This window comes from Battus philenor, unplaced genomic scaffold (assembly GCF_028537555.1).
Source record: "Battus philenor isolate CCGP_79_NKW_IND1 unplaced genomic scaffold, ilBatPhil1.0.hap1 SCAF_4, whole genome shotgun sequence".
NCBI classification, from domain to species: Eukaryota; Metazoa; Arthropoda; class Insecta; order Lepidoptera; family Papilionidae; genus Battus; species Battus philenor.
The window spans coordinates 3,642,589-3,786,767 of NW_027181704.1; the positions used below are offsets into that span (position 1 = coordinate 3,642,589).

At 31.8% G+C, this 144,179-nt stretch overlaps 2 protein-coding genes across 2 annotated transcripts; both read left to right on the forward strand.

The window, feature by feature from the left end:
* The first annotated feature begins 15,397 nt into the window (after window positions 1–15,397).
* LOC137928615 (uncharacterized) lies at window positions 15,398–48,356 on the forward strand. The gene is made up of 12 exons (XM_068771513.1): window positions 15,398–16,976; window positions 18,156–18,394; window positions 18,918–19,141; window positions 19,413–19,564; window positions 27,842–28,026; window positions 33,753–33,901; window positions 35,683–35,851; window positions 40,176–40,369; window positions 44,763–44,883; window positions 46,505–46,694; window positions 47,427–47,569; window positions 47,750–48,356. Exons 1-12 carry the CDS (start codon window positions 15,581–15,583, stop codon window positions 48,311–48,313), a joined length of 3,726 nt encoding a protein of 1,241 aa, XP_068627614.1. The 5' UTR covers window positions 15,398–15,580; the 3' UTR covers window positions 48,314–48,356.
* A 1,974-nt stretch (window positions 48,357–50,330) lies between these two features.
* On the forward strand, window positions 50,331–108,679 carry LOC137928940 (nose resistant to fluoxetine protein 6-like). The gene is made up of 12 exons (XM_068771948.1): window positions 50,331–50,790; window positions 93,997–94,169; window positions 94,804–94,997; window positions 95,492–95,774; window positions 97,350–97,513; window positions 99,839–100,007; window positions 100,599–100,792; window positions 101,408–101,533; window positions 102,372–102,577; window positions 103,506–103,648; window positions 104,810–104,921; window positions 107,593–108,679. Exons 1-12 carry the CDS (start codon window positions 50,331–50,333, stop codon window positions 107,676–107,678), a joined length of 2,310 nt encoding a protein of 769 aa, XP_068628049.1. The 3' UTR covers window positions 107,679–108,679.
* The last annotated feature ends 35,500 nt before the right edge of the window (window positions 108,680–144,179 follow it).

The window sequence follows — 144,179 nt, forward strand, 5'->3', positions numbered from 1 at the left end:
TTTTCAAAGCATCTTCAGCGGTTAATACATCTATTGCTACATTGGTATTTGACTGTGTGGTCTATTTTACGTGATATAATAGTTCGCTTAAGATAAAACTGTAAAATTGTGTTTAATTATTTTTTTAGTTTCTTATGTTGATATACTGCTTATTCTGTCAAGCTAAAAATATCGTTATTTATTTTGAAGTGATCGTTGTTACTCTTGATATCTCTGTAATTGTAAAGGGCATAAAAAACTTTTCGTGTTTTTCTTGATCTCATTTTGAACTTTCTTCAAAGGTAAAAATTAGATGTTTATTAATATTATTTTGCTTATTTTTGTTTACCCAGTGCATTTATTCATAATCTTATCGTGAGTTTAGCTTATATTTAAATGGCTCAGCAACTTATCCGTAAATGTCAAAGAATGCGAACAATTCACAATCCATTCATAGAGACGCATTAAGAAAAGGTCAGTGAATATTGTGGAGTGAACCGTAGATACAATTTCTTCAACCAGGTATTCTAGTTATCGAAATCCAATCTCGGTGACCACTTAAAATTCACTTTTCAACATTACCTATATTAGATAGACGATAGTATTTTTAAAAATGCAATAAAGAGCACATAGATTAGATCTTTAGTAGTAAAATATAAGTTGCATCTACTATCTCATGCACACTACATCGCGCCCACTGCGGTTTTCACCCTTGAACTCGAAATTGCCAGATCTAAATTTTTTGGACGGTCTTAAAAGTCATAGTACCACCGCCGTAAACGGTACAAATTTCGTCTGCAATATCCTTAACAATATGGTCTTTTATAAAACAATGAACAAATACTTCTTTTGGTTCTCCACATGTAGATAAAAGAAAGGGTATAGATAGAATTGCCTAGTAATTTATTTTTCGTATATAAATAATACGATAACTGTTCGGTGTTACACAACATATGTGTTGTAATTGCCTTAAAAATATTGCAGTTAAATAAGATTTGTCACTGAAACATAAATTTCAATAGCTTTGGCACCATTAAACCTAAGCGACCTCTGGGTCACTGGATAGTTTATTTATTCATTGATGTATTCGATGTATGTATATTTACCCTACTTATTCATTTATAGTTTAGTTTTATAAATATGTCCACGATAGAGGAGAATCGTAAAATAGCGTAAATAGCGCTGTAGCTAATGAAATTACAGATCTAAAAAAATAGATTGTGTCAGTAGGTGAAAAACGCAAATAAATCAAATAATTCATAAAAATGTTTGATTTCAAATACTGAGCAGCTCCAAATTTTTACATAAAAAAAGCATTCAATTTAAACATAATAAAGGTTACAGTAAAATAATAATAGTTTTAAACAAGCAAAAGATTTTTTCTTTCTACATCCCCGGGAAACTCAAAGAGTAATTATTTTCACACTTCTTATATTAAACATAAGAACGAACTGCCGTAGGCATTCTCTACCAGTTAACCTTTTGCGAGGTGCAGAGATAAATAAAAGAAGGTAAGAGAAATTAACAACACATAGACGGAATATAAATAAATAACTAAGATTAACATACATACGAGCTATATGCATGTAAATGTGTAAAATGAGATATATTATTATCAAAAATATTTCTCAGAGCCTGAAGACGAATGTCTTATACCAGTAATGACTACGGCACTGAAATGTGTTTTTTCACTTCGGGCCTCACTGGCAAGCTCAAAGTCGCTCAACGTGCCATGAGGGCTATGTTTAATATTTCTCTACAAAACTCGAATTACGAAGAAGTGATCTGAAGATAAACGGAAATGACTACCATAGTCCAGTGGATTAGCAACTTGAAGTGGCGTGGGGAGCGCACAACGTGCAGAAATGGTAGCTGCTAGTGACTTAACCCTTAACTTGGCAGATTTTTTTAAAATATTACATTAATATTCATACCATTTAACTTTTAAGACCCAAGGATGCCAACAGAAAAAACTGCAACAAGCGTTCGAAAATTAAGAAATTACCTAAAAATTCACATAAAATGATTACTTTGCGTTCAAAATTGATGCCACTATTTTTTTTAATTCTGATGTATATCTACAGATACATTATCAAGAAAATGGTTAAGATTCATGAGTAGAAACCACGATCCGGCAAGCATAGAGAATCCATCCACAATGTGAACAAGATGACCTTGTTAATAATGACGGAATATTGTTCCGATAAATCTGTCAGCTTTGAATTCGATTCATGATCATTCTTGATATCTAGAGAAAGCGCGGTTATGGGATGAATACAAATACACATATTTCGCGAAAAAGAAGCATATAATGTCAGTACTGTGGGAGGAATATGTTATTTAAAGACAAAGTTGTTCGAGGAGTGAAGTGTTTTTCGTGTGTACTACTTAAGTATTGAAATAGGGAAGATAAGTGGGAATTTTTTTTAGCTGAGAACCGTAGGAAGGTATGTGATCATATTTACATAAATTAAAAATGAATCGAATGGAGTAATTAAGAAAGCGGTCAAGTTTATCAAATTGGTCTGCATTAGTCTTGCATTATGGTCTGCGTTAACTTAGTCAATATGAAGGATGTGATCGTACAAGATCAGCCTTAGGTATGAAGGTAAGAATTTTAATAATTATTTTTAGCGCCTTTAGAATGTGATAATATCCATCGAAGGGTTTTCAAAAGTAATCTGCAAGGATGTCAACAATCATATATATGGTAACTTGATGAAATAAAATCGGTTTATAAAAATATTTCTTTCTCCGGGGGAATCGACCGAGTACTGGGTCAATGTCCGTGCCCCTAATTTAAAAAAAATGGACACGCAATTAGCAAAAGGACCTTCTGCGCAGTGACCTCCAAGATGTTGTGTCGAAAGAATTGATTTGTAGAAAGTTAAGTGGATATTTGAATGCATGCGGAGCGTTCGTAATGAATTGATATGTTTTAATTATTAATCTACCTTCTCTTCGCTATTTCTTTGTGTAGATAAAAGATATTTTATTTTCACTTTCTATTTAATACTTGAAAATAAAAGAGTCGAGTAGAAATTTTACCTAATGCTTAAACATTGTGAGCTAGCTGCACATAACGGTAAAAGTAAGCCTATAACGTATATAGGTAATACTGAGAATATAAAAAATAATGTTGTATAAAATAGAGACCGACATGAGAGTTTCATTAGTCCAAGCAACTAACCTCTTTTTCAAAAGAAGCAGTGACGTCAGCAATGAACCAATTTTATATAGTATCAAACATTCAAAAGCTCAGAATTTTGTAAGTTAGTAAACAATCAGTATAGTTTGTAAACTGTATATATTTTGATTAAATTAATGAGAAATTATATCGGAATCCAAAATACTGCGCCTTGTCGAGAAAAATTGAAACACGACATAAAGTTGTTTCTTTTCTTAAATAAATACCTTTGAAATCAAATTCTGTATTCCTCCGGTATCATTGAAAATCAATGGAAGAAATTTATGTCCAGTAGTAGACATCAACATGATTGTGATGATGGTGATGAAATCTAGGCGTGATAGCGAGTATATCTTTAAAGATTTCGTGCTGAATATACTACCACTCGTGCTTGGAAACATCCTAAAAATGTTTTAAGCTTAAGGTAATATTGTTGGTCTTCTTGGAACTCGCAGACGTTAGTCTTCACGAAACAGAAATATTTCTATTTCAATGGAGCACAATACCTATTCCAGACTTCTCGAGTCCGTGACACAATTTAGCGCGTAGCTAAGTCCAGGGAATTTCGTGCTAATAGAGTAATTTAGGGTGGCGTGCCGAGCGATGCTTGTTTGTATTGGCAACAAGAAGGCTACGCGTCCACAGATTAATTAGCACATTTCTTGCTTCATTGAAGTTGTTCTTGAAGTTTAATTATACATGCGAATATTTTAGATTTCTCAACGATTGATTAATAAGATTATCTTTCCGTTAATCGATATGTTGCTTTCTTCTAGAACCAGGTCTTCCTCCTTCTATTAGCTACGAAGCGTTGGGTATCCCTTTTCTAAAAGTGTTACCATATTTCAGGTTTATTCAAGGAAAGCAAAGTTAAATATCTGTGCATAAAAATATTTTTGTATTCGAAATTAATTTAAAAAATAGTTCAAAACACCCGTGGGAACGTTATTGCATTTAATAAAAACAACCGGCTAGTGGTTGCAACCACTATTAGTAGTAAATATTTGGTAAATAAATAATACAAATTTTTCAAAAAGTAATAGGTGATTTACGTTGCTAAAGAGTGACGAAAAAAAATGCGATTTGAATATAGTGTTTATGCTACTGTATGCAAATACACTTATACATTGTAATACAGAATTGCTTAATAGAGTTCATACTCCTACACTCACCCAATAAAAATCGTGTGGTTGGTTTAAAATCCGAACATACCTCATATTTTAGCGTTACACCGAGCGGTATTTGAAGTTTAAAGTATATTAATAAATATTTTGGTATATCGCTTCACAAAAGAACAGATCGTGTTTTATTCAAATAGCTTTAACCTTCCTCTAAAGCATTCGTGTCTAATTATTAATGACTTCTAGCTTACGGTCAATTATATCGATATATCGATGTATCGCATTTGATTTCTTATTTACGCCTGTAATAGAATTATCGATATAGAAGATAAAGATATAGTTTTGAAATGGTAAATAAATGAGACTTTTATTATAATTTAGCGCGATATGACCTAAAGTGTACTGTACCATATTCTATAGATGTGAAGACGCTTATATGAAAAGATAGACCGCCTAGCTCGAAGAATTGTTCATCTGAAGTGATAGATATGCCCGTATCACGTCCCTCTACCTTAACTATGCCGTTGGTCCACCTGGGAGAGCGTCTACCCATATAACCGCTACCAGCTTGAGGTCGCCACTCGAGAACCTTTTGGTCCCAACGGCCATCGGTCGTACGAGACCGATGGCCTTACCGTTATTGACCGTAAATGTAGGCTATGTGCCTGAACTTTTTCTTCACGAAATTTTCAACGTTTAACTAACTTTTAATCTAAGAGTTCTGATATAATACATACGAATAATATTTCTAAGTTTTTCGAAAGCTAAATTATGTAATGCATTATATATTATGTATCAGTTATCTTTGACATTAGCCTAAAATTATTTGATAAGGTCAACAATATCAACTTATTGAAAAAAATAATAAAATGAATGTGAAGAAAAGGGTGAGACTACTTAGTGGTACAGTCAGGGCAGAATACGTCTGCAAGATGAACAACACCAGAATGGAAAAATGCCTATCAGAGTGGGTGACAAGGAACAGGAAAAGAAGAAGAGGATTGCGAAGTAAAAGGTGGAATGAAACCTTTAGCCGAAGACGAAGACCCTTCTGGATGCGTGATGGATGGACGGATTTAGGAGAGGTTTACGCCAAAGAGGCGATTAGTACTTAGTAGCAGAAATGTAGTCTATTTTGAATTTTATTCAATATCTGCTATTGACTTACAGGTTAGCATTCTTTAGAAAAAAATATTTTACTTCCTTACGAGTGTAACAATTATTTTTTTCTACATTGGTTAATATCATTGCATGTAATCGTGCCTTGATTGACCTCATCCTTCAAACAAATATTTTTTAGCACATTTCAAAATACGAATAAGATTACTTGTATATAAAAGGAATTGACAGTTCTTAAATAGAAAAAAATACATACTAATAATAGACTTCTCGATGTTTATTTAGTTTTATCATGTTATGTTATGACTTGACCTGTAGTAGTGAAAATTCTGCATGTGCTAAAATTAGCATTTTTGCAGGGAATGCTACCTGATATTCCTTAGTCTGAAGAGACCCAGTAGTATTTGCTTAAAAGCCTTTTAAATAAGTTAAAAGGCGTAAATTTTTGCGTAACAGTAGTAACAGTAGTAGTATATATTAAATGATTTTGGAAGAATACTTATTAAAACACACCTAAGATTTCATTTCTACATATATTCTAGTATTTGTTCGTGGTTGTAATTATTTGCATTTGTTAACATTTCAAGATTAAGTTAGCCGAGCTGTGAGAAGATGGATGATGTATTTTAACCATATTTTCCCCACCACACTGCATGTCTTAGGTCTCACCCAAAGATTCTATCATCATCGGCATCTAGCCACTTCCCGGGACTTTAATTACGTCGTTGGTCTACCTAATAGGGAGTCTACCCACGCCGGGTCTACCAACTCGTGGGCACCCTCTAATTTTTTTAAAATTAATTCTTACATATAAATTCATTGCTATACTAACATTCTTTATAACCTATTATGTTAACTATCATCTTATAAAAATAAACCGAAAAACTTGTTTTTAGTATCGTCCACTATCAAATATTATTAGTATTTTTTAGGCGAGTTAAATAATGAAACAAAAATTGATTAGCCAATTTTTCGAGTACTTTCTACTTATTGTCGTTTTTGGTGTAACCTTTGTGGAGTTTAAGCTTTCGCTTCTACTATGACAAGTCCAAATATAATTCTGGAAAAGGAAAGTTCTCCAATGTGCTGTATTCAGATTTTTCATCTCGAGGCATCATTTCACAGCATGCACTACGGTTAAAACAATAAACACTAATGTTTACTGCAATGCTAGTTGATAATTAGAAGTATAAAAAGGATTAACTCTTTGTTTTTAAATATAAACACCATTCGGGCGAATCGCAAATATTACATAAACTTTATGATCGTGCTCAAAACTTGTTAAGGAGAAAGTGAAGGTTACCGCACGCCTTCGAAGAAGTCAAGGTCTGAATTGATATAAGTATTACATGATGCTAAGTAACAGTTTTTATTACTTATTTTTGTAATATTTTTTGGCAAACTACTTAGTTGTTCAAATTACACAGCAATCGTTTTTTTTTACTCTTCAACTCACAAAATATCTACAGTTTGTTAGAAATCGACGTGCTATTGTATATTTAAATAATTGTCGATATTAACAACAAAACACTGACACACGTATATTAAATGCTACTTTTGAAATAAAGCCAGATTTCAACAAACTTTCAATACAACAGTTTTCGAAGTATCTTATTATATTCGACTAACGACGTCTTGTTTCTGAACGCTCTTGTGGTTTGACAAGTCTTTTATCTTTGTGCAGTCGGTGGTACTACGTCAGTTCTACCCAATACCAAGATTTACAAATATTCGACCATTCTTAAGAATATATTTGAAATTATAAGAAAAAAATATTTCAGAATCTAAATATATATAATCTATGTATAAATAAAACTGATACATTAAATGCTAAGCGATATACTTGAGAATGACTCAATCAATCAGGTTTATATTTTTACTAATGCACAAAAATATGGATAGAAAATATGTACAGAATGCTAAGCTTGTGAGTAACACATTTATTTTCTCAAGCAAGTAACAAGAAAAATTAAAACACACCTGGCTGTCAAACATTTGACGTAAATCAAATCAAAAAAAATGTTTGTTAGGTTGTAAATATAATAAATTATTTCTTGTAATAAACTGCGTTATATTAAACATTTAATATCATTAATAAAATCTTGAAGATCACACAGAGAGCAATGGAGAGCGATGTGATCAGAGTTTTGCAGCGAGATATTGTATCTTTCAGAAATGAGGAAATCTGTAGAAGAACTTATCACAGACGTAGTTCAAAGAAGTCTCTTATGAAATGGCAGTGTGCATATCGGTCGTGTAGCCGATGTCCGTTGGGTCCGAAAGTCTCTCGAGAAGCAACCACGACCCGGTAGTGAATAGGTGAAGACCTATTTACTACCTTTACCGTTGGTGGTGGAGACCTATTCACTACCATTACCTTTGGTGGTGGAGACCTATTCACTACCTTTACCTTTGGTGGTGGAGACCTATTCACTACCGGGTCCACCTAGTGGGAGCACTAGCTGGACCGATGACATAGTTAAGATACGAGCAGCGCAAGGCCGGTCACGGTGACAATCTTTGGAAGAGACCTCTACCTTGTAACGGGCATCAATCGGCCGCAGAGCAAAAGAAGAAAAACAAATCTTGTAGTGTACAAAGTAGGAAACAAATTTTTATCAGTAATCGTCGTTCATTATTTGACACGAGTAAATATAAAAATAATATTTAAAATAGGCTTTAATTATATACTTTCCCATTGGACTGCGTCAGATAATTAAATACAATTTTAACTAAAAAAGTACGTAAAACTTTAATATCTGTTCGTTTAACGTGACGACATAAGTGAAGATTGTAGCTTAGTACATAGACTTTCCCAAGGTCTGAAAATGAGTCGGCAGTAAAGTTTTAATATTTTAGGGGCTGCGGAGTGCGCTAGTTTACTCAGCGCGCACTAAGCCTGCATAAAATATTAACTACCCGCTTTCGTTGCTTTTCTGCAGCGAACGTATAACTTCGTATAAAGTATGAAGTAATTAGGATAGCTTAGAACCTTCTTGCTGTTTTGTTGCAGCCTGTACACGTGAGAGTAATCTTGTTTAAACTTTTTTGTTGTATATTAAAATTCAAGATTATTTTCTTACAGATTGCTGATAGCAGAATGTAATTAGTCATTATTAAATGACGTATTTACGTTTTTTAAGGCCAGTCCTTGGTTTGTCGCGTGTTCGACGTCGATCACTCACCCTCGGTTTGCCGATAACATAGTCTTTCTCATGTTAGTAAAGCCCCGGACAAATAAGCCTTGTACATGGTCAAGGCGAAGTCGATATCTAATGTCTATAATATGGCTACTCAAGTACTTGTCGGAGAAGCTACACTCAAAGCTGTAGACAGTTTTGTATACATGGAACAAGCCGTCCAGCTAAGTAAGTCCCACTTCAAGAGACAGATCAATCACCTAATCCTACTCGGATGAGTTTTAAAGAAGCACAGAAATATCTCGTCCAAAATACTGCAATGTCCTTGACTTGTGTGTGTCGTTTACCATGAGCCTTTTAAGAACGCTCAAGGTCACCTATACTCGTTAGAAATGAGGAAATAAACAGAATAACCAAAGTCACTGACGTTGTACGAAGAATTGCCTGAAGAGGCGATGTGCGAGGCACATCGCTCGTGTAACAGACAGCCCTTGGGGTCGATAGGATATCGAATTGTGATCACGACCTAAAGACGCAGCGCAGGTAGGCCCTGCTACACCTAGTGACCAGGTGATAATGTCCGCGGTCCATCGACTGAAGTCAAGTTATCAAGATATTGGGAAGGCGCTGCAAATGGGCGGTCATTTGCAAGATCGGTCATTGTAGCGATCTTTGTGTGACGTTTTTACGCTTTGCTGTGGGCCTGTATCCGCTGACATGATGGTGGAAATGATGACTTTACACTTTTTTTATTTTTAATAAATGATATATAAATAAATTCATAGAAAGATTAAATGTTTGTATAATCATTGCGTAAACATAATTTAATATAATTATTTTTTAATGAATTTTTATTTCTTCTGGTTTATAAATTTGAATACTATTAGATTGAAAATATTTTTTTCCTTACAGTATATTCTTCTCTATACATCTTATAATTTTTTAAATTAAACTTTTCAATTATATGTAATTTCTTAATTATCTGCTCAATTTCTACCATGTACATGATGACTGGAAAAAGACTTTAAAGGGGTGAATGTATAGCTCATTTTCTGAGTACCTTTTTCTAATCAACCCGTATAATGTGATCATAATAGAAATAATAAATTTATGTGACATTAATTTAATTTTTTCCTTTGCAAAACCACAGGTCAATAAAATCTGTTAGATCGATGTCTACAGGGATGGAATTTGAAAACGCTTTTATTAACTACTATTATTTATTATATCTGAAACCATAGATATTTGGATTGGGTGTACCATATATTAATTTACCATTATTCAGCGCTTTAAACATATATAATTTATACTTGTAATTCTTTATATTATGCGTATATCCGCGAGATTATGGGAGTCTAAAACTCATCTTTACGTATGCTATATACTGGCATATAGAAGTCAAAATTAGGTACAAAACATCGTCTCCACCTTGGACTAGTGCGGCAAACCTAGTTACAGGTAATTGGGACATATTTTACTGCTAATTAAAGTAACGTGATTTGATTACAAGACACGGTTATGTGTATAGGTCGTGGGTCGTTAACCCCGTCGGCTAAATTGCCTCGCTCCCTACAACGTTTTACTTCGCGCACCGCCAAGCGCTGTCGACGTCGTTGCCAAGTTGTAAGCCCTGGATTGTCTGTAACGAAATAATATGTACGTTTTTGAGTATTGTATTGATACGCTATATACAAATATATTTGTACAGAGATCTATGGAATGCTCACATTTAGTTGTTTGTTTTAGAGAAGGCTTCTGTCCTATTTTTAAATTAGGTTGGTAATATTATCTGCATTCCAAACCAATCTAATACACATAAATACAATAAAAGTATTTATAAGCAGTATAAATGAAAAATAAAATTCAAAACAATCTTCATTTTGTATATATATAAACACATTACCACACAGTAAAAAAGTAAGGTGTTCGTTAAATAATCGATTAGATTGTGTTTAAAAGGACGTCTTGGTTTTCTGGTAAATGTTAGTTAAAGTTAGGGTATCGTTACCAGCCAATATTGTTTTTTGGCGATCGAAACTGTACTTGTCGTAATCATTAGATTATAGTGTTTTGTAGGTATTTATTAAAAAATAATGATAAATTTTATTATGGTAATAAAATTTAATTATGTAGTAATTTAATAAATATTACTAATGAGATACGTGACGAAGAGTGTAAGATATTGAACGTAAATTGACTTGAATTGGGTTCAAAGAATTTTTTCACATAAAACTTACATAAAATGACTTATGATATTATATATCATTATATTAATATTTTTTAAACCGGGCGGATGGATACTCTATAAGCTAAATCACGCAGACATGTTTTTAATGTTTGTTTTTAAATATTACATCATTACATTTCTTCATATCATTGGGTAGGTAATGTAGAGTAATGTATAAGAGTGTTCCTCCTAACAATATAGTTTTCGTTACGTATTTTGTTCTGATATTAATTAATTGCAGTTCATATATGATTCTTCAAATTAACTATTATTAATTTTTTATGTAAAAATGAATGAATTTCTAGTTCATTTATTATTGTAATACATGTGTAATATGTACAAAGTTGGGATTGATACAGTTATGTGGTTGGTGAGCGAATTAACTTACATCACCATCACCATTTCAGCCGTAGGATATTGAACATAAGTTCTCCCGTATAGATTTCCAACAAGGCCTGTTGGACGCGGTCTACATCCAGTGTCTCCTTCTTCTTAACTAGGTCATCTGTACTTGTCTTTTGTTGTGCTTTCCGATTTGTGGTCGGATCTTTTAATACTCGATCAATATGCTGTCCTCATATTAATTAAAAAAGTTTTTTTTTTTAATTTCATTGTAAATTTTTATTTAAAAAATATGATTGAGAATTTTTGTCACAACAGGCTTACAGTGAAAATAATTATTAAAAAAGCTTTTGTTTGATGATCTCGATCTTTCAGGTCATGAATTTAAGGTATAAAAGATAATACTCGCTTTTATAAATACATTTTTTTTGAATATTGAGCATATTTTTGATAGTATTTAAAATTTTAGGTCAAGTCTATTATACATTTATTACGTTTCAGAAGCGCCGGAATGTTAACCACGATATCGGGAAATACCATGGAGTAAAAAAACGATAGACTGATGAAACCTTGAAGGTGGCGGGCATCACCTGGACGTGAAGAGGGAAGATTAAATGAAGCCTTCGCTGAACTTACAATAGAGGATTGCCACCAAAGAATAAATAAAAGATGACCTCTTTCTTTCTTCTTTTCTGAACGAGTTCCTATGTCATTCGCAGGTTTTTGTGTTTTAAAGGCTATATTTATCTCAACATGCAGTAATTTGTTACGATACAAGGCAACACGGAACCCATGTTACCGAACCATCGCTAATTTAAAATACAAAAAAATGTTGAATTTTATATATATAAACAAAAAGTATACAATACGTAGGCGAGTTTAGATATATAGATTGATTTATTATAGTTGTTAAATCTTTAAAGGCCTTAACGCATTGCTAATTGGTTAGTAAAAAGCCTTTCCGGTTATTTAAAATAATTTTGTATAAAACAATCAGTCTAAAATATATAACTTATTTTTACATTTATAATGCGATAGGCTAAAGAGCTAGTATTTTTGGCTGTACAAAGTGTACAATGTATGTACATAGTAATTCGAATTTTAAAAATGTTTTCCTACTATATTATTTTGATGTCACTTATAATTTCAGTATCATATAGTTTCTTGGTTAGGGTGTACCATAATTTAATTGACATAAAATAAGCTGTTATTAAGTAATCACCCTGTATACTTTGTGATATATTCATATACGTGTTTAATTTCGGTATGCAAAATAATCGATAAACTCATTTGTTTAGAATTTACAATTGATTTTAAGTTTAAGTGATATGGTATAAGTTTATAAAAGAAGCGAGGTAAACTTTACACGGAAAATACCTCGCGGAAGTATTAATATTTAAGATATGGCTCAAAGCGTTGTTCCAGTTTTCTCTTCTTACTGCATACTGAGCTTGTTACGATGTATAAAATATTATTTATCCGCTAAAACGTATCGTGTAAGAAATAAATACTTTTATGTTCTAATATTTTCGCTATATCTGTATGCTATATATGTATTTGTTTTAAAAGCAAGGTTTTTATTCAAATCACAGTTATTTGCATTTTTAAAAATTCAACCAAATATTATGTTTCTAAAAACTGAATCAATTTACAAAATATTAGGGGGACCTGAAAGTAATGTCGCTTCTGTCGATATATTTTACAGAAAAACCGATTGTTTTGTACCTCCGGCATTGAAATTTTGTGTAATAGATGCCAAAAGGTTGTTGATGACGAACGTGAATATATTAATGTGTGAATTTAAATTAAGAAAGCGATATTGCTTTCCGGTCCCCTTAATACATCTCATCGTGGCTCGAATCATTAAATTTTACTTATATTTTTAAAAATAGATTGCCGCTGGTGCTTTGGGGTACTAGAGTGGAGACAACGTATAGCTTTTTTGGCTCAATCGCAGTGTGACATGTCTACCCATGGGAGACAGATGACTTTGTTAACGTTGTTGGCGAGACGTAGATTGCAAGTAGCTTCCAACTGATTGGTAATGTCTGGGAAAGACCTACGTTCAGCGTTCGACAGCTGAAATGATGATGAAAATGTATTTTAATGAATTTGGAGATGTGAAAAAATTGAAAAAGACCTGTACAAGTATCGTCAACTTTAATATCTATGGGGGATATACCATCGCCACGATTGACGTGCGAGTTCGCGATCGCAGTGTGGTATTTTGATACGCAGAGGACTATTTGGTATACAGAGGAGGAACGAATGAAATGAAAATACAACATATTTTTTCAAAATCGAACGTGAGAAACTTGAAAAAATATTAAACATTTTGACAGAAATATTGAACTTTCAAGGAAATCTACAATATCTGTGTTAAATGTTCAATGAGTTAAAACAGTTCTCTGATGCAACAGAACCTTGAAATAATGCGATAAATAAAGTAACTCGCATTGTACTTATATCGAAATATATTCAGGAGGGAGATTGCGACAGAGCGAGCAAGGGCGCGATCACCGGGCATCTCGCAATATCGCCGATGACTGTTCACCTTTGTTAGGTTGATGTCACATGAGCCGCATATTTTATTTCAAAGCGGAATAACTAATACAATACTTAAAATGCAGAGTTCAAAGATAATTAAATCGGATTGCAAGTAATTGAAGTTTTAGTTTCATTAGCCCATTTTAAACAAAGTGTCAAAAAATACAGAGCGATAATTTTGAAGAAAACGAAGTCTTTCTTGTAACAGGGCTATGGTAACAACCCAAGTTCAAGAATCTCTAAATGATTAAGGTCATATTCGTTGTAGTGTATTTTCCATTACTAGGTCTCTCTAATAGACGCACAATAGGACCAATTTGAAGTGACCTATATCCAGTATCGTCTACCAAACTTAAAAATCAAATTTTAAGGTCATGAGTGCAAAAATGATATTGTTCAGGATTTTAGTACGTTAAAAAAACGTCGTGTGTCACTGCGTATTTATGCATATAACATTTCAGTCACTTTCTAGTCAAATTCTTTGTTTTTTGACTCTATAATAAAATCTTATTAATATAGTAAAATGGCTTGATGTTTTACCTTAAAATTCCTAACGATACGAGTTATTTTCAAATTAACATCTGCATTGTTGATGTCAGAAATATGTTTTAAGGACTCACCGCACTTTTCAAGTAGAGATAACAAAATAAGGCGCACGATGTACCAGCTATTCCAGCCTGTTGACGCCCGCGGCAAGGCTTCGGCCAACCCCCAAAGATATCTATGAGGGGAATTTACTATAATCGTTACGCATGGCAGGCGGCAATCACAGTGTGGTATTATGGTATGCAGAGGACTGTGCTACCTATCCGCAGGAAACTAGTTTGTCCTTTTTAAAATCTTAGTAAGAATTCAGTGTAACTATGATTTCTATTTTATTTAATATCATTTTGAACTATTAAAATATAAGTTATAAATTAAACGTGAAAATAAAATGATAATTATTTATATAGAAAAATATTTTCAAAATGAAATTAGATACTAAACCATGTTATTTGTGACAGTTATGAGTGCAGTTATTTTGCATTACGTAAATAAAATGGTTTTTATTTGTACAAAACGCTGTTAATTCACCCTGTAAGAGCTTGTTTTTTATAAAGTATTAAAAATTAAGATCAATACATTAATTTTGATGAATATTAAATACGCATCAAAACTAATATTAGTTAAAATAACAATGTATTGAATGAACCGATAAGTCTGCATGAATATAAAATGAAAAGGTAATAATTAAAAAAGAAATAAATTATAAATTTTAATTAACTCCAGGCAAAATAATATAAGGCAATAGAGCATTTTAGTGATGTTATTGAACAATAAGATTATTATTTTTATTTTTAATGTTAGTAATTAAGAACTAGAAAGAAATAACATATTTAAAGAATTTTTTTTTCATTTCAGGACTTCAGGAAAATGAGTAATGATTAAAATCAGACAAAAAGTTTTAATAAATTTAATCTTTGAAAATTTCCCTTGCGTAATATTATTATGTATTATGTAATTTTAAAAAGTATGTATTATGTAATTTTATAAAAGTAATTAAATAAGTTTTTTTTAATAAAATATGTAAGATTGCTGAGGTTAAATGCGATCAAACCGCCGTCATCAAATCACCTTGCGAGCCGGACAATCGCCTCGGGTACACTATTTTTACGCTAACGTTGGACGGCTGCCACAAAGCTTGCCCTCGTGCCAGTACATTAGAATTAACTTCGGCCGGGAAACGGTGATTTTACCGCCAAATATTTTTAATAAACACATATCTAAAATACATGTTTTTTGTAATACGTAATCAATGAAGTACCAAAACGTCAATGAGATGTGTGTAATGTGTGAGACACAAATAAATTTCAGAGCGCGAAGCTGAAAAACGTATCAGTCGGATCTATGATGGCGCCGTGAGCGTCTCGCTTCGGCCATGGTGCGACTCAGATGGACGTTTGTTCTAATTATAATATCTTTTACGCTCCTAGTTACAGTGATAACCGCATTCCGCATTCGCGATCTTCAAAAAGGTTCCCACGAAAGTGTTTTGGAGCTTAAAAAAAGACAAAAGTGTGAAGATTGTGATGTGAATAAAAATGATATTAAACAAAACTTGCCAATATATAAAACTGAGAGTGTAAAACATGTATATGAAGATATCAAAAAAACTGCTCAAGATAAGAAAAAAAATATCAATGAAAAGACAATAGAAAAGGTTAAACATGTATTTGAATCAACCATTGAGAGTGAAGAAGACGAAGATGAGGATGGTGGAGATGAAAATTTGATTTACCTTCGGCAGTTGGCTTCTAAGTGGGAAGAAAAACAAAAAGCTTCCGGTATCCTTAATAAAAAGGAAATTAAACTGATTAGTGATAAGAAAAAGGTGACCTTCAGCAAAGATAAAATTCAAGATCCTTTTGGTAAAAATAATAAAAATGTTGATCATGATAACGACGACGACGACGACGATGACGATAACGATGACAATGACGACGACGACGATGACAGCCGAATAATAGAGTCAAGAAAAAAGATTAATATACCTAAAAGTAAAATTTTAGAGGATAAACCTTTATTGGTTGTAAAACATGTTTCGGAAGATAGTGACGACGAGGAATATAAAGATGATGACGATAAAATAGATGATAGTGGCAAAATGCATGAAAGAAAGTCTGTAAAACAAAATGAAAAACGTGGCAAAATTTCTACTGGAATTAAACACAGTAAAGAAGATGACATAGATAACCCAAAAATAAAAGAAAACATACCCGAAGTTAAAAGTAAAGAGACTATAAAATCCATCGATAAGAAAATTAAAGTATTAACTAACAAATTAGACCAAACAAAAGACAAAAGTAATGAAAAACCGAAGACAAAGGATGAATCGTTAATAAAACACAAAGAAATACTTAAATCGTCAATAGATAAACATCAGTTAAAGGAGCCTGCAAAGAAAAAAGAAATACCGGAACATTCAAAAGTTGACAAAGTTACAGTGCCAATAAAACTAAAAGACAAGCCTAGAAATATAATTTTGAAGCCTCTTGATGAAAAGAAACGAGTAACAGATCAATTAAAAACTGACCCACCATTAAACGAGCTGCACGATGGAGGACAAAAAAGCGAAAGTCGAGAAGACAATCGTTTGAAGCACGTGACAGAGGCTTTGCATAGACGAAACATGCTAAAGAGTGAATTTGAGGATTTCTATGCATTTCTGCCGACCTTTGCACCAAATTTTACACGTGTTCAAAATCCTGAATGCAGGCGTCACGGTCAAATCCTTCTTAGACAGTTGCGGGGTACTAAATTGTGGGCGTTAAATAGTAAGTCGTTGTTGTTGTTTAATATAATTTATTAAAAACTTATAGTTATTTTATATTTCTTGAAGCAAAACGCACACAAAGTATTTTACGCATGATAACAAATTTAGTTTAGAACAAAATTTAAACATTGGCATAGAAATATCAAATATTTCTTTTTATTTTATCGGAACTGGCTAAATATTTTAATTGGCACTGCTTCAGGCAATTTGGCAAGTGATGTAAGAAACGTTAAAAAATATCATATCAAGAGTCTTGTTCAAGTTTGCAAATTTTTCTTTGTGGTTGAACTTACCGATGATGAACAAAATGTAACTTTTTAATTATTCATGTCCGTCTTCACTAGAAATGTTTAAACATTTTTTGTACAAAACCGTAACAGTTTTTACTGATTGGTTAATTGAGTAAACTTACTAAAATATTGAATATATCTTTATTCGTAAAACTAATTGCGAGTTCTTAAATTTTAGTAACTGAATAAAAAACATTAATCAAATAAAACTAATAGTAATGTGGCATGACATGAGAACTAGACTTACTAATTTAACTTGTTAAAAATTCACTAATATTTCTCATTAATAGCTATTTGTCAGTAAAAATATTTAAATCTCTTAAACAGATTAGCTTTACTTAAACACTACTTGCTAATAATATGTTGATACAAATTATTATCAATTGTCGAATATTTTTGGTTTCAAAAATAATGATGAATTATTCTACATTGCGCAGAGACCTTTGCTTTGCATATGTCTATTGTCAAAAAATAATTTACATACGTTCAATATAAGTCTACATACGTTCGACGTTAATATCCTTATTCCCGATTCGATCTCGTATAAAAGTGATAGCATTTGGAATAGTTCTCTACACGACTCATTGAGTAACTGTGAGCTTGTTTATGAGGCCCAGAGTGCGAGAACAGGGTTCAGTTCTGTACGTCATTATTAGTAATCTACATCCATCGTAGGTTTTTAAATGTAACTTGTCTGTTGTAATTTAAAATTCAAAGCGTAAGCTCTTCACTATTCGTTGCCATCAAACAAAATAAAATAAATAAAAATGCCATGAAAAAATATTAAATACTACGGTAATAAAGAGGCTTACGTGTATACGTCTGTGGAGGGTAGGAAATTAGTCTCAAGGGACAGCTAGCTACATTAACATTAAACTGTATGTTTTCAGTGCTTGACTCCACGGGTAAGATTCCCTCGGGTATACTACAAGGTAATGGTATCCAATTGGGCAGCTACGACCAGTGCCTAGAGAGCCGTGCACGTGTACAATTGGACACGGGAAGTATCGTCAAGGTGCAGGGGAAATATTGCTTAGCACGTATCGATTTAAAGGCGGAACATCCCGAACTAGAGATACCGGTGTATTTGGCGCAAGCGAGGAATTTGATAAAAAGTAAAATTGATGATGTGAGTATGAATTACACTTACAGAGAGTAGCGTTGTAGGTGAGTGACTACATAAGACGTCAATCAACCAATATTTTACTGCGTTGTTTTTCAATACTTAAAATCTCTAAATATTTAGAATGGTGAACTCTTTATACTGATTTTATTTTAGTTTTAGGACAGTTTCAGCATCGTTTTTTTAAAGCTTAGAATGTCAATGACCTATCCAACAATGTTTGCGTTTTTAATGACCTGATCATTTACAAATGAATTCTGTAGCATTATCAGGATTCGAATTTAATGTCAGCATATTAGTTCTGATTAAATACGTTCATAATGACTATAATGTGATTATGTTTTCGTTACAGCATGACGTGGAAATAAAGCTTGATGTTTGATAATAATGTGCTAGTTATTTTGTTGATTCAGGAGCACGGCAGATATTTATTAGCTTTGAAATATATTTGTTTGGAAGTGTTGCCTCATTAAAATTTAAATTTTAAAATTTGTATTTTTATAATTCACTCTTTTCGTTATTTGTTCAGCCAGGTCACTTCGTACCACGTTTTTCGACGTTAAGCTGGGGGGTTTGTGTGCCTTCACCTTGTAATCCCGAGGATGTGGAGAATATCCTAAGAGATGCTATTAAACACTACCAGTACACTAGTGGAGTATCCATAAAAGTTAAAGTTGATTCTCTAGATTGTCACATGCAAAAGAAACAAGCCTGGTGGGAAGAATGGCTTGCAATACCAACTCTTTTGACGTTGTGAGTATGTCTTTATTAACAAATTACTAAAATTAAAAAGAATTAAAGATTAATGGGGAAAGTTATAAGAAAACTTTTTATTAGTAAATCATTTTGTCTCTGCAGGAAAGAAAAATATTGGCTGTTACTATTTTTAACATTAATTAAAAAAATTGTAAAGCTTGTATTTACCGTAGTTCTTCCCTGTCTTTTTCAATTTTCAGATGACCTTATGAACTAATAAAAATTAATAAAATACTTTTAAAAGTGATGTAAATTTTAATGTGCGCAGGTCATTGTACGGTGTGGTGGTTTTGCTGGTAATAGTAGCAACGGTTCAAGACTTTGTTGCAAGACGAAAAGTAAATGAGGATACAACCGATGATGCTGCCAACGAAAAAGATGCTACAGATAAAGGAAGTAATGAAAATAGCAAACAAAAAGGTAGGTATTAAATTGAACGTATTAATTGAGACGATTGATACTCAATAAAATTGCTAAAAAATTATCTCTAATCATTAGGGATTTTCATCATCTTGTGAAGACCATCATATGATCAAAGAGTTTGAGGAATTCCATTCTTTTGAAATATATTCTCTCTATTCTTTTCATTGAACGTTAGCTTCATGAGCCCTGTAATTATTACTGCGTATGTACGTCACGAGACTGTGGCTCTTTCACGTTCTATGGAAGAGCCACAGAAATACGAGTTGGATTAAGCTCTTCTATAAAGGTATCTTCAAACTACGAGAGTTCCAAACTCTGATAAGAGCCCAAACCAAAGTCAGACCGGTTCTCTTGTAATGATTATTTTTATACATAATACAGTATTAGATCAATTAATTACCAAGTTCTTTTTCAATTGAAAAGTCTTTAATAGAAATATTTATTGAAATGTAGTAGAATATAAAATTATTAAAAATTTATTACGCAATAAAAAAGACTACACCGTAATGTATTATAAAAGTCAGTTGTCCATAACAGAGTAACTAATTTTATGAAGCCATGAAACTAGTTACTTTTTCATTTAAGCGAAATCAAATTATTATTTATACACATATTTTTTCACTACGACAATAATCATAATGCTTTATATGATGTATCATTATAGTTAGTTTTCTTTCGAGGTACTGTAATTGTGTTATTAATATAGAATTAGTTACCGATGTCTCATAAACAGCCTTGTTTTACTTTTCCAAGTTCTTTTAAATAGGTTTCCATTTATAAACATTAAAATTGACGTAAAGTTAAAACAATTTTGGATCTGATTGATTTAAGATTTAAATCTCCTCTGATCTAAATTTTTTTCTATTTTCTGCATTCATGTCGAAAGTCATTCTCAAATTTCAATCTGTGGAAATATATAGATTACTTCACTACTTGAACAGGTCTAAGTAAACATAAAGTTAACGACAACAGTCTAAGATGTTTTAATAATTAGTGAATGAAGGTAATGTTTTATAATCAGCAATTTATAAAAAAGCTAGTAAATGCCCAAAAGCCCTTTTGTATTTATATTTAAAGAATAATGTTTAGGCATAATATTTATTATAAGGTTTTATACGTACAATTAACGAGGTGTCTCTAATAAATTCTTCTGGATAATTCGTTAGTTTACCGATATTTCACGAGAAACATAAACGTAGAAATATATAAAGATAACACTCGTAATGGTTTAATTTTAGATCTAAATATTTTGACGGTGGTTCCAGTTCAAGGTTTGTAGATCGTGAGTCACGGTGTGCCAATGATGGATATATTAGCCAATGAGACAAACAATAATAGCAGCTGTCATTGTTTTCATTTGAGATAAGAACTTTCGTGATGAAAAATTTCGAAATGGATGTTGTTTTAAAATAATTTAAATTTAGCTTTTCTCGTCACAACTCTAGGAGGAAAATACGTTAAATAAATTATTGTTTTAGTGTCATTGCATTACATAGTGATGCTTCTATATAAATTCTTACAACCATAAGTGCAATCTATTTGAGAGCAGGTGCGAAGCTTCCTATAACAACCAATACATACATATTTACACTATCAATCTCAATAGCCACAACAGGATCACAGTAAAACCTAATAGCAACGAAGAATTAGATATGTATTAACTTTTAACGGGTGGATTCATCAAATCTGCACGAGTCGAAAAGGGCGACCGTGCCGAGCATCAACTGAACGTCATCGACATATCAGTCGAAAGACGCCCATTGCAAGGCCTCTCCCATAGATCTTCACGATACGTATACGCGTATACGACACGACCCTGGCTATGTCATCGGTCAACCTAGTGAGAAAGGGAGACTATCCACGTCGCAATTTAAACATACGTGAACAAAAATTATAGAGGAACAAAAATGGTGACGTGGTTCTATTTTTTTTGCACATTAAAACTTTTTGTAATTTAAAATAAATATCAGATGAATCTTCAATACTTCAAAATATTGTATTCAATAATAATTTTAAAAATAATAATATTTTTAATCTTTCACACGAGAATCTTCTTATGTTATCGGAGAGCCCCAAGCATCCGTTCGACCTTAGCCCAATTTGTTTCGGCAACTAGCAGCGGTACTCTGACACGTTTGCGATTCAAATCGGCTCGGAATACCGATGACACGTTAATTAACATAAATTACGTATACAAGTCTGGCCGGGCAATATTGCATCGGGCTCGGTCACGTAGACTAATCGTTCGAAATCAATGGACATGCGACATCATTTTCAATACGGCGTTCGTGACCCGCGATCAACTTGATTTACGGCCCGCGCGGACTAATGTAATTAAGAAACAATAAACAATGCTGGAATCATTGTATCAATCACGTTTCGTTCATTACTTAGTTTTAATGATTCATTACGCGGTTAATGTACACCTTATTAAATTATAACTCCTTACAACTAAACCTTATTTTAAACATATATATTTTTATAGTATAAATCATCATCATCATTTTAGCTGTAGGATGCCCACAGTTAGATATTGGCTTCATTCATAGATTATCAATAGGACCGGTTGTAAACGGTCAGCATTTTTCTTGTGACGACCTTAACTAGATCGTCTGCCCACTTTATGAGTGGACGTCTTACACCTTTGACGGTCCCTGGACCCACTTCAGAACTTTGAGGCCCAATCAGCTATGTACACGCTATGTGGCCTGCTTTTTGCCGCTTTAAGTTGCCAATCCGCTGGACTACATCGGCTACTTTCGTTCTTTAGTTCGTCTACCGGTCTTCTCATTCTTAATCCGATCGATTCGATAATTTGAATGATGTATAATATCCCAGGTTTGTTTGAATCTTAAACATATACAAAATAAACTGTCTTACAAACGGAGATTTGTTTTCTTTTGTATAAATCTGAAGTAGAGGTCACTCATCAAGTGATTTTCGTATGTGTATTACACAATTTTTTTATTATATACAGAGTCACCTAACAAATATTTGCATTTTATGAATCACATGTAATTGAAAATAAACATTTTAAAATTGTTGCAATGTAACAACAATACATTCGAAAGACGGATTTACGCGCATAAGCAGTTGAACATAGCCATCGACCGTGTAAATATAAACAAAGTTCTACAACATTCCAGCCAGATTTAAAATGCTAAGATTATTTAAAATAAGAAAATAAATGTTGATTCCAGGTTAAAAACTATGGAGTTTTTTGTCTCAGGGCATTATTTTAGTTTATTATGAAAGTCAAAATCTTGGAACAATCAAATATGTCGCATCACATACAGTCAAGCAAAAAAAGGCCCTGCACGTGCAGTTCATTTACGTTGCGTAAATATATGTTATATATCGATTGCGACTGTCAAATATTTTTTTTAAATTGAGTTTTACATACCTATCAATTTATAAAACTGACTACATTATACATTGTTATATTTAATATTAATATTTTGTATTACTCAAATGTGTATTTAGTGTGCATTTAAGTAATTATTTTTAACAAAAATTTGGTTTTGTCTGTTACTGCATTGGACAGGTTACCGATTAAATTACGGAAATTAAAAGTAATTTGTGTTTTTCCCGTAATCCTGCTACCCACGCATACGTCGATTCTTTTATTTATGTTTTGGCAAAATGGCTGGTTTATTTCATCAATCTCGTTACTGATTTTGGTTTATGAGTTGTTTTGGTTTGTTTTATGTAATAAATTTAACACAGCCGCCAAAACTGATCGTGTGATGTCAATTATACAATCAGAGGTTCCAATCATTAGCTATATTTCAAGTTATCGAGTTGCCGGAAAATTTGTCTAGAGTGCTATCGAAACAGCTGTAACGCACCTTTCCTAAGACGGGAAAATATCGTTGTAAACATAAATCTATAGGAGAGGCACAGGCCCCAGGCTGGGGACAGTTCCGATAGTTTTCCATCAACGCTTCGGCAACGGCGCAATCTCTTTTTTTTTCGGCTCCTACAACGGTTTTGTCATATAGAAATGAAAGCTAATTATTGTGAAATTACATTAAAATATTTTGAAACGTGTACATATCTTTCCATGCATAAAAACTAACAAGCGATATATCTATTTTTAAACTACTGTTACTATATCAATCAGTCTTAATTTAGTGTCGGGTGTCCGGTAGCAGTATTCGAATTTAAAATTTACATTAAAATATTAATATACTTAAATATTTATTTTAACAAACATAAAAAAATAAAACTTATGCGGATTTAATTTAACAGTATTATCTTAAAGCTGTCCATCACTTCGGGAACACTCCTGGAATCCGGTTGCAGTTTTTCGCGGCACTTGCTCCAGATTTGATCAAGGGATAGCACTGACCTCGCGAAAGATATTTTCTTTAAGCGCTTTGATGGTGACTGGGTTCGTTTCGAAGACTTTACTCTTCAGATACCCCCATAAATAAAGTGCAAAGGGGTAAGATCCTCTGACCTTGGTGGCCAGGGGATATCACCAAAATGACTTTTAAATTTTTCATTGAAGAAATCACGAAGAAGCGCCACGGTGTCTCTAGCAGTGTGAAGTGTGACATCATCTTGTTGAAACTACGCAGGCAAAATATAGGCAGGATGTTCTCTTAACGACAAACAATTATTGTTCAATATTTTCCGATAAGAAAGACCGGAATGGCGAATAAATAGTCTAATTTGTTACAATAATTTTTTACCAATAAAGCCTTATTAAGAACGCGGTATTATAAAAGTAAGATAAAAGATTTTTTCTTGCATGTATTGAAAGAAAGTCTGGCGATATTTTCTGTGCTTTTAAAAACCATTTTATCTCAACACAGTTAAATACCGAGAACGACGCTATGGGATTGCCCTAAGTACCTAGAAAAAGCAACTCAATAAAGCATTTTGAATCTTAATTATGATCCCAAAAATAGATCAAAGAGATGAATTCGCAAAGTAAACGATATTTACGTAAACTCTTCTCCTGTTAATTATTAATATTGTGTTAAAAATGTTCTAGAATCTTCAAAGAGTAAGTAAAAGGAAGATTCTATTATATAAGTAATTAATTAATATGTAATAATTAATGACGTCTTAATTAAATTATCTTATTTGTGAGAAAACTCGAAATTCCTTTCTACTTAATCCGAATGGATTAAGTGGTTTTAGTACCTTTTATAAATATTTCGCAAAAGAGAATCTTAAGCGGTTGATAGACGTTCGTGCTTAAAGATCGGCATGTTAAAGTTCGCGAACTTATACTGCTCGACGCCGAAAACACACGGCAGATTAGCTCACACTATACAATACCGAACACTAGGGAGGTTTTGTGGTATTTAGCAGTGTTATTATATTTCGTTATGAATAAACAAGAAAAGAAAACTTACACGAATAATCAAGACCGAGAGTGGTAGAAGGAATAGCTAATCTAAAGAGAGCGTTAATAAAATACAAATTTAATAAATGAATCACTCCACGAGATGACAGATTTACGGATTTATTTACTAATACTTGAGCCAAATTAAGTTAACTTGCAGTAACCTTTTAATCTCCAATACTTATATATTTATATCTTTTTATTCATTGTTTTTAATTTTTCAAAGACATTGGGATATTATAAACTTATGTAAATAACCTTAAATTTTTTTTATAATAAAGTAAATAAATAACAAAATTGGTAAACGTATCACGTGTGTCACACACGGCTTCGGATTCTTAAACAAGATTACGGTTCAAAGCTCGCAGGGTTGCTAAACGTGCGAGCCATGACGGGTTACGAGCAAAATTTTAAAAGGTTTGGATTGCTGACTAACTTGTGCGGCGACTTCAAAGAACTACTGACTATTTAAGGAGACAGATATATAAAAAGGACATCAGCAATAAGTACCTGCATTTCTTTCTATCTTTAAGAGTCCTAATTATATCTTTTATGATTCTAGACGTTTATGTAGACGATTGAAAGCATAGCCCAGCGACTAACGTATTTTACTTTTTTTATGAAATGTGGATTCATATGAAGATTGACATGTCACTATAGCATTTTCCAGCGCTATCTTTTGTTACGTATGACTTAAAATCTTAGACATTGCTGTCTATAAGGTTCATATCATCTAAATTATTGTTTTCTGTTTTTATTTATAAGATACGCCAAATTACGTCGCAGCATGTCAAAGTTTGATAATAAATAAAAAAAAAATTATAATTTATTTCACACTTGCGCTTGTATTGCGAAGTTTATGTTTTCATAAACAAATTTCGACGGCGACGCGGTGAACGACTAAGTTTCGAACTCGATTCCTTTTCTAAATCAACGAACGCCGTAATTTGTTATGCAAATTGCTCCTGACGACACTTCTCCGTCACGTCAAATTTAAGCGTGACTTATTCCTTGATTTATTCTTGCTTATTTATGAGCTATTTTTTTCCGCAACGTTTTTGAATCGAGCCCTTTCGAATTTTACAAATTGAAAAAACAAAAGCGGAGTTCTACGAGGTTAATTACAAAAGAAAAATATTTAAATTCATCCATTATGTTTATGTGGATGAGACTAACTTTTGATTCGTCAATTGTTATTCTTTGTGCGTATTGAAATTTTACCGATGTACATAACTGCGAGCAACAGTTGCGGCTCTTTAATACTTGTTGTTTTAAATTATCTAGATCTTATGCGACTCTATTATGTGATCAGATTTAATAAAGCTAGTAGTATTTCATTCCTTATTTATTTATTTTTTAACAAACCCAAAATTTAAAAAAATATTATCTACACAATACAATCACTAAGTCGGAGTTTTTCCGTGCATTAATGTTTATAAATATTACTGGTAATGGTTAGATTATAATTTTATGTTAATTATAATCTTTCCCATGTATTATTTTGTACAGTGAATATAAATCGGTGATTAATGTCAAGATAATCAGATTAAACGTAATGACAAAGGAACAACGGTTAGGTAGTTTGTTAAAAGAAATAATATTTTAAATATAAAAGAGTTTTTCTTTTATTTATTTGTATACAAATGGTGCAGTGGTAGTATAGCGGTAGAGGACTGATCCTGGGATTTATCGATATCTTATATAATTCACACTTTGTGCATTAAATATACAGAATTCTCACTGCTCACGAACATATTTCCAGAAGATGGGCAGTAGCATCCTCTGTACCATAAAAATACACTGCATTCGCCAACCCTTCTGGTAAGCGTGGCGAGTATTGCATATCTCCCCATAGATATCTTCAGGGGAAGGCTTTAGTATATGGGCTGAAACAACGACGACGATATACAAATGGCATGTAATTAAGACTCCTTTTCTGGAGTCAGGTTGGTACTATTGCAATGCTGCCATCAATTAACACAGCGAACCCACAATTATTATAATTTTAATTATAAATTTATGTCACTATGATTCGAATTTCAAATACATGCATCAAACAATAGAGAATTCATTCGAAATTTAAAAAAAGAAACTGTTTTTTATGGAATATAATAAGGCATTAGATAACCGTTCACTACAAAAAATTTTGGCTGAAGAGATTAGTTTTGTATTAATACATTTTGACAAAAAATAATAAAATTGTTTACCAGAAAACAAGCTGTAGGAATTCTATTCCTTATAGAATTTTTTATCGATTTTTGACCGGAGAGATTGAATTGTTGGAGTGGTCGTAGTACTGTAGCTTCTTGTTCTTCGGTAGCGATATGCACGCCACAGAATAAACAGAAAAGATTTTTATTTATAGGTTATTTAACCAAACTTTGCACTGTGAACCAGATGATAAACTACAAGTATTCAATGGTTTATAGAATTGTTTATAGATCGTTAGTAACAGGGACGAATATGACGTTATATAAATAGATTTTGATAGGTAATATAAAAATTATTCGCTAGAAGATAAGCTGTATGAACAGGGGTACCTGTTTAAAGAACTTAACATCTAATTAACAAAGAAACTGTTTAAAATTTGCAAAAGAATTCAATTGTTTACAGACTTCATTTATGATTTTTTAGTATTAGAGAAGAATAAAATGAAGTTTTATTAATAGATTTTGAAAATTAACATAAAAATTGTTCGCTAGAAAATAAGCTGCAAGAAGACCATTTTTAAAGATCCATCGAATTAACAAAGAAACTATTCAAAACTTGCAAAAGAATTCAATTGCTTAAAGATTTATTTATCGATTAAATTAAAAAGACTTTTAATAGCAATTGTTCTAGAATGTTATTTTCAATTCTGTTTACTTTTAGAGAAGTGCACCGAATCAATGGTTTAACTATGGGTTTGTTTTCAGGTGAAAACGTAATAAGCGTCTTCTCCTTGTACCGAACAATGAGTAAGCTCGTGGAACCGGCTACCTCGGATGAAATCTCCTGTATCCACGGCGTTCGTGCGATTGCCACCATAGCACTCCTGGTCGCCCACAAGTTCCTACCAATTGCAGTCACGCCGTATACCAATAGATTGAGGATAAGCGAGGTTAGATATGATTTATTTATATAATAACTATAACAGAATGTAATAACCTGTTATAACACATTTTTTCATGGTCCATTTTTTCAATAACAGATTGGGAACCTCTCGGACACTCTTTTTTATTTTTGGAATAGAATTTTATCGTTTTTAATATTTTTTTTTTATTTTTTTTATTGTCATTCTCTTATGTCGATCTTCATGTTATCATTCATTCATTTTCTATCATATAGCACAAAATCTTAAATTCTCATTAATTTTTAATTTCCTTCTTTGCATCGTCTTTCATTCGCTCCTTAATTATCACAATACAAGGCTTTTATCATAGTTTATCACAATATTTCTTATTACAACAATCAAACTTTTTTTTTTACTTTTTATTGTATCTTATTCTGATACTTACAATTGTACGTTATAACATATAATTTTTTTGAATCTACCGTAATATTGCGTATATATGTTATTGTTATCCTGGGTGATTGGCTATAGGCTTAAGAGAGTGGGGTGAATGTATAGCTCATTTCTTAGGAAAAGCTACACAGATTACATATATTTACAATCCCTCTGTATACAGTTTCAATTGGAATGCGACAGACTAAAAACTGATGATACTGACAGTAAACAGTCTACAGAAACAGATAGTAAATAATAAATCTAATTTTGTTATCTAGCAATCCGAATTTCAAAATGCTTTTCTAATTATATTATCACTATTTCATTTATAATTCCTGAAACTATTCATTTGTAAGTTTATTGTACCATAAATTATTTGACAGCAAACTTCTACGACCAATCACCTTTCTGTATATTATATTTACAGGAGCTCCAAAGTAAATTGTTTTTAAATAATATTTATCTAAATATAATATAAGACTTAATTTGTTACAATTAAGAAGCCATGTATCGGCGGTATGATAATAATAATCAAATAGTAATATGTCCATGCAAATATTGTATTTCTAGAAGTTATTTACCTTTTTAATAGAAAAAATAAAAATGTAACATGATTTAAAGTGATCGATCTATAAAAGATGAATAAAATAGTTGTAAGAGCTTTAAATCTCTTTGCTGACAATTGTGCTAAACATTTCACATCCCTTAAAAGCTTTCACTACTATAACCAATTACCCTGCATGAAAATTATATTAGAATTCAAATTTTTCTCGCAGATTGTTTTGCTATTAAATAAATTCAGGCGTATGTTTAAGTGGTATTATTTATAACACGTAAAATAACATTTCTCCTGAGTTTCATATAAATCTAGTTTGTAATTGTTTTAGAAAGGTTTAGAGGTCCTCTCAGTATACGTGCCAGTCATACAAAATTGACTAATTGCTAGTTAGCTTACGTAGGTACGTTTTAAAATAAACGTTGACCTGAATTCGTAAATTAATGGAATCATTTACGATTTTAAATAGATAATTGTATTTTGTCAGATTACGGTTGCTGTATTTTTAACTTTGCAGATCCTCATTTATTGAAGTGCTAGCAGCTGCATAATTAAAAAGTTCGTATTGGCTTCTAAATTTATTTTTGACTGTTTGTATGTGAAATTCAGTCAAATAATTACAAAAATTAATAACTCTTTTTAAAATAAAAATATTCTTTTTTCTAACTGGTTATTACAGTTAGACCTATTTTGTTGACTCGGTGTTTGGTACTGGTCGGTCTAACGTCTCCTGAGGATGCCCCGTGGAGGGGTGAAACAAGTGTAGAGTAGATTAGAGATGGTATTTGTGTTTCGCATTGTTTACCGCAAGTGCATTTATCAGCGGGCTGGTAGACGGTGCACTCCATTGCACGACTACTGATGCATAGCGTAAGTAACTATATATTAGTCCCTTTCTTAGTTAGGATGAACTTCCGTGAAGCCGCCTGAATCTATTAGATTCACAGGCTCGGAACGCGGTTCTGCTTAGAAAAACCGGCGAGAAACTTAACAGTTGCTCTTTACAAATCTAGTTTTATGCTTGTGCTAGTGTATTTTAGTGCTTGACAATAATTAGCTTCCTGAGTCAACATGAACTAAATTAAATTCCACGCATTAACATTAGTATACTATTTTCTAACCGTGTTATAAATTTAATAAGTTCTTTAAAGAAAAACTTGAAAGAAAAAATTCTATTATAATGTGTAGTTTTTTTATTGTACTTATTGCTGCCCAAGTGGAAATTGCAGGTTGCGCGGGTTCGAAGTCGCAGATCGCAGATGGCGCCTAACCTAAGACCTTTTTAAGGCAGCGATGCCCGAGGGCTGCCAGGGGACCTCGGCTTGATCCGTTAAATATTCCTATTTCACCGGATTGTATAGAGTGCAGTATTTTTAAGTGATAAGCCTGGAAATGAAGTGCTATTTATATTTCAAATATTGCTAAAGTAACCACAAAAAATATCGTTCGAATTTGTTGTGGGCAGTTTTTAGATCAGTGCGCGCTTGGAACCCTCGTAGTTTTAAAACGGAAAATGCGTTACAGGAGAGTTCAATTTAAATCTATTCTATTCTAGTTTGTATCAAATTGGACTTTTCAGGTATTTTTCTCATGACGTGTACAAGTGGTCACAGTTAATGATACTTTTTGGATGACACTATGCATAATTCAATAAATAAAATCCCCATTCAAGCGAATCGTTTACATTTTTGTAATTAGTTTTTTAGTTGCTATGGTATTTATTGAAATTTTGTTAGGTTTAAATTATTTTTGAACTTTTTAATACCTTTAAGCAATGATTAACAATTATGGCTATTAAAGAGCATGACCTATAAATATACAAATCAATACGTTTTTACTACTTTGGTTCAAAATGGAAAATCTTGTTTAAAACTGTTCCCGTGTTTGTTAGTTAGAGAAGATAGTATCTCCAGCCCAGCAGTTGTGAATTATACGATCTTTTAACCGGTATTAAATTAAATATGCATAAACCATTTGACAAACAAAAAAGAAGAGTGGTGTATGATACTGACATTGGTCTGATCTCCGACAAACTAGAGAGTTGATGAATTGAAAATATCAAGTGACAGTGGGCAGGTTACACAAAGCGTAGAACGGATGGCCACTAGGCGTTTAATGTTCTGGAGTAGGGTCTATGAACCGGTAAGCGTAGCAAAGTACTCACGATGTGGAGACATGACTTTTTTCAAGTCGTAGAAAGATGCTGCATGCAGATCGCTTCCAACAGGTTCTACATGAAATTTATGTGGGAAACCAATGTCCAACAGTGGAAATCCTACGACTGAAATAATGTTAATGATGGTTAATGTTGGACCAACAATAGAAAATAATTTTTAATCAATGTTCTATAGTTTCTATCAAACTAACCATCGACGTCTTGAGTGAAGAAGTAATATTAAGAGCATATCCACGAAATAAATCATATTCGTAAATAAGATTAAAACGTTGGATTATAACTAAAAGCACCGCGCTTATGTTCCGAAGCTCTGGAGCTTCGCCAGATAGTTATTTGCCGTATCTGAGCCGTGCAGCGAAATTGTTTGCCAATGCGAAAACTTTGTTTATCGGTGGAACGCCGTGTTTTTGTTTATGTTAAACTAAACGAGCGAAAGCGAAAAAGTTTCGGATCGTTCTCGTATCTGACATCTGTAGGTATCGTAAAATCCGACGGCCGATCCTAGCTGTCTCCCATCAAAGTCCGTCGTAACAACGAATCCTCGGCAATCATTGCCCGATACAGATAAAATATTTATAGTTAATCTGGATTCAGAGAACAGACAATAAAGTCTTTATTGCGTTTTATAGAACTACCTCCGAATCTTCACTTTGATAGTCATTTTTTGAATATTTATCGTAGTAGTTCGTATTTAGTTTTATAATATTGAACTTTCTTGTTGGAAAAATAGATGCGGTGTATCTACACGAGATTACAACATAACGTTTTTTTTATCTCGAAGTCTCGGTTAGTGAACACGTTGATAAATAACTGCTGATTATTGTTTAATTCTAAAAATATTACAGATCAAATTACACTCAGACTACAAAAGTAATATCTTTAGGCTAATGGCACCATGTAACGCTTTTACATATATTTTAACAAAACAAATAAAGCACCATCTCACAGTATTTTACAGGATGATTTGTTATTGGTGTAAAACAAATCTCGTAAATCTTTTAAAGGGGTGAATGTAAAGCTTATGTATCAACAAAAAGCTACAAATCTTCGACTCCTTCAAGCATCTTGCATTAAAATTATCGCTTTAAATATGATAGGTTAATAGCATCTGGAAGTACAAAATCTTCAGATGTAGATAGTAAGTAGTAGTAAACAATAATTAATTTTAATATAACGTAATTATCATTTTGAAAAGGTTTTTTTTGCTAAATATATACCATATGTTATTTATTATTTCTGAAATCATCGATCTTTAGAATTGACGTTAAATGAGATATACCTTCACCCTCATAACCAATTACCTTGTATGTATGGCTTCATGTTGCATAAAATTAAGGTTTTATTTTATACGACTATAATATTTATTAACGTGCAGTAATTAGCGGTGTTAAATTGCATGCGCTGCGGAACATTTGAATACGGAAATAATTATGAACTTTTTAAATGGCTTTTAGTTTTCAATTTAGTAGCAAATTTAACTATCGATATGCTGAAGTCAATTTAGAATGACATTAAGATCATGGTATACGAGAGACGTCTCGTAAAATATGACTGGTGCTTTGATGACAATGACTAATACATTTTTTTGGTTTCGTGCTTAAATTTTCTGGATTTGCAGGATACATATAATTCCTCTTCCCCACGAAATCGGTCACCACCTTGGTCATCATTATCACTACCTTTGTCGGTTTGCACGAAAATCTTATATAGAACGCTCTAGCGCTACGAACTAAGCCAGGCTCCGAAGCTACTAAGGAGTCCATTGTTGCGAGTACTGAGGCTTGTTGAATCTCTCCCGTCAAACATCTAATGCACGTCATTGCTCGAAATTGGCGAGCCGCAATGAGCTCTAGAAACCAGATCAAAATAGAGTTTCGTCGATATAACATGCGATTGTCATGCCGACGGCTAGACTGGCCATTGCATCTACACATAGCGACCGATATACGGGTGTACCAGGAAACACTAAAAGATGTGTATATCTTGTATTGATTTATTTTAATAGAAGCCTTATCAAATAATACGAGTACAATTGACTTATCTCGATTTCATTATTTTTGTCTAACGTTGGCAAGAACGCGGTACTATTTCGGGTGGTTAATTATAAATCTAAAAGTTGTAAAGGCGTGAATGTATATTCTTTAACAATTAATGTATGGGAGATATATATTAAATCAATGCTTTTAGAAATAATAAATAATGTAATGATAATATAATATGTATAATATGAGAAATCGTTGTCAAATTTCTTATAACTAGATATTAAGATTAGTCATTTTTTATTATATATCCTAGTAGACTCTTTACTTACCAAAAATATTACTATTCCGATATAAAAGTATAATGTTAAAAATTTTAATGTAATAACTCAAGATAGATTGATTTCAAATAAGTTTACAAGCTTTAAAGGTTTTTACTGAAAAATGAGCTTTATATTGACATCTTTAAAGTTTTTACATCTATGAATCATACAAAACCCTGGTTATCATCATACTAACATTGATGAGGCGTATCGTTGTTTTTATATATAGGTCGGCTGTGTTTCGTCAATTAATAGTTATTGCAAATATGGTATAATAATTTAAAAGTGATTATGTTTATACTTAGGTGGTGAGTTCGCCGTTCTGGTCGTGGTCTCGCGCCGGCTGGATGTACACGGACTGCTTCTTGCTACTCAGTGCCACGCTCACAGCTCACCGTATATCCACTGAAGGTGAATCCAGTGCAGTCAAGAGGATTGCGTCCAGATATTTGAGGTATTATTCACATTTTCTCTAATGTCATTTAAAAATAAAGAAGTTCGAAGTTGTATTCTTAAGGGAATGATATTCATTTAATCAAATTATACTTTATCTGCTATATATTATTTCAGCGAATAGATAGACTGTAAGAAAGTGATCTTAAAACCACCAACTGCTTTTTTATTTATAACGAAAACAAAAAAAAAATCTTTCTACAAATGAATAATATTTTAATAATTTATGAACACCTGTTAAAATATATTATCAGTTATATTTTAACTAGCTGTGGAATCCTCGTTTAGAGTGGCCTGCATTATCTTCGATGTGTGTATATCCAAAAATATCAAAACCATTTTTGGTAATTTTAAACATTCCAAAAAAAAATGTTTAGGCCAACTTTCATACCTATATGAGTTTGAAAACATGAATTTCTTGTTCCGATGAAATACTTTTAGATATGTTCTTAGATAATCTCCAGTCAGTGAAAGGAATATTCCAACTAAATTTCAAGCGTAAGTCTTATCATGACCAGTCAGTATATATTTCGAAATATCTACTACACATATGAACTTTTTTTTTCAGCGCCTTGTAATATTTAATAGCATTTTAGTGGTATTTTTTATTTGCCGCATTTTTACAGAGTAGGAATAAAACGCAGTTTGGAATAAATTCTCAGTAAGGAAATTAAAGTGATTGAGCAGGTAGTAAAAACTAAAACATATTTCAGAATACAAAATACCTTTAATTAGTTCCTCTATTTAAAAATAATCACTGAAACATTTAACTATTCAAGTATACGTTACATAGTTAAATTTAATGCAAATATAAATGAAACTTGTTTGAAAATGAATATATTCTATTTAGAGTAATTAGGTTCAAAATTGAGTACGTTCGAAAATGAAAAATATTTATTAGTTAAATCCGACTGTATTCCTATTACACGTTATAATTAGAGATGTAATCGAGGCATGATTTCGATAAAATTTTATTTGCGTAAATATATTTTTTTATTTTGTTATTTACAGAAGATAGTACATGAATATTTATTTTCATAATTTCTCTTTACATTATATACAGCAAATTTATGTATTGGATTTTAAAATGGAATATTAACTTTTGTGTTACCGCATAATGTAGTATTGTACACATAATAATATCATTATTAATAACTACAAGTTATTTTAACTACCCAAAAGTGTCGTTAAAAGTGGGAATCAAATTAAAATTGCGGCTAAGCACAGTTAAAGTATTGCAGATCGTTTACATTATAATCATTATTTCAGTCACAGGATTTACATTGCAAGAAATAGGCCTCGAGATATTTCCAAAAAAACTGGTTGGTAGCGGCCTATATCCAACACTTTCTGACCTAACAAGTTACTCTGCACCTATCGATCTGTGGTCTTCACACCAAAATCTTAAAGCCCCGGAGGCCCTATGTTCTGTGTTTATGTTTATGTATTCCAAAGAAAGTGTATGGTTTTTATGGCCTCCGTTTTTGAGGGCGTACACCTCTCTCTTATTGTGGGAAAGGGACATTTACATTTTTTCATCTGTCTTTTATTTAAGCTCTATTCTTCACATAATCGTTCATTCACTCTTCTAACATATATCAAATAACCTAACATTCTCATTGATTTCAATATCCTTCACTGCATCGCATTTCATCCTCTCAATTATCACATTCTATCCATAACAATGTATTAGAGTCTATTCTTATTTTAAACGAGATTAAGTTTTTATCTGTGTTACACATGTATATTTATAACAGTTTATAGTGAAAGTATTTGTTGCAGATTAACTCCGGCGCTGATCGCTGTGATATTATTCTATGCTTACATCTGGGACCACATCTCTTCGGGACCCATGTGGGGATCGCTTGTTACAAAGAACGCTGAAGTGTGCCAGCAAGGCTGGTGGTGGAATATTCTCTATGTGCAGAACTATTTCGGATTTGAGGATATGGTTAGTATTTGATTATGGTGTTACCAAAGGTAAAACCGCAGGTTATACACGCATAAAGTTGAGGTTAATATAAGCCACTTCGTTCCTTTAGGCGCTTATGTTTTTTATCCCCCATTTCGTCGCTTTTTACTAAGACGCGGTATAGCAGTTCCGGTACCATTATATCTAATAAATCTCGATAACTTCGTTCTAGATGATGTTAAATCGATATTTCCTACTAGTAAGCGTGAGATATACAGTTTTAAGATCGATTACCAACATAACCGACTACCGTCTGACCGACATAGTCAACCCAGTCGTTAACCGTTAGAGTATAACTAGAATTGTTAATTACATATTTATTTTAAGTCAACGCTCGCGGTGGCGGCGCCGGAGCTTTTTTCTCAGCCCAACCTCTCCGAGCTTTCCTAAGATACGGCGCAGTAGCTTCAGTAGCACTCAAGTTACAATGTTTTAATACCAATGAAATGATCATTGTGTTGATATTTTTGAGGACTTTTGTTTATATGTTTCTTGAGTATAGAAGACATTAACAGAAACTTGCCCTCAACATAATTTTTCTAATATTAGATTTATTAAAACTTGAATATTGAAACAATTGCAGAATATTATACTTATTTGTTAAACTTAATTAGGTAAACATAGGCGAGAAGAATCGTCCGAATAATCGACCACCAGTAATGAAGAATATGGTGTGTAATATAAAAAAAATTATCAAGTGTAGGTGAATATAGAGAGGTATATTTTGCAAGTGCTAGTTAACTCCTGCTGTAGTACAAACGAAGTAGACAAACATCAAGATGTTTTTCCTAGAATATCTCGTGTGCATCAGTCGCTTTCATCGTCTTATCGCTTATATCGTATAGTGGATTATATTGCGGATCAACCACGATGTGTTTACTTTTATAACGTGACATTAGTATGAAGAAATTTTTACCAAATGTTTTTGATCCTTTAGTACTGCTTTTCTCGAAACCGCCATATTCTACATAACCAAGAGCATGTATAAAGATATTGTGGCAAAATAGATTTAATATAACGTGAGAAAAGAGAATTAAATTTAACTTGAAGTACCATATTAAGGTCAAAAGATTAAGCTTTTATTTAGCCTTTATTAAAAGGGTACGATGTTTGAATATATTGGGAAATTCCCTAAACGTACCATTTCAAAAATAAAATGCCTATGCGATGGGTTCGTGTAATAACGTCGTTTGCATTCGTCTAACGTCCGCGTCAGAACTGGCGCAAGTAGTTGTTTGGATTATTCCGATGTTGCTCTCAGAATAATGAGGAGATTACTTAAGAGTCATAATGATAGCGAGTAAGCTAGTAGATTTACTATGCTGTTAAAGATATTGCAAGAAGTAATTACTGTACTATTGACAACATTTAAAAACTCCACCTACTAACTAACCAAGAGCCTAGACAGGTTCTTTTGGGTTTTCAAATATCTGGTAGGTTTTTGATCTTAAAATAAGAATGATTATCAACATGGTGTGTTTAGTCTTACATTACTAATAACATACTAGAATTTATCGTCATCATTTCAGCCATAAGACCTCTACTGTTGGTCATGAAACTACCCCATAGATTTCCTATAGAACCGCAACAAACTGCTTGCTTTCTGTGTTTTCCGACGCTGCACTTACTCGACTGTGGTTTCCACTCCAAAGCCTTCAAACCCCATCGGCCGTTAGTTCTGCGCGCTGTGTGCCTGGCCCCTGCTACTTCCACTCGCTAATCTGTTGGGCTTTGCCGGTTACTTTCGTTCATCTACGGTTCTCCTCATGTACTATATTAAGTGTGAAATAATTAAGTAAATCTAATAAAAATCATACGTAATATTGAGACACTATCCTAGAAGGAGAGGATATTTCCTCACGATATATTATCTCAACGTTCGGAAGAATTAACGTTGATATTAACTCAAAGTATTTACCAGTTGAAAGTCTAATACATGAACATTTATTGTGTTAAAATAGCACTACGCATTTACAAAATTATGTTTTGTCTGCCATAAAATTTCATTGCAAATAAAATTTTAAGGTTAATAAATCAGACGTTTACGACTCCTCAAACATTTGCTATTTATAATCTAATATAAAATAAATTAACAACGAATGTCCTTCTATTTTGTATCATTGCAAAAGAGGCATAATCTATTCTGGGAATATTAATAGTGCAAAAAAAATGCCAGATTATTATAGAACCGGCTTATTGGCTATTGACCCTTTACACGCATGCATACTCGGCCTATGCCTAGTACGGACAGTCAAGTGTTTTTATTTAGTAAACAACAAGAATTGGAGGTAAATAATCTTGAATTAAAAACTAGAATTACGTCTTCACCAACAGAATTTTATCCACGTCACATGTTTTGTAGATAGACGATACCTTTTTGAGTATCAGATAAAATCTGACCTACACTTGATTTATTACATCTTTTGTATTACAAATTTAAACAATTCCACGCTGGCCTGCGCAGAATAGTGATATTATAGTTCTATCTAGAACTATTCTCGGAAATACTATGACAGTTCTGAATATAATTTTCTAGATTGAAACATACCGTACACATGTACCTGACTAACCTTTAATATTGATTGCAATGATATATACAATGATTTTGATGTTTAGTTTAATAAAGATAAGGATATTTGATTATAGGTAGAACTAAGACAAAATATTATAATGCTCAAAACATTTAAGCAAATGTTGTGAATGGAGACGATAATAGCTTAATACGACTATATAACGAATGTAACAGCCCATGCTGATGCTCTTGTTATCTTGTAGGAGCCCTTGAAACTCAAGTTACCGTTCAGACATGTAAATTAGACACCTTAAGCGTCCCACTTCTAACCCGATGAAATGATAAAAACACCATTACGCAAAGTATAATAATAAAAGTAAAAGGTAGTGGGCAGGTTAGAAATCACACAGAACTGATGATCACTGGTGTTTAAAAGTTCTGGAATGGACCACTGGCAAGCACATAGGATTTCCACCCACAATGTGGACAGAAGACCAGTCAAGGTCGTCTGAAGACATTTGATGCAGGTCGATTTTCACCGGTATATTTTAAATTTATAAGGAGAGGCTTTTGTCCAGCACGAACGTTTAGCGGTTGAAATAATGTAAATGGTGATATAGTATCTATTTTTTGAGAAATGAAAACTACTTTTTTCCAAAAATTGTTGGTTGCTTTTGGAATTTCACTTAGATGTAACAATTCAATACATATTTTTGGCAAATCGATATTCATATTACGATAGTAAGGATGTCAAGGACGATATTGAAATAAAACAGTATCCTATAATCTAAGGTGTTTGTTAATGGAACACCTGTTATCAGTGTAACGGGATGACTCAAAGTGAACTCTCAGTAAAGCTAAAATGATTACCTAATTTGTATATCGAAGTTCAGTTTATAGATGTCGTTCAAAGTAATGACACAGATCGACCCTTTTTCGTTTTATTGTACAATAAACGGATTTATTATAATTGCGTTCCATTTTTAAGATTTCAAATGTTTCAATTTTGAATAAGTATTCTTTTGTCTATCCAGAAAGTGAAAAAAAATCGACGGAAAGTTGTCGCTATGAGGTGCTTTGTTAAAAGTTACGGTAAAATAATATTTTTAAAAAACATTTTTTCTGCTTAGTTTTGACAAAATATTATTTATTATACTGAGAGTATTGGAGTTAAAGTCGCGAGTTGTCACTGTAAGCCAGCAGCGTAAGACCGCGATCTTTGGGGAAGGTGCCCTTTTCAGCCGGCATCTATTGGCTGAAACGTTGACGATGATGATTCCCATGTACCTATGAAATATGGACGTTTGGACGTACCTAGGCCTTTCACCCGTGACCATGTGGCATCCAAGGAATCAAAACAGCGGAGACCCAAAATAAGAACTATGCCGTAATAATCCGTGAAAAATTAGTTTTATTTTATGAGTACTTTTGTGTCTCTTGGTAGTATTTTAAGACAAACTAAGTTTGCTCTATTTCGTTTGTATAGTAGGAACACGCAAAACGATAGTTAATGTAATTGTGTGTATATTGTGATGCAGTTATGAGAATATACTTTAAAAAAAAACTGTGATGCGCGGTCGTTTCAATAGGTAACGAACTGAAGTGACTTTTGGCCGAGACTAATGTAACTCTTCTTTTCCACTAGACCATTATTTAAGCTGTTACATGGACATCGATTTTTATATTACTTATTTTTTGGGAACATCTGATATTTTAACAGTAACATTGTTTTACAAAATATATAATGTAATTATTCATAAATAGTTGTATAAAGTTAACGAATTGTTCTAGTGTGCACCACAAACCCACCAACTAGCGTTGGACATGCAGCTGTCTATCCTGGGAGGTGTGATTGTTTGGTCAATGCAGTCAGATATGCCAGCGTTAAGAGCAATCCTGCCAACACTGCACGTGTGGACTGCTTTCTCTAGGTACAGGGTCACGAAGGAGCATCGCCTCACCATGCTGGCGTACCATGGCGTCAGGTACGTATCATTTCTTTATCTCAACATTTGCTAGTCCACGTAAGTTAATCAGTAACACTTGTAAAAGCCGCAAAATGTATGTATGGCTCTTTTGCTGTAAACAAATTTATGGTACTCTTTATCCAAAAATCAATGGTTTCAGTAATAATAAATAACTTGATGATAATACTTAATGGAATCAGACGTTACCTTGCGGAAGTCCATCCTAAGTAAGAAAAGGATCAATATTTAGCCATCCCTCCACGGGGCATCTTCAGGAGTTATGTTACACCGATTAGAGCCAAACACAGAGTGCACTCTGAAACACGCGTTGAGTGATTTGGCGGTAGCAGTTGTGTGATTCGCATTGTTTGCCGCATACGCATTTATCAGCGGGCTAACGGGCGGTGCACTTTGTTGCACGACTTATAGGTAGATGCGACGTGGTTAGGCCAGGGACCTACTAGTTAAGGTAGGAAGTCGATAGATGCGGGCAGAGTGACACCGGACATCGTGGCGATCTTTGGTGAAGGCTTATGTCTTACAGTGAGCGCCCATCGGCTGAAAAGAAGAAGAATATAGTTAGAATTTATATTACTACATATTAAAATTAATTAATGTTCACGAATTTGTGCTGTCTTAAGTTATTGACTATTCATATCGCAATAAAAAAAAAACTAATGTAACATATTTTGGAGTGTTAGTTTAAAAGCTTTTTGCTCACAAATGAGTTAAACGTTCATCCCTTTAAAACTTCTACACATTGAACCCTGTAATGTCATCACCCTGTATAGTATACATGTTTATACTTTTAAATCTTAGAAAGGATCTTTATTTATTTACTTAACTATATTTAAAACTGTACCTTGTTAATGTTGTCTTTGGATGCTAGTTGCAGGTCGCTTCCAATTGATCTAATTACAAACCTTTGGGAGAGTCTAAGTCCAGTACGTTCTACAGTTGAAATGTTGATATATAACTAAATATGTAAACGTAAATAAATAAAATTTTATTGACTTGAGAAACGTTGTGTTGACTTTTGTTGAATGAAAAAAGAATTAAAGAAAAGCGGGAAATTCTTTTCTTCAAATTTGTTTTTAAAGTCATAACAAATAACCGAACAATTGGATGCATAATCATTATAAGTTGAAATGTTGGCTTGTTATGAAAAGATCTTTTAAAATAAAAAGCGCATAGTTGAGTGTAACCACAAATTATATTTGCTTGTCTGCTGTTAGATACTTCGCAAATAATTACAATAGTTAGTTTATCTACTAGTGATTTACTGTATTCGCATTTACAATTTGTTATCGAAAATAATTAAGAAAAATTAGTAATTTATGAGTGTGGTAACGGTCAACGACTTATGTCTTTGAACGATCTCTGAACTCACCGTTTCTGAACGTCATCACATGCTTACAATCGGGAAATCTATTCGTTTTTTTTTATTAAAACGAATTTGTCAAAATTTGTGATATAAAGTACTACTAAAATCGTTGTATCGCTCATTATAAAGGCGCGACAAGGTGGAGGCCGAAGAAAATATAGTATTAGTGCTGCTGTTGCGAGCGTTGTTTGTATGAAGTTGATACTTCACCCCCGTCTCACCGCGCACATGCCTAAGGCGTGGTACCACTGTTTCGGTAGCGTTATAAGATTTTAAAAAAATATTAATTTCGTGTGTATATTATATGTTATAGTTACTAGACAGCTCGCTGTCTTTTACTAAGGAGTTTTTTATTTTAATAGAAAAAATATTGCCTAGTTACGGTAACCTGCCTTTTACCTCATTACAAATAAAAGGAAACTGTAATAACACGTTAAATTTTAGTTTTTTTTATTTATATCAAAATACTGTCTATTCTTGTGTGTTTTATTTTATTATTCCAACCAATCTAGTTACCGGCTAGCGACAGAAATTAATATACAATTATTTGAATATGCTAATGAATTGCGTACATCTGAGATAATATTGATTCAAAGCACGCGTAATTATAAATAAATATTTAATTACATATCCTTAAAACTTGTGCCATTTGCCTTATCTATAACAAATACAGGATGATTGGTTATTGAAAGTTATAATAATGAATGTATAGCTTATTTGATAACTAAAAGCTTTTAAACCTTCTTCCAGTTACTCTGTAGATCAATATGAAAGTTCACTGGATTTCGCCAGGCCAATAAATAGAGGTAACTTATCACAGTACAAATTCTGCAGAGACAGATAGTATAACATATAATAATTCATTATCATATCTACTCGTTATTTCAGCCCATAGAAGCCCACTATAAGGTATAGTCTTCTCCTAAGTTATCTATGGGAGGATATACTATATTCACCACGCTCGAAGGGCGGGTTTCCGATTGAAGTGTGATATAATATCACACTTTAATCGGAAACCCGCCCGAAGGAACGAAGAAGAACGAAGACGCCACTACACATTTTCTAACATCCTGTATAATTATATATATATACACACATACATATACTACACATACATACTATAAAATATATATATATATATATATATAAAATGTAAAATTAAAGTATAGTATATATATATATATATATATATATATATATATACTTTAATTTTACATTTTTTTAAGTAAATAGAAATATGATTTCACAGTTTTTTCCTGGATTGATTATAGGTGTAAAAACCATAAAGGTGTGAATGCATAGCTCATTTATAAGCAAGTAATAAAAAGTATAATAGAGATAAATATAAAACTTTTATTCGTTCAAGACACGATAGAAAGAAGACGGACAAATTTACAGACTTATGTTATACGTAACAGTGCGGCTATTAATATGTCATATAAAAGTGTATATTAAAAAAAAATATGAGTTTGACCGGCGCAGGATTGAGTTACCTTTGTTCTGCGATCTTCCGGCTCGTCGTACCCCAAGGCTCTATGATCGTTTACATTGAATACAAATAAGTTTATATTGTAACGTTTCCTTTAAACGAACGCATAAATAAAACAGTTCCGTTATACGTGTATTAATTTGAGAAATGTGTCTAATGGGGGAACATGACCCGTTTGACACTTAACTAATATCCTCAGGCATATGTCAAGCCTTTAAAAGCTAAGATCAGGGGTACAGAAACATAATCTATTTAGTAAGAATCTGGAGTTCTATTTATTTAGCCATATTGAAAACTTTGGCAAACATATCAATCATTATAAAAGGAGAATTCTTTCATCATATCTATTAAATAAAAACGATTTTCACTCTCATGTTTCAGTCTTCATGGTCCACTGAAGGCCGAGTAACCTTTATTTTTATTATGATGCTCCACATGTTGTTGCAATCGTGAAGCCCAGCACGAGGTTTGGTGTTAAATGATGAGTGGATTTAGTCGGACCAATTACAATCTATGCGACGTTTGTTCTTGACTTTATCATCAGTAGTTCGAGGCTTTGGCCGTTCTTTCTGACTATTTGGTCGAAAAATTCAATTTCTCAACGAAGGCAAAAAAATAAGACTTAAGCCTTGTCGGATATTTCGTTCGGTAACCAAAATAATGACTAAAGGTTCTATCTTAGACGATATTTTATACTTTCGAATGTCAAAAAATTTTGGTTTCCAGTATAAAATAATAATGCTGTACTAAACATGAAGTTCAATATCAACTAATTCACCATCTAGTTTTTGTTACTTTTATCATGATATCGGAAGGCCGCATGACGTCCTTGGCAGGATACAGGCCTCCCTCATAGATTTGCAATAAGACCGGTTTGAAGCAGCGTGTATCCAGATTGTCTTTTATCACATAAAATATTTAAAATCCAGAGCTGTGTTAACTCAATCTTTAATTTCTTAGAACTGCTGGTCAAAGGTTTGATTTACAGCTGCGGTGAACACGTTTATGTGATTTTGCCAAGTTTCATCAATTGTGAATTGTAAAGATTTTTGCCGTCCTTGTGGATTAGCGGCAAGGTTTATGGACTCTTGTTAATAACACTACCAGGAACCTAATTGCTACTTATTCGTTTACAGATAGAAACGACAATTCTGTATTAGATAGAATGCATGATTACAATTCGATGTGCAGAAGATATAGTAAATACATTTTAATTGACAAAATTTACCCAAAGTTAACAAGGATAGTAAATATTACGGATAGTTATAATCCTAGCATTGTGTGACTGATGGGAAAAATAAAACAACTAGTTTATGGTATATAATACATGTGTGACAGTATAGTGAATTTTCTTTAAAATTCTCAAGCGTTCGAAGAATATGTTTACGCAAAAGTTCCAGAATTTCACCATACAGATTTCTTTTAAAGTATTGTGTCTAATGAAACTTTTCTGTCTTACCACGTGTTTTAAATTACTTCCACGTCACCTAGCTTTTGAAACTACAATACAAACTTTATATTTCTCTTTTTATTTTCAGCGTTAGCCAGCTGTACAGGACGGCGCGACTAAGTTATACTTCAGTAATCCACCGCTCTACTCCTTACTTGGTCGGTTTAAGTCTGGGGCTAGCTCTGAGGAACAATACGCGACATAGCAAAGTAAGTCGTGCAGCCACATTCAACTATAATAGAATCGACAATATTTACAGTTCACTAAACAAACACTTCTACGAATCTCCTTTGATGGTTACTTAGAAATATTGCGGTTGGATCGGAAGGGGATATAAGAAATATTGTACTTTTGTATATGGAGTAAATATTTATTTATCGGTGATTTTATTGTGTTGAAGTAACTGAACTAAATTCAATGCGGAGATATTCCTTAGAAAGCTTATGACTCATACGAATCAATATTTGTACCATCTATGATTGATATACTGAAAAATTGTCGTAAAGATTTTCATGTGTGAAACGAACAAGATTTTATTAAGTATTTTAAGGTACGGCTGATTATTTCTCCTTCTTCAGTTTGATTCTTTTACAAGAAACTCTTGTTCAAGTAACTTCAGTTGTATGCAATTTTCTTTGCTCAATATGTTTTTGTAATTTAGGAAAATATTAACTAATGTTAACGAGGATTTAAGTAAAATATCAGCATGGGGAAAAGGTACACTAGAATTCTGTATTTGTCGAAAATAAGCTACCAACCTGCCCAAAAAATCGTTTATAAGCTATAGAGATATTTAAAAATGAAAGTAAATAGACAACATATGATGAACAATCGGGAAATTAAATCTAGATTATCTAGATTGCAGGAACATCGGGCTTGATTACCCCGAGCTCGCGGCTCGCCTGCAGGTGCTGGGAGCAGTAATCCGCGCGATCGTTACAGACAGACATTAGCTAGCTTGCGGCTCGAGTATCTTAATCTTGTATGTGTGGAGTTAAATGACGTATGCACTAATGTATCTCCCCGAAAACCGCAAGCTTAGATTGTAGGCAAGCCGCCAAGCCTGAAATACTGTCGCGATACTGCCTTGTGGCCGATTCGCAAAGCCGAGGTCGGGAGCCAAATGACGTATACATGTTTTTATTCGAACATCCCCGATTGCGTGGAAGTGGGACAACCTTAGCTACATATTATCGTATTATTGTTTCTAGGATAAATCTAGGACCACGCATTTTTGCTAATATAGTTTTTAATGTCCTATCCAGACCATTGTTTCTTAACTTTTTTATGTCATGCCCCACTGGAGCACATATTAAAATTTTTATGTTCTACGTAACGTATATAATTATTAATATTAAAAAATTGAACTGTTCACTTAAGAAACTTATATAAGGTTTAAAGAAGAAATCACTTGGAAATTGTAAACGAAACGCAGTTTTTCAAAACCACGAAAAACTAAAATTCAAATTATAAATTATTTTTATCTAATAATTATTTACCGCAGCTATAAAAGAATTTAAATTTTTGGTTAATTTTGCACCAAGGTAGAAAGTTAAACTCGTGTCGAGTCAGTTTTCTAACTACCCCCCTTAACAATCAAATTGCCTCCCGGGAGGCGTGAGTAACACTAGGGTAAGCTTATAGAGTAAATATTTGTTCTTTTCCACTAAAGAAGGTAAAACATAAACATCAGATTTTAGGAACATATAGCTGATCAAGATATTCATGATTTACTAGCTGTTAAATTTACCCTAATTAAAATTTATAGTTTTCGACTTATAAGTAAATGTGTTTCACTTTGAAATAATTTTTAAGCTTTTTTTCCTGTAGATCCTAATGACATTCGGCTGGTTAGTCAGCGGTGTGCTATGGACTCTGGTGTGGTGGGCAGGCTTCGATTCGGGTTCAACGCAGTACCGATACAGTGCAACATTTGCTGCTCAGTATGCCGCGTTGGCACCGATATCGTCGGCTTTGGCAATAGCATGGCTAATATATGCAGTGCACAGCGGACATTGTGGTGAGTGTGTAACAACTGATTGGAACTAAATCTGGTTAGCGAATTCGCAGGAACGATTTGTTCCAAATATACACAGCGGTTTTAGCTAATTGTTCCAACTGTCACTATTAATTAATTTATCGGATGCAATTTTCAGAAGTAATTTTCGTACTGAGAAGAAACGAAATATGTAGTAAATTTTTGTATTTTATTTAAATATTAACTAAACAACTTTTCAGTTTAATAATAAAAATAATGTTGAATAGAATCAGGCGGTATTTTGCGGTAGTCCATCTAAGTAAGAAAAGGACCAATATTTAGCCACTTCCGCACGAAGTGCTTTTCTTACATAAAAATAATGTATATTATTTTATATATTTTAGCGCTAGTGGTTTTATGGTTTTTTTTGTAGCAATTATCAACTCACACGTTTTACACGTTAGCAAAAACTTTCTCTAAAGAAAAAGAGAATTCAAGCGACTGCGCTAAAAGTTCTCCTAACTATCCAATAAGACCATTCGTAAAAATAATTTAGACGACTTTTAATGATTTTTTCAAATCAAACAATAAAATGCTTTGAAATTTGTTAATTAATTTTGATAAGTTTTAGGACTCGTGTTTGCGAGTCGTGTCGAGTTATGAAAATGTCGGAATTATAAAATTATAAATAATATTTTTTCCATTATAAGCTAAGCACCATTTATACAATAAAATGTATCTAATCTCTGCAATGTTTTAAATTACTTGTTACAGAGTTTCTTAGTAATCTTCTATGTAGTCGACCATTGGCTCTTATCAGTCGTCTTTCGTACGCTCTATATCTCTGTCAGTTTGTTGTGTTCCTGACAAATGCAGCGACAGTTAAAACCGCTAGAGAATTTACCTTAATGTCATGTGTGAGTATAAATACATATGTTATCACATTCGGAGACTTATACCCTTTATTACACAAAATATGTAATACTAAATAACTCATATTCATTCTTTAACAATAACAATTCTAATTTTTATTACTATTTATCAATACAAAACTAAAAATAGATCGTATAAAAATTATCTGTTATGGTCTGTTACAGATTGATGTTCAAGAAATATTATGGATATTTTTATCATCAATTGTATTGACATTAACATTTATTATTCCAATGCAATCTTTACCAAAGATACTTTTCTTAATGTCAAAAACAAATAGTAAGGAAAATGTAATTGATGAGCCTGTTATCACTGAAAAGGTACAAGAGCAGTCTGAAAATCCACGAAAGAATGAGAAAGTGATGGAACCTCCATTAATAAGAAACAGACAAACTCTTATAGCCCACAGAGAAGTCTTAGAAGAGATACCAGAAGATGAAGTAGAGTATGAACACCAAAGAAACAATAATGAAGGTTTAGAGGAAATTATAGAAGAAGAAGAAGATGAAGAAGGCGTGGATGAAGTTCAGGAACATTCGAACGAAGACGATTTAGAAGTAATTGAGGAAGAAGAGGGCGGTGAAGAAGATTATTGGATGAGAGAAGAAAGTGCTCAAAGAAGATCCTTTTCTAGAAATAGTGACAGAGATCTTGACGACTGGGAAGTGACGGGTAATGGAAACGGTCGAGATGGTGCTCAGCATTATCGATTTTCCAGAGAACGATGACTTTGAATAAAAGTTTTTGCGAATTGTCATGATTTTTTTTTACCTTAACAATTTATGCCTAGTACAAGAGATGACGATAACGGTTTAATTTTAGAGGAAACGTACATATTGTTTGAAGTACCTATAATGTCCGGTATCCTTTATAATCTACTAACGCCGTTCATCGACGTATTAGAACTTTAATTAAGGACTATTTCTACGTAGGAGCGGTAAATTAGGACGTATCATATATTCGATAAAAGTAAACTCAACCTTATTTAACGCATAACTTCGATTATTATCGCATGGCCATAGTACGAGTATAAAATTTCTCATGTGAATTTTTGTTTATTTTACATCAAGTATTTTTTAATTGTTACAAGGTGATTTAATAGCGATTTATAGTTTGCAGCAAATCGATAAACATTACGTGTATTTTTTTGGTTTTCAAGGATAACACCATGTGCAAAGTTATTTTATTTTTAATTTATATTAATATCCTTTGTATATGTCGCCCTTAGCCTGGTGACCTATAATGTATTTGGGTTTTAAAGGTCCTCTCTTTTTCTCAGACACATAAATCTGTAAGTGTAATTATAAAACACAATATAATATCGATTCTTTATACTCCAGGCATTAAGACAAACACTAATTATCATTTAAGAACTGTGCAAAAAATTTCAAATATAGTTTATTTATTTATTTACTCTTTGGACAACTTGTGATAAGGCATTCAGTCTGTCAGTACTAAAACTGTTAAAAGGGTACATAAATAAATGGTCTATATAGAAAAATTATGATATCAACATTTTGTCTTATTGTCTATGGTCTGAAGCGTCTAGTTAGATTGTGTAAATTGACAATTGCCTATAAGCTATAATCAATATTTTTAATACTACGTGAATCACGCGTTAGATGTTATAGTTAAACGTGACATAGTTTTTAAAGCAAATAAATTCGTGATAAAGTAATTAGCATGAAAATAAATTCAAAGATTGTATTATGTTGTAGTGATTAACACGTTTTTTTATGATGAAACATAGCGCGAGGTTCTCTCGGTGTTACATGATTATCGTTGTTTGTCAGAATTCTAGATTTATATTTTAATAAAAATATATTTATTACATACATTATTCACTAAAGAAAAAAATAAGGATAAGAAAAGCGAATTTAAAACTGAAAGAACTAAAGCACTAATTAAATAAATAAAATGGACTAATTATGCATAATCATTTTAATTAAAGTATTCAAAGTAAATAAAAAAAAACGTTCATATGACTAATGATGAATACACCATAAAAAGGTGGAATTTTAACGTTCCAAGCAAGTAATATTTGATATATATATTAGCTTTATTCTAAGAAGGATCCCTTCACAGTCGATCCATTGCTTTTATATAAATTATACATTAATTTGTAATATTACTTCTATTAATAATGAAAGATTTCAATTCGACGAAAATTGAGAATGTATAGAATCTACATTATAAATCAAAATCGGTACAAAAAAAATAATTTATAAATCTATATACACACATAAATACATACATATATTCGTTCTTACGAAAAAATGCTTACGAGCTAATCGAATGCGATCCCGTACCGAAATAATGTTTAATTTATTGTTGTCATATGAGTTTGTTTGCACACAGAGTTGATGTAAATTTTTCAGAAGATTTTATAATTAATTTAGTTAAATACAATTAAAATTTAAACTATAATTCTGTTACTAAGAGTGCCCTCTGCAGACATCCAAGTTTATATTTACATTTTTTTCTGAACACATTATTTAACGTGGCATTAAAGGTTATTGATGTAATGTAATACATAAAATAATTGTATAATTAAAGTGCAAACAATCACAATTAATAAGCGGCGGCAGAGCCATCATGAAACAATGAAGAAATTTCAATAGCGAAATCGTCGACGTGATATGCGAACTGCGTATCAATATGCTTTTTCATTGATAGTTCTACGAAGGCTGGCGCGCTGGTCTCAGTTGGTGTAGGCGACCGTCGCACGCGCACGCGCCATCCGCCATGAACACTATAGTAGCGCTCCTTACGATCGTGTGCGCAATCACGGCCCAAAATGTCAATGATACTAAAATAACAGAGAAAATATTGCAGCGAATCGCACCGCTTGCCGACACGGCCACTAAAACCCTAGAACTAATCAACAATCCCCCTATTGCGCAAACTTTGGGAATAGACCAGGAGGTGGTTGCGAAGTTATCCACCACTGCTAGGACTGTCGGCAGTCATGCGGCTAAAATTGCTGGAGATTTTTCATATATCACAAACGTGGATAGCTTGGGTGGTCAGAATCCAATGTTAAAGCCGGTGGAGGAGTCACCAGATTACGCGTCATCGGTTGTGCTCGCTAGCGATCTGCTGTCTCTTACCACAGCTGTTGCGAGTATAAAGGAGAAAGCATGCAGAGAGCAAGGACAAAATTTCCTGGAAGGGTTGATGCAGAACAAGAGATGGGCGCTAAAAAGTGAGTTTTCCGCTTACTTCATTATATTTGTAAATAGTCTAAAACATTTTTTTTATTCCGTTATCTTGAATGACAAACTAAGGCACATATTTAAAATATCAAAATTAACTGTATAAATTTATTACGTAATTGTATTTAGATATACTACCTTATGTTTATTTTTGAAGGGTGTGTTACTATTGTATTGTTTTCAAAGCGATTCTATGAGATGAACGTCATGCCAGTTCTTTATTTAAACTGTAATAAAAAAAATAGAACATTGATTTAAAACTTGACAAGAAAATACTAAACCGACATTACATAATTATATAATATCCATCCCGGGAATTGAATCTGCGACCTGCGTTCGCAAATATCAATCCTCTACCACTAGGTTACCGCTGATCACCATTCCATATGTATTGCAATAATTAATAGTTTACAATAAATGTTTTAAGAATTACTATGTTTGATCGATGCTGCAATTTAATTTTTTTTGAGTTACTAATAAGTGGAATTACCGAGATTTGTTATTCTATTGGTTTGTTTTTTAAAAAAAAAAACACAAAACAAATGTAGAGTGAATAAAAATAAAAAGTATTTATTTGAATAAATTTAATACGTTGAACCTGAGAATGATCATGCTTTAGGGTTTAGACTTTTTGCAATTAAAAGAAAAACAGTTTAACATTTTATTATAAATCTGTTCTGTCCAAATTAAATAAGTTCATAAATTTCTCAGGATATAATATTTATTGATTGTTGAATTAACAAACTTTATTTGTGTTTAAGCGCATAATGCAGCGCTTATTGGCCGTGTATTGGTTTAAAGTATTCGTAGTATAATTATAAATCAATTTACGTTTTAAGGATTGTGATGTCACTAAACCATCCAAAAGTATAGGATAACAAAAAGGTTTGTAGAACGTGATGTAAAAACAAAATGAAAAATATTACATTAAAAATATGAACCAGACCTCATTTGCATACCGTGCAGTGAACCCATTGATTAGTCATTGAAACTCGAAACTTAAGTATTATTAACTTAAGTGTTGCATTTTAACCTACAACGTTGTATGTTAGTCATCTTAGTTCGATGAAATAAGCGAAAATGTTTTTAATTAATGAAACGTAATTATTTAAATTTATTACATTAAACGTTAGTATTTTTTTACTAAAGATATTTACTTGATTTAACTAGAAGACAATTTTGATAGCACACGAAAGCAGTAATAAAAATGTGCGATGTGTTATAATTACCAGCGGTTGTACCAGTGGCGTAGCTAAGGTATTAGCGTAGATTGGGGCTTGGTGCCCCCCCCCCCCCCAAAAGAGTCTAAATAATTTTAAAATTCAGAACAGAATGTAGTTAATATATATATATTTTTTTGGTTCAAAATATTTACATAATATATTAGTAGGCTTAATAAAATTTATTGGGAAAATTTAAAAACGAACATTCCTCGCTTTTTGGCCTGCAAAGTCATTAATCACATTTTCAAAATCAATAGTGTCGACTAGTTTGAAACACAGATATGTGTTTTTGTGAATTAGGGCCCTTTTAAAAACACTTTATGTGTTTTGCGAATTAAAGTCTTAAACACTGTGTATATTATAATTTGTAACCGTTTAGTTTTTTTAATGTTCATATTATTTAACAACTTTTTTAGCACAAAAATAGTAAAATTCGATATTCTTTTTATGTTATATATTTTAAATTATGGTTTTCATTTTTCTTTTAACATTTCATTATTCATCATTCAAAAAAAAAATTAAAAAAAATTATTTTCAACTTTGGTGCCCCCCCTGCTTGTGGTGCCTGGTGCGGCCGCCCCGCTCGCCACCCCCTAGCTACGCCACTGGGTTGTACTGACACTTGCAATATTAGGTCTCGGTTTCGATTCCCGGGATACAACTTTATATAAGTCACACTTTGTGCGTTAATTATATGAGATTGCCACTGCTCCCAAACAAGATTCCAGAAGATGGGCCGCAGTGTCCTCTGCGTACTATAATACCACACAGTGATAACCAAACCGCCTACCAAGAATGGCGATTATGGTATATCCATCCATAGATATCTTTGGCGGAGGCCTATGTCTCAAATTGGGTGTTTGTGGACAGATGTGCGACTATTACATTTTCTCGATCAGGGTCACACGCCCTAGAATCTTTTGTCTTATTATCATTAACAGATTCTACGGGCTTGAAGTTGCAGAGCTCGGAAGAATCTTAGTCTAAACCTCGTATACGTAACTTAGCTCGAGGGCTCCGTCTGAAACCTTGGAACATACATTATATTGTTTGCATTACAAGATTAAAAGACAGTATTCTTTTTTCAAAGCCACCTGAATTTTTTGACTAATAAAAAAGACTTTTTTTGTTGGATTTATATGATATTATAGTGGGCTTCATTGTTATGCAGAATTATATACTTTAGAACAAAACACGGTAGAGAATATTGTCTTAAACTGCCATTAGAAGAACGACTGAAAGTTTTCAGTAAAAAAAATAATGCCGATTATTCCTGGACAGCTTAAGGTAAAGGGAAAGGAAGGCAGACGTATAAAGTTTCTCCGGTTCGAAATTTAAAAGTATGAATAATGTATATTCAACCCCGGAGTGACACTGGTAATGAGAAAGAACAGCATGATTCTTGACGTGAACCTTTTATTGATAACACTTCATCCTGGTCGTATTATAAACCGTATGGCACATGCGAGTAGTAAGCAAATGGATTGTTAGAAAAATGTTACAATCCGCAGCAGTATATTATGTAACACGAGGAGTCTGCGTGCCAGATATATAAGATACATGTCTTCGTAAATTGACATCGTAATTCCGTTGGTGAAATTTACAGACTTGCAGTGAATACTTACATAAGATTTGTCTTAAAGTCTTTGCATTATTTGAAACCATTTTGTGATAAGATATTAATTAAAATTACTTACGATTGCCTTTCTAAATTGTAATATTTTGTCGATATTACAGAAAATATTTATTATTTTATTAAGTGTAGAATAGAATATCAACTATAAAGAACGCATTAGTAACAGTAATATATACTAGATTGTAACAATGCATAAGCAAATCAATTAAGATATTTTTTTTAAAGTTGATCGCGTTCATATATTTAATACCTACACTTTGTAAAATTCACTTGCCCGTCTGTTATACTTTCTACAAAAGATTTAAGAACATAAGATACGAATTAATATTTTATAGTAGCAACCGATCAAGCCATGGTACGGTTCTCTCGACCACTCTCGAAACAGTGGATATTAACGCATTTCGAGTGACATCACAATCTGCTCACCAGGTCCTTTTGAGCAGTCATTCTTTAATAAATCCATCAATATTATAGATTGATCGATTCTAAATTAAATTTTTAACGTAACAGCCCAAGACATGGGTTCTAAGGGTGCTGGCGTCCTTAATTAATGTGTAGCCTCTTGTAAGGTAAAGGCCCTCATCGTTCTGTCACCTCAGGGTCAATGAAGTTTTAAAATCAAAGGGGCGAATATTTGAGAATGATGAAAATGTATATACATTTATCACGTCACTGGTATGTTTAATATTAAAGATCTCCTTAGGGGATTATCAGATAAACATTTTGTTAATAATTCTTGTTTCGTTATAATGTTATACTGACTGTGATGCAATCATTAGGAATTCAGATTTTTTTTAACTTAATCACTTTGTTGTCTTATTCCTTCAAGGAAAAAAATGTAAATTAGGTAGGAGAACATTTGAAAAAGGAATAACGTTTTAATGATAAATGTTCCAGTGCGGACCTATAAGCGTATTTGTGAGCGTAAAATGAACTATAATTTTCTTGATGTTTATTTTCTGATATATGCAAATAGTGTTGCATAATATTATCACAATGACATGTTACTAGGAAAATAGTAAAGTATATATGATTTTTAAAGGTTTGTTTTGAAAGAGTAGTTATGTGTATTTGCTGGTTCATATTTTCACTATCAATAATAGTTTTTCTAAGACCACTTGATTGCTACTGCCTTGAGAAAAGCAGATATTGCTTGTCATCGATTTCGTTAAAAATGTGTCATGTTCAGAAATGAAGACATGACTGAGTTAAGGAATACAGATTTTTCCTTCGTATTGAATACTACTGTATCTTATATTGATTCGAAGATGTTAATACTGTTAGTCCTAAGGCTTTTACAGCTTTATCGGACATGATTTCACGGAACGTAAGGGACCGTGAACTATACTAAACTAACTAAAGCTATATTTCACATTATACATTAGACCCTCCAATAAAAGTGTTGGCAAAGCTTATCTGGTCTTGTCTCTGTGATGATTACTACTGTATTTTTTGGCACTTTTTATTTTAGACTGACTATGGGATGAGGATTATTTTTTTATGATTCTCACATATTGTGGGTGGACGTCTTCGCTATTCTAGCCAGTTCGATACCGACAACGTTAAGAACGTACATTTTTAAAGTCTCCTTACGATTAGCCTTGTAATGTTATCGGTGCTGGAATTTAACATTCCTCCCGAAGAGTTCACCACTTGAGTCAGTATTGTTTTGGTGGTTATATGTGGATGTTTTCTTTGCGATGTATTCTTTAATTCAGACATTATATAATGTGCAGTACAGAAAGTCTGCTGGGAATTGTAACACCGATGATCATAAATAATAGCTCTTAGCCTCTTAGCTCCCTTTGCGAAAAGACGTTATTATAAATTTGTTATTAAATTAAACATTAAAGGTACACGGGTTATAATTCTTAGCGCCTAAAGGCTTTAAGTTCAATGCCCTGTAGCGTACGAAACAGGGACACAGATTTGCGTTCGCCGTTTGATTGTTGCTATAGACAAACTTTTGTTATTAGTTTAGCAACTATATTGCAATTTAAAGTTTTATATTTCTGCCATTCATAAATGTTATATTTTTGCGATATTAAATATATATACATAAAATGAAATGCAATTTGCTAAAATCATTGAATACTCTTACAAGAAGTTTCGACCATCCAGGTCAAATCTTTATTGGTAAGGGATGAAGTTATATTTATATTTCTGTTATTTACACACGATAATTTATTACTACAAATGATATTGCCTTACTACCTTTGGGAGAGGCCTAATACCAGCTGTGGGCGTCCTGCGGCTGAAATTATGATAATGGTAACTATACCAATCGCAAGGAAAAGCTCTTTAAGCCTAGCTATTATTTTAAAACACTACAGTTTAAGTCTATCCAAAAAATAAAACGTTAATATAATAAAAAAAATACGTCTAAGGTAGTGTTTCCCAACGTAAAGCCCACGCCCCATACTAGGGCAATTTGATTGTTGTTGTGTAGTTGGTTTTAATATAAAATTATGTGTGTTACATGGGGGGCGTAAGAGTTTAGAAAGGCTAAGTTAGAACATTGCACAGAAAAGGTTAGAGAATATTGGCCTAAGGTGTAATAATGGCAATATCTAAATATTTTATAAGCTTAGTCATTGTTGCTTGCTAACATAAAGATACGATATCTCAATAATGTAGAAGATTTTTACCAGTGCAGACCTAGTTACTTTTACGCGTCGTTTGCTTTTGTACTTCAAGTCACTACATCTGAAATTGAACTGGATACAGCTTTCATGAACTGAAATATAGTATCACATAACGTTAGGCGGAAGGTGTCGGTGGCACGATAGTGCTAAACTAAACATTCGCGTCCATATGAGAACTCTTTGAAAAATTTACCAAAAAAAAAATAAACATTGCTATTCACAGAGTGAAGGATTAAAATTTTGCAAAAACTTGTTGTTCTTGTCAATAAATTATACGTGTGCCATATAAAAAAAAAGATTGCTTAAATTATTTACTTAATTGATCCGTTAGAAAATAATATGCTAACACGACAAGAGCATTAATCAAGTGTTTATATTTTAAAGTTTAATATTTTTCATGATTGCTAAAAAAATAATGTATTGTTATAAAAACTAATATTAAATACACTTAAATATTTGAGTTCGGCGCAAACGTGGGGCTAGTATACTGGTTTATAGATTGTTAGAATTTATTTTAATATGTTACTATACAGAGTGATTTTTAGTAAAGTACGATTAAAGTTCTATTTTTTTTTCTTTTTTAGGGCCTCCGCTATTGGGGGCCTTTCGTACCCCTATCTTTGGGAAGGACAGGGTCGTTTTATTTAATTTATGGTATTTTTTTTCATATTACTTTTTTGCGTTCTTGCATTCTTCTTCTAATTTTTCTTCCAGAATTGCTATGATCCGTAATGGTCTTATCCGTACAATTAGTAGAGACATCATGCAAGGGTCCTGCATCCAGCGTCTTCTTATTGACATCCTTAACAAGTTTATCTATCCACCTTATTAGGAAGTCATATGCCCACTCAACTTCGAAACCTCAAGGCTACAAAGGCTATCTGTTCTACACGCTATGACCTTCTCACTGTCACTTTAACTTCCTAATCTGTTGGATAATTTCGGTTACTTTCGTTGATTTTGTACATTAGTTCACACTTAAAATAAACTTTATATACATCACAATTTACATTTTAAAACTATTAAAGTAACATAGTACTTGATTTGAACTTATCAGGCCTGCCTTTACTTTAAAAGGTCTTGTTTATACAAATACATTTTTACCATCGCTTGAACGTGAATTTTTTTTGGCAATGAATTAAAAAAAAAAATTAAACGTACAAATCTTTATTATCATTAATCATTCTATCGCTTTTATCTTACCTGAGGTCATTTAATAATGACCGTATAAAACATTTTGCATTAACCTTTAACTGTGGACGTGCGGTCTCACAGACCGCTTGCAGTTTGTAATTTTTGTGTTTACCCCTTTCCCGTTGCTCCCCGCGTTTAATGCTCTCAGTAGCTTTAGTTTTAGCACCGAAACGAATGATGAGATGAGAGGTTGTGTCGGCGGACACAAATTAGGTGAGTTATTTTACTTTATACTTTAACCGCGGTCTGTCAGACCGCACGTCCACGTTTCCTGCGTAAATAATCAAAACGGTGATTTTGTTTAATTTGATTGTTTTATGTTATTTTCATTCAAAATGTCATTGAATATTGAACGAGAAGATGGCCTATGCTCATTTTATATCGCATTCTTGACTTGTGCGGTATAAATGCTCATGTACTACACAATGAGCACCAGAGCCAAAAAAATAAAAAGAGGAGTATTCCTAAAAAAATAGCACGATCTTTAGTAATGATCTTCCGCATATGCAAAGACGAGCAATAAAACCAAATATACCAAACGATTTGAAAATGTCAATGAAGCGAGTTTTAGGGGCAGATATGCTCCTAGATGAACCCCCTAGCCAGGAGAGTGATTCATTAAAACGAAAAACATGTAGTTTATGTCCAACAAAACTAAAAAGAAAGTCCAATTACACTTGTATAAGTTGTAGGCAGGTCATATGTTTACAGTGTTCCAAACCCTTGTGCAAGGACTGCCAATAATTTTAAACAATTGGACCAATGTCAAAAATTTTGTATTTTAATTTGAGAAGACTTTTATTCGTTTTTATATTAGGTTAAACCTTAGATTTTTAGTTTTGATTGTTATTTTTTCTAAAAAGTTTAATTCATTCGAGTTTTTCGTCCTACAATTGATCTCTAGTAAATGTATGCCAAAAAGTGCCTTTAATTGTTGGTATGCTTTATTTTATTTACAAATAAAGAAAGATTGATTAAAAGCCTCGAAATTATTTAATTTTAATATACCTAAAAAACAATAAATACAATAGTGTACAAATAAAATTAATATTTACGTAATATTTGGACTTCAGAACATAGCGGTCCGAGAGACCGCGCGTCCATGGTAGTGTGACAAAAAAATGACGTCCATAGTTAAAGGTTAACTTTAAAACGAATTTTAACGCAAGGGCTTTTAACAACCATTGATTTTTTATAAGTTATATGACGTATCATATATTTATTTGTTAATATTATTATCTACTGATAAATTGTCATCAGTAGATAATACTATATATATTATATCATTTATTTTTGTGAGATTAATACCAAACGTCCAATTTGACAGAAACTACATTTAAATTGCACTCTTGTGATCTAAATGTACACTGATATGAGAAGAGCTTTCAAGAAATTCAGACATGTTTTTTTAAAATGTCCATAATGCAGTAAATAGGGCAATTTATTACGAAGCCTTATTATTGATTTAAAAAAATCTTTTACACTGTTATAGAACTTCCCAAAAATATTTTATAATGCTCCTACTTGATGACTTTAACTAATAAATCTTTAATAAAATGCTGTATAAGGAACATGTATATTTTGATGCCTTTTAATGCCTACGATTCGCGATGCCTAGTCGGACTGATAGTCGAATATAGCCAGGTACAGAGCCGAATCCCCCTATGCCATCCGATATCTTTCCCCTAAACAATAGCCTGACAAATTTTAAAACACCAAGCGCATCTCAATTTTAAATTAAATGCAATTCCTTTGAGACAATAAATAAAAGTCTATTGTAAAACCGTTTATATTTGCCCACAGAATAGATACTGGTTATATGGAGCCTTACAGAAAGGTTATCTTTATGTGTTGATATATTTATAGTTGAAATGTTTATTATTTCATACCATCTACATTCACATTTGAAATCATTACTAATACATAAAATGGTTGCTATGCGAGAATACATTTAAGGATCAAGCTAGTAAGCGATTTTTATATTTTTTTTTAATATGAAATATTATTTAAATATATCAGGCCTGTAAGAAGTTATGTCCAAAAGTGTTAAATATGTAACATCCAAAATATTTATAAATAATAGTATTTAATTTTGAAAACATAATTTTAAAATCAAATTTTAGTTCGATATATTTTATGAGATCCTATGTTAATATATTATATTCTAGTGTACTTATATGAGGGAGAATGAAGAAAGTATAGTAAGAGGTGAAGAATAAATTGATTTGTATCCACTTGATTTATTAAAAATTACATCGAGTGCCATGATTTACGTGACAATAATATAAACAATGATGATATAAAGGAAGCTGATATTTCGCAAACGTTACATTAGTGCCAATGTCGTTGGTGTAAACTCAACTCAGGTACAAAGAAATGCAATCGTATGACAATACGATACCATTATTTGCGAAAGCGTCTAAATATATGTGAATTTGATGGTAAGCATTAAATAAGCCGAGGTAAAAAACTTGATTTCTGTTTTTCGACCTTCAGTTTTCTTTGTTATATAAATTGTATTTTAAATTGAATGTGTGCAATAAAATATTAAATTAAAGTATAGTCAATGAAAAAAAAACACAAGGTTAACAATAATTTTCAGTTTTTTAAATTAAATATTAGGTAAAGAAATCATTTTTATCATCATCATTAAGTTAGCTGATGGACGCCCACTGCAAAGCTCCCCTCCACCAAAGAGCGTCACGATGACCGGTTTTGTCCAAATTCAAATATCATTCAAAATCAAGAAGGGCCTAACAATGCTGCGTCTGCCTTCACGTGATAGCCATCTTTCGACCCCAACGTCCTTCGTTTGCACGAGTTAGTTGAACTAAGTTATAAATCAATAATATTTACAAAAGCCCACATATATAAACTTTCTGAGGTAAGGAAATTATATAAACAGCTTTAATACCCTTCGCGGTACGTACAAACATAAATAATATTTTTTCAATAATAATTTATTAATACTCGAATCGTGTGCAAGCAATCACGGCAATTAATGTTTGATTATACATTTATCACTTTGCGTGCTATATGGCATAGATAGCCTGACGCATTTCACTTTAATTATTAATTATATATGAAATATATATATTAATTTTGTAAACGAGGATAAAAATTTGCAGTGCGTGAAATGCAATCAATGTATCTGTTACAACGTCAAATTAAATTTGCAACGGAATGCACGAAGTTCAATTCAAACTCAAATGCACGAGGTTCATAGCAAACAGTCATATCAGAAGTTTTGATATACGTTACTTTTTATAAAAAAAATCTGCACAATCTTCTATTTTTTTCCTATAATTTTTATACAGTATATACGCGTTTGGCGAGTGGTTGGAAGCTACCACCCATGCGCGTATTTGCTCCTCAAAATTAGACCAAATGTAAAGACGACTGTAGTTGGCGGCGTTCGATTTTTGATCTTCGAGTTTCGATTTAAAATCATCTTTCGAATTTGAATTCATACGCACAAGAATTATTATAATCATAGTATTGTGGCCGTGTGGCGTTTGAGGAAATTTTATTAAAAATAGATGAAAAAATCGGTGAAACTGTTCATTAAATGATTATTTATGTTTAAATGAGTAAAACTGGTTTCGGTTATTTATCAATGACTATATGTCTTCATAACAACTGTTGGTTGGTAGATATTTAATTGAATAATAATATCATATGAATAAAACCGAGCTATGGGCTATGCTTGGGATATCTGTATGAGATCGATTTAGAAATAAGGAGATCCAATTACGGAAGTATAATAATTGCCCATTGGTAAGTTTAAATGGTAGCTGGCAGAGCACATAGTGTTTAGAGCCGTTGGCAGCTGGGGCTTTAAGGAGTGAAAAACACGGACTGGAAAACTCAAGGTAGAGTTGGACCCATAAAATATAGAAGCGACCTTATTATGGTCGTCAAAAGCAGCTGGATGTAGCTTGCTTCCTACGGGTCATACCTGTTAGAAATCTATGGGAGAATATCCAGCATTGAACGACCTACATCTGAAAGGATATTGATGAAATACCGAGTCTTTAGCTCGACGTTGTTAGTTTATAATCTATTATTATTTAAAACGAGAAGATATGTTAATAATGTAATACATGTTTGAGGTAAACACTAATGTTTTATCGGAAATATACTTCATCAATCCTCAAGTAAAGTAAATAAAGTACATACTTACACTCGGATAGACACGCAGATTAAGCTTATCGTAATGTTTGTAAAGGTAAGAAGTTGTATGAAAAGGGTTAAAAGCATTTTTGGGTTCGGAATTAGTAAACATACGTGCGCGTTGTAAAGTACCAGAAGTTTAACAATCGATGTTGTCTATTTTGGTAGAAACATATTGCAATTTTTGCTTTTAAATTATTTGTAGATATTTTAAGATTATAATTTTAATAATCTTACTCTGTATCGAATGTTTTATATAATCCAATAATACTGCTATTTAAAGTAGTATTGGTCACATGGGAAAATTTACGGTATATTCTGTAGACTGTTGCATATATTAGTATGAATGCTTTAATGTTGACTTAATTTAGTTTTTGTATTATTTCTTGTAATTATTGCTTTACAAGTTTTTCAAAGAAAAGGCACGGTTCTATGATTTGTAGAACACGGGTGTATTGGTTTTTTATAAAAGAAAATATTATTTAGTAGTGAGAAATTACAATATTTTGCACAACATATGCGTCTGACTATTTATTTATCATTTATGATCTTAAGCCGCATGCTATTATAATAAGGCCGCCATTTTTATGAGTTACGAAATTAATATCTAATAGATTCAGGCGTTACTTTGCGAAAGTCTATCCGAAGTAAGAAAAGGACTAATATAACGCTACTTCCGCTATGTAGCAGCAGTTTGCACGACTACTGCTACATAGCAGAAGTAGCTATATATTAGTCCGTTTCTTAAGAAATTAATAATCAAATAAAATAGAAAGAAAAAAGGTGTCTCTAGAATCATCTTGGGCATGTTGTTCTTTTTCAGTACAGTATTAAATTATAAACGTTTTGCATTTTGTTAAAGAAACAACAGGAATTTTAGTTCTGGGTGGTTATAAATTGACCAATTTTCAAATATAAATTACATTACTATTTACAATAGTGAGTTTAATAGTTTTGAATTGATTTTAATGTGACGCGAAAAATTAATTTCAATATAGTTACAAATAGAACCATATCAGTACAAAATGAAATAGATACAAGACTAATTTAAAAATAAAAATCTGTCCGCTTTACTTTGAAATGAATTTGAATTACGAATTTCAAATCGAACTACCAGACACTTAAATTCAAAGTAATACGTAAAGACATAACAATTATTTATCCCAGTAGATTTTTAAAAGTCATATAAATAACGAAAATCGGTAAATGGCTGCTGGCTAAAAGAAGTCGACGCTCTAGTGACACTTATTTAACAAAGAAAGGTAACATTTTTTAAAGATATTTTGTGTGTTGAGTTGAATTCGACGGTTGATCTCTTTCTCAAAGTTGGACTTAGGAAGGTTTACTGTTGGTGCAGGGATACTTAAGAGTCAATAACTTCAAGAAACTTGCAACGGTTTGCATTTGCAATAGGAGTGGGCACAACATTCGCGTTTGACAAAGTTTTCATCTAATTCGTGTTCATGTTAAGCTTCGATGCCTCTATTGAGGCTTCGACTATCTTGCGCTATAAAATTGATAAATAATTAATGTTTTATAATGTTATATCATTAGTCTTATTTATTCCGTTGAAAGGCTATCCAGCTTGTAGATCGCTTAGATTAACACATGGTCTGGAATTTTTTTATGTCATTGTTTAATCGACAATTAACTAAACTTTATTTACTTTTTAACATTCTTGTGAAATCAGTACCTTTTGTAAAATCGTGCAATGAATAATTAATTTTTACTCCATTCGTTTACGAGTAATTTTCTTTTACTAAATTTAACTACTACTAATATTTCATAGTTCACACGACAATGCGGTTAAATTATCTTACGATATATTTTAATTTGAAATATATATTCACACTACCATTTGAAAACAAATAAAAGGATGCAAAAAGTAAACAAATTCGAATGTGACTGGAAATATGTACTCATCGTTTAATAGTCAATATTTGTTATTTGTTCTAATGACGTATATATAGACACGTCGGTAACTCAATCTAACGCAAATTTAATTAACCTGACATATCTTTTTCATTTTTCTTAAACTAAAAATTGGTATTTAATGGAATCAAGTGTTACCTTGCGGTAGTCCATCCTAAGTAAGAAAAGGACCAATATTTAGCCACTTCCGCTCATGCAGTGATAGTCATGCAACAGACCTTTGGCAGCATAAACTTGCAGTCTTTAATTCATACATAAATAGATTAATGACAAGTGATTTGACGGTGGCAGTTGTGTAGTTCGCATTGTTTGCCGCATGCGCATTTGTCAGCGGGCTGGCGGGCGGTGCACTTTGTTGCACGACTACCACTGCATGTGCGGAAGTGGCTAAATATTGGTTCTTTTCTTACTTAAAAATTGGTAAATAGTGGTAGCTTTTTATTCATTTTTTAACACTGCAATTAAAACACACGCATACACATATACATATCAAATGTATTATATTTATTATTGCTTTTACATAAAAAAAAATTGTTACGCTGCAAAATTTGATTATTATATCACGGACATTTACTTCTCTTTGACAATTTAAAATATATTTTTAGCAGTACTAATATAATTTGAGAGGTGATAAATATTTTATGGCACTGTGATGAGACAAGTCTTAACGAGGATTTTAAAGTAAACAGTTATTAGTAACTCATTTAAGTATTTATGACAAAGAGACGTGTACGATAAAAGAACGGGAAGAATACAACATTAATACCTTAGGAAACATAACGCGTGGAATAGCTAATTGTTTTAGTAATTATAGGTGTAGCTAAAAGTAGTATAAATTTAAGTTTAACTGTAGTTCTGATGTTGATTTTAATTATTTCTTTTTTAATTTTAATTACGATTGACACTGTTATTGAAGATGTAATTATATAATATTAATGTTGTAATAATAATTCTAGTTAACTACAATATGTAATAATTGTTAATTTGTACATGTAATAACAGTGAAAGCCCAGCGGTAAAGGACTGACTTGCAGTCGTAGGATGCGGGTTCGATTTCCGGGATGCAATCTTATAATTGTTTACAATTTGTGCATTAGTTATATAAGATTGTCACTGCTCACAAACAAGTCTTCAGATGATGGGCAGTAGCGTCCTTTGCGTACTGTAATACAACATGGCGAAACGTCAACGCGCCTGACAAGCATGGCAATTATGGTATGTATATTCCCGCATAGATAATTTTAGGGTAGGCCTATGCATTGTATTAGGCGTCTATGGGCATCGTCTTAAATGATGTGTTTGTATGTGATGAAGCAGGCCGCTCTCCACCGGTCCTATTCTAAATCTAAGTTGTGGCATATTTCCTGGAGTGGGTGTCTTATGACTGGAATTGTGACGATGTGGAAGATTCCAGTAGTGGGTATTTGGGCAAAGAAATTATTTACCTTAACTTGCAATATAGTTTTACCAAAATGAATATATTGTACATATTTATTGTGAAAATAGTCAATATGATAAAAGGCGCAGGGTCTTGCCAACGATTTCTAAGCAACCCTTGTTATAACTTGACATGTTTTATAAACATCGCCGAGTGTCTGCCACTATAATAAGGGTTGTGAGAAATCTTTGCTTCGCGCATGATTTAGTCCCGTGATAATGTAATGGGCGACGTATGTTTATGCGGAAGTGTTATAAGTGACATTTTATCTTTGTTACGAAACGTGGAAACGCCTCGGGGGATCTCGAGTCACTGACGCTGTGACGATGTATAGTTCAGAGATACTGAACATCTACTGTCTTTGAAAAGACAGCAACGTCGAAATTTGCTCTCTTAGTATTTCAAACGGCAGTATTTTCGTATAGATTTTTTCATTTTAATTTTATATATATATATATATATATATATATATATATATATATATTGACACACCTCTAGTTTAGAAAATTTGGTAGAGATATTATATTTTGCCAAGTAGAGGTCAACTAAGAACGAATTTTACGAAATCCTAATCCTACCCGCAAGGGGTTGACGGGGCGTTCAAAGCCGGCAGAGGACAGCTAGTTAGAAATATGTATAAGATATCTGTAGATCTGTTTAAGTATTTTGTAATTACTTAAAGCGATATACAATTTTAACACTTAAGATGATGAAATGCGGAAAAATTCTGTATAATCATTTCACTGTTGTAAGGCAAAGGTAATGTTCTGCTCGCTCATAAATAATTCATGTATTGAAAATACAAATTAATTGATGATTAGATTAATCTTCGGCTTCTATTAGATGCATTTATTTAATTAGTTTATATTTAATTGTGATTGTACACCATGAAATAACTAGTTAAAAAATTCATATGCGTATTTTTTTAAAATCCTTTTTAGTAACAAAACCTCTGATGATTTAGTATTCGGTAATATATGTGTATATATATATATATATATTTACATACATTAATATATTTATATATATATAGATAGTAGATACTTAGTGTATGGGAAAACTATTTTAGTAATGAAAAAGAAAATTCAATGCTTAGTTTAAAATAATGGGCTTTTGACAGGGTTTTCCGGGAAAAGCGAAAATAGTCAATTAAGGTTTTATATCAATATGTATTTTATTAATACTAGGGATTATAGAAATAACTATTTAATTTATAATAAAATTTTGGTAGTATCCGTAAGATCAAAATATTTATCTAATTTCATGCACTTAGAGTTTGCAATATATACTTAATTCTTATTATGCATTAACGCACTTTATTATTTGTTGAATTCAAAGTAACCACAAGTAATTTACACTAAGAGTAGATGAGGAATACTAGACTAAATTTTGTTTTAAAAATACATTCATCTTGATACATTTTGCTCTGGGACGACGGCTTTCTTTAATTACGTCGAAATATGAAACTTGCTTCGCTAAGATGCTCGGAACCGAGTAATGCAATTTTCATATAAATTTTAAATCACGTATTTCACACCAGTAAAGCCCTCCACACCCTGAGCAAATTAAAATTCAGCATTAAAATGTCATAAATACTATGAATATTATTAACTTCAATTCTTTATTATAAGAAATATGTCGCATCTTATAAAGACTAAGGTAGAAATATAAAAATCTTATTAAAACTCTTATTTAAAATAGGTCAATCGCATTTACAGTAGATAGTAAACCAAGAAGTAAAACTCAGTCGAGCTGCAAAAACTACACAATTACAATTTATACTATATACAATTGAACTGATTTATAAAATCGACATTCAGGTAATTTATATCAAAATTTTCCTAACAAAATATTTGATACTTATTAAATAAAGTGTTTAGTATTTATATTTATTTTATTCCTATTCTGTCATCATAATCATCATCATGGCAGCCGATAGACGTCCACTGCAACGCATAAGCCTACTTAAAGATCGCCAAGATGATCATGTACCATATTATAACGGTAAAGTAATGAAAGTGATGTATTAACAATATATCATTTTCTTTTGTCGTCGACTCGTTTCAGCTCTTAGACGTCCACTGCAAGCCATAGCCTTCCCTCGCGGATAACTAAGTGAGGATATACCATAATCGCCACGCCTTACAGGTGTTTAGGCGATCGCTGTATGGTATTATGGTAAATCACTGCTTATCATCTGGAAACTTGTTTATATGTGAATTATATAAGATTATTTTCCCGGAATAGAACCCGCGATCCCAAGTTTCGGGTTATTAATTGTAGTAATTGTACGGTCTATTTGATAAAAAACGTTCAGATTGAATAAATGTTTAATCGGCGCTGAACTGGGTGTTTTAAATTTAAAATAAATAATCAATTTCGGTCTTCGTATCTGTGTATAAATCTACATTATATATTTTATATATGTTTTTGTCAGTAATACAACATCGTCAAATATTATAAAAGATTAATTCCTAAATAAGTTGTCACTTTGATTTCAAAATAGCTTATTTGTTTATTATATTTAACAATAACATGCACCTGTGTTCATTTGGTTCATATCATATTATATTATCAAAATAGTTTGCATTAATTCTACGTATTTTCGCGACAGCTTTGGCATAGCGAATTATTGAAATCGTAATTTATAGTTCTGAGTGACCACGCAAATATCTACAAATTAATTAAATATTGGAATATTTTGATGGTAGCCAGTGTTTACCGGCAAACGTTAATACGCAATTGTTATAATTTTTATTTATATAACGTTAAACTGTATTTTCAATTATTACCGCCGATACGGGCGCTGGGGCGGTCTGGCGGTCCTCGCTTCGTCCTATATACACTACACCTCACTCCCTACACTACTAGTATATACCTATACGAGTATAGTTCTCCGCGCGTGTACGTCTTCGTCGTAACTGGGGTACGATCGCCAGCGTAAAAATTTTTTAGACCGTGGACCTCTGTTTCCACGGGCTCAATTTCGATGAAGCTGCACAAAGCCTAGATCGTTTAGCAACATAATTTCAAATATATCACATAGAGTTATAGTAGATGTTTGTTTATATACTGTAAGCCCACAACCAGAAAGGTGTTCTAAACAATGAGAATACTAAAATAGGATAGAGGTCTGTTCACAATAGTGGACACAACAGGTTTTGGATAATCTCGCAATGGCACAATATGCTTCTGTAAGAATACGGTTTTTATTCATGTTATACGTAGCGACTAGGCCCAGGTCTTTGTACTACAATTCATATATTAGTGATACCGATATATTTTCGTGCTCTCTTGGATCTTTTAAAAGACAATTTCATTCGAAATTATTGAATATACACAATACAATTTAAACCTCATTGGAATGTAACTGCTTGCTGTGATTCGTAATTATTACTGTCTGTTCTGTAAATTGCGCTGGATTATTGATGCATGTTTAGTAATGCTTTTGTTTTGTTTTATTACTGTTTGACTTTAACTCATTTAATGTTCTTAGTGGGATAGTTTTAAGGTAACAATTGTAATTAATTTTATAATTATATATTTGTAATTTCTTACTGCCTTCTGTTACTGTTTATATCCAATGGAATAAATAAATAAATAAGTTTATGTAGAGTGATCGAACTAAAAGATTAACGAATTTGTTTTTGGTACTTCGTGATGTTAAGAACATCAAACACTAGAAATTTACCGTCCAAATAAATGATTGACAAAAAATTACAATAATATGTTATTTTTGATAAATTTTAAATGTCAATGTGTTAAGTCATTAAGAATAAAGAAAATTACTTAATGTCTATATGTATAAATTAACCAAAGATCTAAAGTAAGTGACAAGTTGTTAAAAGGATAAATTTTAAGACTCTCCTTTGGCAGTGAGGTCAAATAAAGCGTGTGAAATTTCTTGAAAAATCGTTATGTGTTATTAATAAATTATTTTATTTCAATTTAATACACCACGTTCTTGTAATTAAAAGAAAGAAAATATCATGACTGTCTACGAAAAAATATCACGTATTCAATGCCAATTGATGAGTCATTAAAATTATCTATATAAAAATCAAAAGTCTTTTAAAAATATCTAGAGTATTGGAAAGTAACAAGCCTTCAATGTAAAATGGAAGGTTGAACCTATAAGGTCAAAAAGTAGTACCTTTTGTAAAATTATCGGAATCAATATAAGGTCAGTTTGTAACAACCAATTTAAAAATCATGGTATTTGAAGAAATTTACATAAGTGTTATTTTTAAAGGAACTAAAAAACTTTCGTAGCGTAAGTGGGATTAGCAGATTCCGTGAGAGCGCGGGGGGATGGCAGGACTAGGAGGGCGCCCAGCTTTGGACCTTTTTTAAATTTGCGAAGCTCGTGGAAGCCTCGACACAGGCCGCTACAAACAGCTATTTCAATGTATTTCGTGGCCGCTATCGCTTTTTCGCACCAGGCTCAGGGATCCGGACGAGGGGAACTCGTTTTGAACTATCAATTGTCGATAATATTTATGATTTCGAGATAAAAGCACCCAGAGAGCCAAAACTCGACTTTATTGATCGGACTATTACTACTTTAAAGCATTAGCGCTAGAATAAATAGCGGAAGAAATTCCAGCAACGTTCATATCTGGTGTGGTACAGGGTTGGCGTCCCTCGTTAAAAAAATAATTGTTATTAAATATATAGTAGGCGTGATGCCATTTTTAAGACTAGCAGATATCAAGTAACGGTTGATTAATTATCGTTAAAAAAGGCAACCTCGCATCTCACTGTACTCTATTACCAGTCCGCCCCGGCGGGCGTATCACAACGCTTACCTGATTGAACCACCCTTGAACCACCACGCATTAAAGTCTCCTTTGTGTCTTTTGTAAAACCTTTATCACAATATACGCGTTTCCATTACTTTGTTATCCTTGTGTTTTATTTACTAAATCAATTTAAAAAAAAAACTGTCATTTATATCAACGTCAAAATAATATAAATGTTACTTTCGGTTAAAACTAGCTGATCGTACTTCGTCTTGCTTAAAAGTCAATAAATAAGATTCTGGATTTACATATTTATACAAGATTATTAAACTCAATTAGGTACATGATATGAATGTTTATTAAATGTTTTTTTTTAATTTATGAAGATTTAAAACGTATTATCATATTCCTGCTGAAGAAAAATACAAAACTGCAAAATCATAAATATTAGTTAAGCAGTTCTAAAATTATAAAAGTAACCAACACATATGAATTTGTTTTACTGAGTGTTTAGCTAGACTGATGTTTTTGATAGAAAAATAATTAATGGCTTTCATATTTGATACTTATTATCCTATTCAGGACGAATATATTTCCAAAAACACTAAAATCATTAATTGGCTTAGCAATTTTTGAGTTATAAATAGTACACGACTTCGTTTTCACGTGAATAACATACACAAATACATACATAAAAACATTAGTATGTACATATTGTTCCGAAAAGTGTAATGAAAAGCGCACTTATCAAAATTATTTGGTTGACTAAAAAGAATACAAATGTAGTAAAATTTACATGTATTTCAAAATACATTCAAAGATACGATAATTAATTGAATTAGTATTAGTAAAATAATAAATTATTCTAAACAAAATAGGCGGAAGTGCGTCGTTCCTGCCTCACTTGCAGTGAGACTCCGCTGGCTGTTATTTAGGAATCACTTATCTCTGCCATTAAGTCCGCCCGTGGCAGTCGTGAGAAAAACTGATAGCACTCAACTTTTTTACGCATTTTATTTCCTGATAAGTAAAGACGTGACATTTTTTATTATATTAACGACATATATAAATTGTTTCCATTTCAACCGGCGTATTCAATTGTCATTAAAACGAATTTCAACGATTAATGACAAAATTTATAACATTTTTTTTGTAATTGAGCGTATGGTGATGTGTTGTTATTATTTAACTAAAATCTGCCATTGGTACTTTTTGGAGTATAAATTAAAAATTGTTTTTAATTGTGATAATTAAAAGTGTGCTTTAAAAATGTGCTTCAGGAATTTTTAAAACATTATAAAATACCATTTTTGTAAATACTAGCTGCCGCGATCAGTTCCGCGCTGTTAAAAGTAACTGGCCAGTCGTAGTCCAATACAAAACAATATAACACTGATTTATAAATTCTTAAACTTGGACAGTTATGTACACTTCTCACCTTGCAGCGTATGACATCATATCTACACCTGACAAATTTACTATTTGCAACGTTAAACCGGAAAACAGTTCGCGAATTGATGTTTAATTTTATTACAAATAAGCTTCGTGATAATACCAACAGGGATTCTTTTATAACAGGAACAGGCTCTACGATGGTTATGAATAGATCAACGTGTAGCATTATGTTTATATACCAATGGACGAGACGAAATTATCGGCGCTTATTGTTTTAGGTGTACAATATGTAGTCTTTAGTTGAGTGTCTAAAACAATGGCATCTTTGAGAGGATGCACAGTATGTTGGACTATGTGTTTGTGCCTGTAGGTTGACAATTTTTAAGATCCCTCTTCTATGTTTCTCTGTACACGACCAACTGAAAAGAAAACATACGGTATAGTTACGTAAACTATTTATTGTTTTTCAAAATTGTCTCCTTAGCATTCCGCATTACTGTATCCTGTAAAACTGTTGTGACAAGCAATGAACTTACTCCTGATTAGGGATCGTTTTATACGCATTTTTAAACTTTTCGTTTATTTTGGAGAATAAATTAAAGACGCATAAGACAAGGTCAGGATTGTAAGAAGGATAACTTGACAATTCCACTCCTGCCACAGTCAAATACACAGTTTTGCGGAATACATTGACGCATTATATTGAAAGAAAAGAACTCTAGTAGGACTTTTATCAGACTCAATCATGTGCCGTACAGTTCCGATGTTAGTTTGAATCTTTTTTTATTATTAAGTCACCATCTGAACCTAATGCTTAATGGCAGTCTTTTTTTCTAAGTTACAATTTTTTCATATTTTTTACACATTAATCTTATAATTGATTACACGCCTATTTATTACAGTTTTTATATATTTTGTTAATATTTCTGTATTTCTTTGACAATTTTCTTGTTATTTTCATTGCCCTTTTATTTCACTATTTTCCTTGTTCGTATAATTTTTACTTTACTTGGGCGATCCTTACCGGCGCGTGGGTATTATTTATTTCCTCTCCGTTTATCTAGGTGTAGCGAACTGCCATTCCTTGCCAGAGCTTCAAAAGTCTCAATAATCAATAGTCAAAATTAGCAATAGTCGCTCTTGAAAGATGTCCCTCACGGGGCTCATCGCTTTGGTTAGTATGTCTATGTTTGAAGTAGTTTAACTGGTTGTAAATAGTTACACGAAATGGAGCTTCTTCGCCAAAAGTTAACCAAAGTCTATCGTAACTTTATTGTTGAGATCGCAAAGAAAATCGTTCAAAACCGCGTATCGAAAATTCTCACGCATTAAATCCATAATGGCACCGACATGTTATTTTTATGTTGCTGCCAATTAGTGGAAATAAATAATAGATTTATATAATATACGTGTAAAGACTAATAAAGCATTTTTTTCGTTGTTTTTTTTTATTTTAAATTTAAGCTGGCCAATTTCAAGATATATATTTTTAATTATATGCGGAAATTGACGCACGCTGCACGCTTATGTGAGAGTAATAATTGAAACAGTTGAAGTCCTTGCCCCAATTCTCATGATATTACTCTTAATAGTTTAAATTAAAAACCTTTAAGCATTAATATTATTTATTTATTTATATTGTCCATTTACGATCACGTCAACATTTAAAATTAGAATCAGATTGAGTACCTCTATCATTTTTTTTTCTTACACAACATCTCATTCTTCAACTTGACATATCATTCTACTTAAGGCATGTATTTAAATTCCCCTGCAGTCCAATAATGGATATGCGTCGCAATGTTATGGTCGGGTAGCAATATTTTTTAATACGTAATGATAAAAAGGATAAATGGTTATATTACGATATTTACCTTCATCTTTTGTTTTCATTGGAAATGCAATCGTCAGTCGGCTACAAAAGACTACTAAATAGCTGATTCATAGATTGTGTGGTTAAAAGCAAGACTATAACGGCTTGACCAATTAAACTTTTTTTTCATACTATCGTTAAGGCATAACAACTGTAAACACGGAGAAATTGCGACAAAGTTAGCAAAAATAACAATATTTCTTTTGACATACAAATCACAGAGTATATAATAATCCTCCTTAGCTGTCAAATATTTGACATGATTCAAATAAGAAGAGTGTTGAAATGTTTGAGTGAAAATATAATCATATTATTGTTAATTATTGCAGTGCATAAAACAGAATAATTATTATTGTGAGTTATTGTAGTTTATTATTATAACAAATATATAAATACTATACTTAATTCCGATTTTTTTTTATTTATTCTTTCTTCTGGGCTATAACAGGCCAGTAAGTTATAATAGCGCGAAGCCGATCGGAGCACCTACTATTAAACAAAAAATGGTGTCTTAAAAAATTCAAACAGAATTATTTATTTTGTCACTTGACATTATTTTTCTAAAATTCAAATATTTTGTATCATAAAGTCTAATCGAGCAGCCAGTATAAGTATATAAACAATAAATAAGATCAAAATTTCTAGTTACAAATTGTTTTAAAATATTTTCTCCCGTATATCTTATCAAAACTTCTTTGTGGTCGTCAAACACGTTCAATACACAAAGGCGCTATATAAACCGATATAAACTATGGTCGCATGGAACAACCTGATCGTTCTTGTGAATGCGCTATTAGGTCGAATGTACGCAACCAGTTACACGGTATCATGTTGCGATTTAATTGTACCAGGAAATGCCTAAGCATGAAATACAAATCTAAACATATAACAGAATGCCAGTTGCTAAATTGAAAACCATTACTAGACATATACATACGTATTTAAAACTTTTGTATTATTCTTTACAAGATAAGATATTTTTAGTAACTTGATAAGAAAAATATATATACAGACTGATTGGTTATAAATATAAGCTTTAAAGGAGTGAATGTAGCTCATTAGAAATAAATTAATGTAAGTGTGCTCTTATCAAAATCTTTGCAAAAATCAATGGTTTCAGAAGTGATAATACAATAAGCAAAAGCATTTTCAAAATTCAGATAACTGCATATTAAAATTAATTATTGTTTACTATCTGTCACTGCGGACTTTGTATTGCTAGAAGTTATTGGTCTGACGTATTCTAATAGAGTTTGAGAGCGATCACTTTATAAAGGGTGATTAGAATTAGATGTGAAATATTTAAAGCATTTGGTTGACAAGTAAGCTATTCATTTACACCTTTAAGGAAAGTTAGAGAAAGCTTTTTCGTAAAGTGGATTAGTAAAAAAATTATTAAAATTAATTGTATTTAGCCTACCAAATTCCAATAAAAATAATAAATTATTGTAATACATCGCAGAGTTAAACAGGGTGATTGGAAGTAGGTGTAAATGCAACTTTTTGCTGACAAATTAGGTATAGAGCTATTACACCTATAACCAAACTCTCTGTTTATATATATATATATATTAATGGTTACTGAGCTCTTGAAGGAGTTATAAAAACGTCCAAGTTCAGCACCTCCAGTGCTCTGTTATCCCAAATCAAGTGGGATTAAAAAACTTATATGTTATCATTTCTATTTAATACATAGCTAAATCAATCTTCTACCTACCAATATCAACATAGTAATAGAAGCCTTGTGATATAATTACACGTATGTTAATATAATGAATATGTTATTCGATTTTAATTATACCATTCAATATAATAGTATAGTGTACAGTCATGGTGATCTATAATAGAAGTGTCAATTAAAAATAACAAGATATTGAAAGATAAATCATATGCAAATCTATCCGCCAATGTAAATGATTATGATTAATAACATAGCCGGTGCATAGGTGACAGTGAACAAGGTTTTGTTTGATTATCATAATTATGGCCAGCTATTTAATTAAACACAGAAGTTTCGTACATTTTACTAACAAAATGAGATTTCACTAACATTAGTCAATCCATGAGAAAGTACAAAACACCTCATTCTCAATATCCCTCAGTGCCTTAAGACCGATGTGTTACTGGTGATGAGTTATGGAACTGAAAGGTAATCTATGAATTTGCGCCTCATTGATTCGTTCAGAAACGTGAAGAGGGCTATGGTTGGGATCGAATCAGGACAATGGAGATCCGTAGTGCAACAAAAATAACCGATATAGCCCAGTGGATTGAAAAATTGAAGTGGCAACATAATTAATTGTAATAACTCCCAAATATATATTTTATGTAAAATAATTCTCAAATATATTTTTTATATAGACATGCATCTGGGATTTTAGAACAGAAAGTTATTTTAATGTTTGAAATACACAAAATACATTACTTGAACTATTAAATCTCTAATTTAATAACAATGAATGGATTTCAGTAAACATGAGAATTTATCGAAAACAATACAGTATAAATATAAAGCTTATTGATGTAAAATATGTTAATAAATATAAAATCATAAAACTAAAGTTTTACTAATTTTACTAATTAAACTTCATTACAAAATATAGAACACCTTGCGAAGCAGAGTAGAGTTAAAAATAAAATATATTGAAAAAATAATATGTCGATGATCAATATGTTTACTGATAAAAGTTCCTATGTTGAAAAAAGTATATTATTTTTTAATTTAACAGATTTAATGTTAGCTTTTATTCTAGTAGAGCGCGTTTGGAATCCTCGTTGCTTTAAGTTAAACAATACTCTTACAGGACCACTCAATCAGATTGTCGTCTCAACCTAGAGACGCCCATTGCAAGGCATGGACCTCCTTCAAAGATATCTATGGTTGTATATACTACAATCGCTACGCTTGACACGGACTGGCGATCGCACTGTGATGTTACTGTACGCAGTGGAGGCTGCTGCTTATCCATGGAAACTTGTTTGTGAGCAGTGGCAATCCCATATAATTAATGCATAAAGAGTGAATTATAAGATTTTATCCCGGAAATCGAGCCTACGCCTAATCTGCCTAGACTGGTCAAACTGTAATATCTAACAAATTAGGTTCTTCTTTCATTCTTATTATGACGCAAACAAGAAATTATTGTAAGGAACAATAAGTGGCTTATAATATCTTTAATCGAATAAAATAAACGCTTAAAAGTAGTCGATATTGAATAATGTCATAAAAATTGGGACAAGGTCTTCAGCTGTTTTAATTGTTGTTTGTGAAACTCTTATAACAGCATTCAGCGAGGGTCAATTTCCGCATACAATTATTAATACATTGTTGTCAATGAAGGTTTTTAAAACTGGCCTTTTTCAAGACCAAGTGGATAATAATATGTTTTTTTGGATCACTCTCCAAGCGTTAAAACCATTTCACACGTTCCGATCATTCGTTGATTAATAATTTCTATTATTTAAAAATGCTTTGATAGCAGAGATAATTTATAAAGCAGATGTAAAATTTAAAACAATTATATAATACAATAGACGTAATGTATCTCATAATATGAGGTTAACTTTTTGTATCATAATAAAAATATTCCTTATTCAAACAGGCTGTTACAAGCCCTTTCAAACTGTCAATAAGCATAAAATGTTATTATTGTCAGTCCTCCATAAAGCTATCAACGGCTCGGAAAGCAGTTCTGCTTAAAAGATCCAGCGAGAAACTAAACAATTGTTCTTTTTAAATATAGTTTTACAATACGTGCACGACAATAATTAGCTTCCTAAGTAAGCATCAACAATATTTGGTTCTACACATTTGTATAGTATTATTGGATAAAATATTGAAAGAGTATATTGCTGTTTGACAGGTCTGAAATTTGTTTATGAAAATTTACTATACATATGTATATCTGGCCCCAACAATTAAAAAAAATTCCATATTTAAAATGTTGATTCTGTTATAAAGACTTTCTAATTCAGATTACATGTTTATAATAAAACTGAATATTTACTGAAACTGAATATTATTTTCGGAATCCATTACAGTACAGCGGTAAAATAAACAAATGTACTTTTTTCATTTGATAAGTGCTAAAGAACTACCTCTGCAGGTAGGTCTTTGCGAACAAAGTGCAAATTAACATGGAGTCCATTAAGAGTGTCACTCAGCGTTGCAATTCTAGATAGATTACACCTTAGAGAACGGTCTGCTTTTAACGGATTGTTAATAATTGCTTTTCTATTTAAAAAAAACGACAGAGACATAGTATAGCTTGCCCCGTGAGCGTACAGACTACATTTCACACAGCAAATAATGGAGCCTTAATGTAATGGCTTATCCCATTAATAATATAAAAATATTAATATGGATTTAAATGAATTGTCTACAACACCAGGTATACGATATTTTATTTCCAAATAAAAACCATACATTATCATAAATAGAAGGATTCCCGTGGGAGTTGAAAATTTCTCGAGTGGCGATCACAAGCCTTTTTTCCTGAATCCAAACTATATACACTAAAAGATAATTTTTAATTATAATAATGTTTTCTATTGCAAGAAACGTGCTTTATAAAATATTACAGAATACATTAAATTTTCATTAAATACTAGTATAAGTAGTGCTTTACCTAAACTAGTTTAGTGGGCGTGGGCAAGCTTCTCAAAAGTGGACCAACGACTTAGTTAAGGTAGCGGGAAGTCGCTGGACGCGGGCAGTGCAAGACCGCTCATTGTGGTTATTTTTGGGCCTGCGCCTTGCAGTGGGCGTCCATCAGAAGGATAATACGACGCCTAAACATATTCATTGTCTATCGCTTTTGTGCTCTATGAAAAAATACATCAAATTGGAACATTGACGAAGTTAACAATAAATACGAGGTAGAACCTTGTATATGCGGCGAGAGTCGATTAACAAAACAGTTGTTTTAAAAACTGACCACTGTCTATATGGTAACAGAAAAAAAACAACTTTTGACGAGTGCGAGGTGATAATTTCAAGAGACGAAAGCTTTTTGTTTATCTCAAGAAAGTTCGCATATTGTCAGATATGTTGAGTTATTTTTAAAGCTTTTTTTAATGCATTGCCTTTTTTATTTGGTACCTCCTATAGCCTTTTTTTTACAAACGTGGGTCAAATCTCGGATACCAGCGATGGGCTACCCCTGCCAGGCGTAGCTCATTTTATCAGGCTCACGTCCAATAATATTGAAGGGGATTTCCCCATCTTCTTTAGTTCACTGTCGGTCTGAATCGGAATTCACTTTCACAGCGATCTGGTTTTTATCACAGACACGCAAGTCGTCTTTAGAAGACTGTATCTCTGTTACTATGTCGGGGCTAAGTTCAAATTTTGAAAGTGAAACATTCTAGCTGTTCATTGTTACTTGCTAATGTCCTAAATGCAACAGACTCTTGGATCGATAGGCTGCAATAATACAGGAAGACCCTATGTTCCCTGTTCAAAGCATAAAAATACTTTTTAATTGTGTACCGAAAACTATTTTCTGTAGACACTCGCTTTAAAATATATTAAGAGCTGTCAAAAATTACGACTAATCGGTTTATGAATAGAAACCATCAATGTGTTTTGAAGTATATATATAAGTATATATACATTCTCCTAATGGAAATCAAAGTATATGGAAATGTTTAACAATCATGCTTTTCAGAAGATATTTATTTACAGTTTTCACGTCTACAGCTTAGGAAATTTTTACGAGTCTATTAAGCAATTGTGTTTAGAAAGCTATTATGAAAACTATTGAGTTATTTTTGAAATATCATGAATGATAAATATAAATACAGATAAATTTGTTAAATTTGGTATTATTTTTTTATATTAAAAGAAAAAAAACTAAAAACAAAAACGTACTACGCAAAATTTATGTTATGAAAAACTATGCACAGATATTTTTCTAGCTTCGGTCATCAGCGTATTTTCCCGCGAGTGTACCCGTGGGATGACCTGGAAGCTTTTTTCGATTATTCTCTGACCACACAAAGTTAAAAAACGTACAGGTAACAACACTGTATAGAGTTTGTAATTTAGACAAAAACAATATGAATTACTTCGGCTTCTGAGTATTTAATCTGCTATTTTGCCCAAAAAATTTGAATTCTTTATAAAACAAAAAAAGTATATTAGAGAATATACGTACTTGCCTCTTTATTGACTTTCACGGCTTCGGATTACTCTTTGCGAGTTAATTTTTGGTAAGCTTCACATACAATGAACGGTACTAGCTCAGCGGTAGTGGACTGACACGTGATTGTGATTGATGTCGCGGGTTCGATTGCCGGGATAAAATCTTTTATAATTGACACAATGTGCATATTTACATAGAACTACCACTGCTCGCAAATAAGTTTTCATAGGATGGGCAGCAGTTTCCTTTGCGAACTATATAAAATATCACACTGTGGTCGCCAAATCGCTTTCAAGTGTGATAATTATGATATATTCCCCCAGATATCGTAGATATTATAGATCGCTATGCCGTGCAGTGTACTGCAGTGGAGTGCAGAAAAAACGTACAACGAAAAACACATTTCGAGAGACAGTACGGGGTGCAAACTACCACGTACATATAGTTCTATGTATGACTAGGTTTTATCACCTTTTTTGTTTCAATGTTTGTAAGTATACATGTTGTATAGTTTAAGCAAACAGTGAAACTGCTGTCCTGCTGAATATGTGACCCTTGATCTAAATGTTATAACTCTATCAGTAAGTCTATATGCTTTAAAAACCTCTAAAGTCAACATTCTGCTTTAGCACTCCTTACAATATTTAATCCCGCTCTTATTCGGTAACTTCGGTCTATCACGAATATAACTTTAACTTTATTTTATTTTAAAAGTATTTCAGTTGCAATATTTGAAAAAAAAAGAAAGAAAATCAGGTTTAATTTATGTCCTGTAACAGTATGATAAGCGTTGGGCGTCCACCCTTAAGGCGGACAGACGAATTTTTTTATGATCATCGGAACATGTTGGATGCTGACGGCTTCCAATCCGCCCTATTGGTAATTGGTTGAAGAGACCAATGTCAAGCTGTGAACGTCTTATGCTTGAAGTAATGATTATAATTGAATGTCATAATTATTAACCACTTAGGCTAGTATGCTTAAATCAGCATTATCAAATTTTCAGCAAAGCAATACAGCTATAAACGTATATCATATAGTAGACGGAACTCTCGCATTTTTATTCTCAATGTTTTTTCCTGACCAATATTTGAATGGGTGACCTATAGACACAAATAAAACATTCTCCTCAAAGAGCAAGTACGATATATGCTTTCATTTGTTGTTGGATAAACATTCCTATATCAAGCAGGAAACCTCCGAGCTTTAAGATTGCTCTATTTATTTGCATATGAGAAAATGTAGACAAATCCGGTGAATTATTATCGTTTTCTTCCCCAGCTCTTATATATAGTAACCAATTTAATAATTCATTGTAACTATAACGTATTTTTAACTTCAATTGAGTATTTTTAAGCACACAGACTCTAAGAATATTGCGCGCTAGAGGAAATATTTTCAAATTAAGAGCTCTTTTGGTGTCTAAAGTCGTAAGACAGATGTTTCCTCTTACATGCGATCACTTTTCTCTTTATTTTTTTTTATTTGATGTGGTCTTACATTTCTTTCTACAATTTTGTATATAGTTAATTTTTAATGTTGTGTCACCTATAAAGGAACACATAACAAAACTTTTAATGTACTACTGTTTATACGATAACTTTTAATGTACTTTTAATTTATGTTCACTGCTGGTGCACCTAAATAAATAAATATTTCTTAAAAAGGTACATAAAACACCTTGAATTTCACACAGAATGTTTTTTTAGAAATAAAGGTAATAATGTTTACTTTGGTAGTTTTATTTAGTTCTGCTTTTTTATTATTAATTTTGAGAAATAATTCTGAGATATGGTAAAATGTAACAATCAATTTAATGCCTGTATTATATATATTCATATTATTGAATTTAATATTATTAATATTCAAATTAATTATAAATAATTATAAATAATAATTATTAGTATTCAAATTATTGAATTTAATATCTTGTGACCAGAATACGAAGAACGAATCTACTACTACTAGTACACATTGAATTTCTTATGGCATTTTAATGTATTTACGACGCTATAATTATAGGAACGAATAAAATTCTATGGTACGTTATAAATATTATGTGATTAATAGTCCTTTTTGCCTATAGATACTCACTGCTAGGCGCAGGCTTCCCGCAAAAAGAATCTATGGGGGATATACAAAGATCGTCACCCTTGGCATGCGAGTTGGCAATCGCAGTGTAGCTTTATGGTGCGCAGGGGATGTTGTTGCTCATCCTCTGGAAAAAATTTCTGCGATCAATGGCAATATAATATTTTTAAACCGCGTTAAGTGTGAATTGTATAAGATTGTATCCCTGGAATCGAACCCGCGACTTACTTTTGCAAGTCTTAATTCTCAACACTGCTTGGATAGATACATAAACAGCAACTATTTTTTTATATACCGAAATTCATTTAATATATAGTAGACTTATTTATACACTTGTAATTTTTGTATTTTTTTATTTTATTAAGTTTTACTAATTAACCCTGATCCGCCTAGATTAACTGATAGTGAATGCCTTCTACATTTAGTTTGTAATTATACTTCATATAATGGGTTAATAATAAGCTATATTAATGAGTTTTTACACCTATAACCAATCGCTTAATATATAATTTAAATTCAAAGTTGGTAAGCATTTTATTAATCAAATTAGTAAGCATTTTAAACTAAAACTTGATAATAAAAAGGTTATCGGAAACTATAGCCAGCAAAAAAGAGAGAACTTGAAATACTTACACTTATATTTCATACGCTCATAGGGGCGTATACCACGATGTCGACCCACGCAGCCAGCCGGCAGTTCTTATTGATAAACGATCTGCCATTTGTTTGAAAGAACTCCCAAAAAATACTTGATTTATTGTCTATCACATGAAATCAATACGTTTCTATCCCTTTCCTTCATTTAAGACTGTTTTATTGAAAAGTTGCAAGGAATAATAATATCACATGGTAGTTTAGCATACATCCATGAAAAAATTCAACGCTTATGTTAAAACAAAATTGATCTATAAAGTTTATTTTTGTATTACAGATTATATAACAGAATATGCCTGAGGTTAATATCGTGCTAATGTCAACAGGATAAATTGTAATATTGGCGTTAAAAGAGTAATAATCGAGTTTCTTGAGAGTTGAATTTTAGAGGTGGAATTAAATTTCCGAACTAGCAGTAGTCATTATATAAATACATACTTACAATTTTTAATTATAATATAATTTAATTTATATTAGTGTCTTGAAATTTTGAAATTGCTTTACAAAGCCTATTTGTAAATGTTTCATATGAGGTGTACCTTTCACTTCTGTTAATTTAAAGAAAAAAGAAAACAAGTACCAAATCAATTTATTAACCGTTGTAAAATAGTATATGGGCATAGATGTTTTTTTATCCTTTTTTTATTTAAGAGTATTTTATTGAACCATAATTAAAAAAACTGGATGTTGTTAGGGCGTCGTTAAGTATAAACAAGACACTATTGATTTTAAAAGAATAACAATAATTAGTTGACTTCAATTTAGTTTTAAATAATTTACGATTTAAGTTAGGATATAGTTTAAGAGACTTAGTAAACACTGTAAATAGCTGAAACGTAGTAAAAAAATTGAAATTTTTTAAATATAATTGTAAAAACAAAGCCACTGACATTATTGTCTGTGTAATGTTATAGATTCTATAAAGAAAATGTTTCTTTGAAAGGCTGTAAAGCACATATGATATGACATAGAAGTATATATGACACGCACCTTTCGCTTAAGTTTATTTACAAAAAACACAAACAAATACTTAGATTTTAATTTATATATGTATATACGGCCCGACACTAACCTCCTTCATTAATTTCCGATAGGATCGATTAAATTATTCTTTATCCATTCATCTAACAACCTTTCAAAGTCGTTTGTGCAGTTTTTTTACTTTATTTTTACGAAGAAATTCAAAATATACAATAAGGAAAATTGATTTTAAAAATGCGGTCATTTTTAATAAATTTGTTTACAACATACAGACATGCAGAGTTTTGTTCTAGAACAATCCTTATGAGACAATGACGACGCCGCGCGTGTTTAGCATATCAACTTAAATGCACATACCGAAAACATTCCAAGCTAAAGACCATGCTTGCATACCGGGTTATGTCGCATAGGGCTAACATGGAGGCACCTATGACGACATTGATTGCCTTTACATTCGGTCGGACCAAAACTAAAGTGCGTTGTGACATTAAAGGAGCTATTTGAATACGACATGACTAATCTGATGCTAATCATTATAAGCAAAATTGATCAGTAAGGTCTATCTAATGGTAAAGATAGGAACATAGTGAATATTAATAATAAGTTAAAAATCCGATGTAAATATTGTTGTCACTAAAAATAAAGATGAGCTTTTTATACCTTTCTCTAAGCTCCAAAAATTTATTAACTCTTTTGAACAATTAGATGACTCTAAATTTTCTTGTAATTTTTCATAGGGTATATATATTGATTATTACATATTCCACAGGAATTTTAATCTAGCATATAGGCTAATAACTAATTTAAATTTAACCTTAATTTATTACAAGACAATACTAACAAGCTCTATTAAGGGGTAGTCACTTTGTTATTAATTGTCATAAATTTTTTTGTCATAAATTTAAAATTTTAGAAAACAAAAATGGTATAACAATTCTATTACGGTTTTATATTTGAAAAAAACGCTTGTTTCTATAGCTGCTGTATGTCTGTTTTGGGAACTTCTTAGATCAGTGCACGTTTGGAACGAGAATTTCAAAAGTTTTAAAGGATGTACATTAAAGAGGAGCTCAATTAGCTTCTTGTTCTTCTACTTTTTAGCCGATTGACGTTCACTGCAAGGCATAGGACTCCCCCAAATATCTCCACGATGCCTGATCCTGCGCTGTCCGCAGCCAGCGAATTCCCGACCTTAAATATGTCGTCGATGCACCTTGTGGGGGCTTATTTACGCCGCGTTCCCCGGCTGGTATTTGATTATACTTTTTACCAAATTAGGCTTTTGCAGCATTCATCTCATTACGTACCAAAGCGATCGGTATAAATGATGCTAAGTAAATAATAATACATATGTTAAAATTAACGTAATAATCAAGTCTTAAACTATATCGGTAAGAGTGAATAATAAATGTATTAAATATTTTGAAATTAACTCTAATGGTTTGTGATGATGAATAATGACGAAACAGAGATATGTATGTATATTATCTAATTTAAGACAACCTTTTGACAGACTTTTCCAGAAATTATTACATCTTCTTCTTTTTAGTCTATAGATGATCACTATGAGGTATAGACCTCTACCAAAGATTGTTGTGATGACCGGCTTTGAGCTGCTCACATCCAGGGATTTACCGCGACCTGAACTATGTCGTCAGTCCACGTAGTGGGGCCCTAACCAAATCGCGTCTACTTGCTCGTGGTCATCCACTCAAGAACCGTTCGACTTCCAGCCATCGGTTGCGCGAGGGACGTGCTCCGCCAACTGCCACTTTAGACGACCAATTCTTCCAGCTACGTCTAAAGCCTTAAGTCTTACTATATTATCATTACGTAATTAATTATTTCTGAAACCATTGATTTTCGAACATATAATAGTTTAATGTTCTCGATCCACCTAGGGGGTTTTGTATCTATATAATAACATGGTCATTTAGACATGGGTTCATTTTGGTTCTACTGTTGTGGAATACAACACAAGCGCTATAGATTCTTCATGTTAAGAGATAACTATTTATAAATATTTTTTTCTAGTATAGTGTATATTAATAATAAAAAAGTTTGTTTTTAATCAAAAAAAGATTTTGTGCATTCAAAAAAAAAACGTACAGTGTAGTTAGGGAATTAGTTTTATAATTGAAAATATGGTGCTCTCTGCAGTTCTTTACAAATCGTCTTACTTTCATATACTATTAAAAACGTACGTTTCTGTCCTTTTCTGCACAGACACCGATAAGAAGCTTATATGCCAATTTAACATTTTAAAACTATTCGTTCAATAAAATATTGATATTTTAAATGTAAGAAGTTACAAAAAATGTAATGAATTCAAATGTAGAAATATATGTTGGATCCCTTCAGTCAGCGGACATCGTAATAAATACATATGAATAATGTTTGGGTTATTTATATTGTATGCATTAGCATAACCACGCCTTTTAACCCTTGTTACGTTTAATACAGTCATAGACTTTCCATGTTCGTTTAATATTGGGGAGCGCTTGTCGACTTTATGCAGACATATTCCTTTTATTTTATTTTAATAGAAATGTATTTGAAGCAGATTGATTGTAACTTACTTTGTAAAACTTATTCGACAAAGTTTTTTAATGTAAGCCATATTAACTTGATGAAGGTTATTAGCTATATTATTATTATTCTAAAGCAGTATAATAATAAAGCTCATTTGCAACTAATTAATGTGTGGGAAACCCTATCTAAATATCAAAGCCTTTAATAATAACATTATGATAATACAGTAAGAAAAAATGTTTCCGAATTTCGGATAACTACACATCAATATTAACTATTGTTTGCTGTCTGTCCGTGCAAACTTTACTGTCAGATGTTATTTTTCTGTCGTGTCCTAAATAGAAAATAATGTTACTTATTTCAGAGAGATCAGTTTATACAGAATGATTGAAAATAGGGATAAAGGTTTTAAAAGTATTTGATGCTAAATGAGCTGTACAATTTTTTAAAACTTTTACTAATTGTTACTGAATTGTAGAAGAACCTGTTAATATAAGAGTACGAATAAAAGTAGTTATATATGTAAAAAAGGTTCTTCTATGTCCCTTCAACAAGATATGTAACAAGAGCAATGAAAAATGAAATCCATAAATATATATAAATATATATATATATATATATATATATATATAGATATTATTAAGAAAATGTTGCTTCTTCGAAAGGTATCTTGAATTTATTGATCTTTGTTAATATTGTATATACATCATAAAATTAATTAAGTAATATGCCTTGAGGTGACCATCTGCCCATTTTATGCTTAAAAGGCAATTATAGCCGTGCGTGAAATTACACAATTTGGGTCAATAACATTGTCAGCAATGGAGGCTCTTTGATTGCACTCTATTGTCCGGTGCTATATATTTTTGTGATTCACGACGGCGGTGTTGCCAGTATCAAAGACTATATTTTCCTTAAAAGGAATTTTGAATCATATTTTTTGAATTTTGCATCGAAATTTGAATTGGAATTTTGAATCATATTTTTACTTATTTATAATATGAAAATGCATGTAAATAACATTACATTAATTTTTAATTTAAAATTTTACATTTACATAAATTGTGGTGCAATTTATAGAAACCAATAGTTTAAGAATTGCTTGTCTGAATTAGAACAGGATGGACCACAACATTCCTATAACTAATCGGACAGTTGGGACAGAAAGGTTCTGGAGTGGAGACCACGAGCAGGTAGTTGTTGTTGTCTATTGGCTGAAAATAAGAAGAACAACATTTTAAGGAATACATAAACTAATGCATAAACAAGTGATAAATTGGCATGAACCACGCCCTCCCCCTGGTGTACAGTTCTGCATTATAGGTAAAACATTACTGTCGTCTGTAACAAACATTGTTTCTGTTTTAGGTGATTAACTTTATACATCCTACAAGCTGTATCACGCAGGCTTCTGTTTTGATGAATGCCTCACAGCCCTTTTTGTTGAAAGACCTTTCTAGAATCCGTTTTTAACTGGACTTTACCCAATAAAAGAATTACATTTTTGAAATTTTAAGTACCTAAGTATTGTGGTTTCAGAGATATCGTGATGAATCTGTACATAGGTGGAATTCTCTTTTATATAATAATTATTTTATATATTAATATTGTAATAATATACTATAATCCCTAAAGACGCGAATAATCGATAGATATATTTTTCAGTCATTTATCTAATCTTGTCTCTGCGGGTTGGTATTTGCACTATTTTTTGGGTCGTGGTTAGCTTTACTCAAGTCAACCCGACTCTATTTGAAATCCCAGCAGACCATACGATAGATTTAATAGGCGGTATCATATCTTATGTTTTAGATCTGTTTCTTTCGTGTACATTAAATTCAACTATACGATGATAACCCATATTTTTTCCAAAAAAGTTTCATGTTCAACTGAAGTGAATCATGTTAAAAAAATAAAGTCTGTATTTTCTCATGTAAAAATGTAAAGGCGACGATTTTGCATGCCGACCTGGTAACCCTATCTATATGGCACAGCTCCCAAATGTCTACTTAGGCATTCGCGTTGAAACTCAAGGCCGATCAAGCAGGGACTACTAATGCGTCCGCCTCATCGCAGTGTCGGGTGACAAAAGTGACGCGAATCGCTCGGCTTATCAATTAAAATCAAGCGGCTTATGAAAGCTATTGATATTGAATTGCCAAAATTCTCAAAAAATATATATGTAAATGTACTTAGTGTTCTCTATAAAATACGCAGCAAAGTAATTTGCATGTATTTCTTTTAAAACGAAATACTTTTTATGAAATTCTAATGCTTTTAACTAGCGAATTTTTAACGAATATTTTTTTATATACGTAGGAAACACGCTCTATATGCGATCAAAAAAAGTCTTCCGCTTGTATTCGTCCCACGCCGCGTCTTACTTAACTCGTTTCATAACATTACTCAGACTGTTCGCAAAGTAAATATACTCGGCACGGTCAAGGTTGCGTCGAGTGAAATTTTTACATCGCAAGTCCGTGCACGTTGTCTGTAGTAATTCTAGTAACTGTACTTGAAATGGGGGCACTAAGAACTGTTTTGATCAAACAGAAACTAACCTAGGCCTTACGATGAAGCTGGAGATTATTTTAGTCATTCTAAACGTTTTTGGTATTAGGAACATAACATGTGCGATTTTAATTTGTACATATATAATCACTTACAATATTTTTTATGGCCCTCGCTATTGGGTACTTGTCGTTTCACCCCCAGTATTTTGTCAGGAACAGGGTTTTGTTGGGGTAATAATTTTTAAAGTTCTCTTTTTATTACACAGTTTACACTTACAGTGTTTACGTGTGTATTATCGAGGCGAGAGTAAGTTTAACGGACAGATTCGATTTTCGATTACACAAGAAAACATTGAATGTTTGTTTTAACATGTTAATTTTGAAAACACGGTACGAAACAATGTGTATCCCAAATATTAGGTAACGTTACATAAAAATAGGTAACCAGCAAATAATTATTAAAAAAAAACAATATAAAATATCTTTTTGACTGAAAACAAAATCAGAAACACTTGATGTACACTACTCGGTAACATTTTTATACGTCATACTTTTCGCAATGAGGTATTTATGTTTTGATCAAGAATTTTATTAATAGTGAGTTTTATAGGGATATGTGATAAGAAGCTATTGATTAAAAATTTTAGGATTTGTGGTAGATAATTAAAACTCAATTAAATATAGTATTCAATAGTTTTAATCTTTATTTATAATTTATTTTTACGTACACCAATCTCATTTAAGAAAAAATATCTTACAATTAAGCGACCTTCTTCGAAGATTGTTTAAAACCTTCATTTAAACTCCAGATTTAAGTCGTATTACTCTGCGTAATTGAGGTCGAACGTTTATTATGTATATTTACTGCATGTAATAATAGGTTATGAAACTTTTAATAACTTATTAATTTTTGATTCGTAATGTCAGTCTTATATTGACAAAATATAATAAACCTGTCACAAAATAAGGACCAGCATATAATATGGTTTTAATTTGGTTGATTAATAAATATATATATATATATATAATATGGGCTTTTAATTACGTCACTTTAAAACCGGAAGTTATTGTTAATAATCGCTTAAATTAATAATGAGAACATTCGTTGTTTAAAAAGGGATTTTTTCTTATTGAATTATTATTAATGTTTTCTATCTGTCGTTATTGGCGCCCAAAGCGGCATGGGTAGGCCCACTAGGTGTATCGATGACATAGTTAAGATTGCGAGAAATCTTTGTACGCAGGGAGCACAAGACCGGTCATCAAGACGAACTTTGGTTGATACCTTTGTAGAGGAGACTTTGGTTTGATGTCTTGGAGTAGGCATCTATTGGCTAAAAAGAAGAATGTCTTGTAACTGATAAATCCTAAATTTGATTCAACGCCTAAAAATAACTTTATATAAAGATGAATATGATCATAATCGTCATGTAATATATTACACAGTTGCAAAAAAATCTTAAAAAATTTCAATTTCATTACTTAAGCTTCACGCAAATACAATACTCATTACACTATGTTAAACAGATGTTTTAAAATATATTTTGTTAAGTATAGTAAAGTTATGTATTTGGTTTTATTTATAACAAAACATTGTTTTATTGCGTGTGATAGGCATCGATTTTTATATAGGAAGAAGGAATTAATATCATTAAGATCTACACATAAGGCAATAAGTTTAAAACATGACACATAAAGTATTGAAGCACTGTAAAATGTAAATTATTAGTTATTTTTAGCATTTTAACTGAATTTATATTCGATACATCGTTTCCTTATTCTCTATTATGTAAATATAAATAGCAGAGGCTATAATAAAAAATAAAATACGCGTAAACTATACAAAAAAACATATTTCTTATTTCCATAACTGTATAAAATGTGCTCGTATTATTAAATACGATAAAAATTTAAATTATATTATCACACGAAGCGACGTTTATTATAAAAATCATTAATGTCATTTTCATTTGTTTTATAATATAAATAAATAAGTAACCAAAATAACTTTACCATAAAGAGCTTAAAATATATTTAAATAGAATCTCGATCTTATATGCTCGAAGCGTTAGTTGTGCTTAATTTTTGCATGAATAATTTATAACATGCAAAAATTTTAATTTGTAATTCAGATGAATTTGATTTGATTTATGTTATTCGGAAGTTAAAAATATTTAAAAAATTCCGCTGCAATATTGGCGTTGTTAACTACTAGGTATATTTTTGGCGTAATATTGTCAAGGTTCTTCGTACATAGGTGATAGTTTAATGGTTCCGGTGAACGAATTTAGATGGCAACTTAAAAGGAAACCTGACCGCAACTCAAATCACTACCTACCACACATAGTTGAATATTTTATCAACACAATGAAGTATGCTAATCGATTTCAATTAGGAGAACAATTATGTATTGGCAATTATGTACTTAGAATTTGGTAATAACTAGTTTTATGACCGTAACTAACATTACTTATTAAATATAAGAAATTTATTTACATTAGATTAATTATCCTGTCACCATGCAGTAAAATTGGCGGCTTTTGGGCAATAGTTGTTGTGGAGTTTCAGAGTATAGCCACAAATAAGATAGATAAAAAAAATAAGTTTACGATCAATAAGAGTTCTGTTATAAGTTCCAATTTTCAATAAATTTATTTTATCTTTATCTTTAATATAGAAGCTGTTTTTAGCATTGTCAATAGATATATTTCAGGTGTATATGTTGCCTTAATTTATTTTTTCTATAGAAATGCGACACGCTAATAACTTCTGGCAGAAAATTATTGGCTAGGTTAGATAGTAAACAATAATTAATTTTAATACGTAGTAATCCGAACTTTAAAAACGCTTTAATTTTTTTTTTGGTTATAGTCAAAGGTATTGACGTGTTTTTTCACCTAATTTTGAGCGATGATAAGGACTACGATGGTACATACTTGCCTAGAAGATATCTATTTATTTTGACTTCAACTTTCTCAAGTTATAGCTAGCCGGAAATAACAAAGCTGGTAGATAGTTCCATTCCTTAGCGTTCCAAACTCTTAACGTGATATCAAAACGCATAGCGCATGTAAAAGAGATCCAACCGTGTATAAATGTAATGAATTAGTCGTCTTGGTGCCCAATAGGAGGAAGGACATAGAGAATTAATTATTAACATATAACTCCGATGCACACTCTTCAAAATACTGTCTATGTATTATTAAAAAACTGGCAACTTTTCGTCGAAGTTCCAAGCTTTGAAGCTTGTTGCTTACCCAAGCATCATTACCAGTAACCATCTTGGCTCGTTTTATATAGAGTCCAAAACTTCGTCCTGCTATTTATTACTATAGTATAATTACGTTATTATTTCTGAAATAATTAATGGAAGCACTAAACGTACCATCGGTGCAACATTGGTTTGGTTGTACTAAACATTAATTGATAGCAAACAAGTGTTCACTCCTTTAAAGCCTTTACACCTACAACCAATCAACCTGTATAGAGTACTTTCTAACTGCATAATGCAGTTCATACTATATTCGTAATGCAAATCTGCAAAAACCGTACCGTATCAGTTTTTATATGAGCGATATAATTGATAAATACAAAAATAGAAATAGAGCTTTTTAATAAAAACCTAACACTAAACATAAAGAGAGTAAAATGACCGGACTATTTCTCATTTTAATCTCGACTTTATCTAACATTTAGCTTAATTTATATAGCGCTACTATCATGAAAACTTGCGGACTGCAACTTATAAATTTTAACTTTAGAAATAACTTAAATATATGTTGCTGAAATAACCCGAGAGGCTATAGTAAAGTTTTATTTAATTGGACAAGAATTATAGGTTGACAAATTCGAAGAAAAGGCTAATAACATACGTACAAATTATTGTTTTGTAATACAATTATACCTATTAATTTTTATTTTTAAATATGCAGTGAAGCGTTATGGTTTGCTTGCTTAACCACGCCCCTAAACCAATAGAATAGTTCCTAACTACTCATTGCATTCTACAATATGCTTTCAATTGGTCATCGTGGTTAAATTTAACGAATTCAGTTAAATCACTTTATTCATTTACTAAATTCTTAACGCACACGGGAATATATTTATAAAAATTGTTTATTTAAAATTGACTATATTTTATTGTAAATAAACTATTGCCATGCTAATATAGTTACTATTCTAACTGTAAATTAATTAGCATACGTATATACTACGTTGTTTTAATTTACTAATTTTTTTGATTTTTTTCGATTAGGATCTACGCTATTGTCTTATTTCCTTATATGATATACAGAGAGATATCATTACTGTTCCACAGTCGCTTATAAAACAAAGTTTGTGAAATACACTTTTAAGTCCGACATTCTGTGGCATGTAAAAATATAGAGGAGAATTTTGGTTAAAACAACTTTTGCTTATGTTCACAGATAATTAATACTTTCATCTCAGAAGTAGTACAACAAAAAAGTTTTAAAATAAAGATACTTTTTACGTTATTAACAAGCTAGACTCTTAAAAAATAATGTAGCGTGGTGAATTTTTACTATATGAGAAGTAGTAATACTTCTCTTCACGTAAATCTAGACAATATATCAATGTTTAGAATTTTTTGGTCGACGGAAAGGGGCTTCCAGACACAGAATAATTATATCTAGGAGTCACGTTACTATATACGTATGATGTATTTTGTCTGTATGTTAATCAATTTTTTTTGCAATCACGAAAATACAAAACAACAAAGTTTAACAACAATAGATGTATCATAAACCAGTTAAAGTGTTATACTGTGAAAATAAATGGAAATAGTATATTTGAAAGTAATGTTTTGAATCCAGTAATAGTTATGCATTCGCTTTTATTAAAATAGACAAAAGACTGGCCATTCATTTTTTTAGTCGTGTGGGAGAGGCCATTTGCCTAAATAAAGGCTAAAGTATGTCACGGTTGCTTACTCCTGGGGTCTATTCAGTCAACAGATCCCCTTAAGCCCGTCGGTAAATCTAACAAAAGCTAATTTAGCACAAGAAAAGAAATTATCGTCCTCATCTGCTACGTCAATGTCAGGAGGAAACCATTACGAGCGAGGACGGGCGCAAGGACTAAGCCGTTTTCCGTAACTACCGTCGTTGCGAGTAATACTTGTACTTTTGTCTAACAAAAGGCTTTGGAAGATTGATGGGCAACTATATGGTTTCAAAGTAGATTATGTATCGGACTCTTATAAACTTGTTTCGGCGGCTCCGGTCGGCAAGACTAGGCTATTTTATTTATTTATTTTTCCTTCGTATCTATTTCTGTAAAACCTCTTTACATGCATGCATTGGTATTATTAAAAAGTAATAAACTTTAATGATACGTACATATCATGCAAGAGAACTATATTTATTCTTTAATAAAAGGTAATTATTGCAAATAATTACCTTTTATTAAAGAATAAATATAAACCTTTATTTAACCTTTCTTATAACCTTTTATTTTTATTATCAAGAAATAGACAATATTCTTAAAGATTTTAAGCCTGTGTAGACCTTTTTATGACCCGTAGGACTATTCCGTATCTTGTTTGATGTAGATGAATATACAGAATGATTGGTTATAATTGTGTTTTAAAGAGGTGAAGCTATAGATCATTTTTCTGTCAATTAATCTACTGTACACCCTAATTAAGAACCAATAGTTTTAGAAATATAAAAAAGTTGTTATTATGTGGTGTGTTTTTAAAATTCGAATTACCACATATTCAAATTAGTATTGCTTAATATCTGCCTTTGTCGATTTTGTACTGTCAGTAGTTATTGGCCTGTCGTATTTCAATAAAAAAAAATGTCACTTCTTTCTGATTGATCACATTATATAGGATGGTAAGAAATAGGTATAAAAGCTTTAAAGCTGTCAAATGAGACACCTGAGACACCTATAACTAATCGCCCTATAACCATGTTGGTATGTATTGTGTGAGCTTTGCATGTATATTACTGAAGTTTTGTGATGAATTTAATAATTGAGATAAAAAACGTGATTGTTCTAGTGTTCGATGCGTCAGCGAAATCGCCTCAAGGACTGCTATTCGGTTCCTCGTATCACCTCGGCAACTTCGATGAGTGTGTGGGCATCGACGTACCAAGCGAGGCCGGCACAGCCGTTGAAGGCGAGTACTGCCTCGCAACTATAAAATGGAGGCACGGAGAGGAAGTCAAAAAGGTAATAAAACCATTTATGTGGTTTTGAACGGGTGAAGAATTCGAAATAGCTTTTTAGGCTTGATTTATAGTCTTTTATTAAATACCAGTGCGAAAAGAATTGCCTTTGATTGAATTCGTAAAAAAAAAACTTATTAACTTGTCCTCTTTTTAGAGGACTAAGTGTCAAGAAGTATATAAATTTAAATTCGAAAATTGGTAGATCATTTAAGAAGTAAAAATTAAACAGTCGTAGCCCAGCGGTATAAGACTGAGACTTTGCGATCGTAGGTAGCAGGTTCAATTCTCGCGATCGCACAATATAACATGATTCACACTTTGTGCATTAATTATGTATGATTGCCACTGCTTACAAACAAGTTTCCAGAGAATGTGCAGCAGCGTCCTCAAAGTATATATTCAGACAACCTGGTTAAAGTCTTTGAAAGACATTGGATTCAGGCTGCTTTCAATCGGTCTTAAAGAAAATCTATGGGGGAGGTCTAAGTACAGCAGTTTTTTTTTGGATTTGAATGCCCATTAGTAGTAATTGATTTAGTGCCGTGTTTTGTTGTGAGATAAGTTTGTTGTTTCCCCGTCATATTTGTTTTGAAACGTGTTCCGTAATTTATTTTAATTTATTTATTGGTTCGCAGGAACGTTTCGGTCGAGGAGAAACTTTGCGATGGGCGGTATGTGTACCTAGCTCTTGCAGTGCGAGAGTGGTAGGTAGGTTCGTCAGTGCCGTCTTAACAAATACAGTTGGAAACGGAACTGGGGTAGTAGTGACAGAACGAGACTGCTATACCCGTCGTCCCATGACTGTTAATACTTTGGATATAAGTTATTTGTAAGTGTCTTATAAATAATTATTAGAATAATGATGAAGATACTTTACTTACATGAATCGTGGAATGATGGCCTCGATTACTCAAGTTCTTATTTTTCTCAGATTAAGTTCGCAAGTTTTCTTCTTCTTTTTAGTTAATAGGAGCTCACTGCAAGGTCTTCCCTGAAAATCGCGACGATGACGGCGATCATAGTCTTATGATGCCCGCATCCCGCAACTTCGCACGACCTTAATAATGTTGACAATCCAACCAATGGAGTATTTCTAGTGGTGACTACGCCATGTCTACTAGTTCGTGGCCACTCGAGAACCTTTCGGCCATATCAAGTTTTATTCTGAATAATTTATCAAAAACAGTTTTTTTTAAATTGCACGCAAACGGCCTTCGAGTCTATTAATTTAGGATAGAAAATGTAAATGTGTTATCATCATTGTGTAAAAATAGACCTAGAAAAAAATTGATTATAAAGTAATCTAGTTCTGTTTTCTTTCAGGTCGTTTATGCTGAGTATTGCAGGAATCCTCATTCTGTGTTCGATATACGAAAGCATCACTTTAGCGATTGGCAAAACTAAAAGCAGCACCCTTCACGAGTTGATTGTATCGTTTTCTATTATCAACAATATAAAGAAGATCATTTCAACCAAACAAAACAACGGCCTCGGTTTGGATTGTATTTCTGGAATGAAGTCTTTATCGATGATTTTCATTATCGCTGGTCACGCCTGCATGTTTATTGGTAGTGGACCAGTTATGGACGCCAAAGCGTGGGATCGGGTACGTTCAAGTTAATTTTACCATTCATGAAGATAATAACAACATATAATAAGTAGCAGCGGTGGTCAACCTTTTTCAAATGAACTGCACAGTAAAAAAACTTAGGAGAGAGAATATGAATAAAATTACAATCGCGTTACAATAGTGATAGTTTCAGCCCAAAGACTCTCACTGCAAGACATAGGCCTCCTCAAAAGATATCTATGGAGGATATATCATAATCTCCATGCTTGGCAATCCAGTTGGTGATGGTGGTACTATGGACGCACAGGCTGATCTTCCTGTGAAAACATATTTGTAAGCAGTGGCAATGCTATATAATAAATGCACAAAATAAATTATAAGAGATTGTATTCCGGGAACCGAACCCGCGACCTAATGGCCACTGCTCGTACATTACATTAATATATTAAGAATATTGTAGTCATTTGCGTTACTATAATATACTAAAAATATTGTAGTCACTATTAAATAGATATCTTATTAAAAAAGAATGAAAATTATTTGTAATAGTCCTATAATTTTTTCATTTTAAGTACACGTGTTTCCTTTTCCAATAGTGATAGTATGCGAAATCATTTATATGCAACATATGAAATTATAGCAGATAGCAGCGTTTGGTTATTATGCATTGTAAAGTAGTGAAGGTACAAAGTCAGGCAAGCCTCTAAGGCTTATATGTTGGTAATTTACTTAAATCAGGCTTTCTTTTAAAGATTCTATCACGGAATCTGTTTCTATCGCTAATCTATAATTTTCAAGACCCAATGACGTAAAATTTTGTATTAAGGTGCTAAGTGTAAAGGCGATGTTATATGATTAGAACATCATTCCCTTTTCTGTACACAGGCTAATAAAGAAGGAATTGATAGCAATCAATGGATTGTTTTATTTCATAAAAAATATTGAAATGAGGATTTTGCAACAACGGTGTATTAATGCGTACTTGAGTTAGTTATATAGCTTATAGATAATGTACAAGTTCTATTTTTATTTTAAATGATTTACAACCTTCGAAAATAAAACTCGTGCTGTAATACATTTATACAAGGAGCTAGTAACAATCATTTTATGCAATTTTCCGACATTTACTTGTTTTTTTTATGTATACCAATTGTTTTAAAAGGTATGTTATAAAATCTTTAGTTGAAAATTGATCTTAACTTCTACGACTCAATCTTTCAAATTGAGTTGGAGAATAAAAGTTAAGATATATTTCCAACTAAAGTATTCATAATAGATCTCTTTTTAATTTCATTTATTATGTCACTCATCTTTAATATATCATTTATTATTGAATTCACGTGTCATTCATTCCTGGATCCTGTAACATATTATTTGATTATAACTTATCTATTTTATTTTTCTGTTTAAATTAACTGTTAAAAATAGATAAATGTAAACTTTATGAATAAAATAACAAAGCATAGAGAGAGAATTCTCTCTAATAAATTAAGTACAATTATTTTGTTATACCGCGAATAAATTTAAAATTATATGGTTGTCACTATCTTTCATTTATCTGCAATTGCTTACGAAATTTAGGTGCGAGTAATAACCAGTTGCTTGTTACAGCTGATTAGAGAGCCGGCTAACTCGTTCATGTTGAGTAATACTTTACTAGTGGACACATTCCTCATGCTGAGCGCTTTCCTTTTCTGTCGACTGTTGCTCATCGAGTTCGATAAACGACGTGGAAAGCTGAACGTAATACCGATTCTCATATTTCGATATATAAGGTAACTATCAACTTAACATGAATTTCCTTTTTAATTTCTATTCTAATTTTTAGTTGCTAGGCGCCCACTGCAGTACATAGGCTTCCACCAAAGATCGTCCTGCGCTGTGCACATCTAGCGACTTTCCACCACCTTAACTATATCCTTCCTCCACCTAGTGGGGGGAGGGGGGCTTATCCATACCGCTTCTACTAGCTCGTGGACGTCTTTAAAGCATCTTTCGACTCCATTGGCCTAGGCCCATTTGTGACTAGAGCAACTACTACTAATAGTACTACTAAATACAACTACTAATAGTAGTGTGATGGTTAAAAAATTGTAACTATTTCATATGGCGTGTATGAATATGCTATTAAATTTATGAATTATTGTAATAGGTCAATAGTATAACGCATGTAAATAATAGAATAGATATTAGCTGATAGAAGTAAATAGTATAACCAAAAAAGAAACGCCAAGTGTGTTGCTAAGCACAAAACTTGGAAGCGGCGCGGCAATAAGAGGTATATTTAATCATATTTCCACTAAGGCACCTGGAAAGTAATAATGGAGCGAAAAATAAAAAATGTCAAGGAAAATATTAGAAAAAAAAACGTTTTGACGTTCTTCTTTTTCCATAGAAACAAATACACAAACGTTAACATAAAACATGTCCCTAGCTGTTAAACCTACCCTATTACAAAATATAATCAGATTAAAGTAATGCAGTGCACGAAATGATTAACTTATTTATCTATATATATTTCTCTCTCTCTCTTTATATTTATATATCGAAGTTTGCCGAGGCACCTGGTATACCGTAAATGAACTGGCGTAGCATATTAAAAATATTATTAAACATACACTGAAGGATTGATTGAGCTAGTTGTTTAGGACAAACAGGAGACTTTTCTCTCCAAAACGGGGATGCGTAAACATCTGTCGCTGGCGGTGTTGCAAATGCCACAAGCATTCTACTTCCTCGGTGTCCAGTCATATAGCAATGATACTGAAGCATCTAAGAGGTTTTAGGCGGTGCAACTTCTATATAGTCGTAGGCCCGCAAGAGACAGTTTATACAAAGGCATTAACCGTGCCTACAATATAAAAATAGTTAATGATTGTGACTTACGATTGTATTGTATTGTTCTTACCTAGAGACATGCGTCGAATTTCTAAGAGGTTGCTTCTTGGTATTTACAGCTTACAGATTTTGAGAAGGTAGACCGCTGAACGCATATAACCTAAAACTCTTTTCATAACTAACCTCGAGGGCCCCTAAGAAGCCTCAGCTCACGCCGCTACATTATTAATTTCATTGCATAGGTTTTTTAGACGGTCGTTTTATGAAGCACCTGAACACAAAGGCATCCGAAATGAGATATCGTTATAGCTACTATTGTAATATTTTTCGATATCTGGAAGAATCAATTTTTTGTTACGGTTAATATAATCATACATTGCGAGCAGCGGTAGATCAGTGTTGGAGGAATGAGACTTGAGATTGTAGGTAGTGGGTTCGATTCTCGCCATACAATCTTTAATGAAACAGAAATTTAAAAAAAAGTTATAGGATTGCTGCTGCTTGTTACCAGTGGGTGGGCAGTATCGTCGTATCTAGAAACTATGATCGCCAACCCGCCTCCCAAGCGTGTTATTGTTGGTTATGGTACATCTCTCTATAGACATCTTTGGGGAGACCTGTGCCTTGTAGGCTTCTATGGGCTGCAACCTAATATCCTTCATTGTTATGTTACGAGTTACTTTTAAATTTGTTTAAACAAACTGCCTCAAAGTTAAAAATAAAAACGTTTTCGTACATGTGTAAAATGATAAAATGTCAATGATAAAATCGAAAGTTCGATGGTCTTTAAATATTTCATCTGCTTCGGTATTTCATTATACTACTTATGTATTTTAAAATTCCTTTTACTAGCTATGTAGGGTACAATTTGCATATTAGGAACTCGAAGAATTGTTCGAATTTTAATCAATAGCCCGAACAATTTGGAATGGCAAGAACGGCGAATGCTCTACAAATATATAGACTGACTTCGAAACATTGGCGGGTTGATTAATTCAGATTTAGTGAGGAATTAATTCGATTAGTTACGCCTTAGGGGCCGTTGATTGGGGGCTTTCTGTTCAAAGGATCGTGCTAATTGCATTTAACAATAATCAGGTTATTTATTTCGGAGATACTGGATTTGCTTTGGATATTTTAGTTGTTCCTTTTGGGTTTTCAATTCGTACCGCGTCAATGACGAAAACTTGCAAATTTCTTTAACATTCTTCTCTTTATGTTAAAACTTTTATAATTAATAATGAATGTATTTTTAATTTCAGAGTAACACCAGCTTATGCAGTTGTAATTTTATTCTACATGACTTGGTTACCGAAAATAGGAGAGGGCCCTTTATGGAAAGATAGAATGCTATTGGAACAAGAACGCTGTATGGAAGCTTGGTGGGCAAACATCCTGTATATAAACAATTATATCAAAACCGATCATATTGTAAGTAGCAAACCAGTTCAATTCATTTGTTTAGTAGTGTGTTTTTAGCGAGCATTGTAGCATTCAAAACAATTTTAATATGTTGATTAGTACACCTTACTAATCTATGACATAATTATTATAAGTACTTTGTATTTTTATATTTATTTTCATGGAATTATATAACTCCAATCCTATATCAAGATGATCGCCTGCTCTGTTTTGTGTTGGTAAGTGATACCGTCCAATAAATGTCTTGAGAAACCAATGTTTGCGATAAAAAAAAGTCGATGGGTGGTTATCTATCTGAAAAAAACAAGAATAAAAAGAACCGCAAGATAAAATTAGATTAAATGTGTGTATAAAGAATAGATTAAATGTTTGCAAATTTCAAAATCATGCACTACAGCAAACGGCTCCTTAAAAAAAAATTAAAAAAGAACAGCCTGGGAAAAATTGTAACAAAGATTAATTAATGTATTTGATCATTATCTTTAGTCAGAAGGAAGCGACTTCGAAGAACTTACAGTTATAATAACAATATATAATATGTTTTAGTTCTTAAATAACTCGGTTTATAATCGAAGATAATATCAAAAATGTATCTTTCAGTGTATGTTCCAATCTTGGTACCTTGCGGTTGACACTCAGCTATTCTTCGTGGCTCCGATATTCATCTACAGTCTTTGGAGGTGGCGAAGATTAGGCAGTGTGTTCCTAGCCTTAGCTACCTTTGTTTCTCTAGCCATCCCATCATACATCACATATAGAGACCGTTTGGACCCAACATTGCTGTTTTATGCTAAGTAAGATGAACTTTTCTTTAATAAATAACAAAATTGCAGTACAGACCTGGCCAGGCGCTGCAAATTACGTTAGTTTATTTTCTATTCAAACCCCGATATATGACATGATAATACCAGTACTAAACAAAAGGTAGAACAAAACCTAGATATTCTAAATTCACCCGTACGCACAAGGCTTGCAAGGTAGATGAGGACCAGTACCCTTTCTCAGAGAAAAAGCCTTTATCATAAAGTGAGAGTTTTACCATGCAAGGGTACCGAGTCTATCTTATAGTAGGAAGAGGCGCCGGGACCATTTAAAAATGATCTCAAATGTTAAATTCTTTCCCATGATGGTATATCTTATGAAAAATACTAAGATGATGAGCAGTACCATATTATCTCCTGAGGTATTTAACTTATACGTGGATGCGCACAAGAATTTTTATTTCAAAACAATAACTGGCTGCTTATTCAAATTAGCACTGCCTTTATTTTATTTTGAATTAAAAAAAATAACGGTATTTAAATATTTATGGTGTATTACATAATAATATAAAACTTTTATCTATTCCTTCCCAGCTAACTACTTATAATTTATATCGATGTCATGTTAAAATGCCTTGAACATTTAAGGGAATTCACGGATTTCGCTACAAACTTTTACTTCAAAGAAGCTTATATTAAAACCCATATGAAGATGACACCATATTTTATGGGTATACTTACTGGCTACATTTTACATCGAATACAAACACAGAAGTAAGTAGATAACACTTTTAAATTAAAAAAAATCCAACTGTTATAACTGCAGGACGCTTCGGTAGATCTTTATATTATTATGCGCATTAAAATAGTACCAAATATAAGAAAAATAATGAGTTACGTGCAGTCGGTGCTGGATATAAATATGCTTTAGTTATACCTTTCGTTAGGTTACATAAAATTAGTAGCATCTTTGAAAGCTCTATTTGCATTAACAATAAACTTTAGATTCAATCAATTTAAAAAGTTTATCAGACAAAAGACTAAGCAAAAAATCTATTATATCGATTAATGATGCAGTTTTGGAATAAATGGTTTTAACTACTATATTTAATATTTTTGTTAAAATTTTCAAGAAAAAAATCGGACTGAATTTATCGTGGGCTGTTTAGATAATGGTGTATTTGAAATCTCCGTAGCTTTAATTTTAATTGAGAGACACGTTAAAAAGGATTTGATGTTAATATTAATTTGATATTATTTTCAAGCCACCTTTACAAAAGATCACAGTTAATGTTTTAAATTGAATTATATTGTAAATAAACAAAATGCAATTTTTTAATAAGAAGTTGTTTACGTCGGTACCATTACTTTGCTTATTTCTGCTGCTAAAATGTTATTAGTAATACTATACATGTCTTGTTATAACCCAATTATGTCATTATAATGTTATAAGTTATCCCATGCAATTTATTATGATGACTTTTCTGACTAGATATTACATTTTGTACCAGGAAAAAAAATATTTTTTGAAACATATATACAATTTTTGTGTACAATCTTTTTTGTATAGAATTTTGATGAGGTTTGTTATAAACTGCACGTATTTTTTTAGCTACAAGATATCTGCGGTCATGAAAACATTTGGGTGGTTGACCAGTTGTGTTCTCGGAACTGTAGCCGTTTTCTCTGTCAGCCTGTTCTATCAGGACTGGTACAGATATAACAAAATAGAAGCGGCTGCATATGTGTCGTTGCAAAAACTAGCGTGGAGCATCGCAAACAGCTGGCTCATCATTGCCTGCGCTACTGGAAACGGAGGTCAGATTTTTAAATTTTTATATATATCTCTTTTCCGTCTGCTTCTCTTTTGTAAAACTTCACCATTTACTTGAAGCCATCGGGTCTGTATACTTCTTTTCGTTATTACCCAGATGAAATAACCCTGTCAAGACTTTTTGCAATTGTGATGTATTCTCCTCCCAAGAACTTTCCAACTTTACAAGTTTTAGCCGCTCATGTCTTTAGAAATCTTCCTTTTTGGTCTTAGTTCTTTTTCTTTCTCAGGTAATGATACATATGTTTAACTGATACAATTTGGAAATAGGAAAAACTGACTGTATTTAGTAATATTCATTCAGCTTATTTAGATTATATATGTATTCTACTTTAAAGTTCTTCGACCCGACGGGCCAAAGAAAATAATGTTCTGATTTTTAAAGTACTACTACTAAGTATAAATAGGTACTTAAATATCAAAAATTGATTTCTTAACTTTCTGCACATCACCTTAATTGATGTAAAAAGATATAAATAATAACTGATGAGTTACCACAAAAAATACATTTCAATACAATTTATGTAAAAAAAACATGCACATGTGCATGTACGATCTCAAAGACCCTCATTAAAATAACGTGGCGAGGTGTAAACTAAAATATTAATACAATTTGTGTCTACATTTACATTTGGACTTTTTAATTCGAGAATTTTATGAATATAGCTAATGCTAAAGAAAATCATGGTGATATTGGAGCAAAAAGCAGACGCTTTTTCAACAATTATTACTCTTTAACGCTATCATGTTATTATTACTTGCTATTACTCGTATGGATACTGATCTTTACGTGTAATTTGATGTAATTTGATAACTGTAGTAGTTTTCTCACTTTAAATAGTTTTTGGTTGAGTTTTAGTAAAAATAACAATAAAGGAAACTTACATATTTACATAATTGCTTTTCTTTCAGGTATATTTAATAAACTACTTACGTGGAAAGTATTCGTTCCGATATCGAGATTGACGTTCTGCGCTTATCTCGTCAATGGGATTGTTGAGTTATATTACGTCAGTCAATTGAGGCATCCCCTGCACGTCACCTTTTTCACTATGGTAACTAAAATAAAATTTTATTTTGAATTGATTTCTTTTATTTTATATCTCAGACATTAGTATTCATACTGTATACAATTAAATTTAATGTGTCCAAATTTTTTTGCTCGCGTTTCTGCATGCCGCAACGTTTACTAAGTATCTTATATTATCAATTTTCCTCACTTGAATCCCAGGTTAAAAAGACTAAGTTAAAAGACTGAAATTCATATATTTAAAATCCTGAAAATGTCAAACGGGCTCGAAAAAGTCGTTGGAAGATGTAGTTGGCTTCCAAATGCACTAATTAGAAATCTAAAGGGAAGATCAATGACCAGCAGTGGGCATTATAAAGCTGAAATGATAATAACAATGACGATGTCCGTCGTCATAGAACAATTGCAATTAATGACGTCGTTACGACAAAGACCCATGTGACGGCATGTTCAATAACAAAAATCTTAAACTTACATACTAACTTGAACTAAGTAATAAACAATGTAAAAAGTGATTTTTTCAATTTTCATCATAAACAATAGTAGTGATTTCAAGTACTGGGAGAGATCTTTTATGTAAACGGTAACCTAGAATTTTCTAGCATTGGAACGTACAAATTCCTGTACATTAAGTTATAATAATGAAGTGGATGTTAAAGTTTAGTTCGTAACACAAGACAATGTTGGTGACACCCAATGTTTTCTATAATTAGAATACATCGTGAGTTTTTGAAAGTTTCAATTTACGCCAAAGATATCTTAGGGGGATATACTAGATGTCACCACACTGATCAGGTGGGTTGGCGATAGCAGTGTGGTGTTGTGTGGTATGCAGAAGACCCTGCAGCTCATCCTCAAGAAACCTTTTTGTAAGCAGTGGCAATAGTTAATGCGAAAAGTTTGAATTAACCCAGGAACCAGTCCTTTACCGCTAGGCTAAGTTTCCGATATTGTCAGTTTCAGACATTGTATTGTTACATGTGGTTTTAAATTTTTAATTTACTTCATAATTTTCTATTTATATTATAGTAATTTTTTCAAGAACTTATAGCACAGTCTTTTTTGCTTTTAGTAACTTTACTTAAAGTCCTTGGTTTTATGTTATATTTTATGTTTTTTATACGTATAATGTTTTTTGTTGTTGCTATTGGAACTTAATAAATAAATAGCAACGAAATAATTTCAGGTGGCGAACAGTATCGCACATTTAACGCTTACGTTCGTACTCGCCGTTATATTGTGTGTAATCTTCGAATCTCCAATACACGGCATTGAAAAGATTCTTCTTAGAAAATTCGGTAAGTTAAAATATGAAACATTATACTATAAAGGTCAAATCTTCAACGAATGAATTTAAAAATTAATCAATAGAATTATTTATATCGCTTAGGTTTAGCTCTCTTAGATATTTTCGTTTTGGAATGCTCTATATATTTTGAGAGACAATCTAATCCACGAAAGTCTCTATCCTTGCGTTCAGCCGCTCCATGAAGCGTCCGTCAAGCGGGCTTGTCGGACCTAAAAGCTTGGAGGTCTTCTAATAGTGGGTCTAGGAAGGCACTCGAATCCAGGAGATTTGGAACAAACAGCATGAGTTAACTATAAAAATACAAGATGATTTGAAATAGACGTAAAAGCTTTAAGTGAATGTATGGCTCATTTTCTCTATATTAATGTATAGTACATTCAATACAAAAACTAATATTTTCGTAAATATTTAACAACGTAATGATGATATAGTAAGAAAAGCGTGTAAAAATTATAATTGCTACATTTTAATTATTTGTTGTTTTATATCTGCCCCTACATACTTTGTATTATCAAAAGTTATTGGCCGGTCGCATTCCAATTTAAAAAAATAACTAATGTAATATATTTTAGAGCAAACTCTTTACATAGGATGATTAGAAATAGGTATACAAAAATTAAAGCGTCTTGCTAACAAATTAGCCAAAGATTCAGTTCTTGAAAAATTATAAATACCTATTTGCAATTATACAGTTTATAAGTATTTTATATTTTTATTTATTTTTGTAACGTTCCGTACTGCAACACGTACGGTGGTAGACCGTGAAAATAATTGTGATTGATGAAGCTCTCCGTCTTAGTTCTATGTAGCAAATATAATCACTTAAGAATACTGGACGGTGTTGGAGAAATTTTTACTTTCATTATTGTTCATATTATTGGACTACTATCATCTTATTTAAGATAATATACGAGTGGTTTATACCAAGCTGTTCAGTTCCGATTGCATAGGATCTTTTTAAATTAAAAATCTGAATATCTTAATTCAAATAGGTATTTACACGAAATTCTGAATCATCAATCATTTTTAACTCTCACAATGTGGTTAAGGCATCATAAAAGGCATTATACGGTGTAGTCAGCGAGAATAGCGATCAATAAATTTAACGGTTACTATTGTAAATAAAACTTAACAATGTTTAATTTGTACGTATATCAACCCTGCAAAGGAGTAAACAAATCAAGTTCCACACAGGATCAGCTACAAACTTTTGAACTCTATAAAAAAGGTTTATTTAATAATGTACATTTAATCTTGACTTAGGACCAAGAAAAACAAAGTCTAGGATATGTTGTACATTTATTGTACATTCGTACAATCAGACCCACGAAGGGTCTGTTAACTGTTTGAAAGCAAAATCTGTTACTATCCTTTAAGATATTTACGATTTCCTTTGCCGTTAACAGCGGCAATGTTACATAATTTATACACAGAATCCAACTCAAGAACTCAAAGGCCTACGATTGTATGACAATGTAACCTTTGGGCGATTTCGCTCGTTCTATAGTTCTTCTAGATAATTTTGTGTTTATTGATTTGTATTAAAAACGTTTTATTTTTATTTTAGATAAACGTAAGTATTCGTAAATTATATTTATATGTAGAATTTATAATTGTATTTATTTTATACACTCAAAATTAATTAACAAAGGTCCATCTGATATTAAGGGTCACTAAGAGGTCATAGGACCTGTAACATGAATCGTCTAGTGATAATTGTACCGGAAAATTATTCTGATTTTATTAACTATTATGTTAGTGTGTTATTAACGATAATTAAAAATATTTGAAAGAATTACGAAAACAAGTATCCGGGATTACTTACTATGTTGTAACGTTATCATTGGTTATCATGGGTGACCGTTATACTTTCTTTTATTAATTATTGATTGGTTTTAATATCTGTTCGATTCTTCGAAAGTCTAGAAAAGTTTCAATGTCTTAGGTTTTAAGTTTTCAGTTTTAAAAGTTAAATTAAAATACGGCCATTTTTATTTTATACTCATAACGGACCTATATTTAAAATTTAATAAAAGAACTTATAAGGATATTTAAGTTGCTAATAAATTATTTATTTATTGTTAATAAGGCATTCTGAATAATGACTATGTTATAAAAGTACTTAGTCGCTTCACCTTTTCTGATTAATGGCCATGCACTTTAATATTTAGATAAAAAGTCAACATATACGTAATTAGATAACGTGATATTTTAGCAATACTTCAAAGGTGTCTTCAATAAAATGCAATAATTCTTCTTAAAGCTATTTTTAATTAAAATGAATTGTAATCTCGATTTTAAAAGCAAATTTCCAGCCAACCACAGCTATTTTCATCTATAAATGTTTTATAATGTGATAAATGACTTTTGATTATTTTTACAGTGATTATATATGATGCAGATTAAGGTACTTGATTTTTTTGATAAGCTTTGATAAAATTAAGTGTTTTGTATATAACTCAATGCTATAATAATAAATAATTAATGTGTTAAATCTAGGCATCCACAGATTCAAACAGATTTCGTACGTAAGAATAAACATATTGATTCTTAGTTTTATAAGCAAGTGATACTGTTTTAATGTTAAGAGAGGTTTCAATTTTATTGGAATTCTTGTAATAACATCTCTATAATATTATTGTTATAAATTATTGTTTCAGCTCGGCCAGTACTAAGTGACAACGCCAGGAGGGATTTGACAGAAGAATTTTCACGCAACACTAGTCAATCAAAGTTAGATTCGTAACAATAAGTTATTTCATCGAAGCTATTAACGTTGTTCAAAAATATTGAAAAATGTTATTTCTATTTTGGGTACATACGTTCATCATTTGATGATTTTTATATATATATATTAATAAAACTAAATCCTCTTGGGATCTCGAATTACACGGATCAAGAATTTATTCGAAAGGTTAAAAAGGGTAGAAAGGTATTTATTTGGTACCTACTCCGGGGGCTTGGTGATTAAGGTGATTTATTGGTTAATATATCGTTATAGTTTTGCTGAAACGTTACTAAACATTTACTATATTTAAGAATAAAAACTAGAAATTAAGAATAGATACTGCGTCATATGCAGTCTCGTTACCAAGTTAGAATATCATTTCCATTTGTACATACATCACTTTCATTGTCTTGTCCGAAATGAGGCGTGTTTAAATGATTTCTTTACGCTAATATTATTTAGTAATTTAACAAAAGAGGACTTTCTAGTTTTATCTTATGTCAGTATAATAGATTATTGATGTCTCTACGAAGATTTATATAAACGTCTTATATATGTGGAATGGAACGTAAGAGCATGCGTGAATAGGAACATTAGATGGTGCGAGCGAGAGGTATGTGAGAGGGAGAGACGATAGTTGAACGACGAAGGAGTGTGCGCAGTTTTGATTAGGATTTCTTTTTAAAATAAATATTTGTATTTATTAAAAAAAAGCCCCACGAAAGACTTTTAAATTCAATCCCTGCATTCCGTTTACCACATATATAATACGTATCTTCTTTATTGCATATTTTATTGTTAAGAATTTTTACCGAAAATAGATGTTTTTTTTTAATAAAATTTTTGTGTATATCATTGAGTATATTGAGGTTTTTGTTCGCTATTTTTAACTGTGATTTTTTTTATTATTGTATTTTTTTTGCATGGACTTTTTTTAATTTACTTGGAGGACATCTATTATGTAATATAAATGTAGTGTAGTTGTCGATTTTACTTTATTAATGTCTCGATTCTGTAGTGAAAAAACCACTAGCGCCATCTATCGACGTCGTCTGAAACAAACTACCGACTACAGAGTTTCGACATGTCTATAGTAATATGGCGTTAATTATTGAGAATTTATAAAGTGATATGCTTTGAAAAAACGGAATGATTTAGTTTATTAAAAAATAACATTTTCTTATATAATAAATGTACAAATTGAATATCATTTAAGTTTGATTGTGTTTGTATAATGTTTTTGGGTGAGCGAATAAATAAAAAGGATTATTTTTAATTTTGTATTTTGTCAATAAAAGTTTTTGGATATATTTTAAATTTGTATTTTTTTATTAATATTATTTTATATTTAGGATCATTATAATGATCATTTAGATGGATTTCACACGCGCTGTATATAATAATCCGAGAAGATACCACAACAAATTTGGACTTCTTTTTTTGTAATGAGTTTGACAATATCTTTAAAATAGTAGAAGAAGCAATCCAATGTTATGCTTTATTTTGATTGAAGTAATCCTTTTACATACGAATGAAGCAACTTGAATGGGAGTAGCACAAGGCTGATCATCGTGACGATTTTTGACGAAGGCTTTACAGTGAAAGTTTATCGGCTGATATAATCAAGATGATGATTGCTTTACACTATAATATAATACGATTTTTCTGAAGTTAATTTCAATATGCTTTATTTTACATGATATTGAGAAATATTACATAGAAGTGTATTATAAAACCATACAAACTTGTTAATAAAAAAAGCCTGTAGAAATGTATAAGAAACATATTTTTATTTCTAGTGTCAAAATTATGTACTTATCTTTCAAAGAATGTAAATACTATTACTTGCTAAAGAAAAGTCTATCAATTAGATACTACGTAATTGATTGTTTACCATAAGATCGGATATAGCAAGACACATTTAAAATTATTTTTTGTAATAAAATATACCTTACACGGGGCGTACAATAATTAGCGTCTTATATAAGCAGATAGAGCTTTGAAAAGATAATTCGATTTCTTCGTAACACGATAAGTCGTTGGATGCAGGCAGTGCAAGATTGGTCATCGTGGCTGTTCTTTCCCGCGCCGTCAGTAGATGCATAGTGTCTGATAATCATCATCATCAGGTGATGATGATTTTTATTGGTGGCTAAGCTTCATTAGGTGTGCCGAGGATAAAAAAGATCACGGAAAATCGCTGTATACGAGCAGAGGAAGACCAGTTATCGTGTCAATATTTGGAAGAGGCCTTGCAGTAGGTTTTAATCGGCTGACGCGATGTTGATGATGGTGATTATTGCTTATGATTATTTATTGATTTCACGTTGTCTACACGATTCATATACATTATAAAACCAACAAATCGAAAGTCTATACCTTTTTTTTTCAGAGTAGCCATTTAATTTTTAAATCCTAAATATATTTCACGAATGATATAAAGATCATTTACGCTCTTCCGTTTGACCTGATCGTTTGTTACAGCATAACGATACCACAAGAGGCTCAAATCGCTCGTTGCAAAACCTTTTAAAGCCTACTATCTAACATCTTACGTCCTGTAACAACCTCATCAACTGGTTTATCACGGTATTTTTTTTTCAAGAAATGTACGTCGTTTACTGTCTGAGTAAAATTACTTACCGTTACTGAAAAAAAGTCTGAAAAACAAGCTCGTGCCCAGAGCTTTTTAAAATACTGCGAGAGAACTCTGAGATTTATTACCTCAATCCGCTACTCGTTTGGGGTGCACAAAGAAAGTCTGCGAAGCATCTCCATTCTTTAGTATTTTAAAAATATTTCTAGTAAATTTAAAAGAATCTTAAAACTTTATCATCCATACGATGATTTTAAGTAATTTTTCTGCTTATTATAACATCAAAATGTTTTATCACATAGACTAAAAAGTTATGTACTAGTATAGGCGTTTATTTATGACATATTTACATATTTGTCCATAATTTAAATGCAAATCGGTTAATATTAACATGTAACATTTAGATGCTAATATATCCCTGATTTATTTATTAAAACTAGCGTCTTTACTCGTTCCAATTTATTGTTCTATTTTGTTTGTTTACCTGTGTATGTATTTACCTATAATTTTATGGTTTGATCAGTCGACTAATATAGAATAGTTAATAGCATTCACTCTTTTAACATATTATATACGTCTTTCTTCAGTAAACTTTGGTAAATAAAAAAGAATTTTTAATATTTTTCTAAATAGTGTCACTTGTTGGAAAATAATTGTTTCCATGAAGAAGTACTATATTTAATCAACCACACAGACCATGTAAAAATTGGTAGTAGTCTATTAAAATTTTTTCAACTGATAGGTATTTGTAAATCTTTGGGTTGTTTTTCATTTTTACAAGAATTACGAAATATATTAAATCTATGATCGTAAAATGCATAAACATTATTGATTGAAGTTATTATATACATTATTCCAATGAAAGTCATTCGCGGTTTTGATTACCGGGATGTAATCTTATGTACTTCACACTTTGTGCATGAATTACATCGGAGTAAGGCTCACAAACAAGTTTCCAGAGAATAGGCACCAGCGTCCTCTGCTTTTTATAATACCACATTGCGATTGCCAATCCGCTTGCTAAGCGTGGCGATATGGTAAATATCCCATAGATATCTTTAGAGGAGACATAGGCCTTGCAGTGGGCATCTGTGGGCTGAAGAGAAGACATTAATATAAAAGCTTATTTGTATAAAGAAAAATTAGAGAAAAATATTTATTTTTACCACCTTATCAAAAAAAGTGCTGTCTATATAAATTATTACAATTGAAATATAATCAATTCGTTTACAGAGTATTACAGTTCACAAAATGGAAAGTTTGTTCTATAATTAACTTTTATATATGCTTGTGATTAATGTAAATTTTTTTGGCGAACATAACTAATTTATAAAAAAAAGTTATCACTTCTAAATATGGTAGTAAGACAGGGTCATAACTTTTGACAGTACTAAACCTGTAGAATGGAATCCTCAAGGAAACCGAAGACGTGGCCGCCCAAAGCAAACCTGGCAGCGCTGCAGAAGTGAAGGCGCTTAGAATGACGTGGAATGAAGTAAAGCGCGAGGTTCAATACCGCTCGGGATGGCGACGTACTGTGGACGCCCTCTGCCCATCTTAGGGACATAAATGATGAAACCTTTTGAATCAAATGGTTAATACTGTAGTATAATAAATGATACGGTAAATGCATATCGTCGGTACATATAATTTGTATTGAATACTCAAAGACTAATATCAAGTGTCTTTGTGCTACATATGAAGTGTAATTTAAACGTCGTACTATATAAAATTATTAACTATAGGTGTAAAAGCTTTAAAGGGGTCAATGTATAGTTCCCTTGCTGTCAACTATTGTAAGGAACAACTTATTAAAAAATCTATTGTTTCAGAAATAATAAATAATGTTATGACAATTTAATAAGACAAATCATTTTTAAAATTCACATTACTACGTAATAAAATTAATAATTGTTTACTCTCTGTTCGTCTGGACTTTTACTGCCAGCTATTGACTTTATGCAGTTCCATAGAAAAAATAAAGAAATTTTAGATACTTCAGAATGATCACTTCATTTATAGGTGATTGTAAATAGTTGTAACAGTTTTAAAGCGTTGCTGATATAAAAGTTAAACCTTTAAAGCTTTTAGACTTATATCAAATCACCCTGTATAAGATTACAGTTTGTTTCGATCAAAAGATCGTGTGCAACTTATTTATACGCGTAAATCACGGCTCACATTTTTTAACAAAAGGAAGGTCTTCACGGAGTTGTTCGCCCAAAAATTTATTATCCACGGTCGCCAGACGCCTGCTACGTACATAAAAGCTGTATTATTTTTGAGCTTTCTTTTAACTTGACAAAGCCTTTGTTTTAAAAATTTTAATAACTTTAAACAAAACAGTTTTGCGATTGTGAGGAAATAATACAGAAAAATATTCTATTTTTTATGTTTATGTATAAAACTATAGGTTTTAATATGAATTAGTTTTTATATCTAAAAAGATTATAGCAGGGAATGGAAAAAGAATTTAGGTTTTTGAAATGTTCTTTCGAGAAAAATATCACGAAAACCGTGGTCAACAATAGAGAACAATAATTCCATCCTGGACACGACATTAAGAAACGAAGAAACGACGAAGAAGATGAAAAATATTTAAACTGTTAATACCATAACCGACAATACCATAATCACCACGCTTGGCGTGCGTGTTGGCGATCTCAGTGTAATATTATGATACGCAGAAGACGCCGTTGACCATGCTCTGGAAACTTTTTCTATGAGCGATGACATATATATATATATATATATAAATATATATATTTATATATATATATATATATATATATATATTTAATTCACAGTGTGAATATTATATAAATGAATCCCGGGAATCGAACCAACGAACTACGATCGTACATTTTTCGAATTACTGATAACAAGGCGGGATAAAAGTATAAAATAGTACATTTGAAATATCTATTCGTATTTCCACTGAATAAAAACATAAATTTGTTTAGTTAGTTGTAATGAAGTATATGATATTGTCTGTAACACTAAAGTATGTCTTTTAAGTTGATTTCTCGCCACTTAGATGAAATCAGACGCGAGACGCTGACAAATTGTTTGACTGAAACAGCGAATACCCGCCACCTACGTTTACTTGGCTCTAGCCTCGCTCAGTTCAAATGGGGTGGATTTTTGAGTTGCATCGCGGGCAGCACAGCTGTTTTCGAAGATAAATTTCAGCGCCGCAACGTTTCAGAAGCGCATCTATTCTTCTTGGTCCGAATGCGCAATTGAGACGTCTCACTTTTTTTAAGTTAAATTTATTTAAATGGAACTCTTTTTAAGCATATAATGAATTTTCAAAGTAATTTAAGTAAATGACACTAAAAAAAATTGATTATTTATTTTAAATTTCCACTATTTCTTCGTACTAATAATGAGATGGAACCCGATATATACTGGTAATTTTTTAATTTGTTATTAATATAAATATGTTACGATATTTACTTTTAATCTAAGAATTTGATTCTTTTAATACTTTAGACATATAATTAGAAGCCGTTTAATTGGCTAAAGCAAAGTAAAGGAATCTCTTTTTTTTTTGATTTGGATGGATGTCTTTCGCTGCTCTTGTCGGTGGACGGTCTTCGAGCTATGTGACCTGCCATTGCCAATTAAACTTACCATTCCGCTGGGCTATGTCAGTTTTTTCTCTTTTGTCTAGTATAATAAAGGAATCTAGAGCATAATAATAGTTTAAAAAATAAAACTATTATAGGATATTAAAAAGTATTCGAACGTAAACGATTAAAAATCTCAAAGCTAAATAAAATATAGGCGTATAGGATTGTAAACAAAACAAAACTGTATAAGAAATAATAATAAACCAACATCTATACAATTTTCGTAAATGTCTTGTGAATCGAATTCATAAATATGTAAAAACAGTTTACGGCTCTCCTATAGTCAAGAATTGTCGATAGGATATCATTCAAATAGACAAGGAATGACAATAAACTTCCAACGTCGAAAAATTATTCATAAAAGTGAATATTGAGTCGATGGGATCAAAAAGTAATGTCTGAAATGTAATATTATAGTATGACAGCGATGTTTTTCAAATTTAGTTTTTGTTCAGACATATTTGGGATCCTTTTAATAAACTTGTGTAAGCTTGTCAATTTTTTTATAAGGTGTAATGGTGTGAATAATTAAAATTGTAAATTATATTTGTAATTACGCCCATATCTCTCAAACCATATTACCTTTACATTACCCTTAACATAATAAATTTTGCACCTTGTTTTAAATATGAAGAACTGTGGATTTATTGATTTTATCTTCGATGACCCGAGTTTAAAACTGCATAGCAAATCCGAAACATAAATTAAAATGCGTAATAAATCCCAACATTACAGATTGATTGACATCTGTAAAAAGTTTTAAGAGATATTTTATTTTTATTTGGCACTCACTTTGAAAAAAATTCTAGACACTACGTTTTATTTCAAGCAATTTCAAAATTTCGACATTATGACGGATACTTCGGAATCTGATTTTAAATAGTACGAATATAGTGTTACCGAAACCGCTGTACCGTGCTTTCGGCATGTATTGTGTCAGTTTGCTGTCAACTCTCGCGCAGACAGCTATTATTGCTCTTTTATTTCCTGGCCCAACCCTTGTCGCGTTTTTTATTGTGAGTGACATTCCATAAATAATGATTTCCATTTCATAAAATTACTAACTTATTTAATAAATCCTTGATATAACTATGATGAAGACAATTACGCTTATTTAAATAATATAAATGTTTTTATTAGACTTGTATTCCGTTAGCAATGTCTTCGGTGATGTCTTTCAACTAAATGTCTTAACTTTTCAATCTATACGAAACTAGTATCTCTTTCCGTCTGATATCCTCAGTAATTCCAGTCTCTAACACTCGCAGTGATGATAAATCGGTGTTTCACTTCCGTGTCAAGAATTGATTAATCACGCAGATGACGCGACAAAAACGTGAGAACTTTTGAGTTTGAATAAGTTTTAAGTGAACCATCACGGACATTCGCGCGATATCATTTACTTAATGACACATACTTTTCACATAATAAGAAACGACATTAGTTTTTAGAATCTTGCTTCAGCTAACAATTGATCTATCGCCTCTATACAATAATCACCACGCTTGGCAGCCGGTTACGATCCCAGTGTGGTATAACGGTACGCTAAGACGCTACTGCCCACCCTCTGGACACAAGTTTGTGAGCAGTGGCATTGCTGTATAATTAATGCACATAGTGTGAAAAACATTAGATTATATTCCGGAAAAAGAACCCGCGTCCTAATATCTCAAGTCTCAGCATCTTACCGCTAGGCTACAACTGCTCTGGTACTACGTAATTTCATAAACTATTTATAAATGCAAATGTATGAAAATAAATGATTAATTAATAAATGACAGACGTTTTAAATTTTTGGTATTACTGTATAGGGAAAAAATCCAACAAATTATAATACGTATACTACCTTTACGACATTGTTTTAAACAGATTGATTAGTTTATGTGTAAACACGTCAAAGGGTTTAATCTGAATTGTGAAATCAACCAACTTAATTCATTTTTAAAATGACGTTGCATATAATTTTTTTATTTTAATTTTATTTAAATTTCCTATCGTGAAATATTTTACGGAAATTCTTGGAAAGAGTTTACCTTGCCTTAATTAATAACAAAAGATTCAACATTCAAACTTTCTAATACTATAACTAATCACACTGTTATGTGAATTGTGTGATTGTGCCATGTTAAAATATTTGAATTGACATTACAGCGACATTAATAGATGCCCAGCGTAAAAAGTGTGTGCTTTGAAATTTGATTGTTTGTCATTTGTTACAACCTATTTTTGAGAAAATGTTCTTTTGTTTGTGCCACGGCCATGTCTAGTGTAGGGACGTTACATTTCGGGTATAAATATTTTTTTTTTGGGATTCTGTTTGATCTTACACCTTTCTTTCCACACAAATTCTTTCTCATTCCTTACATCCTTCACAAAATCAATCAAAATTTTATTCTTCAAGTTCTGATTTTCTTTTACATCTTGCTTTACTTCCCTCATCTACATTCCTGATTACATTTCTTCGATAGTTTACCATTCTCTTTTATTACTTTAACTGCTGGTTACATCTTTTTCATTTTAATCCTTAGTTTTGTTCTTTTCGATGACGTACTGTACCACTACATTGCAGTAAAATGTAAAAAAATGGTTATATTTACTAGATTATTGATTATTAAACGTTTAATTCAATTATTATCTTTCTTTGTTTCTTAATTCTTTCAGAGATAAATGCGATCCAAGTCAGTTTGTTGCTTTAATTTATAAATGTATTTACCATCATTGCATTACACTGTATTTATTATGGCCATACATATGTGCAACGTGCATATGCATTTGTACTCGTATATGTATGTTTTGTCTGTGTCTGCTTTCATACTATGGTTTTGTAGAAGAAATTTTCTTGTGTGATAAGACCGCCCAATGTACTTTTTCTTTACTATTATGCAACAATGTGTATATCTTTCATCGTGTACAATAAAAAGTATTTAATTGAATAAAATTAAAATAAGGTGACAATTTACCTATTGGTAATAGAAAACTGTCAAGGACATAGCTACTCCTGGTGAGACGAGTCATGTTTGTAATGCGTAAAAGATCTCATTTTTAGGAACGTTGGCGTAGAACCCGGAATTACATTTAGCACACCGGAAATTTAATTCTTCGGAAATTTTAACCTTTAATTGCTTCAATTGTTTTTTAGTTTTCTAGATACATATGATGATGTATTTTTTTTAAACTTACAATTCGAAAGATATTTTTGACGTGTAAAATCATTTCTAGGTACCATACGTTCTTCTTCGGAGGCTTCACAGATTTTTTTATTGATAATCGTTAAAACAACGGAATCACGTAATATAAAATAAACTCTGTAAATACAAAACAGTGGACACCATTTTGTAATATGGTATTGCTATAAAGACGACTTACAACTTAACAAAATATATAAAAGGCCACCAGTAAAAAAGAATTAAATAAAAAATTAAAACGCTTTTTACAACGTCATAGCTATATTCCAGGTTTCCGTAGGGACAATTGTGAACACCTATCAGGAAGTGTAAATACAAAAAGTAAAATTCAAACTGTGTTACTCGAAAGTAAACACAAACAAAGACAATTGGAGTCTCGGACTTGAGACACGAGTTTCGTGTTGTTGGAAATATAAGAATTTGTTTTCGAGTGTAGACACACTGTTTTACAGCATATAGCTTTTAACAGCTATTTTTATAGCAGTAAATATAACATAGTAGTTAAGGAACGTGATTTAAAATCGAAGATCGCAGGATCAATCTATCTTTCTCTACGCTTAAATTAGTCATTTACGAAAATCTGTCTTTCTCGTCATCGTATTGAGATCGGGCATTCATTATCCCCATTTATCTCCTTTATTAATATTTTCAAAAATATTAGTCCGTAGATTTTAAGTGGAATTAAAAACATGGAAACTATTAAGATGTGAATAAAAAACTTGTTTGGCTTAAAGCTTTTAGATACAAATTTTTAAAATGAATACTAGAGTTCATTTCAATATAATTTTTCTAACAGTAAGTAGTTAAAATCGTCTCTAATTACATTTATAAATATATAGTTTTAAATCCGATATCTGCGACTTGGTGCCAGGAAAAATCTTAGAGAGAAATTCTAAGCTTTTTATTAAATACTCTTTCTTAATACTGTTCGATTTCTTATGTAGGATTAAATTATAATTTCTGTTTTATAATTTTTGAGCCTATATAATCTTATCTGTACCGCGCGATAATATTTCTTCTTTTGTTGAAATTATAATTTTCAAATATGAAGAATGATCTTGTTGATGATAGGCTTAATAAAAGTATTGGTTACAAAATTAATTACCATAATTTCTTAAATTTACATTCCAACATATCGGAATTTTTAATATATAAATAAATGTCTGCTTGCTTTGATGAGAGATAAAATTTGTTGCATTTTGACTCATTCGTCATCTCTCCAAAGTATTTAAAAATATAAACGTTGTAGTGCACCTACGCGATGACTTTAAAGAATAAATTGACACAAACAATGTATAATGAATTACGTTTATATTATGATGCACAGTTAAACTTCTACTAAGCTAATTCGGACTAGCCAAGTACCGCTTTACCTCCAGCGACACACCTATAAGTCCCACATCTATTACTTATAAATTATTTTTCTTTCATTATTAAAAAACATATTACCTGGTAATCAATAGAAAAAAAATTAATATAGACTTATGTCTATTATTACAGAATCACTAACCAAATGTATATATATATATTTAAATCGTTTTATATATTTAGTCAAAAAAATCTTCAAATTTTCAACGCATTCACCGATAATCGTTATTAAATATTTGATTCAATATTTTCAGCCCGTAATTTCATGTAATTACGGCTAAAGTTGATATATTTACATATTTAGTTGACGCAGATGTGATTCAGTATCACGCCTTTGAAAATCATAAAAAGATTCTTCTTTGTCGGATGGCATTATATCCGTCGACATTATTTACTGTGGAATACCGTTATTTATATTTATTTTTCTACATATATAATACAATGGACTTTTGGCAAAAACAAACCCTTTTTCAAAAGATTACATTTATGAATAACCTGTAGTTAGTTGCCTAATGATATTTTTTAAATTAAGATACTGTATTATTTTTTTAGCATCAAAAAGTTTCATTAAAATAGAAATATCTCAATTATTTTTAGATCTCTATAAAATGTTCCCCGCCGATACCGCTCTCTTGGATGAAAGGACAAAGAGAGGGTTGGGCAAGAGAGATTATACTTACTGTTAAAGATTAAAACCCTTTAAGGTGGCGAAAAATAACCTGATAAATAATAAACCACTACAACATAGCAGTAACTAGTGACCATAAAAAAATCTAATCCGTAAGCACACCGGGAGTCGCGGGTTTAGTTTTTCTAGAAAACCCCTATTATTTTAGTGAGCAGGTTACTAACCCCAGAATTGTGAAGAATGACCGAAGGTGGAGGAGTGGAATGAAATTATACTGTTATAATGACTTTTTTATTCTTATGATTAAGAGTTTATCACCTACATTATGTTAATTAAACATATCTGGTTACTCTTTATCAATAAAGAAAAATTATTTTTGACTTTTTGGATATAATTTGCTGCAAATAACATTTAACAATATATAATTATTTATTTGTCGTTACCCTTACGTCTACAAAAGCACACATAGGGAGACGGAGACATTCTCGTCGAGCTCATGCATTCAATTCGGCTGCAGTGCCACCTGTATCGCAAAACAAGACATTTATATTCAAGCTTTGTTCTTTCTCTCTAAAATTTCGCTTACGTTCCGGAGATGGCATCTTGTTTATTTAACAAATAAGGTATTTCTATGACGATACTACAAGAACGAAATATCGAAAAGATGCAAATATTTGGTATTAATTTTGTTATGTTCCAGGGAACAAGCCAAGGACAATTGAATAATGTTTTTTTCTTTACCGTTCATGACGAGGTGATGCTAGTTAACTCAGATAAAATGTTTCGTTTCCTAGAAAACTGTACTATGAAATCTTATAAAAAATATACATGAAACAAATGATTTTATATAAATAAAACCTGTTGAATATTCAGTATGAATATTTTTAAACGTATAGTGATGAGACAAAAACAGTGTTTATAGTATAAGATGTCAGATATTGTTTAGCAAGTTACAAATAAATTTCAGTTAGAAAAAGTTAGAAATTAATTTAATTCAAAAATATTATTCATTTATTAACACGATCGGTTTTTACTAGTGAATGTTTACATAACAATAATATGGTATATTTATACTATAACAGCTTGAGAAATTCCATAATATCAACCAAGAATTACAAATGCTGCACTAAACTCGCAGGCCTGTATTGTATTTATTTTTTTGTTCTTTATTTTAGTCCTTTTCCTTATGAGTTAGATATATACCCGTATTTCAAAAATAGAATTGATCCGTGAATAATATATACAAATGAAATAAGTTAAAAGAAAACAATAAAAGAGCTATTTTATGTATGAAATATGTGTGAGTGTCTTTGTGTGTGGTATTCGTCATAGTGAACGCCGTACCCAATTCAATGATTAAAAAATGAAAACAAGAGTGAAATTAATAAAAGCGGAGGTCTTTAAAAACAAGTATCTTACACCAAAATAAAAATGTTTTTCTTCATTCATATTGTTGACTATAGAATTTATTTTACAGTTTAATTTTTTTATAATCTTACCTCGACAGTCATCACGAAAATCCACAAAAGAGAGCTTTTATAAGATTTTTAATTACGTTCGTTTAAGTTTATCTTTTTGGGCTCTGCGAAATAATGATCCTGGCTATTAATTTAAGCTGCGTTTTATTAAAAAAAACTTTGTTATTAATACATTTTTTCTTTATACTCAAGGTGATATACACCGAGCCTGATAAAGCCCCGGTGTAAGTTCTCTAATTAAATAATCTCTGTGTGTTTTTAATAATACAATTACATAATATTACATAAATTGTTTTATGGATTTCAAACTGGACCTATTGGAAATCATTGGGAGAGATATTTGGACGATGGTGATGAGAACTAAACCTGAAACTCAAATAGTCTAATCGCGGGTTTCTTTTTAATATTATGTTTATCCACAAGGTCACCGAAATTGTGGTTGCAATTTTACAATAACTATGCATGAGGGATTCTCAAGGAACCATGGATCTAGCCGAATTATTTCACCGAATTGGGACGCCGCCAGGCTCTACGGTTTCTAAAACGAACGCTCTACGAAGTAACTTGCTACAAGGGCTCCCAGGAGAGGACCTTGGCTTGGGATATCGTTCGAATTGCGTTTGTGAGACGACTCAATCTCAGCTGGATTAGTTGCGAAAGACAACTAGGTACATACTACTAGGTACTAGGACACACAAATAGGTACATACTACACGTTAATATTAAAATTGTCTTGTTGTGTTGTTAATTGTCATATAATAATATTTATATAATATATAGCAACAAAAATAATAAAGAAATATTTATAGTTCTTCATGACATCAGATTGCATGCATCCGCGAAAGAACGAATTTGGCACTGCGCCCGTTCCAGTTAATTCTATTACATTTCGAAAGGTTTATGTTTACTATACCTTCATTTATTAAACACGGGTAATGGGTTTTTTTAGATGAGCACATTTATTTGTTCTACTAATGACATCTTTATAAATGCTAACAAATTAATTTAAGGTTTAACTACCGACCTTCCTTGCGCTATAAGTTCCATCATCATCTTCTCAGTATTTATTTTATTTGTGATGGTCAGTGTCATGAAGCACCGTGACATGGCAATTTCTTTTCATACTATCCTATCCTCTGCTGTTCTTAGGGTAGCAACAATGGGGAACCAATTGTTGATTTGATTTGATAAAACTAGCATGCAGGTAATCGCCCACACGACCTTTTACCGCCTACCTCCCCTAAAACTAGTAGTTTGTCGAAATAACCTGATTGTCTGCGGGCAATGCAAAAATAGACCTTTATTTTAGGATGAATTATTTAGGGAGTTACTTAAAGCTATAATTTACCCAGTATTATTATTAAAATGACACTAATAGCTTTGTAACAATAAGACAGTGTCGTTAAGGAAATCTATTAAAAATAAATGAAATTACTATTTGTATGGTTGAAATAAATTAACAGTATTAATGCAAATTGATGCGAACTACATATGTATGCACATACTCAGAACCATAGGTTTTTAATAAGGGTCAACATTTGAGTAACGCTGTAAGAGATTTTATAATATCGCAAGCTTTGATGCACCAGGTCATCTCTCAGAACGCAATAAAACACCGTTGGAGCAGACAGTATTTGGCTGAATGCCAACGGTATAAAATTTCAAAAATTTATTTCATAGAACTTTTCCGACTCTAGTACACGCGATTCCGACAGGAATTCAATTAAAAACCATTTTAGCTGTTACAGCGCTGCTGCGATTAGCAAATTATTATAATGAGCGCATAATAAATGACTTAAGTACATTGTATTTGCTAGAAGTTCTATCAATAAGGCTTAAGAAGTACATAAATAGATTATGTTAGGTAAGAGAATCTAACAAAGGGTTCCGACAATCACACGGAGAATCAAAATTCACGCTGATTCTTGAGACGCAGTTCCTTGTGGCAAAGTTATTGGTTGTTCACATATCTATTGATTAAATATGAAAGTAATTATTAATTTTTGTTATCGATAAATTCAGACCGACGCACCTGTTGAAGTATAAAAATTTGCGAGTAGTTTAAAGTGAACTCTAAAACTCGCGAAGTTCATAACGCACTATCAAATGCGCAAAGCGACTAAGTTCACCATTATTTTTTTCAATAGAAATTTCTACAAAGCATTAAAAAACTTATAACAAGATTAATGAAATCGATAAAGTTATTCTAAAGTCATCGCGTAGTAGTCGTCTCAAGTATCGAGTGAAACGGGGATTTATTTTTATGCAAATATCTATAGTTTAATCTTAGAAGTAATTCGTTTTTTTTCTTGTTAAAATGCGTAAGGACATAAGAAAATTCAAAGTTTACTGTAATTTTACTATGTATAATAAGTCTGAGATACTAATGGGACATGGCATATTCAATTGTAGGACGAGCGACTGTCCCTGACGTACAAATACATAGAAACTTGTCCATAGATATCGACTCTTTTCAGTTCATAGATACGCAGTGCATGGAATAGGTTTCCACCATATATCGTAATTGTTAAGCTTGGTAGGAGGGTAGTAGATTGCAGTGTTATTTTAGTACGCAGAAAATGCTACCGTCTATTATCTGGAAACTCGTTTGTGAGTGGCAATCATATATAACTAATGCACAGAGTGTGAATAAGATTGTATTTTGAGAATTGAACCAGCGACGTTCGTTTGCAAGTCTCACTCCTCTACCCAGGGATACTACTGCTCAAGATATTGACTTAGTTCGTTTTAACATGTAACTCTTCCTAGCTCCAAAAGTTTCATAGAAATGGTTTGGTTGAAAAGCGCTCTAGTAGTACCATTCTAATAAAGTCTTCTGTTTTCCAATAAGATCATCGTCCCCTTCTATATGTCAATTTATAAAACAAAAAAATGCTGCACTAAATTTTAATTTTGTACCAAACATAATATATCTAGTTATATGAGATACTGTAAATTGTAACAAAGTTCTGAGTCATACAGCGTAAATTGTGAAGTCCTCTCGCGTTTGACGCTGAGTACACTTGAAAATTGAAATATCCAACTTTCACTGATGTAGATGTATGTGAAATTTAATTTACGTGTTATTTTCGCATTACTTAAAACAGTATGCTGTGAATTGTGAGTTATATATTAAAGTAACAAAATAATTAAACATATAATCAAACATCGGATGCACCTTTCATCACCATTATTATAGCCATGAGACTTTCCCTGCTGTACAAAAGTCTCCTCCATAGATTTCAATCGGACTGGTTAGAAGTATTTTACATCTATTTTGTAACCATATAGAACCTGTAACGAGTAATAGAAATTATCTTGTAAGCTTTAAGACCTTTTTCATTATATACCGTTAATTTTTAAATTATCAATTATTCAAACAGTAAACCGGTTTGACTTTAAAGAAAGGACAAACCAGGCCACAAAAATCTGCAACTTAATTTACGCATTTCTAATATATATTTATAGGCAGTAAGAAGTGTGACATACGATCGCAGGTCCCAGATTTGATTCCCGGGATACAATCTTATATAATTCAAACTTTGTGAATTAATAATTTAGTGTTGCCTCTGCTCACTAACAAGTTTCCTGAGGATTGACAGCAGTGTCCTCTCCATACCATAATGCCACTCTGCCATCGCCAACCCGTATGCCTTATATTCATAGATGTCTAGGGACGCCTTTGCCTCGCAGTGGGTGTCTATGGATTGGACGACCAATAAATATTTAACATTAACGAGGTTAATATATCATATTCAATAAAAACCTTAAAAGTGATACAATTAACATATATATTATTTTTGAGCTGTTATCAATTACATTTTATGAAATTCTGTACTGTATGTTAAAGTACAGTAGGTTTTAATTTGTTATTGTAATTAAACAAAAACGCAAATAAAAAGGTGTATATTGCCAACAGGGGTGACGGAGTCATTTGTAATAACATAACTTATATTATTTCTTTAACGAAACTTAAAATGTTTATCTGAAATTAGGGAAATTTTTAACAAAAAAAGTTTACATTGAACTGAACACTTTAATCTTAAAAGAGTCATATCTTACATCTATAATTTTAAGTTCGATCGTCCTGTAAGAGAGTAATATTAATTTTGAAAGTTCAAATTGAACGTTCATACTAGAAATGTTTGACGGCTTAAATCCAATTGTAGGGGAGGATTCCGGCGCAGTCGTATTTCATGTTTTAGAGAAAGCTTCGTCAGGGAATTACATGGTTTTCAATTTGACAGAGCTTAGGTAGTAAATGTTTTGCGCTGGGCGTATTTCTCGTTACGTACTATTCGATACGATTTTCTTGCTTTAGACTATGTGGCATACAACAAACACTTAAGTTGCCAAAGAATCGGAATTTTTAACGAGGATTGATTGAAATGATAACAAAGACATTTTTAAACAGAATCATCTGCATATCAATTTTACATAAATAAAGTATCCTATGTTATTGAAATAAAATGCGTTTAAAATAATTAAATTAAAACATAGATCCATGACCAGTTGGGTTTAAAAGTTTTCTGATCATTTCATTTATAAATAAAGTTATTCCATAAAAGTTTAAAAAAATTATCACGTCATTTAATGAGCTTGATAATAAAAAGCTTATGATTCAATACTTTTTTGGGTTACATCTATGTAGTTTACATAACTAAGTCCATTCATACATTAATTTTATCGAGTAAGAAATTAAAGATTGTATATAATTTTTTACTATAAAAATATTATTTATGAAACAATATGAAATACCAAGACCAATGCGGTATTACTCAAGTATTGGATTCTAAGGTAATTGAACTCTACAAGCGTTCTTCACCGTAAAAACAAAGTTGTTTGCCCAACTAATGGATAGTAAAAAAAATAATATTCCTACACCACATATTCATTATCTTAAGAAATCATGATCATCATTATTCTTGCGACGGACATCAACTGCTGGATAAATGTCTCTCCCACAGACTTCCAATAGGGTTAGTTGGAAGCGATCTGCATTTTTCGGATGACTTTTATAACGCCGTCTGTTCTCCTTGTGGGGGGACGTCTTACGCTGCGTTTGCCGGTCTATGGTCTCCACTCCAAAACCTTAAGATCTCAGAGGCCATTTATTCTGAGTAATTTATTGCACTGCCACTTGAACTTTTCAATCAGCTGGGCTATATCAGTTACTTTCGTTCGTCTACTGATCTCCTCATTTCTAATTCGAACGTTCGAAAATCCGGAACATAGCCTTATGTCCTGTTGTGCAGATATGAGCATACCTATAAGGCCCAGAATAAAAATCAAATTTCTGTGCATTTAGACTTAAGATCACTATTTAACTTACAATCTTAAGTTACAAAATAATTTAATGGCAAATATAAAAATTAAAAACATATGTATAAATAAGCTATACTATATATAATACACGAAGCCTACATAAATTGCAACACTGTTCAAGTTTTTGTAAAATAAAATTAAAGCATCTCTATAGAGGTTCGCAAAGATTTCCTCCTTTATCAATTACGAATAATTTTCGCGTGTGTTTATTAATGGCGTATTAATTTCAGTTGAGATATTTATTAATTATATTCTAAACGTGGCAAAAATTGTATGGTACTATATATTAGTATATATTATATATTGAGTATTATGTATTGAGTTCGGAACATATTCATATGAAAATGAAAGATTCAAATGACAACTGAAAAATCCGGTCCGTTCGTTCTTATAGAAATCAAATCGGTAGAATGTTTGCATTTTATTGGATCGCCTGCAGCTGTTACGGAAAATAAATTTTGATACTGATATATGGGGATATTGGTCTTCTACCACTATAGGAGTAAATGAAAGTTTTCAGAAAGACGATAGTTACTATTAATAATAATAAAAGTACACTCTTATTTTAAATTAGAATTGTTATTTAAGATCAATACTAAGATACACTTTCTTCATTATTATTATATTAGGCTTAGTAATTTCATAGCTGAACTTGTCTCCCTCATAGAAGTCCAACAAGACCTGTTGGAATCGTTTCCAACCTACTATCGTCGACCATAATGAGGACTTCTATTTACCTGGTCGACTTATGTTGCGATTATCGACCCTTGGCGTGCGTTTCAATTTCAAAAAAGCACTGAAAAGCATTCCTAAATCTGTGAAAAACGTCTAAATAACGCGTAAAAGAGGAATGTTGTGAGACGGTAAGAGAATCATACGTGACGAATGGTGATTGCTTTTTGTAGAAGAAGAAAGTTTTGCGGTAAAAATGATAAAAATTGTCGGCATGATTTATGTATACACCTTATATAATGTACCACTACAAGGATCTCTGGAGTAGAGCCAATTGATTTAAATTGTACTAAATTAACTTTAAATTTTATTCATTCCGTTTCCCATTAAAACGTCAAAATGTGGGAAACTTGACAGGTTGAATTAAATTTCACAATTGAATTTCGCTCTGGTTGTATTTTATATACAACGAGCTGCTCCCGCAACTCTGTCCGCGTTAACTTCACGGATTATAGTAAATCTAAAACTCTCTGAAGCATATCTAAGTACGAAGGCATCCTAGTTATAACTGATTTATAAATCGTAAAACTACTTATTTTTGAGTTTAGATACGCAAATAGAAAGACGTAAAAAAAATACAAATCGTTGCAATACTTAGTTACTTTACACACATGTTTTTAAGAATTCAATAAATGAACGAACAAGGGCAAAAGGTAATAATTGTATTTTAAAACAAAAAAAGTGAATATTTATCTTCTAGGCAAGGTACCGTCGTAGACCTCGTCATCGCCTAACATCAAAAAAAAGATTTGTTACTTTAGATTCTAGTAAACTGTAACAATGCTGCTGACTTATACCAATGAATAATAAACCTTTGGCCATCGATCATTCGTTGGTCACGTTTAAATATTTACAAAAGTTTTTAACAGTTAGATTCAACTTGACGATAGTTTAAACGACGATCATTTCACGAAAGCAATAGATGAAGCTAGAAGGCAATGACTAAAGAGAAGGTGCGTACAATGAACGAAAAAATGAGGAGATAAGAAGAGGTCTACAATTTTTTCATGTTCACTTCACACTATTTTTTTGCCCTCTTTTTTGAGTACCTTTCGTTCCCCCCTGCTATATGCGGGGAGCAGGAACGATAGAACTCAGATAAAGTATTTTACGCCTTTATTTCACTTTAACCTTTTATCTTTAAAATTTTTCATCACATTGAAATCGCCTCCAGTACATCATCTTCCTTTCTTCATCTTCGCTCCTAGACCAGAGTCTGCTACATTATTAGTTTGTTACATTATTCTTATCACAGTTTTGATTCAAATTTTCGATTTTATTATCTTTTCTTGTGTGTTACAAAACCTATATTGACATCAATCATGACTAGCTTGGGATCTTGTTCGACCATTTTTGACTTACTCCTGAGTCTTATTCTTTTTTATTGTATATGGTATCAGGCTTCACACTATCAAGATACTATAAATGTCTTAACATTTTTTAATTATACGTATTTTTTAAAAATAAATTAGATATATGAAAAAACGTATTTCTACGCAAACGTCTAGTTCTGCACAATGTGCGTTTACTACAGAGAAATGACAGACAATAGCACTGGAAATTGGGTTGCTCCAAATTGAATCTAAGCCTGGCTTACTGTACGTAATGAGTAATCGGTAAAATTATCGACGGCTATGTAATGAAGATGGCTCAACTATTTCCGGTTTTATTTAGGTAATCGGTAAGCGAATAATATTTTTTAACAACGGAAAAGAAACTTATAAGTTATTCTGTTTACACATTTGTAAGTAATTCTTTATCTATCATGCAATATAGCAATTCTTAATAAAGGTTATTGTGAGAATTCTGTATGGGAAGGCGTTATTTTTGACTCACTGTTTTTTTTTAAATAGTAGTCACTATTTTAAAAAAATGTGTATTAACTTATCAGATGTATACGGCTGCTGGGTGGTTTAGCGCGGTATTTTCATCTATTTTTGTGACTTTTCCAAGTTTTCATTCACTTTAAATTCTATATTCATTACTGGAGAGTATTTTGAATTGTTGTTTAATGCTACTAAATGACGAGCGTTATTTTAAGGATCAAATTGAATAAAAAAAAATATATTATTAATTTTTTCGTGAAACATCTCTCAAAAACTTTATAGTTTTAGACGATAGGCGTCCACTATTTGATACAGGCCTACCCCATAGATAGCTAGACAGAAAAATAATTTTAATAATCTCTTTTTCTTTCCTCTTTCGTCTTCTTTCTATTCTTTTCTTAAATATTTATTTTTCTAATAGTTATTCGTGTCTTAATATAATTGGGTAATGGTCTTAATATAATTGGCTTAATGGGTATAATTAATGCAATTTTTACATTCTTTACGGAGAATCTAATAAATGTCAATAAGATTATCCAATCAAATCCATGCCAGACGGAAGTTTAGTGAAAAAAAAAGTTGTAAATATAAATTATTTTTATATTTTCTTAAGCTCAGCAAGTCTTTGATGAAAGCGAGCTCGTAGGCATCCATCATTTAAAGCTCTTTTGTTGTGTGACACATATATTAAGCGGTTTTACATCTCGCTCCGTACTGAAAAATAATGACTTCCTTCAGACATTGAGTCCGTATACTGTAACATCTTTTTGTTTGTAATCAGGGCTATTAATAATATAAAATAAAATAGTATATCAACTGTGCTAGCTGAGTTATTGAAAAATGCGATTTACGACAGAATTTCACTGATTTAATTCCGGTGAGGCAGCACACTAGTGTGTATTGCATGAATATAACAATACTGGTCGCAAATGGTTGAGCAAAACAAAACTTTTAAAGGTATGTTTCATTCGGCAATTCACAAAGGGTCCGTTTGATGAATATAGAGGGTTCTCTAAAAAGAGAATTGTGTTCCAGTAGTATGAAAATTATAAGGCGGAAATTGAAAACGGCGTTCTTATTTGACAAATTGACGTGTAACATATTTATGTTAACCATTTTTACATTATATATAAAAAGTAGGCTTTAAATAAAATACGTTACCAAGATTTTAAAAATTAAATAATGATTAAATTTACGGTTTTAAAAATTAGTAATAAATTTAATAGATATAACTTAGAAATAAAAAAACTGTTATATCATTCATAAAATATTTACTTACACTTCAGTTTAATATAAAAAAATAGCTACAGTGTAATCTAATAGAAATGACTTGATATAACAATAGTTTCATGTTTGCGGATTTATCACCACTATTTAAGCCGTTAGATATCCTCAGAGTATAAGGCTCCTTCATAAACTTTCAGTTGGTCGGGATGGAAGCCTGAATCCTCAGTCCTGAGTTCTCAGCAACCACGTGTTTTGGGTGCGACATAGACTGCTCACTGTAAGTAACTTTTTTCAGGTTTTTTATTTGTCTTCAGATCTGTCGATTTCCGATAATATCTTGAAACTCCGAGCATAGCTTCCCCGTGGCTCGTTGAGCGTAAGCTTACCAATGAGGCCTGTGTAGAGATCACATTTCAATCCGAATGTCATCACCGGTAACATGATGCATTATTCAGGAGAAATTCGGGAGACAATTCAGACTTTACGGAATCCAATTGTATTTATGCGAAGGATTAAATCCGTATGAATCATGTATATCGATGCAAATAAAATTAATGGATGGAAATAAACTTGGATCCCAAGCAAATATTGATACGACAAACAGCAAACACAATAAAGATGCATGTTGAGCACCTAGCCATTGTACTGATTATTATGTAGCGAATATTAGAGAGGTTACTGATGTACGAAAATTCCAGACAGGTGCATCTTCGATAATTATGAATGTTTTACGGAATTTTTTTGATCTACGTATAACTATCATAAAAACATTTTACAATAGAACTGTGCGATTTCAGATCTGTATTATTTTTAAGAATTGTACAACTTGTTCTTGATTATAAAAACTGAATACTAAGTCCATAGTTTTCGTGGTCTTATTTTTGTTGAAAATTTACACTAACAGTATTGTAAAAATATATAAATTTAATTAATTATTTTTATGTAATATTAAAACAACACAAATTCAAAATAGGCAAAAGCACAGGGGAGAAATAATTAAAAGAAAGTAGACTGAATTCATGTCACATACGTGCTCGTTGTTGAATTTACACAAGCGTTAGGTTATTTATTTTTTATAATATTCATTAAGTTTTTCACTAACGGTTACTGTGTTATCGAGTGATTTATTCTGATTTAAAATGAATGATAATATTATATTCACCATTGTTCCCTCAGATATTCATACAGGTATATTAGTTAACGCTGATGTTACTGGCTACTTTGGTCAATATTGGCTTTGGTTTAGCTCACTCTTTAGGAAAAGATATTCATAGGTTCTATTAAGTTAAATTTGTAAAACAAACATTAAATTTCTGAAATATTAGCTGAAATATATACAAGTTATTAAACATCTGTATTTTATTTCTTTTTGATTCGTTAATAAAGTAATGAGTGTGGTACAAAGATGGTAAATTAAGAAAAAATACCACAAAAATTTAGAAACTTGTTAGCACACGTTTGACCTTTTTATGATGTCGTTCTCTTTATATTTTTTTCTTTTACATTCTGGGATATTCGAGTGATGGTAGCCCAGCGGTAGAAGATTTAGAGTTGCGATAGTTGGTTGCAGGCTCGATTGCTTAATGTTATATAATTTACACTTTGTGCACAAAAAAGTTTCCAAAGAATGAGTCGTAGCGTTCTTTGTGTACTATAATACCATACTGCAATAGCCAACCTGCTTGCTAATCGAGGCAATTATAATGTATCCTCCTACAGATATCTTTGGAGAAGGCCTATGCCCTGCAGTGGGTGTCTATTGGCTGAAACGAGATTCTGAAGAAAGGGAGGTTTCTCATTAGTTCGGAATGAATATTACATCGGAGATTTCAGGAATTCTGTAAAAAAATTACAGTTTCTTTATGATTTTTAATAAATTACGTTAAAGAAGTGATCGCCAGACACCTTTAAAATCTGTATATATCGCAATGCCATGTGCTGTGATCAATCAGTGGTTGATTAATATAATATTGCGAAGTTTTAGAAATACAGGTGAATCAGGTCAAATTAAGTGCCAAACGATGTATTTAATCAATGTTATATTTAAATTAATACTCATTTTAAATATTAATAATTTAAAAGCAAAATTTTAAACGCTTGAGAAATAATATTCATGCAAAAATAAAGTACTCTGTAATGGTTACTTAAAAATCCGTTGCATACTCTTTGCTTCCTTCGTCTTATACAATTCAAATCGGAAGTATGTTTGCATTTTATTGAAATGGATGCAGCTGTTACGGAAGATAAATTTTGATGTCGGAATTTAGTTTTTCAAATTGAATTCTCCTTTTCGTATTATGATTGCTAACAACAGATTTTAGTTGAACATTTCCTTGACTTTTATCTTTAAGTAATAATCGTTATCATTTCTGCCGCAGGATGTCCATTGCTAGAGAGGTTCTTGTCTGAGGATGTCCAATGCTGTACTTGTCAGTCTGTGATCTCCGTTCCAGACCCTAAAGGCATCAGAGGCCAACAGTTCAGCGCGTCGTGTGACCTGCCTAATGTCATTTCTACTTGCCAATCCGCTATATCGATATCTATATATCGATCAAGTAATGCAAGTTTATTTATTAACTCATTTAATATATACACAACATTATTTAGTTACTGTTTATTGCATTGGCTTTAGTATTTATTAACATAATAGTTCCTTTAAACATAATTACTTAATACAGTTCTTACCTAACAATACCCAAATTGAATTGTATTCTAATATAAAACTAATTTTTAATGTGTAATAGCCGCGTAAATAAATTAATTCGATGTCTGAATAACATGAAATATATTTTTTGCGAAAGTAATTTCGGAGCGATGACTAAATTTTTATACTGATATAACTTGTCAAATAAATTGAGCGTTCAGTTACCGCGATACGAAGAAAATTCGGACTGAAGACGGCGATAAATTGAGTGGGGACGTTCTTCATTTTAATCTTGATTGTATCTGCGTCTTTACCGGAAACATTAAAATTTATATCCTCATAAACTCCGAGTTTGTTTGTTTTAAAAAAAAACATCAAATTTATAAAAAAAGAAAAAAAAAACATGCAAACCACCGACTAATTTGACGTTCGAACATCTTGAGTCGGAATGCTAAACATGTTCTGACTAGTAGTCCAACCAGTGGTCTCTTAAGTTGAGTAACATGAAGCATCCGACCAAACGATTTATGAGCTTTCTGGACTCTCAAACTGATTATTAAAGTAGTATATAGTGGGTCAAGCTGGGTTCTAAGGGAGCCTCCGAATTTTCACAAACTAGGCTTCGGCTACACACATCGGTCACGTTTTTTATTACTATTTGAAGTGTTTATTTTCACTTAATAAATGAAAGGAAATCATGACGTCATTGGACTACTTCCCGCTCTTACCGCACTATTAGCTGTCTATTTGTTCTCATTGCTTTAAGACCGAAATAGATACAGTTTCAGATAACCTTAGAAGGCAGGATTTCGTTTAAGCATTCCTTTGTACTCCGATATTAAGATAAAGGTCATAGGTATAAGCGGATACTCATCTGGGGCTCCGAGTGGTTGCATTTCAAGTGAATTATACTATATGCTCTAATACCTTCGTGAAAAATTAACCACATAGCTTTCTTATATATATTTAGATTTTTTCTCTCTCTTCAAAAATCTTTATTGAGTTTGCGAGTAGTTACCATCAGATATATATAAATAATCAAATAACTAGTTCACTTACTGAAATTCAGCGATGGAGTACTAATTAAGTTGTGCTACATACGTACGTAGTATACATAGCTCGGTAAGAGTTCTAATTGTTGGTAATTTCTTTATAATATATAGCTGGTTACAATTTTAATAATTTTAGTAATTTGACCCATAATATACTTGTAATTGTAAGCCAATCATAAACTGTCTTTTATTCCTTTTTTTTAGATATTCTGACGTTAAAATTATTCAGTATCTTATTGGACATGATGACGTAATAATATATTTTTAAATAGCGGTAATGTAAAGTAACGTTAATTTCTCATGTTAATTATATTATAAATGTAAATTTAAGAAATAATTGTCAGAGAGATGCGTAAATGAAATGACAACTAAAAAATCGCGGTTTCCACTTTGCTTTGTTCTCATACAATTCAAATTGGAAGGATATTTGCATTTCACCGGGGTAGCAGTTGTTTCTGAAGATAAATTTTAATATTGAAACGCTATTCAGCAAGTAGTAGCTTCGCTATTTTTCTTGATATAAAACGGTTCAATTTTCAAATTTCATTGTTATTAAACGTTCTTTAAAATAATCTGGTGAACTTCAAATGTTGACTGCCATGATTTAAAAAAGAAAATGGGTAAGATATCCTAAAACTGAGTTAAAACAGGATAAATCGAATCCTCGCTCCTATGATTTAATTCATGCTGGGGTTGAAAACAAAATGAAAATTAATTCAATAGTGCGCTGAAAGATAAATTTTGTTTTGTAAACGCAAATAAAAAAAAACTACTGTTTTTCTATTCCTACCGCGTTAAATTTTGTATATACTTTCTAAATAGCTCTAGATGGATACTTTCACACATTGGTATATAGAAAATAAATGAAAATCGTACCAGTTTTGAAACTCTCTTTCGGATTTAACGATAGAAGATAGAGTTGTTTTAAATAGATATCGGTGTTTTAGAAATATTTAGGATACTAATTTATAACAATATTAAAGAATAAATGAAAAGAATAAATATTATTTTTAATGTAAGTGTTAACAGCTTACGTTCAGCAGTGGGCGTCTTGCATTTGCTCTAGGAAACAATTTCATGACAGAACATTTTTTTCATTTTTTTCAGTTTTTTGTCCGATGATTTTTGACTCTGTGTTAAAATTCTGTAGTCAAATCATCTAAAAGTCAATATCTAAGTATTAATTTCGATTCAATTTCTATTCAAATACGAATTTACATTAGTTTTTCAATCGTTGATTATTTTAACATTATAAGTAGTAAGCTACCATAGGCTAGGAAGAATGATCTATTGAGATAAGCCGATCAGAAACTCAACAATTGCTCTCTAAAATGAAAATAAATAATTTTCCATGTGTAAATTAGAAAATCAACAAACCAAGTTCCAAGAATTTCGATCAACTAAAAAATCTTAAATGCTATAATAATATTTGTTCAATAACATACTTTTAACTTTAAATTTAAAATTATAAAAAGGAAGGCCTAAGATATCTTGCGGAGCTTTATTATATATGCGTACAGACCCATGAAATATTTGTTAGATTTGAAAACAATAACACGATTTATCTTTATGCAGATAGAACACCCCCTTAAAAAGTTGGATATCTCAATCCATCACTTTATAATTTTTTTAGCATATTTTCAACTTTAATTATTTTTTTAGATTCTGGAATCATAGAACCCAAACAGGACTCACAACCTTCAATTGTAAATTATAGTTATTGAATTTAGAAGAGTAATTTTAGTTACAAATATTACTAAGATTGTTAATATTTCGCGATGAATTTGGTCGGAACATGAAGTTAATAAATGGTACATATTTAAAGCGAAACCAAAAGGATATGTATACAGGATGTATGTTTACACGCAGATGTTTGAACAACGTACTGTATATTAAGTTTATGCTAGAGATCTGCGTGGGTTAGCTCTTTAATATAATGATGATAAAGACGCTGTTCAACACTCTGTAATGCTATTTCTAGCTTTACAAATGTTTTCGTTTACTTCGTCAACATTGCAAGGCGTATTTTAATATATATTCATACTGAAGGCAGGTTCTAAATTAGTGTTAGGGATGCAAAATTTGACACAATTTTAACTATTACCAGATCACTAAGCATAGACGAAATTAATTTTACGATAAAATGAAACATCAAATAAATCATATTAAAGACTTAACTTCTCAACCAATTATGGTTGTATATGGTCTTTGGGTATATATGTATTTATTTCAAAGGGAACAGGGAGTTCTATTTGTGATATAATTTTCAATTTTCTAGAAAATAATGATAATTACAGTGTAAGTCAGGAGTGACCAACATTTTTAATAAACGGGCAATTTTTTTAGCAGGCTATAAGTAATGTAACACTTATTAATAATTAGCAAAATGTTATTTATAATTACATGAAATAAGAAAAAATATAAATTTTAATGCAATATAAAAACGAAGAAGATAAAAATGTAAAAACTAATAAACTTGAAAATTTCAATGAGAAATTTAGCACCGTTTATTCAACACAAGCGTATGTATAACACGTATACAGCTTTCTAATCGATAAAATAAATTTAGAAATGTTTGGCGGGCCGCAAAACCCTTTTTACCGGGCCGTATGTTGCTCATCCCTGGTGTAGATGACGTCACCAGATATCCTCAGGGATTCTATTTGGTTTCTGATTTCAGTTTTTCTGTGCTATTACTATTGACTGGCTTATCGCTTCACGTATTAAAATATTGTTACTATAGTAGTAATGTAGGTTTACTGTAAAGTTACTTGCACCTATACATTTCCAGATATATGACGTTCAGGTTCTTCCGATAAAGGTATATTGTGATAATTTTTACCTAAAACTTAACAATACTATTAACGCTCTATTGTATTAACTAAATCAAAATTGCTTGAGTATTTAGCTGCCGGGCCACTTTTGTTGGCGTTAGTAAAATTTAGTAACTTTCAACTTCAAACTAGCTAGGTATTAAATAACGACCGTAATCTATTTGTGAACTTTATTCCTAGGCAAGGCTTGAAGTCTAGAATTGTTTATAGGAGCCGACTCTGCTAGTTTAAAACTGTTGGACAAAAATGATTAAAATGTATATGACATTTTATATTCTGAAGAGGAAAAGTATAATTATGAGTTATACAGTTTTACACCTTCTTAAATCATTTTATGTTGCATATCTAGATTTGGATATCTGGAATAAAGAACCACTGTTAGAACATACGCAGATCAGAGGTTATGTTTTCATATTACCGAGGTAGCAAATTTTTGGTACGATAATGCGTGCAGCTTTATAAAGCTTTAATAATTATTTTTGTTCTCGTATTATCATTTGTTTAGTACTTTGACACGTTATATAAAATATAAACAAGTTTTCTGAAAATTTTATTAAACTAAAAATTACTATAACGTGAACAGTTAAGTATATGTGATTTAAATTTTGTAGCGTACTCTAGTACAACTAATGTTTAAATCCATTCTGTGTATTTTTACTAAAATTACTTTAAATTATTGCTTTCTTATACTTCAACAGGTATATTATGCAGTAAGATAAGCGATTATAAGGAAGTAAATTATCCTTTCTTTCTCTCAGATCTTAAATAATTTTCATAAAAATATATGTATTACTAGTTTAAGTTTCATAAGTCATCAAGTCCCATAAGTTTTCACAGCTAGCAAATAATGTATCCGCTAAATAGTCAGTGCGATGTTTAGTCTATGAATTGCCTGGTCAAATTAACAATCAGTTATGTCATCTCGGTTTTAAGTGCTATACTTATTTTCATTATAATTGATTTATTAAAGATTTTACACCATATAATAATCGGCTTGTAAAAGTAATAATAAAAGAATACCATTATCAACTTCTGTGTCGGTTGGTTAAACAATCAACGAATGGTTGATGAATCAATTTTGTTGAAACATATCACGTATGAGTTACAACAACTTCTAAAGTTGGCTGCATTGAACTGTTTACAGATTGAGATTGAGTCGGGCGCTTAAGTTGCCTTGACAAAAGTTGGCCAGTTCTCAATTATTCTAAACTTACCCTTGCGGCGAGTAGTGCCGGCATTGGCTGTTTATAAGTTAATGAGTACTTTGTTATATATTGCAATGTATTAAACGCATGTTTATGATTTTGCGATTGTTTTAAAAAATCCTGAGATTGTTATACATTTTAATTTTTTCTCTAGTCTTTAATTTATTTCATGTTAACGGTAAAACAATGTATCTTGACACATGAAACATCAACTAGTATATCCCAGGATAAAATTTTTGAAACGTTTATCATTCGTTAATTAGAATTTTTGTAAATAAATATAACATGTACTATGTTTATTAGAAGATTTATGGCGAAGCCCATAGTGCATTTCAAAATTCAAAGCGCCTAAATCAAAAGTCAAGATAAGTCTTCCACTAGTTAAATATACCTCAGACTTCAATAGGCGAAATAAGCTCGGCTGTCATATATATTTGTTTTAAGCGAAAGTAAAATTTCAAGCTAAGTTAACATTGAAATAAAAGTAGTAGCGAATATACATACATTATAAGTTATTAATGTTATAGAAAGGATAGTGATAATAAAGTTATTTTTTACTAATATCAGATATAACAGAATACCAGAAGTCAGCCATCACTTATTGACCTTTGTTACACAATGTAAATGTGATTAAAATATAAAACACATACCTTTAACCTGTAATAAAATGGAGAGTTGTAGATACGTATATTGGTACCTATTGTCACTTACATATCTTAAATCAATCAAGTGTGAATATGTAATTGATATTTTTTAACTTAAAATGTGATACCATAGAGGAAGGTATACTAACTTGATTCATATAGGCAGTAAGATTGTATAATGTTATGTTGTTAGTTACCAGTAAGGTTATAGTGCGAAAATTGAGACTACAAGTAGACTGCTTCAAGAAGCTTCTGTTTAAGTAAGCAAAGTTATTTCCAATTAAATGCTATTTATGTTTGTTTCGAGCTGCTTAGAGCGCTTACTAGTTTGGGCACTTGGCTGTAAAGTTAGGCTCCACGAACTATTCTAAACTTACTCTCAATGAATTTATTGCCATAATCTATTTCTAAACTTATAATAACATTGCCTCAGTTCTGAACGTACCGGCCTTTGTGGCGGTACAATGTGCTGAACAGTGCAAACTTTTAATATGAGTTTCAATTATTTCCTCGTGCAGTTAATAACAATAACAACATTTTAGATTGATTTAAGCATCGGTGCAATTATTCATAATCCAAAATCGTTAAAAGATAAATTTTGATCGTAATAAGGCTCTAACATTACCTTACATTTTTTGATAAGCAGCAGTAACCCAGAGGTAGAAAACTGTGAGTTGCGATCGTAGGTTGCAGTTTCGATTCCCGAGATACAATCTTATATAATCCACACTAACAGCAATATTTATACAGAATTGCCACTGCACACAAAATAAGTTTCCAGAGGATGGAAAGAAGCCTATTCTGCGTACCTCACTGCGCACGTCAACCCGTCCGCCAAGCGCAGCGATTATGTTTTATCTCCCCATAAATACCTTTAGGGGTCTTTTAACTAGCAATTGGGACTCGCATCTATGGGCTTAAATTTTTGAGTGATACCTGAGCTTCCATTAAGACTAATATAATAACTTTGTAATATTGTCAGCGATCATTCTTACAAGATATTAGAAGAATACCAAAGAGCCTTATTTGATAGTGATTATGTGTGATCTTATTTGTACGCAAACGTTCTAACGATTAATAATGATAATAAAATCTTGTGGTCCCATATAAGGAACATAAGGCTCGAAGAAAATTTTTCCACTTGATATAAGTTTTATCTCTTCAGCAATTTACAAACGAGATCATCCGAGGCCTCCTTCTCTTAGCTGATATTCTCCAGATGACAAGGGAATGGTCGGGCTTTTTTATACCTACGGTTTGCTACTTAAGGCCTTAATTGTGCTGATGAGACTTGTGATATGATTCATTAGATTATGGCTACACTTCGCATCATTTATTCACAAAAAAAGAAGCCTACTAGCGTAGGTAGGTCCTCCGCCAGGACAAACCATGACATATTCAAGGTCAATGTAAGTCGCTGGATGTGGGCAGTTTAAGACCGGTCGTTATGGCCATCTTTTGGAGAGGCTTAGCCTTGTAGTGGACGCCTATCGGCTTACATTACGAAGATGATAATGAAGAAGTGGAGCAGATAGACTAATACTAAACTAACTATATATAACGAACACATCTATATTGTAAAGTAAATTTTCATTTTGAAATTGTCTTAAACGATTTAAATTAAGTTACACGTGGTCACCGAGTTAAATAACACTTGAAGCTCGTTTTGAAATAAGTGTCCACTGCGGAACAGCGCTCACATTAAGCCTCTGTATGTCGGTGATATGCTAATTAATATTTATTTTAACTAACAGAAAACTTTATAGAATCGTGTGACCTGCTTTATTTTTTATTTGCTTTTAAACTTGCTGATTTGTAAAATTACTAAATTACCTTCAAGGTGAATTTTCTATATTATTTTAAAATATTTATTTATTTGTTTATATACACGTGCATACTACACGAAGTAAAAAGGCCAATTTAACGAAGGCAAGCCAGTTAACTTTAGGTGATATATATATATTGATAATTCATTCATTTATTAATTTTATTAACTAAATAGGAGTACTTAAAGTGACCACTTCTGTATTTCATGAGACTATGCCAGAAGAACCAAGAAATAAGATTCATATTGAACTTCACTTGAACATTTATAGCTACAAGGATTCCAAACGCGCCCTGGTCTTAATAATAATTTAGGTAGGTAAAAGAACTAAATATCATTAGACGGAAAAAAATAGATTAAAAAAGAATAAAAGTTTTGTAAAAAAATTTACCTAAATACATTTCTGAAGTGTAGTAACTAAGTGAATATCATATAATTCATATTATGTGTTCTGTGTTTGTCAATCACTAGCATTGGAACCTTTGCTTTTAACGCGCAAAGACACTTGGTCTTTAATCAATGAAAAGCGCATTTCAGAAAAGCATACATTGTATTGCGACGGAGCAATGAGTAATTTCCGTACTGTGAAAGGGATACATAAAAATATAAGCTTACTTGAGAAGCGGAGTTTTTTTGTTGTTAAATGACTACAAACTGAAGTTGAGGAGACAAGTATAAAGGTGAAGTGGGAAAAAAACCGTGACATTACATAATCCAAAATGATGCATTATTATAAATTATCGTTTAGTTTGTTATCACGTTTAGCGGTAGCGTCTCTCGCTTCATTAATATTCTTTTTCTTTTAGAGAGAACGTTTCAGTTTTTTATAGGTGAACAAAAGAAATTTATTTATTTTAATTTTATAAGCTTCTGTCAAATTAATGACAATGTTACATTATAAAGGTTTATCAATATCACGATTTCAGACATCGGACGCCCACCGCTGGACATACATACCCTCTAGATTTCCGATAGGACTAGTTGGAAGTGACCTGCATCCATTGTCTACTAAAGATCTTAACAAGGTATAGTTTACTATGTCTATGCTTACTGGTTCCTAGTCTACAGTTCGTAGTCTTTACTTGTGCGTGTCCACTACCACCACGACTTGCGAGTCCGCTGGGCTATGGTGGCTACTTCTGTTCATCTTTGGATCTCATTTTATATTATAATCTTTAACTTTGCGTCTTTATTGTTATATCTCACAATTGTTCTTACCTTTTATTATTAAACTCTTTATCGTTTTTATAAATGCTTTTTTAAATCGTTTTAAATTAAAAAGAGAGGTGTTTGAACATTTTTCAAAATGTAGTAGACACTTGGTAACCCAAATACGTCCTTGACAGAAAGCACAGAACAAGAAAAGGTACTCTAACTCTATAAGAAAAGAAGCACTAATTATTCCGCGGGAAAGGTACTAAAATTTCATGCATTTTTAATGAAGATAATTAAGATTTCTTTTTACCACAGTGAGGAATATAGTTAGCGACACAAAGTTGTAAAAGTTACGTCAAGCAAAGATGAAGTCTATGCAAGCTCACGAATAGTTGGGGACGACACTTAAGCTTCCTGTAACTAACTTTAGAGTAATTGAAAACTGACCGCCTTCTACTGAGACTTACGAAGCAACTTCTTCGACTTGAAAATACTTCAGGGGAAGTTTTACTTTGAATTTAATATGAGTCTATGCCATAATTACAAGTATCGGGGATTTTGGTTTAAGTATATTGACTTATTACGTCGTTATTCAGAATATCCTATGTTTTGTGGTATAGCATACGAGAGAGCTATCGATCTACGGCTGAATCGCCACTTGATTGTTGTGGGATTCGTTACGGAAAAACAACAGCTAATGCTAAGCGACAACTAATTATCATAAATAATAGTTATTTCTTATTATTTAAAATAAAATATATCTATTTATCTAGTAATATGTATATAAGCTAACTGGTAAATGAAAAAGGCGTATTATTAGCTTTTTTATTTATTTATCTATTAATACTTCTTGTATTATGTATAAAGGAGAATATAAGCACAAAAACACTCTTAAGTAGTTAAAATACTAACATATAATAATATGATAAATAAAAACAAAGGACAGTTCCACGAAAAATAAGCAAACATGAACATTATTATAATACATAATATCTATTCCTAATTGCAAAATAATTAAATGTAAATACTCACTTGCACTAGTTTTTTTTTTTTTTAATTTTGTTGGACGTGTGGTATTTTAAAATTTGACTGATGTAGATTTCGCTGGGGGCGTTGGGAAAAAGACTTTGTACCAGACTGCACAGGAATGGCAACCCCTTGGCTTCCTGTACCACTAAAATTATTAAAGTTTAAACGCATGTTAATTTTTTGTTTATTGTAAAATGCATCACAATTTACACACAAATCCGTTCGTTTGTTATATATTACACTTTATATTTTATGACTATATGACTGACTATAGAATTAAAAATTAAACTGAAACTTCGAAGCCATAGTGTCTATAGTGATGCTCTTTTATACGTAATATTGTAGGTTTTACTTTTGGTACCAAAATTAAAAAAAAACAGTATCACTTTTATAATTTAGATACTGCCGTCGTACGAAAGACCATGTAAAAGCCTTGTATTTTGAAGAATAAAGCGACAAACATACAACGGCCTTTGCGATTTACTTATCGAAATTAAAATGCATTTCGTATTGTATTTTTCATGAGAACCTTATACAATGTAGTAGGGAACATATAAAAACGTTGTTCTCAAGTTATGGTATGATCATGGTGGGGATGAACCGTGATGAAAGCCTGAGTATAATGCGTTTTGACTGTCTGTAATTAAATAATAAAACATAATTTTTTTATAAATCAGGAAACAGTATAATATTTAAAATTGCACGAATACGACGAACTTCGTCCATATCAACAATGTTCGATATTCAAATTGACACGTTTAAGAAAAACATTAGAATGAAAAAGGTAAGAACTTATATCAGAAAAAGCAAAACTGCGCTGTACTTCAAAGAATCGTAAGAAATTGAGATAATAAATCACAACCCACCTGTCCACAAGGGTCCGTCTTATCTTTTAAGAAACAAAAGTTGCTGAAAATATACCACCGTATTTCATACTCAATTTAAGAATGGGGCATAAATCTTTTTTGTGAACAACGTGAAACATACTTTTTCAACGATAATAGATGACCTCTTGAAGTCGATGGTTTTTCAACCCCCGAAGACCAAGTCATACGTGTAGTAATGCGTAAGTGATGCGAACACATTTCCATACACTATCAAGTCTCTGAAAACTAAAGATGTTGTATAAAGTTGAATAAATTGAAGAATTTTTGAGTTGAAAGAATTGAAAGTTGTATGGAGGAGTCGCATTCGTTTTAGCTTTGTAATTTTTAAAATTTAAATCAGTAAAAGTAAAACTGTGTACTTACTATGTGTGTAAATATCATTTAAAATGTCTACCTGTCGAGTTTAGTGTTTATCTCCTGTTAAATCATCTCCTTTAATTCACTTACGATATCTTCGCTTTTGCCTCATTTTTTCCATCAAAATGGAGCCTGGTTTACGGGCCACTGTTGAAGAATTGAAACAAAATTTTGAAAACAGGATGGCCTCTTTGAACGTGATTTGTATAAGGTGCCAAATACGCCAAGTGATTCTTCGGAGATGGCATTGAAGTTCGCCTCATTTCACGCGCTTGTTACCCAAAACTCTTAACTTGCTGCAACAACAAATCGACGCATTATCTCGTAACGTCGACATCATACAGATGCAGAGATGTAGTAAAATCCAATTCATTTATGTTGCTGACGAAGTACAAAATGAAAATTGTATGCAAGTTATTATGGACTTGGTGGTTCAGCGGTTGGATCACGGACTCCAGCATCGAAAAAAATACAATGTTGCTAGAGGCTGGGTCATCTTTCTTGTAAAGTTGCAGGACACCTTAGTGCGTGACAATCTCTGGCACAATAATACCAAGGTCAAAGGATCTGGCATTACGATATCAGAATCTCATGTCATGTCACTCATCTCCTTCCAATCGTTGTCTGGTAGATATCGCCTCGAGTGATAAGACTGCCTCCTGTACCAAATGAATCGTTTCTTTTTATTCTTCTTTATTATCTATGGTGCACAACAAAGTGTTAATTATCATAAATAAAGTTATAATTCGTTTTTAAAGCCGTCGTTATTACAACCCATAGACGCCCACTGTATGGCATAAACCTCCTCCAAAAATATCTATAGGGGTATTACCAAGTTTCAGTCCTTGTCGCTGAGCAACCACCGCTCAATATGCTTTTAATATAAG

Excerpts from the sequence above, each read along its gene's own strand:
- LOC137928615 (XM_068771513.1), top strand. The coding sequence starts at position 15,581 with ATGGTGCGACTCAGATGGACGTTTGTTCTAATTATAATATCTTTTACG. Across the intron at positions 18,395-18,917 it reads TAAAAAGTAAAATTGATGAT|CCAGGTCACTTCGTACCACG; the intron begins GTGAGTATGAAT and ends TTATTTGTTCAG. Across the intron at positions 40,370-44,762 it reads CTGGCGTACCATGGCGTCAG|CGTTAGCCAGCTGTACAGGA; the intron begins GTACGTATCATT and ends TTTTATTTTCAG.
- LOC137928940 (XM_068771948.1), top strand. The coding sequence starts at position 50,331 with ATGAACACTATAGTAGCGCTCCTTACGATCGTGTGCGCAATCACGGCC. Across the intron at positions 50,791-93,996 it reads CAAGAGATGGGCGCTAAAAA|TGTTCGATGCGTCAGCGAAA; the intron begins GTGAGTTTTCCG and ends TGATTGTTCTAG. Across the intron at positions 104,922-107,592 it reads GATTCTTCTTAGAAAATTCG|CTCGGCCAGTACTAAGTGAC; the intron begins GTAAGTTAAAAT and ends TTATTGTTTCAG.